Source organism: Emydura macquarii, unplaced genomic scaffold (assembly GCF_026122565.2).
Source record: "Emydura macquarii macquarii isolate MOO-44397 ecotype Brisbane River unplaced genomic scaffold, CSIRO-AGI_Emac_v2 contig_1644, whole genome shotgun sequence".
Classification (NCBI taxonomy): Eukaryota; Metazoa; Chordata; order Testudines; family Chelidae; genus Emydura; species Emydura macquarii.
In genome coordinates this window covers 15404210-15524190 of record NW_027131781.1, presented here as the reverse complement: position 1 = coordinate 15524190, position 119981 = coordinate 15404210, and the positions used below count along the sequence as shown (strand labels likewise).

The following is a 119981-nucleotide window of genomic DNA, read 5'->3' as shown; positions in this document are numbered from 1 at the left end:
CCTGACAGGTGTTTTTGGACGTTTTACTCATTAATGGGATTCTATGACAGTGGACATATATTTGAAATGTGTCTCATTTCAGAAGGTGGGATTATATATTGTGTTACTCAAATTGTGCTCTTTTGCAAACCTTTTTGAAAGCGCCTCTGCTTTAAATTAACGTGGAACAAATAAAACAATTAGTCCATGAATTTTAAAATCCTAATCATCAGAAATAATGTGACAGCAGTTGGCTATGTCAGCTTACTTCACAGAGAACTGAACCACATGTGACATGAAATCAAGCATTTTAATTTCATTTTTATGTAGTTATTGAAGGTGATCAGCTTGAAATCTGTAAGATGCTGCATAGAGTTTCGTGGAGGCTTAATTAAATTACGTTTGTAATGTGCTTTTGGTCCTTTGAGAGAGACATAAATTTAAATATTTTAGTTTTCAAAATGAGAGCAATAGATAAATATCAGAATATAGCTGGAATAAATAACATACTAGCAGTTTTCAAAGGCTCAGCTTGTGGAGGAAGGTGTACTATTCAGCATGAATGAAGATGGCAGAATCTGACTCCTAAATACTAGTCATTGGCCAAGATGAGCGGACAAATGACTAACCATAACATAGGAAATATACTTGAACTGACTTCTTATTGCCCTTAAATCATAAAATTAGAGGCTTATCTAGCAGCACTACAGACAAGTGGTGGCTCAGGCTCATTTGCAATAATGTCTCTGAGTTTAAAGGGTTTCATGGGCTTCTCTGGCAGTCAAAACAGCCTTCTTGTTTGTTCATTCCAGCTGGAAAGAGGCGATAATCCTTCTGCTGGCAGAAAAAGGCAGTGTGTGTTTCTGTACTGATATACCTGTGACACTTGGTTGCTTGTTTTAACCTGATTTATGTTCTGATACATGGCTATGTAGTCAGGGATTTTGTTGTGTTCTGAATTAGTAGCCAAACAAGTGTGCTGTCCCAAGGCTGGTGGATTTATGTGCAGTACACATAGCTTGATATGTCAGAGTTCTAGCAGTCTCTGTTTTATAGATTTCATTATTAGCGATATTAAAGTGTAGCATAATGAAAGTCAATATCGACCTCTTTTGGGGGTTGGGGGAAGATTACTGGGAATCTAGGAAGCAAAATCCTAGTTCTCCAATGGGCTGAGAGGAGGAATGTCTCAAAGACACTCAGAGCAGAACTGGCCCCAATAAAATTTATGCAAAAAGTAGAAAACTGCTGCTTTCCTTTACAGCTGACTCAAAGTGGTTTTTGCACCACTAGTTTTCACTGCACATTAGTGCACCCAGGTGTTGTGGACACCTATTGTGCATCATAAAAGGAGGATTAAAGGGGGGATGGAGGGGAATGATTGCACAAGACTGGGTCCTGAATGTGGACATTTATTTATCCCATTGTGGGGATCCAGTTCCCGTGTGTGCGTGCGTGCGTGTGCGAATGCACACATACATCCATGTGTGTGTCGCTGATTTCCATGGCAGGCTCCACACAAGAAGCAACTGTAGAATTAGGTCTCATTGTGGAAGCTTTTAGCGCACAGGCCCTTCTTTATCAAACCTGGTCCTGCCTTGTCTGCTAAATAATGTACAATGAATTAAACCAACTTCATTTAAATTAAACCATAAAAGCTGCTGAGTAACCCAGTGACGGACTATAAATTATGAAGCCTGCGACCACTTAGCATTTTGGTTACTTAGCTATGTGCTGTATTACGTTTATAACAGGGACCATCAAAAAGTGACATTTCTCAGCAAGCCTCAAACACTACAGATTAGCCAAGGGCATGAACAAAAGCAGGCTCCATGCTGTACTGTGCAGCAAATCTAGTGGAGAGAACTTAATGTTCTGTCTTGTCAGAGGATGCAAATAAAACTGAAGTACCATGGAACATTGATTTATGCAACCTGAAGCCTCATCTCGTACAGAGCTAGGAACCAGCAATATCTTTTCCAGCTCTTTTTTTTTTTTTTAACTGGAAGGGCCAAATTGTGCCAGTAAAATCTACGGATTTCAGAGTCTGTGGGTTGTAATTTTGGTCTTTTTTTTATAATTTGACCCAGGTCCTCTGCCAAACTTAATCTGGGTGCAGCAGAGGGGAAAAGCCATCAGGGGGTTATTTACAGCACTCAGATCCTGTGGCTAGTTTTTCCCCAGCCCTGGTCTCAGCAGAGTTTAGCCTGGGGATTGTTCTGATTTCCTCCACAGGTAGCAATTCCTAAGGATGCTAAAGGAGAGGTGCCATAGGAACCAGCTATGAAAGCTCTACTCATGCTGATGGCTCTTCTGTGCCAGGAGAGTTCTCATCAAGGGAAATGCAACCAGTTTCTGCTCCTGGGGCGACCAGATGTCCCGATTTTTATAGGGACAGTCCTGATATTTGGGGCTTTTTCTTATATAGGTGCCTATTACCTCCCACCCACATCCCGATTTTTCACACTTGCTATCTGGTCATCCTATCTGCTCCCATTGCACTGATGGAACAGCACAACCAGATTGGAGCAAAATACCAGCATTTGGTCCCTAATTCCCACCAATATTAGCCTAAATTGGATTGGGTATAAATAACGGGCCCAGTCCTGTTCATGTTAGTCATTTTAAAATCATTTAAATACTTTTTTGTAAATGTTAATCTATCAGTATAATTAATATCACTGTTATGAAAACTACACCAATACAAAAATAATTGTAAATCAGGTAAAGTGCAATGTATTTGTAAATGAAAAGTGCAATATGAGAGCTGAGTATTATATAGAAGAATTGCTTTATAAATAAAATGTAAAATGAGTAAAAACTGCAGCTACTGATGTTTGGTTTTAAGATCTGCCTTTACTAAAGCCTGAGATTTCTAAGATGTTGTTGCTGTTGCTTTAAGAATGTCATCTCCATCCGTCCCCCCAATTACTTATGCTCACGGAATATGTATGCATTTTAAAACATAGTAGTTATTTTAAATTGAACACGTAGGTTTTCAGAGGCTATTTCAGAGTCAGTTTATCATGCAGAAAGACTACATAAAACATTGTCACAGGAGGGAAGTCCAAAAATCATCCATGTCAACAATCCTGAATATTGGGGAAAGTGTGGCCACAGAGTTTAACTTTGTGATTCAGGCCAATCTCTGGTTGCCTCCCACCCTTGGAAAATCATTAAAAAATGACACCGGGGTGGGGAAGGGGAAATGATTTATTTCTTGAAAAAATTATACTGATTTCTGTCTACATGTAATCTGAATCTTTTCTATATGGTTGTTATGGTAGTATTCAAGCACTTGGCACTTTTTAATGGATTTATCCTCACAAAACCCCTTTGAAGCAGGGCAGTGCTGTTATCCCCATTTTACAGATGGGGAACTGAATCACAGACAGACTAAGTGACTTGCCCATGGTCATATAGGAAGTCTGTGGAGGAGTAGGGACTTGAACCCTGCTCACAAGGTCTCACAAGTCCTAAGCTAGTACCTGAACCATAGATTCATTTCTTTTAAAGCAGACATACATTCTCTACATAACATGTAGACAAAATCAGTGTAATGCCTATTAAATGTATTTAGAAACTGGCTCCATGATAGATCTCAGCCAGTATTTGTTAATGGGGAATTTTCATCAAATGGCAATGTTTCCTAGTGTGGTCCCACAGGGACTTCTTGACCCTACGATAATCAATATCTTTAGTATGATTTGGAGGATGTTGCTTGTAAAATCTGAAGATGAGACACAGATTGGTGGAGTTGTAAATAATGACAGCTCAGTTACACAGAGCAAACTGAGTTGCTTGGTAAACTTTGCTCATTCAAATAACTTGTTATTGATGTATTTACCAATACATCCGAATGCAAAGTCGTACATCTAGGAACAAAGAATGTAGATCACCTTTACACATCCTGTTCGGAAGTGACTCTGAAAAAGACTTAGGCTATGTCTACACTGACAGCAGCAAATTCGCCATCGTCAGATCGACATATCTGGATCAACTGAGCAGTCAGTGAAGACCCGCTCAGTCGATCCAGAAATCGATGTACTAAGACCACCTCCTCAAGTGGCGCAGTGCAGTGAAGACGGAGCGTAGAACAGAAGCACAGAAGTCGATGGGAGTTACTCAAGTTTTTTGCATAGTTCGCATAATTCTGGTCGTCTGCCGCCAAATCTCCGAGATAAGTGTAGACAAGCCTTTAGAGGTCATAGAAATGTCTGGGTCAATTGAAGATCTGGAGGAGTGCTATGCTAAGGCACTACAAAACAGCTGGATCTGAGGTTGAATATCTAGCTCCATAGTCTCAGTCTATCACAGTTATAAGAAATCATCCTGAATGTGCTACATTTGTTGCAATACGTCATTTGTAATGCCTTCCATCTCTTTAAATGCTCCTCTTTACACTCTTGATTTGTGCTGGAAGAAAAATGATTTCTAAGTTTGCAAAGCAAGGACAGTATAGACAGCCCCTCTGTATTTAAGTTCTTCATGGTGCCTTGACCCTAAAGGAATTAAGGTAAGGAGGAGTTGTGATTTATCTTCAGTACAATCTTCAAACACTGAATTCTCCCCAGATGCATGTAGATGACTTTCACAGTTGTACTGGAGGACTATGCCCCTATGATCTCTAGCACTTTTCTAGAGAACTGTGTCCCTGTGACTGTTAATACCCAGGGACCTCTTGGTGCCATATGGCAGAAGGCACCAAAGTGCATCAGGGATCACCTGGATCTAGTGTCCACATACTAGTTCACCAAAGAGTATCATGGAAGGTGTCTAACAAAAGCCTGTTTCACACTGGTCTGCATACTCAGTGCAAATGTATGTATGGATAATATATAAGAAGTGATGTGTGTGTGTGTGTGTGTGTGTGTGTATTGAAAATTATGTTCTTATGATCTGTGACTTGGGACTAGTCATCAAAAGGTGAGAAACAGGTTTCTTTCAGGCAAGAGATGTCTGTCTGTCTGTCTACATGTAAAATGAGTATCATATGGTTCACAATGGGCACCCATTTACAGAGTGAGCAAAATACTAATCAAGTGGTTGCACAGTCTCCAGGGTTGATTCTAGCCAGAAAAATACAAGCGGGGGTGGGGATCCTGGTTGCAAATGAAGATGATGGATTTTTGGACTATAACGGTAGGGACAGAACAGAACTCTGGATCTTTCCACTGAGGAGGCAAGAGAACAGCATGCTTGTTTCATGAATGGAAGATCACAGCCAAGCCTGGCTGTAATACACTGGAAGAATTTAGGGTCAACTTTTGCTCTCTATGACATGCAATGTCTTATTAGTTAAGTTTTGACTCGAGAATGCATGCTATGGTTTTATTTTATTTGTAATCCTTTGTTTCCAATATTTCTGCTTGCTATCCTTCAAATTTCTGTTCTTTGTTATATAAATTTCTGCTTGCTTTCTCTACAAAGAGATGTAAATGCTATGCGTTAAGTGGAGCAGTGTTCTGTGGTTAAACGAGTGAGCTGTGGTGTACTGGTGAACTGACCCTCTTTGGGAACAGATGATCTGGGAATTCTGTCAGTATCCAGTGGATCAGGGGCTGTACACTCCACAGAGCTGCTTGGAAGATTTAGGGTTGGTATGTTCCTATAGTTAAGCTGTAAAGAAAAAGTGGGGCCTGCGAAGGTCTACAAGGCAGGGCTTGTGTTGCCAGAAGCTAGTGGTGTTGGAGAGCTGGCGCACAGCAGACATAGACAGGGCTTCCACATGGTAAGGGCAGGTGTAGCAAGGTGCCTCACAATTGTGAATACCTCTAGGAAGCATCACAAATGCCATGTCTTGTTTGTATGATATATTTATGTATATATATTGCACAAGGTACTTATGTATGTATTTTGTTAGGCTTACTACTGTATTCTTGGTCTACTCTGATATGAAATTGACTATATTGTGTCCATGATCAAGGTGATATGTGATTCCAGAGGTTAAACAGCGGATCTTTATTTGCATTACCTTTTAACAAATAGAATAAAGAAAAGGTGTGATCCCAGATTCCTGAGTAAAGCCCTAATCATGAATCTCTGTGTGAGGGTAGGGTGAGACAGAATCCTCCCTCCTTCCCTAGTTGGGAACTTCAGGGCATCCTTCTGCAGCCACTGCTACAGCACATGGGCTGCTGTAACAGCCATTTCCACTGCACATCCACCTACCTGTCTTCAGGTGTTTTGGCCATTGGATCCACATCCCTGTCTAGGTCCATGCCACAGCCACCACTCCTGTGATGACAGTAGCCATGGACCATGTTTGTTAGTTTTCCTCCCAAACCTTTTCTGAAATCTTAAGGGGGAAGAAAGAGTGCCTGCTGATTACAGGTGCTTTGATCTGGTGGGATCATCTGCTTTAGGAGTCAGTTTATTCATTGCCTAAGACTTGTTAGGCTGGTGAACTAGGTAATCTTCGCTCGGGTGTTAGATCTGAGCCTGAGCTTGAACCCTGAGTTTATATTGCAGTGTAGCCATGCCCTAGAGATTAGTCACTATCATACTTGGCAGTGGCATCTGTGCTCTGGATTTTGGACTGCAGGGCTCCATTTTCTGCCATACCTTGGGAAGCTAGGCAGAACGCACCAAGGATACCATACTGAGCATCTTGGGTACTGCCACTTTAAGATTCTGTATGCGTTGCCAGGTTTCAGATCTTTCCCACTCTTAGGAGCACCAGATGCAGGCGAGCAGTGTTCTGCTTCAGCAGGGCTAGGGGGTCATTCCAAGCTCTCTACTTCCAGATAGTAACATTTGCTGTTTAAGGTACTTGACCTGTGAGCCTAAGACTTCCTTCAAGCATTCCAGAATTCCACCTGCTGCAGCTGGGACTAGCACAGCTTCAGATATTACCAGAATGTCAACAGTAAGTGGGTCTGCTGCAGTGAAAACTACCAAGTCCTGCAAAAGGTACAGAAGTGTGAGGCAGCATGCCAGCATGTACAAGTACAAGGAGCCACCCCACAGGTGAGAGATTTTCTTCTGTTCCACTTGTAATGCAAATTGGATAAAACTATCATTCTTGATCTGGGTGAAAAGAGGCATCTCTCCTCTAGTTTTTCTGCTCCCATCTATCCAAATGAGGAATAAAAAAAGGAAGAGAGAGAGGAAAAATGTCATTGTATTTTTCCTTAAATCCTTCATTTATTTTATTAAAATCACGCTCCTGTAGGGCCAAAATCATCTCCAATGAGAAGATTTCAGGTTAGGATTTATTTCTGAGTGATTCCAGAGGTGTCACGTTTTTCAGCAACGCTTCAAGGAAGTTTTAGTGGGTGTCGTTCCCAACAAAGGTGCAGGGGATGCAGATAGGAAGCTGATATTAAATTGTTGGCTTTGTTTAATGTAGCATTGCAATTCTATTTATATTATTTATAAAGGAAAATCGTATTTGCTGCAGCTTTCAGATGAGCTCCTCTGTAAGCATGAACATTGCTTGTTCTTTACTTTACAGTACACAGCATGCAGATCTTTAGCTCAACAAATTTACTAACATCAGAAAAAGATAATCATCTGCACAAACCAGTGTCTGGGTACGTGAAGCATTTTCAGGGATGTGCTACTCTTAGTCCCCCAGTAAAAGGGGATCCCCACAGTTAATCCCTAGTACTCAGTGTGTGGAGGATTGAAGGGCCTAGAGCATTCTAGTCATTTGTTGTCCCTGTTTTAGCAAAGAAACACTATCATGATCACAATCAAAATAGAAGGCAGTGCTGCACATGGCAAATACACTTTTATTAAGTGCACATGCTGGAAATGTTTATATAGCACTTAGTTCCTGAAAAATATACCGAGTGTATTGCATGGTGTTCAAGCTGTACGATTTGAAATGGGGTGAGCTGGAAATTTGAATTCCTATTGAGGGATACAGGGGTACCCCAAAATGCCTGACACTGAGCGCAAGCTGATGTGCACCAAAATAAAAAAAATAAAAAAAACGCTCTTCAGAAGAATTTTTATGAGCTACTGGGACAAAGGTCATCTCGGGCAGAAATAATTTAGGAGCGGCCAGAGAAAAGTGGTGACTCCATCTATGGCAGAGAAACCAGTCCTGCCTCCAGTTTGGTGTAAAAAGGGGCTCCTGTTGTTACACTGGTGTTAAAGACTGGATTGTATGTGTGTCTCTATTCATTGCTGTAGTTCTGAATGGGAATAACTTGTTTTCTGTTTGTCCCCCTTGGGCTTGGGTGTGTTCAGTAATTCGGATGATGATAATGGTGATGAAAAAGCTGACAGCAATGACCCAGAGCAGATCTTCCAGAATATACAATTTCAAAAGGAGATTGTGGCAAATATCCGTTGCAGACCATGGCCCATGAGACAGAAGCTCAGAGCACTCAGGTAACAGTGTTTATGAACACTTTCAATCCCATCAGTTGTTGCTGCATTTCCAGCTCTCTCGGGTTTGTTAACCTAAGTTAAGGGTGAGCACAGAAATGATTTACAACTGCCAGAAAATCATGCAGCAGCTATCTTTCTGCTAGTCTATGGAGCAGGATAAGGGAGTGAATCATAGAATGAGGAGTTTGAAAATTAAAGGGCTTCTAAAAGTTGATTACAACTCATTTTTGCATGTGCCCTGTACAGAACAGGGTGAGACTGATCATGCAAATTACAGAAGATGGATGAAAATATTTTCATGTTGCATACAGTGATTAAATCCTGTAATACTAATTTTAACTCCCTTCGTTTTCCCAGCTTGTTTTAGTCTCATGAAAGTGCTTCCTTACCAATGCTCCATGGCAAAGGCCTGATACAGAGTCCATTGAAGTCAATGGGAATTTTTCCATTTACTTCACAGAGCCATAAGGTTAGAAGGGACTGCAAGAGTCATCTAGTCTAACCCCCTGCCAAGATACAGGATGTGTTGTGTCTAACACCTCATGGCAATGAATTAATGGGTAAAATCCGAGACATTATTGACATATAAAGGAAATTACCTTTACAGTGATGTGGGCATGACTTTAATCTCCCAACAACCTAGGAAGAGTCCATGTCCTACTGATCAGAATGAACTTTGGATCAGGCCATAATAGCCTTGTCCTTACCTGGCAGACCACTGTGTTGTTTCTCTTGGCCCAGAATGTACAGGGTGCTGTAGGTATCTCACAGCTCTTCATTCTTCACCAACTCAGCCTTAGTTTAGGCTCCAAATGCAGAATTTTTGTACTGTTGGTTTGTGGTGATCAGAGCTTTCCCTGGAATATTAAAACTATTAAATGATTCTTTCATTAGAGCGCTCAGGAAGGATCACTGTGATATGTATGGTAAGTTCAGTTGCTAATATTCAGCAATATGTTGCCAGCTAAGTTCTGTCCTGTTGTGCTCTGAAACGCTGTCAAAAACAGCACAAATTCCCACTATCCAGGAAGGCTGTGTTTGAAAGTAATGAGGCTTTGTTGGATTAGGGGACAGAATGTGGCACTTTAGCTTTCAAATTATGTTTCAAATAGCAGAGAACAGTATCCATTTTTGCAGATTAATGAATTACATGTGGACTGTAGACAGCATGCAATGTAGTATCATTATGACAACAGAGTTTAAAGCCGGAAGGGTTATGTTAACAGTTCCAAATGTGAAACACAGTATAAAAGTTCATAACTTTCTCCAATATCTTATCTAAACTGCATCAGTCCTTCCATTGTGCATTCCATTTGGCCTCTCCCCCCCCCCTTTCTATGAAATCTCTCCCTTGTCACCTCATCGTGTGCTGGAATGGCACTTGACTAACAAGGCAGGTCCATCGCTCAGGACAGCTTTGTCTTGTCTTAGGAAGCAAAAGGAGACTTTTTTCTATGTCCAGGGAGTGAGAGTCCATAACTTGCAGCAAACACAAGCCGCATTCATGGATGTGCAAAAGCACTGCTCCTGTGCTGTCTGCCTATGACCCCTATCCAGCTCCCATTGAAACCAAAAACTCCAATTGACTTTAGTGGAAGTAGGATCAGGCCTGTATGCATAGCCTGTCCAATACCTCTTATTAAAATGTAACCACTACTTTAATATTAATCAATTGCTATATTGATCAAACCCATGCTTTAGACTGTACTTTCAGAAGAAGTGTCAGTATCCACATAAACTGAACTAAATGAAGTATTATAATGTTTTTATTTTATGAGACAATTTAGGTTAAATTATTATAGAAGAATTCTAGAAATCATTGAGCACAGCTCTCGCTAAAGTGAAAAATCGTACATTCGTTTTGTGAACTCTTGGGATCAGATCCTGTGGTTCTATCTGAGACAAAACTCTCACTGATTTTAAATTGCTAGCAATACTCTTATTTGAAGTAAATGAAGTTTTGCCTGAGTTAGGATGTCAGTATTGGGCAGGTAGTCTGTTGTGATAATATTTCGTATCACCTGCAACTTCCATTTGTGTGTGGTATGGCCCAAGTTCAGAGTGTAATAAGATTTTGGTTACATGAAATGAAGGTTCTGTCTTCCTCTGCAGACAAGCTAAGGAGATTGTGTTGAAGTATGAAGGCAGGCTCACGAGAACAAGAGGTTACCAAGCAGCTGGTGCAGAGGTACGTCAGCTTTTCATTAAAACTACAGCTTTCCTATAACAATTATCTGGAATTCTCATTCACAGAAGTACATATTGTCTCTGCAACACTGCTGCTCAGTTCAAGAATTGTGTGGGAAAAAAATCTAGTTATAAGCTTTTTTCTATTAAGAATTTAGTAATTTCATTTTTGCAAACTAATTTGCTGTATGAAGGATGGGTCTCATTCCAGTAACATGAGTATTTTTTCCTTTTCAAATACTCTAGCAAATAATGAGTGTCTGCCAGAGCGGAGGTGATGGGAACAGAAGCCAAACAATTTGTATTCTATATCGAGTTGTTTTGTTGAAGTAGGGGCTGTTTAGTATGAAGAGTGTTTCTGCCTTTTTTGTTTTCATGTGATGTTATGAACACCCACGGTAGCGATCCTGTGGAAAAATAGTATGTGATCATGCGATTTAAAGACTGTATTGTGTGTGTGTGTAATATTCATTGCAACCAAACTAAAAACTGTAAGGCTAAATATTTATCTGTTCTACTGACACACAAACAACAGTACTTTAGCTTTGCTCTTATGTCATCAGAAACAGTTGATAAATTCAACCTTCCTGGATAGTGGAGAGTTGTGTTTTTTGGTTTGTCTCTGTGTGTGATGGCATGCATGCTCTGTATATACAGCCTATATACACATGACCACACACACTAAGCATTATGAGTCAAGTTTTGCCATTGACTTCACTGGGGTCAGAATTTCATCTTGTTTGAAAGATTTGAGTGCGTAAGGGCTCTGAGCACCCAGACATCTGCTAAATTTGACAGGTTGGACTCATCATTAGTTAATACTTACTACATTGTAACAAAATTTTGGCTTCCACCTTGAACTTCACAATGCCCTCAAAGGCTGTGGATATCTCATCTAATTATCAGTGTTGTGTGTTTTTATTTGTCTGTCTTCTGAATACATCTATATATTTCAGAAGTTAGTTACCAGTAATTATTGTGTTTGGCGTAATAGCATTAGTTTGCTGGATATAAATTAGGGAAATTAGAAAGTCCCTTTTTTAAGGGTTAAATTCAACAGCAGGAGTGAGAGAGCTGAACTGTTCCTTAAACTAGGGAGACACATTTAGACAGATTTTTCCAGAAAAATATTGACCGATGGCCCATTTGGCAAATCACAAAATACACAATAGAAACATTATGCCATCTGAATAAGCATTCATTGCTTGAACATCCTGAGAGCAGGATGCTTAATTAGCAACCTGTAAGAATTTGTTTAACCCTTCCTCGGGTTTTGTACCCACCACTGTATCCATATTAAAAAAGAGCTTTGTAATGCTGGTAAATGGTATGTAGTATTATTTTCTAATAATTAGATGAAACCACTTCTAAAGTATTGTTCATTATGATTAAAACTAAAAAATCAATGTTTGTTCATATGAAAATTATCCAGAGTCTTGACTAGGAAGATATAATTATTATTCCTCTTTATTCAGAAGTTTGTTTTTTCAGCAGTGCCACTCCAGACTTTTTCACATTGACATCCATATTTATAATTTATATACCTGCAGTGCAACCTGGACAAGTTGCTTGATCCCTTTCTCCGCCTTTTGAAGGCTGCCTTCTAATTAAAGTAGCAACTTTGGTGCAGTTCATAGCATCTGTTAATTCTTTCAATAACACGTTAATAGCACCATAAAAATTAATTAACTTTGACCATGTAGATGGATGCATTTATTTATTAAAATGTGAGTTTGCTTCTGCTTTGGCTTTAGATTATGCTATCTGTAATATAATGTTGACATTGCCAATTACTGATATATATATTTTCAAAATAACAAGATCTACTGTAAACTTGTGTTTAAAAATGACTAACGTACATAAATGTTGCCATCCTGATATTCAATAAAGAACTGAATATACAGTATTTCTCTCTACTTTTGATGAAACAGAAGCAGATATAATAAGGAAATGTCTATGAAATTATCTTGAATTACCTGATAAAATACTGTACTTGCATACAGTAAATTTACAATAAATAGTAAAGTTATTCATTTCTGAATTAAATGAGAAAAGATACTATAACTTATAATGTTTTGTGAGCAGAGGTTATTGGCATGAAATAATCTGAGAGCGTGCACATTTAAGGTTATGTTTTTATTTCAAGGACTTTCAAGATTTGTCCTGTTTTGTGCACACAATTGCTTGTGCTTTCTCATTTACACATGCAGATGACATTGTATGTGAAAAATCTGTTTCTTCTCTATGAAAATAATTGTGCACACACAAATTAGGCCCCTTTGAAAATGTCTCCTTTGAGGTAGAAGTAAATCCTCGTGCATTGAGCTGAGACTGTGATGTGTGATTATACTGCGATTCAGTATTAATGATCACTGTCTTTAAGAAGAATTAGGACTTGGCTCAGTGTTACTTGCTCTTATATATTTGAAATTAGAAGATTATACTAGAAATCTAGTTGCTTGTTCAGTAGGATTCCTTAATAAATTACATAAACACTGTAATAAATGTTGGCTTAGTCTGGTAATAATTTCTGAGCTTGTTTAAAATTCTTTGCAAACACTTAGGCTCATAAATCCACCTACTTTTGCATTCTCTTTGATACATATTTTACTTCACTTAAATAGTCATTTTCCTTGACACAGGTATAGTTCATTCTTCTCTTTCTTATTTCTTGTCTCAGGGCCATAGGATGTGCTCAGTCACTTTTGTGCAACACTCATTAAGTTTCTTCGGTAGCTGGAACTTAGGCTTGAAAGAGAGAGCGCAGTGTTTGCATCTCTCCAGAAGGAGAGTCTTCACAGAGTGGGCAAATAAAGCATGATCCCCTACATCAAAGCAAAATAAATCTTTCTTGTTCTGTTGACATACATGTTCCACAGAAAAACTCTTACAGCATAGGAGATGTAAGTATAACAATTCTCACCAGCAGTGAACCTGGAATCTTCAGCAGTGAAGCCTAAAACTCTACCATTTGAGCTAAAGAATCAACTGTATTTGCTGAATGCAGAAGTAGGGTGTTATCCTCTGCGTGGGCAGGACACAACACAGACTTTACAAGTATGTTACATGAGGAATTCCTTTCAACTAAGAATTTAACACTTACACAAAGCATTAAAGGTTCTGTGCTGCTGTTAATATATGCAGCTTCTGAAAAATAATGTGTGGATATATTAAAATATATCTCAGGTATATTTCAAATGGTTCTAAATTTAAAATATATCTTATTCCTTGTGAGGGTACCCTCATTGGTTGTTCCAGATATACAAAGTGTATATTCTCTTAAGATTTTTAAAAATTCTTTCTTACATATGCTTGTGTGGGTTAGTGGTTAGAGCATGCACTTGGAAGTTAAGACTCCTGGGTTCTCTATTTGGCTTTCTGACTTCTGGAAAGTTTCTGAACCCCTTTTTCCCCTTCCTCCTTTAACTCAGTTTATGCATCTTAGGCACCTCACAGGAGTCTCATGAAATTTTTTTGTTGTTTTTTATAACATGCTTTCTAATACTAGATGGAAAATGCTACACATGGACAAAATACTTTGATACCTTTTAGACAATTATTGCTTTACATGGAAAAGTTGCAAATCTTATATTTCTGTACCCTTTTCTTAGCTATGGAAGAAGTTTGTTCGGCTTGCATATAACTTTATGGTAATCTTCATTCCTTGGGAAATGAGAATAAAGAAAATAGAAAGTAAGTATGGAGATGAAATGGGATTGTGCAATGCAAACTAGGTTGAAATGCTATGCTTAATGGCTACGTTTGAACTCACTGAATTAGTGAAATATATAATAATATTGTAAAAACTTGCAAACTTTCATCAAAATAGTGTCATTAAAATGTCAACACATTTATTACTCTTGGGGTGTTAAATACCACAACAGTTTGTCAGTGATAGTCTTTAGCAATACTAGTATAGCATTACTACAGTGTGGCGACTGTAGTTTAAAGGGTCCTGTGGCACTATAATTTGCTGAAGTATTTTTGCAATATAGACATGGGGCCTGGGCAAAATGTGCTCGGGACAGGACATAGAGTGGGAAACATGGATCAAAGCCATCTATCCAGCCATTTGGCCTCTGATATAATTTAGAACAGCCCTTAAGAGCGTGGCAGTTCAGACAACACTTCCTTTTGGCCCTTGTCCATCCCCTCTGGGAGCAGATGTCAGAGATCCAGCTATATAAGGAAAATTCCCCTAAATCAGAGAATCTCCACCTGCCCTGTTAGAAGCAAAGGAAATAGAGCTAGGAGCCAAGACCTCACATACATTTAAAGACTAAACTTTCCCTCCTTTGTAAAGTGCTTGGAGATCTATGAATGAAAAGCACCATATAAGAGCTAAGTATTATGATGAATAGTAACTATATCAAAGTTGATCAAAAATAGAAAATATATTTTCCTGAAAATTTTCACATCTAGCTCTAATTTAAACTGCTCCCTAATTATGACAATTTATTGGCAGTTACTGTCTTTATTTAGCTGTAAAATGAATGCTCCAGCCACTCAGACTTTTTGCAGTGCTCCCTGTTCATAGCAACTGAGGGAGCCAGCAATGTATGTACCAATGAGTTCTTTCTGCTCCTTCCAGATGATAGGGGAAAATGCTCCCCATCTGCATTGTGCAGTACTCTCTTCCCACATGCCGTCATGGCCTCTGTCCCCTAATGCAACTTGCCCCCACCGTACACACCTACCTTTTAAAAACCTTCTGACCTTCTTGTAATTACAAGCACTTGGACTGCACATTTATCCACTTGTACAAACCCTTCTGCATCATCTTAACGTCCAACATTTCTGGTCCAGGCAGTTGTGTATCGGGTCCCAACTCCCACTTATGTAGTGGAGATTATAGATGTCTGTCTGAGGCTCTATCTGACTGGCTTTGCACAAAGGACTAACTTTTATCATGTGGATGGCAGGTGGAAATCAGAATGTTTGTGTAATAAAATCATAAACAAAGAGGGACTGAGTCTCTACTCATTAAAGTGGTCGTCAATCATGAATAATTCTGCTGTAGCCAATGAAGTTACACTAGTGTAAGAATCACAATTGGACCCACTATTTTCAGTCCAGACAAAATTAGGAGATACTGGAAGTATCACTTTTTTAAAAAATGACTGATCTTATTCAATTTCCAACCAGGTTTGCAGACCAAAATGGTTTATGTAAACTTAAAATGAGAATTATTAGTTGCTGAACTAAACAGATGAGATTCGTTTCTACTAATATCTCCATGTGCATTTTGATGCAAGTTTCTGTTAACAGGAAATAAGAACATATGTATAACCTGAATCATGAAGATTCCTGTGATCATAAATACTGCACTTGTAAATATTGCTGTGATTTTAAACCTATGAACAGCAGTTTATTACAGTTCTGTATTATTGATGTTTTTAACATTTTCTCTGTCTTGATCTGTGCCTTGCAGAAAAGGAAAAATTTTTAATGATCAAATAATACTTCATCAATAAGTGATACAGCCTCTAACAGACTTCATAGCTAATATAATTTTTCCTGTGGTTTCAGGTCATTTTGGATCCGGAGTTGCCTCTTATTTCATCTTTTTGAGATGGCTATTTGGAATCAATATTGTGCTTACAATAATGACAGGAGCATTTGTGGTTTTACCAGAGGTAAGGACACATCTCCAGTATATATAGAAAAAACACTGACTAGCATTTCCCTTCCTGAATTAAATAAATGTTCTGCTCAAAGGCGTAAGTTGTTGTTTTTTTAAATGTACAATTTAAAGTAAATTATTTAAACTACATTCCTCTGTTGAGCATTATTTCTGCCAGAGGAGTAGAGAAACTTGCCATTAATGTGTTAGTGACATTTTACCAACAGACCAAGTACTAATGTAGATGTTTCTGACTGCTAATATATAGGACCCGATCCTGCAAGGTACACAGCATGTGTTGAGCACCTGAAGCTTCTGTTCACTTCATTTGGCTAAATCAGTGCTCAATATCTCTATTTTTGGCAAACCAGGCCTTTAGTGTCTATATTTTCTTATATATAAACAGAAAAATTCTTGAACACCAATATAGTAGACATTTTAATATTGTAGGAAACAGGTTTAAATTTATATCATTATGATAAATGATTTAAAACATATCTGTCCCATATGTTAAACTGAGTTTTAGTAGCTCTTATGTCTATAGAGTAACAGCTTACCTAAAAATAAGACTTCAGGGGCTAAATTCTACCATCAGACACACATGCTCAACATGACCTCAGCAGGAGTTGAATGCAGAATTTGTCACTACGTTTCTTGTTTAGGAGAGAAAATGACAATAATAATATTTCTGATACTGCCACCACAGCTCGTTTCAGTCTGTGCTTATCAGACAGTGTGGTAGAACTGTCTGCTTTATTCCGTCTTTGAGACCTTTTCTCTCTTATCAGCTCCTGGCAGGAGCACCATTTGGAAGCACTATCAGCAAGAGCATCCCAAAGGAGCAGTTTGCATCGGCACAGGACCTGGACACCATCTGGTCACTGGGGGCAAGGCTAAAAACACACTTCATTACTTTGTTGCATGAATTCTCCATGTGTTGATGCAGTCAGGCATGCATGCTGGTGTTGACCGTATGTTGTCTTTGCAGGGTTATCTCCAGTACTCCGTTTTATTTTATGGCTACTATGGCCGAGATAGGAAGATTGGGAAAGCTGGATATCGGCTGCCCCTGGCCTACTTCCTTGTTGGAATGGCAGTGTTCGCTTACAGCTTCATCATTCTCTTAAAAAAGTAAGGTTCCCCTTTTATTGGCGTTTGCCCAGAGAGATGTATTCAGACCATCTGAATGGTGCCCTCTTTCCCCTTCCCCCAAACAGCTCCTATCCTGTATTTAATCCTGTAATCCCTGTATCATTTTCAAACCTGCTAATATCAGAGAGGCATCTCTGACTGACAGATTAAGGACAAGACAAGGATCCAGGAACTCCTGAACTCTAATTCTAGCTTTCTCTTTTGCTGTCACTTAACCTCTCTCCTTCAGCTTCATTGTTTAGAAAATGAAGGTAATGTTTAGCAGCCTCTGGAGGGGATGGTGAGCATTATGGAGTTAATGTTGTACAGTGCACTGAAGGTGTAGGGCCTGGTTTTCACTGAGGCCTTTACGTGGCTTCCAGTTTTCCAGCACAAGTATTATTATGACAAGAAACTTAAATGGCTACCCGTACATTTGCAGTGCTCCCATTCCTGTCCAGTTAAATACAAACATAAGAATGCTATCATACAACTCTTCACATTGCTCAAACTGGCACACTGCACAGTATTCAAATGTGGGCCTATTTATTTCCTTTGCTATTGAGGTGGAAGGCTGGAAGTAACACAGGCAAGAGAGCCTGCCAGGGCTGGCCATAAATCTAGGAATGTGCAGTACTTAGTGGAGCAAGGTCACTTTATCCTCTCTCCTTTCAGTTTCCCTTCCTCTCAGGGTAACTATTTGTCTGATAAGTTGCAGTCCCAGGAGGATTTTTAATATGAGCTATAATCGCTTTGTCAGCCACAAAAATGATCACTCCTTTTTCATTATATATCATATCCATCATATGTGATGTCAGGGTGGTCAATGTTTTGGACACTGGTTCACACAGTGATTAGACATTCAGGTTCTGCATAAGGTTTGTTTTTCTCTACCTACAAAGGGGTGTGCTGCCTTATGTTGCTGACTCTTTGTTTGCCCATCTTCTGTGGCCCTTCTAGCATTTCCTATCTTAGGTGAAACAGTTCCTATTGCCTCTGGTAAGCCACACCAGGTGCACATTGTACTGTGCTATGTGAAACATCTATGGAATAACATGGCAATGGCGTACACCGGTAGGACCATATGACTATTACATACAGATACTGGCCAAATGTCTAGAGAAAAGGAACATGTTGGAGGAAGTGCCTGAATTTCTGACTGCTACATTGATACATGGAAGATATTTGAACAAACTATTTGGTGTACAGTAAAATGCTATTTATTTTCTATGATAATTGGATAGAGAAATGGTCTCTTTAATGTATTATACAGCACAAACTCGTATTTAATTTCTGAAGAAAACAGAGCACAAATATCTTTGATTAAAACAATATAATTTATTTTCAGATTGTTGGGGTTTTTTTTGTAATGATATCCTAACTCCTTAAAAGACCTTAAACTGATTTATTACATCCTTATGAGGGTCTACTCACCAGAGGTGAGCAGGCTATTTTTTTTTTTTTAAATAGCTGAGCAAAATGTCACTAAGTTTTTCATCTGACTTTTCATCAGTAGTGCTTTTCTGTGCCATCACTATTGTTATCTGGATTCATAATAATAGATAGCCATTGATCCTGTGCAAGATCATCACATGTTTCCCAGGCTACCTTCTGATCATAGTAATGATGATTTTACATTGCTCTGATGCCTTTCCTCTAATCGGATCCTACACAGAGATTTTAAAAGTGAATTTAGTCTGGTGAAAGGTATTAGATGGACAGCCCTTGAGGCTGAAGTCTTCTATCAGACACAGGCAGCACTGCACATTTCCCCATACTATCCAACCAATGTGCATCAACTCTGGACTAGAGTGTGCATTCCTAGGGACAAGGAGTAGTTCAGTCTCTGTATCTTTCCCTGGTCTTAGCTTCTCTATTGAGACTGCCAACAAAGAGAACAGTTGATTCCAATTTTGGTCGTATTTTGTGGTATAGACACCTGTGAGCCAATTCACATCACATAAACCATCACACATTTACAACAGTTAGCATTTATTATCACTGTTCTTTTACAGAATGGCAAAGAACTCGAGAATGAGTTTAGCAAGTGCCTCTGATGAAAACTATACTTTCTGCTGGAGAGTCTTCTGTGCTTGGGACTATTTAATAGGAAATCCAGAGGCTGCAGAGAGCAAAGCTGCTGCAATAGTTAATAGTATCAGGGTAAGCAACTAGTCTCTGAACAAAAGTATAGTTTAGGTCTATTGCTTTCTAAATAGCAGAATGTTTTTTCAACCATTCCATTATATATTGTTTCTTTCCTGCTGTGCATTGTGTTTGTTTCTGACTCTGATTAGCTAGCAGAAGGCTTGTACCAAATCTCTTACGGTTGTGTCAGACTCTTGATCTGCGTGTCCGATCTTCACTGATAACATGAGTTATGGTCAAAAGGCGTGATATGTAAATTAGAGGCTCATATCACTTTGTCATGTGACATTTTGTCAACAGTGTCATTTCATTTATTGTATGATGTTCCAACACTGACATCTTATTTTTAAAATGAGACATTTAATCCCCATTGTTATGTGTGTTATTTGGAATTAGAAACCTTGAGACAAATTCATGCTTGGTGCAACTCTAATGAATCTTTGAATCAGGATCCTTTTCATATCCTGATAATATACATTTACATTGTGCCTTCACCAAAATAGTTCAGAGGCATTTTATAACCAGATCAACATTAAAAGCTGCATTAAACATGAACGTTTTCCATTTAGATTTTAAAAAACAGACACAGCTTTCCTAATATCCAGAAGTAATTGATTCCATAACCTTGGCACATCATCACTAAAAGCTCTTTGTCCAAATGACTCCAAATTGTCTAGGACAAACCAATAAATAATTTGATTTTAATCTCAAACACTGGGGTGACTTATAGTGATGTTTTTATTTTGTAACATCTACATGTGGCTGTTATGTGCCTTCTGGGAAACACACAAGTGATGTATGCAGTATTGTTGTAGCTGTGTTGGTCCAAGAATATTAGAGAAACAAGGCGGGTGAGATAATATCTTTTATTGGATCAACTATTGTTGGTGCATGAGACGTGCTTTTGAGCTACACAGAACTATTCTGAAGGTAAGTTCAAAAGCTTGTCACTCTCACCAACAGAAGTTGGTCCAGTAAAAGCTATTAGCTCACCCAGTTTGTCTCACACAGATGATGTCCTTTCACTGTGAACAGCTCATAATCTAAGGCTCCTATCCTGCATTAATATCCACTAGTGGGGACCTCCGTCTGCTTTCCTATAGAAACTAATGTGACAACACAACCCACAGGTCCACATTCGTGAATCATAGAACAGGATGAGGACATATCTAGAAAGAGAGACTATAGCATAGGCCAAGAAAAAGAGGACAATAAAGTTATTAATGTCTTTGCTCCCTCCAAATCTCCTTCACTGCACAAACCTGCAGCATGCAGTATTCTTATTAAGTCAAGAAGCACAGAAGCGTATGTCAGCTGTTCCCTAATGCAGTGCAGGATATGGCCATTTTCACTTTTATGGTTCGTAACGGGTAGCGGAAATGTTTATTGCTTTTACTGGAAGCTGCTAAAATGGTAATGCTGTGTTTCTTTCAAGGAAGCTATATTGGAAGAGCAGGAAAAGAAGAAAAGCAAAAACCTGTATGTATACATGGCTGAGGATATTTTCAAAACCACTGTTTAAATGCAGATAACGCAATACTGACCTGTTTGTTTTATGACCTTAAAAAAATGCAGAAAACACCTACTTATGCAAGATGACCCATCTATAGCATTTGTTGTGTGATTCTTTTCCAGGGCTGTGACAATATGCTTAAGGATTATTGCAAACATCCTTGTGCTTCTCTCACTCGCGGGAAGTATTTACATCATTTACTTTGTGGTGGATCGATCCCAAAAGTTAGAGCGTACTAAAAAGGAATTGACACTTTGGGAAAAAAATGAGGTATGTCAGCTGTATTGTACCTCTTTGTTGGACACAGGATGACAGGCTGTAGCTGTGTATTCTGGTTAGAGTTTTGTGTTCAGCAAAGGTTTCACAAGCCTCTTGGGTGGTTACAGATGATGATTGATTTTGCTGATATCCATCCATAGTCTAGGGCCAAACCCTGCCCAGCAGCCCCTCAATGGGTATAGAGGAGCCATGAGATTACTCCTGGGAGTAAAGAGAATCAGGGCTTTAGAGGAGACCCACAAAAGAAGTGTGCACTTCCTATGTGTCATGGAGTGCAATTCTGCAAGGGTCAATGACACTGGAGTTTTAGAGTAGGGAATAGGTCAGGGAGAAATGGGGGTGGAGCTTCAGCTACATGGATCCCCTGCACAATCATCACCTCCGCTGTGCAGCAAGGGGTTCTTAGTGGCCACACTGGGAGAGGGGATGCAACAGTTTCGCTGGGTGCAGGGCCTGCAGTTCTACTTGGCACTTACATGGGCCACAGAAGGAGGAAGCTCTTTGTGCACTCACATAAGAGCGAAGGAGACTCCGGCCCATGAGTGATAACTATTTGAAAAGCATCAGCTTGAGGATAGCAACTGACTTCAACAGAAAGATGGAGGAGGATCTGTGAATATTTCCTTTTACAAGCAGTGAGACGGGTGAGATCAGAGAAGGACATTATCTTCAGGTTTCTTATTGTAGATATAAAAGTAATAGTTTTATAATAGCATAAAATGTAGTTACTAAGGTGGGAGGCTTCCTAGCAATATTCCAGATCTAGTGCTCTGGGTCACAAATGTCATTACTCTTGTCAATGACGCATTTGGAAGTAGAATTTTCTGAATTGCACAATCACCACTAAGCATTTCTAGTGCCTGATCAAGATTTCAATCAGCAATCAAAGAATTCTTCAAGTACCAAAGGAGGTCTATGGAAAAAGCATCATAAAGCCTGACTGTCTTTCTGTTCTGTAGGTGAGTGTTGTTGTTTCACTAATTACTATGATTGCACCCTCTGCATTTGAACTTGTGGCAGCACTTGAGATGTATCACCCTAGAACCACTCTTCGCTTTCAGCTTGCCAGGTACACGACATATTAAGTAGGAAAGCAATATTTGTTCTGTTTTGTGGGTTTTTTGTGTTTTGTTTTGTTTTGTGGGAGGGAAGGAATGTTCTGATCTCACATTTTACTTCAGCCAATGTAGAACATGAGTTAGAAGTCTTCAGAATAACCGTGCTGGATGTCTGTGTCCCATATATAACAACCATGCTTGTTGTTTTTCAGGGTTCTTGTTTTATACCTAGGAAACCTCTATAGTTTAATCATTGCTCTTCTGGATAAAGTGGACAGCATGAGTGTCATTGTAAGTATTGCTGGTATTATTATGAGTCTTAAAACTAGCTAACTTTACACACACAACTCTTTCATTTATTGTGGCACATATAAAGTCCAAGATAAATTTGTTTGGAAGCAAAATATACTTATTAAAGTATAGTGAAACTCTAATTAGAAGATCAGTTCCGATATTCATTTATGAATCTTTGCAGTCAGCTAGAAAATTCAGATCCATCAGGATGCTGATAAATAATAGCCGTGCTGTGCATCATTTAACTACTTTACTAAAATAGGTCACCATTTTAGATCAAATATTTCAACATGGTCTTAAAATCAACTTCCAGTTTTGTGCCTGCAAAACTAGTTGATCATTTGCACATACAAATCAGGAAATTGGGTGCCTAGCCACCTAACTCATCCATGAAATTAGATGGCTGAGCGCATTAAATGGGCGCCATTGCAGCTTTGGATACATGGACATCTGCATGGTTTTGCAGGCAGATGGAGACCAGAACTGACAATGTAGCACTTAGACACTTAGATTAAACTCCTGTTCTGTTCTTTCAGGAAGCTGAAGCTAACAGCAGTACAAATAACTGGATAGATTCCACCACTTTCTTAGCCACTAGAACCCTTCCCGAAGAAGACAACTTATCTACCACTGTCCCTGATATAAGAATTAGGAGAAACAGCACATTGGTTATGGAAAAGAGTCATACTCAGAACTATACAATACCTGTCATGCTGGTTAATAAGACAGCTTTCTATCACTACAACATGCAAAGTCAGAAGGATCAGTGCTGGGAAACATACGTTGGTCAGGTAAGTCCCTTTTCTCCTATTCAGAAAAATAGACCAAATATGCTGCTTTGCCTTGCTACCAAATTAAAAATCAGGTGGAGTTATATTCCTTTCCAGAGACCTTATCAAGGCCAGAACTAAGAATATGCAGAGTGATGTGGATCTAAAATAAGTAGTACCTGTTGTTTCTCTCTGGCCAAGCCTCCGGTTTGGCTCACCCACTAGAACGACTGCCCTTAAACAATGACAGCTCACCTAACCGACTATTTATATGCCAGATTCAAAGACAGCAAATCCAGCTGTTGAATCAGACTTGACTTAACCAATTAGTGTGCACAAGTGCGGGGGTACAGAATGGGCGCTCTTTCATCCAAGCAGGAAATCACTGAGTGCAGCAAAGAAGCATGAGTCCCTCTGCTCATGTAATCACCACAGCAATCCAGGGTGGCTGGGTGGCGTCACGGCAGGGCTATTCCTTTTCCGGTCTTTGCAGCCCTGCTGGGTGCCTGAGAGAGAGACTTCAGTAGGAGCTGGAATGAGTAAGAACATCTCAGAGAAAACCCCAGGTAACCATGGCCGCTTATTTTCAAGATTCTAAATAAATAAAAAAGTAAAACGAGTGTGTCAACGAGTTCCACAGGCTGACTGCGTGTTGTGTGAAGAAGTACTTCCTTTTGTTTGTTTTAAACCTGCTGCCCATTAATTTCATCAGGTGACCCCTGGTTCTTGTATTGTGTAGGGGTAAATAACACTGCCTTACTCACTTTCTCCACCCTATTCATGATTTAATAGACCTCTGTCATATCCCCCTTAGTTGTCTCTTTTCTAAGTTGAACAGTCCCAGTCATAGGCGTGCGCAGCACATTTCCTTAGAGTGTGCACCCAGGGATTTTCCTTAGGGTGTGCACCCAGAGAATCTTTATCAGAGGTGTCAAACTCAATTCCGCCGGCGGGCAACATTTGAATTACCTGCTGGCAGAATTCCCGCCGCGTCATAGTCTCCGCTGAGAAATGAGGTGAAAGAGGATATTTTGGCGGCAAATCCCATCTCGCAGCTCCGTCCACCGAAGGATCGCGCGCCCTTCGCTCTTTCGGCGGCAGCTTTAAACACAGCGAGATGGCGCCATGGGCCACGTCAAAAAAGAATCACGGGACGGATAAAAAAGGTAAGTATGATACCCCTGTATTAGGGTATGCCTGGGCACACCCCGTGTGCACGCCTATGGTCCCAGTCTTATTAATTTCTCCTCATATGAAATCTGTTCCATACCCTTAATCATTTTTGTTGCCCTTTTCTGTGCCTTGTCCAATTCTAATACATCTTTTATTGAAATGGAGCAACCAGAACGGCAGTATTCCAGGTGTGGGCGCACCATGGATTTATATGTAGGCACTGTGATATTTTCTGTCTTATCTCTCGCTTTCCCAATGTTTCCTAACATTCTGTTATCTTTTTTGACTGCCGCTGCACATTGAGCAGATGTTTTCAGAGAACTATCCACAATGTCTTCAAGATCTCTCTCTTGAGTGGTAACATCTAATTTAGACCCCATCCTTTTGTATGTATAGTTGGGATTATGTTTTCCAATGTGCGTTATTTTGCATTTATCAACACTGAATTTCATCTGCCATGTTGTTGCCTAATCACCCAGTTTTGTGGGATCCCTTTGTGTAACTCTTTGCAGTCTGTTTTGGATTTAACTATCTTGAGTAATTTTGCAAACTTTGCCACCTCACTGTTCACCCCTTTTTCCAGATAATTTATTAATATGTTGAACAGTACTGGTCCCAGTACAGATCCCTGGGGGACACTACTATTAACCTCTCTCCATTTTGAAAACTGATCATTTATTCCTACCGTTTGTTTCCTGTCTTTTAATGAGTTACTGATCCATGAGAGGGTCTTCCTCCTTATCCCATGATTGCTTATTTTCCTTAAGGGCCTTTTGGTGAGGGACCTTGTCAAAGGCATTCTGAAAGTGCAAGTACACTATATCCACTGGATCACCCTTGTCCACAGTTTTGTTGACTCCCTAAATGGATTCTAATAAATTAATGTTGACATGATTTCCCTTTACAAAAGCCATGTTGACTCTTCCCCAACAAATCCTGTTAATCAAGCAGGAACTCTTTATTTAAAAAAAAAGAAAATTATTATTATTCTGTAGTCTGGTTTAATCGTCTGGGGCAAAACCCTCCTTCTGGATTTGTCTAGCAGATCTCTATTCTGATATTCTCTTTGCCCTATATGTATGCAGCTTCCATTGAAATCATTAGGACCTGCACTCTTGTAGGGTGAGGAGAATATTCATGTCATAGTGTGTCACCGTGCCAGTTTGGTGTAACTACACCCTCCAGATTCTATATATTATCTCGTGTTTGGGGACAGTTGAAAGATTTGGACGATTGGAGTTCTTAGAGGAAGGAGGTACTTATTTATAGTCAGTTGACTTTTAAAAAAAAATATATATATATATATATATATATATATATATATATATATATGGGCCAGAATTGTTTGGGGCTGGAGTTTTCTTGTTTAATTATTTGTTTGAATTGTGTATTTTTAAGACTCTATTAAAGTTCCATGAACCTTGGATAGCCGCTCCTAAACATAAGTTATAATAATAAATAAATCCAGTGTGTCTCTTTCAGAGCACTGTGATCTTATCTTTATTGGTTATGCTCTTGGTATTAAGAGACTATATTTCTCAGCACTAACCAAAAATGCATGAAAACAATCATGTACAATAAATCTAGAAGCATGACTGCCACAGCAAAAGTAAGAAACTTTCTTTGTTAGTTAATAAAGATAACCTTTCCGAACAGACAGATTGAGTCATTAAAAAGAACATACTAAGCCACTATGACCGGTACTTTATCTGATGCAAGCAATAAGCAGCTTAATGAACACTGGCACCAGACATTTGCCCTTCCTGAAACAGAAACATGTAAAAAAAACATTAAAGCAGGAAAAACTCAGTGAAGGGTACATTATGCATTCAGGTCATGTTACATCAGGATTGTAAGCATGAGTCAAGTGCAAATATGTCCAGAGCTTTATGCAAATCCTTTGCTTTGAACATGACTCAATATCTTGGCACAAACTATGTTTCAGGAAATGTTGAAGCTGTCAATTATCGACATGATTTTCACAGTGGCAAGCATTCTGCTAATAGACTTTTTCCGTGGACTATTTGTCCGATACTTGAGTGACTGCTGGTGCTGGGATCTGGAAAGCAAGTTTGTAAGTACAGGCTTTGATTTGAATAAAAATCAGTCTGAAATAAGGTGGTGAAAATTGGACAGACTAAGTCTGTCCCTTAAGGCCCTCGAGTTTCTCTGGCAACAGTTAGGTTATCTATATGGGCACAGCAAGCCTCAATGTGTGTTTCCATTTCAAGATGGGAGTGCGATACTTGCTAAATACTAGCCTAAGCTAGCACACCAAAAATAGAACATGGCCGTGGCAGCAGGAGGTGCTAGCCACCCCAAGTGTGTGCCCATCAGAGATGCTAAGTTAGGTACTCAAGGAGACTAGCCCCTCCTGCCACTCACGTTGCTTTGGCTGCACCCTGACCTAGCTTGAATAAGTCTCCTTGAGCTGAGAATCACACCCGGAGATGGAAGTGTAGCTTACCCTAAGGGTGTAATAGGCTGAATTTAAATTGGAGGGAACAGAACAAACAGTGAGATTACTTCAAGATCACTACCAGTGGTGGCCAAGGCACAGACTCCCACATCTTCCTCATAATGAGATGATGGATCAGTTCCACAGTCAAAGATGACCAATACAGTGACCTTTTGAAAATGGAGAGAATGGGTGGCTTCTAACTTCCTCTCCAGCTATGACAATGCCCCATGATATATCAAGTTAGGCACAAGACAATAACTAGAAGCACACAATCCCTAAAAATGAAGGTCACTGTGAGTAATGTGTGGCTAGGGAGCAGCTGTTGGCATGAAATCCTGATATACAGTCTTTGACTTTAGCAGCTAGTTTAAAGAGTGGCGTGGAGAGCAATTAGCTCATTTGAGTGTCTCCTACCCCAATGGTTGGTTCAACTGTGTGCTTACTATGTGTCAAAAGTGCAGTACTTACACAGGAGATTTCAGAGTGCAATCTAGTCCATGAATTTGTAGCAGCTAATATTTAGGTAGTAGATATAAAAATATTGAAACAAGTTGTTCACCATTCTCTGTATTTCTTGTAGCCAGAATATGGAGAATTCAAAATTGCAGAGAATGTGCTACATTTGGTCTACAACCAAGGAATGATTTGGTATGTACTATATACACATTTTTCTTGTCCTTGGTTGGTTACCAAGGTAATTTATTACCCAAACCTCAAACTCACCATATATCCAAATAGGAGTTTAGTAAAGGAGCATTGCATGATTATTATATTAACAGAATCACACTGATACAACACGACAGGTTGTTTAGAATTACTCATATATACTATATTGTAACATAACTAAAATTGATTGGAGTGATGTTAATTACTTTGAAATTACATATTTCTTTCTAGGATGGGAGCCTTTTTTTCACCCTGCCTCCCAGCATTCAATGTTCTGAAGTTAATTGGGCTGATGTACCTGAGGAGCTGGGCTGTGTTAACATGTAACGTACCACATCAGCAGGTTTTCAGAGCTTCAAGGTTAGTTCAAATAAAGACAGTATATAATGTAGGGAGAAGAAATGTATTATCTGGTGTAAATGAAATGAGTGGCCTTGAATTCTGAAAATGGAAAATAAAAGTGGATTTAATATATTAACTTTGAGACCTTCAGCAAAAATCTGTAAAGGAAAATACAGTTAGTGAACAGAGGGCAGTAGAAAGCAGGGTTGTATTGGAGAGAATTAGCGAAAGAACATGCATCACAAGGACATAAAGGAAGCTGTTTGTCTGGGATTTGTGATTGTACACAGAACCTTTCGCTTCTAGGTCACGGTCAAAGTCAGTAGTGATCATAAGTAGTTATTAGATGCTTGTTGAGGTTTGAATCAGAACCTGTAAAAGTAAATCATATGAAGTATCCAGTTTATAGAGTAGAATAGATACAGCTTATACCATCAAAAAAGTGCTTTTGCTGTACAGCTTATACTGATTTCCAGAGTAAAATAAGCTATACAAGTAAAAGCACTTTTTACACCAATATAACTGTCCACACACTAGCGCTTTTGTGGGTGTAGAAACATTGCGCAAAAAAAAAAAATCATACTCTTATCTGTCATTGAATTCAATCATGCAAGTAAGTGTTTGCAAAATCTCTGCCTTAGTATTACTTTGTATATAATGAAGTATCAACTACTGTACTTTAAGTTACACAACAGTGTTAGCCTTGTTACATTTTTCTCAGGAATACCTCAATTTTTTGCCAAAAGGTAAATAATTAAGGATTTTTTTTTCAAATTTTTTAAAATGTCAAAAATAACATGTTCTTAAGATCTAAAAATAAATGAAGAACCAAATCTTGATATTTATTTTTTAAACAAAACTTGGAAGCAACCTCAATGTTTTCAGCATGGATACTATAAATAGTTATCTGTCTGTATAAGTGATATCTGGAGAATCCAGCAACTAGAATGTTGATCATTAAGAGTCCGCACAAAGTCAGTGTCTGCAAACTGCCCAGATTTATTTCCTCACCAAAACGGAAAACAATATTAATGTGTCAGAAGTGTGGCTCTTGCACACAGGTTGACATGGGTTTGTATCCTGCACATTGCCTCTGATTGTCTGTGTTGTTAATACAACGTGAAAAAAGTTATGTTTTCTTGCAGATCTAATAACTTCTACTTGGCTATGTTGCTGTTTATGCTATTCTTGTGCATGTTACCAACTATTTTTGCAATTGCCCGATATAAACCGTCTTTGAGCTGTGGTCCATTTAGGTGAGTTGTACTAAAATAATAACTGTAGAGAGTTGTTAGTTCCTTTGTCTCAATAAATTAAACAGACTGATAAATAGAAGTTGTTAATTTGGGACTAGATATGGTGTCCTCATTATGACAAAAATTTCTAGTTCAGATATAAAATGATGTTAAGCTACCTGAATGTACATTGGTATGTGAGCCTAGTCTTTTCGTCTGCTTTATCAACTGCAGGCATTTTGTCATTATCTGCATAGTTCAGTTGTCATATGTTTGCATGATGTAATGTAACTACTACAAATCACAGCATCTCTGAACATCAAAAACAAGTCAGACACCCACAAACTGAGGCACCCAAAATTGGTGAACACTTGAAAATTCTGGCCATATTTTAAAAATAGATTGATCCGATCAATTTTTCCATTGATTTCAATGGATTAGTCATAATGGTCTTGCATAAAAAATATGCTTTATTCAGTGCAATACTACTTTCAAATGATAAATACTGAGAATTTTCTTAGAGTTCAATTTAACTTTTTCCCCCTTAGTGGACAAGAGAAAATATATGATATTGTGTCTGAAACAATTAAAGCTGATTTTCCTGTATGGTTCAACACCGTGATTAATTATATCAGCAGCCCTGTAGTTGTCCTCCCTGCATTATTACTTCTCTTGTAAGTATTTTACATTTCATAGCGATATTCCTCTGTACTAGTACTGTACCTCTGTGTAAACAGTCAAATCTTAATGGGAGAAAAATATTGTGCAACAGTAATTTTATAAAACCAGTTGGAGCTCTTGTTGGATGTATAGATTAGGGATCAGTCGGGAGCAGGAGCAAGGCATGCTTAAAGCATGACCTCAGATGTTTAAGACAAACACTTCCTTCTTCCACTGCTTTCATTGGAGTGAGTCCCATTAAATATTTGATGGCATGATATGGCCATTTGATTTTCAGATTCATATGAGCCAATCTATGTTTGTCTTTAATTTAAGCAACAAGAAAGACCTGGCACGACAGCCCTTTACAGCAAAGACCAGTAAGGATAGTTAAGTGCCTGAGACAAAGCTGACACCTCTTGCCAACCACCTGGAATGCTGGGTTTGCCCTCCCATTGTTCAGTAAGGTTATTACATGCAGTCCAGGCTTGGCCTAATATAGTTCCATGGTGAGCTTTCCAGAACCCTATTTCTCTCTCAGGAGTGACTCAGAAACCAATTTTCTGTTTATTATTGGTCAGTAGTTCAATGTCTGACTGCACACAGGGCTCAATCTGTCAGCTACAGAAGCTATTCAATCATCCTGATTACTGACAGGGTAAATCAATTATTAAGGCCTGCTCTCAAGTATTAATTTAATATAACTTTCTGCAGTCTCTCCACTCGAAGTCCTACCCATGCCATTCCTTAAATAATCACGTCTGGGAGCTGAGATTTATTTTGAGCTGTTTGAAGGATACATCACTTTCACAAAATAGCATTCAGCCCAGATTCACTTTTCTCCTTTATGTTCATTTCCAGTGATCAGGCAGTGGCGTAGCTACGGGTGGGCCTGGGTAGGCCGTGGCCCACCCACTTTGAAAGCAGGCCCACCCAATCAGTTGCAGAAGTTCCGCTTGCTGATGCTCCACTTAAGCTACCTTGGCAACTGGAGCATCGGGCATCTTGGTTTCTCGGCTGTCCTTCCCGAGCTTCCGGCTATTGGTCATGTGGCCGGAAGCCAGAAGTTCGGGAAGTGCTTGTTTTTCGGCCGGTCGAACTGATGCCCACCTGTGTCAACCACAGGCCCTGCCAAAAAATCAGTTCTGGCTACACTCCTGTGATCAGGCCTGGAAAACATTAAGTTTGAGCTGGGCAGATGGGCATTTCCCAATTAATAACTCTACCATTGTTCCCTTAAAGATCCTTTGTACCTTATCTCTGTCATAGTTTTGGTTCCTGTTAGCTTCCACCTAACATCCTCTTTTCATTTAACTCTATGCAGTCAGGCAGGATAACATCAAGCAGGTAAACTGAGGTGTATATGATATTCATAAAAAATAACAATAAAACGCCCCCCCCCCCCCCCACACACACACACACACACACACACACACACACGCATTCTCCAAAGAGGGTGAGATAGATGTTGAGATGAGAAAGAGACGTTACATAGCAAACACTTCACAATATGCAGAAGCATTATGTAACACTAAGCTGCATTGTGTGTCAAACAGACAAACCTACTATATTTGTATGTTGTCTTCAAAGCTGCTGCTACATTCTACCCACCTCCACAAAAGAACTTAATTTTCAAAGCTAAAAAACAAGTGGGGAGGGAGTGAATGCCTCAATGTGTATTACTTTGTTTCTGTTTGCAGTACTCAAAATGAAGGTCCAGATTCTCAGCTGGTGTGAATCAGAGGAGATCCATCTAACCCTAAATATGTTAAACAGCAGGGAGGGTTTTTTTTGCACGTGCAAATAATGCATGCACAATTGGGAATGTCTGCTGAAAATGTAATTTTTAATCTCACCTATTGGTTAACCTGTGAAACTCCAATGAATTGTTTGTTTGACTTTCAAAAAGCTTGTTTGACTTTTACCTCTCTGTCCCAGTGCAAAGGAAAATGCTGGAGATTAATTAAAATCTTGTTCCATTTCTATGACACATGAGCCTTTCTGAAAGAAAACTGCTAAGAACGTTTTAAATGTGATTCATAGACAGCCCTGTGTTCCTTTATTCTAGCATGCTCATTTATTACCTGCAGAGTATTGCAAGGTCATTAAAATTCACCAACAGTCAACTGAGAATGCAGATCCAAACTGTAAGTACTAAATGAAAGTATTTATTACACACTTCTTGATAGTTTTTCACAAAGCACTAGCTTTAATTAAAATTCTAAAGTTGATTTCAGTGTTTTGCAACAGAAAATCTTGTGTTCATACCCCTTATTTGCTAATTAGTTTGCTTTCGAACATACAAACTATAGTTATTCATAACAAACTACTGGTTACTCATCCCTGTATATACACGTTTTAGGAAAGAACGGAAGACAAGAAAAAGGTGGTTCAGATGGCAGTAGGTAAGTTGGGAGCTTTTATAAATATATCTGTACATAAAGAATTTGGCAACTTACTGTCATTTTGATCTCTCATATGGACAGCGGGTACAAAAGAAATTATATTGTCTGCTGTATAGACCTATTTCTTCTACTGTCAGTGTTAGCATTAGCCTAGCATGGACTGTATTGTTTTTATTCTATGAGGTGATTATGATATGAGGAAATGATAATACATTTTACATCTGATAATAAGTGAAATGTGAATCTTTCTAAAGAGCTTCTAAAGGCTGTAGGATTTCTAATCAAATTAAAATGATGGGACCAGATTCTGCTCTCATTTACACTAGTATCAATCTGTAGTAACTCATTGACTTCAATCGAATTTCTATGGATTGACATTGAGGTAATGAGAGTAGAATCTGGCATATATAGTGTAAACATGTAAGGATAATTGCATCTCTGCTTGCATGAATTACTAGCAATAGACAAGCACAAGAATTTAAATCTAGATGGAATGTTCAGTTTCTACTTTATTTACTTCTTTAAAGTTTATTTCTTTATCTACTTATTACTGTGTAAGAATGCTTATCATGTTCAAACCTCTACATTCATGAAATCCCTCATTAAAAATAATTTCTTACTGTGCCAAATCCAACAGAGACATAATTGTTACTCATTGGGTCAAGAAGTAGGAATGTAGTATGCAGTAAAGCATATTATTTGTAATATACAATGTAGTATACAGTAATATTTTACAATGTGTAGTATATGGTAAATTATACTAATATGGTTTCGTCTGATGAGAGGGGGTAAATTCAGCTCTTGGCATTGGTGGGTGCAACTGCCATTGAAGTAGATGGAAGCTTTGCCCACTTACATCAGAGCTGAATTTGGCCCAGTTGCTGTTGGTAATGGTGCAATATAAGTTCAACTGTTGTTTTTGGAAAGAGACTGCCTTATCTTCCATCTTCCAGTTGGTTTCTTTTCCTGTAATACCTTATTTCATGGATTTGGTATGTAAGTTACACTAATTTTGTACACCTACTGAATGCCAAATCAGTGCAATTTACAATACTTTTGCCACTTTCAACAATTTTCTGATCAACAAGCACCTGATATGCATTGTGCACCCAGGTTTTTAATACCGACTCCCATCCCCACACCATCTCAGTGCTCTATCCCACTGTTTGTTCCCACTGAATTTTCCCAGAGGATTCCATGGGTGTGGCATCCATTTACTGCAGGCTGAAGTTGAGCCAATGCTTTTTTCCTTCTTAAAGGTCTGACAGCTCCAGTAACAATCCCGTTCTGTGTTTTCTAGCCAGAATCCAGAATCTAGAGGGAAATGACAAAAGACCAGAACAGGAAAGTGACCTCACCAGTCAGGAGTCCTCAGCTCGGTCATCAACACCCCGAAAGAATGGCAATGTCTTGAATTTTGAATCTCCAGTGACCAAAGGCAGCAGAATACAAACAATCTCACAATCCGTACCCCAAGCTGATGTTGCTAGGCCAGTGAATATAACTCCAACCCCCTTAACGCCAACTCCCTCTGTTCCTAGCATACAGAAGCGTAGAATTGAGCATGTTGCAAACAGGTGAGGCTGCCTCCTAATTCTGAAACGCAGCATATTTCAATATTTCCATGAAATACTTGTTTTTAATTACAAAATGTGTATCCAAACTAACTCTGCCATTAACAATAAGTTGACAGAGTAGTTTTTAAAAGCAGCTTTGCTCACAGGCACTTTTCAGGATACTGCAGAATAGTGGAGATCACCTTTGATTGCTGGAGTGGATTATAGTACTTTTGAGCAGATACAGTTTATAAAGTCCCTACACGTTTAAAGATAAAAACTTCCAAATTACACTACATTAAAAAAGCAACTTAAATAGGATATTCTTTTCATGAATTTGACAAATATAGTACATGCAAAGCAACATGTCAGAGGATTCTCTAAGGAGCAGCCACTGAGTTACATATTTTGAAAGGCTTTGTGGTTAAGGCATTGGATTGTTGCTTAAGATGGTCTTAGCTGGATTTCTTGCTCTGCCACAAACTTCTTCTGTGATCTTGGGCCAGTTTATGAACCAAACTCATAGTGGAGATCACTTGCTCACGAGTAGCCTCTTTGACTCTAGTAAGACTCTTTTGAGTAAGTAAGGGGGTCACAACCTGGCCCTAAATCTCTGTGCCTCAGTTTCCCCATCTGTTTAAAATATGGTCAGACTATTTCCCTTTATTCCAGGACTATTATGGGGATAAATATGTTAATTCCTTTTTTTTAAAAAGGTATCCAAGTGTTGTATATGGAAGTGCAAGTGAGCTCTGTAAAACAAAGCCCTACACTCCTGTGACTTTCAAGAAGCGTGTTGAAGACGTTCATTCTGAGCCTCTCTTTCGGAAAGGTATCCGACAAGTAAATCCAGATGTTTTTGGGGGAGGAGCACCAGCTTTTGTGGGACGCAAAGCACAAGCCACAAGGTATTTTATTGTTAACGAACATGAATCCCGCAAAAAGCTTCTCCGTTCCACTTCCCGGCTCCCAAGGCATTTCAGAATGGAGGAGTCAGGAGATATAGTTGAATTATATCCAAGGAACATCAGAAGATATGTGGTTCGAACACCACACAGGACATACTCCCCTCACTTCAATGAAGAGGAAGAGGAGGAGGAATTAAGGAGAGACTTGATAAACAGATCCTACCGTCCACGCTCACTCTCAGATCTTCACCCAGCTCCCCGATTTTACATTGGTGAACGTGTTGACAGTCAAATCCTTACCAGCAAGGATCTAACCAAAGCACACTACAAATCTTGGGATGATGGCGTTGAGCTAGAACTAAATAGGCCTCCACATTCCCACAAAAGGTCACACCAGAAACATGTTGAACTTGATCAGCACTATCCAGAGCATCATGTGAAACCTAAACCCAAGCATAAGCTTGAACAATCTTTAACAGAATCTGATTCCATTTCCATTGGATCCAGCAGTGATCAGCAAACCAGCAGCAATGATCAATATATCCAAGTTATTCATAGTAAGGAGAAGTACCTGAAATCTGGGGCAAAGCTTACCAGAAAGAAATCAAAGACCAGTGTTGACTTAAACATGTCTGAGTCTAATGAACTGATATGTTCAAATGTCTAGGAAAATGCTCCATCTGTTTTGTGTTATGAACATATATATTTGTAGAGACCCTTCGACTGCCATTTGAACCACAGAGGACCATTGAAATATAGTGTCTTCTGAACTACAGTATATGCAACAGTTTGAAGTGGATTAAACGTTAAGTTTTGTGTTTAATTTTAATTGTACCCAAGTTTAGTATAAAAGATACGTTACAAAAATCTGAAGAGAAAATTATTTCTGCATTATTGATCATTACTGTGTGGTAAAAATAAAATATGTACTTGAGGTACCAGGAATACTTTTGCATGAGTTTAATTATGTCAGGTGAGGTTTATTTTATCTTCTTCAAGCTCTCAAATATGTTTGTACATAATCTTCCTGATCACAACTGAAGATGCCATAGTTAAACAGGTCTGTGTTATCCTAGGAGATATCCAGTCCATCTCCCTGAAAATAAAGGCTTGTTGCCTACAGTAGTTTTGTCCAGTGTAGCTGAAAGCTATGTTGTAGCTGAAACAGAAGTTGTGGGCTTGATTCCAAGATTACTGGGTGAGGTTCCTGGACCTGTTTCACAGGAAGTCAGACTAGATGATCATAATGGTCCTTTCTGGCCCTACAATCTAGGAATCTCACACATCCTAATTGATTGGACTTCCACTAATTCTCTTGGAGACTGTTCTACTTCCTGATTCACTTTGGTTGAATATCCACAAAATATTTCAGACAGTAAAGTGTTGCCTTCCTTAATTTCATTCCTCCCATTCCATTAGTAACTCCATTACTCCCTGCATTCTGCCCCATTATTCACAACACTCTTACCTCTTTACAAATTCTTTGTTGTGTTTTGGACACTTTTTTCTTTTGTATTTTGTTTCTTTTGTAAACTCATTTTATTTTCATATTCACCATATTGGGGTAAAAATTGTTCAACTTTAAACAAGGCAGCAGCATTTCCTTCCAGAAACTTCCTTCAAATTGCTCTGTGTTTTGTTCACTGAAAGTTCTTTAGCAATATATTAGTTCTAGAGATGTATTGCTGGCCTTTAATCCGTCCCCAAAGCTTTATAAAATAAAACATAGTTGCTCTGGTATACCAGCCATCACAGTTTCTCAACTTGTGGTACGCGTACCTCTGGGGGTACACGAGACACAGGCAGGGGCACCTGGGGAAAAACAGAATGAAGGGGAGGCAGGCGACAGTGCTGACTTCTGGGGAAGCCGGGCAGCAGCAGCCCACTTCCCACCTGGTCCCAGCTCCCAACTGGGAGGTGTGTGGCAGCCCCCAGCTTCTGGGGAAGGTGGGAGGCAGCCCCTGCTTCTCGCCCAGTCACAGCTCCCAGTCGGAAAGTGGGTGGTAGCTGCCAGCTTCTGGGGAAGGCACACGGCAGCCACCCGCCTGCTCTTGGGGGAGGCGTGCAGGAGCCACCAGCTTCCCGCCGGGACCCAGCCTCCAGGTGGGAGCCTGGTGGTAGCCTCCTGTGTCTCATGAGCTGGGCTCGCAGCTGGATGTCAGCCACGAGTGCCCTGGCTCGGAGCCGAGGGACAGCCTCCAGCATCTCGGCTTGAAGATGGGCAGCAGTCACCTGTCCACGTCCCTGGGTCCCAGCTGGCCTAGAAGCCTCCTCTGCGCCAGCTCGGATTGGATGGCAGTCGCCAACCTCTGGGGCTGGCAGCCAGGTGGCAGCGCTCCTTCCTGGCTCAGAGCCCAATACCCAGAAAACTTGTCAATTTCACTGCTCTAGCTGAGCAGTGAAATTGACAACTATGACAACCCCACATTTTACCAGTTTCCCTCTCTCTCTCTTTCTCTCTCTCTCACCCCTTCCTCCTCTCAAATCTATGGCAAAAAATTTGGCATGGCACTTTATATTCCCCAGCATTGGCATGCCGCTCAAAGCCTTCTAACTTTGGCCAACATCACCTCTAGCCCAGGTACATACTTGAGTTGTGCACCCTTGGTGTAAAGGTGGTAACCCTACCCACACTAGATCTGACATCTGTCATATCACGGCCTTATATACTCAGCCCTTCTTCCAACATATGGCTCATGTTAGTCTGTAAATATTAAATCCCGTAGAAAAGTGAGTGTTGAGGTACTTCTGAAAATTGTAATAAGTTAGGGGGGGACTTGCTACTTAAAAGGTTGAGAAACAGTGAGCCATCAATTGCTAATGTGTTTGTGATACACTAATAAGTATCTGAGCTAAACTGTTCGGATTTTAAAAAGCAAAGATTTGTACTTTCCCCCAAACATGGATCCCTGCTTTTTTAAAAGATGGAAACAGTTTGGAGAACATTTTCTCATTACTTTCCTTTATTCTTCGGCTCTGCATTTCCAGCCAGCCTGGAAGCAGAACACCAAAATGTTGCAAAGAAGCCCCTTAGTTCATCTGATTTTTCAAGAGGTTTGGGTGTTTGTTTGATTCAAAATGGCCTGCACAACCTTCCAAGTTTCGCTCCTGACTACTGGTACCTACCACTAAAATAAATTCAGATTTCAAGCTTTTGGTGCGTAGCTACTCTGTCACTGGTCCTTGCACATCATTAGCGTGGGTGAGAGCTCCAAACCGGTTTACCGCACTTTATTGCTCTTGTTTTGTTACTGTGCAAGTGTTTGATCAGGCAAATTAAATCGTCAATGAACAGAAAACCGAGTTGCCAGGTCCTACGTGGTGAATGGCATTCCTGGAGAAAATGCAACTGTCATTCTCGAGAATGCAGCTTTGCTGGAGGAGTTTCTGCTGGTCCCCTCCACCGCCCCTCTCAAAAAGGAAGAGAAGGATCCTGAAAGAGACAGGGAAGACTGGGTCAGATTAGTGCTTACAGGGGTCTGAGAAAAGTGGTGGTGCTGGGGTGGGAGTCGATCACAATCTGAATCCAGCATCTGTGGTTGGTAAAACAGCGTTTAACCCCCTCAGCAACCCAACTGGATTAAGATGGGTGCGGGTGGGTAGGTGAGTGTTGATTTTTACACCCCACTCCCGCTCTCTCTCTCTCTCTCTCTCTCTCAGAGCGCTGGCCGGCTCGGGAAGACAGCGGGCACCGGGCAGCGCTCCATGCTGCTGGGGGCAGAGGGGGCCCAGTCACGGCTCCAAGGCGCCCCACCCCGAGCGGAGACTGGCGCTGGCGGCCTGGGAAGAGCTTGGGCGGCCAGGACCGAGAAGGCCTCACTCCGGCGGAGAAGATGCTGCTGCGTCCCCCCCCAAGCAGGTGGCGCCGCATGAGGTGAGTGGGCGGCGCTGCGCTCGGCCTAGGCTGGCCGCTCCTATGGGCGAGAGCCCGGCCCCTTCCAGGCGGCTGCGGCTCCTCCTGCCGCCGGGCCGCTGCAGGCAGGGCCAGGCCGGCGTGTCGCTCGCCATGGCGTACCGGGAGTTGGCCCACTCGCTGGCGGACACCGTGCTGCTCTATCGGAAGGACCCGAGCGGCTGGCGAAGCTGTAAGCGCACGGTCAGTGAGCCGGCCCGGCCCGGCGCGAGCCCCGTGGGGGGGGACGTGGCAGCTCGGCCTCCCCCGCTTTCATTTCTGCCCCCGTCTGCCGCCCTTCCTCCCCCAGGGGAGGTTCAGCGGGGCCAGGAGGGTGTCAGCTCCGCCCTCGGCGCCGGGGGAGCAAAGCGCGACCCTGTCACAGTTCAAGTGCGGTTCGCCGAGCCCCCTGCACCCTCACCCATTCTCCATCTCTTGGGGACGAGCTCAGGGCTGTTGCCCTGCAGCAGGGTGGCGGGCTAGGGACTTCTGCCCCGCGGGGAGGGGGCCTTGGGCAGAAGCCCCAAACCCCGACAGGTGGGCAGAATCCCCAAGATCCCCCCCTTCTCTATAGGGCAGAAACCCCGAGATCCCCCCTCTCCACAGGGCAGAAACCTCTAGCCCCACCACTCCGCTACAGGGCTGACGCCCCAAGCCCCGGCAGGTGGGCAGAAGCCCCAAGACCCCCGCCTCTCCAAAGGGCAGAAACCCCTAGCCCCAGCACTCTGCTACACGGCTGAAGCCCCGAGCCCCAGCAGGTGCGCCTCAGTTCTCGAACGTCTGAAGATTGTCCTGTGCCGTTCAGAGGGTCAGTACGTTTGGCCTGGTTCGTGCCATGAGCTGGGGCATCCTGGGTCCCGCTGCTGCCCTTTCTATGGTGTTCCTCGAGTGCCCATCACTGTAGTGTCTAGACGCCAGTGATAAACAAAGGTCCATGGTGGGCTTAGTAGGAGGGGCCGCTGCTCAGCCCCCTGCAGAAGAAGGCCCGGAGTTATTTTTCCGGATTTCTGACTCTATTAGCAAAGTATTGGTAGCTAACAACCATCATGATTTTGTTGTGACAGTTCAGACCATTATACAGTCTGCCTGCATGTTCTGCTGTTAACAACTAACTCTTTGGTTAGAGACACTGAGGTAGGATTTGTAATTAAAATCTTTGGAAGTTGTTACATTGTATTTGCCAGTCCTTTAGATGAGTCAGTAACCACTGACAAAGAATACTAGCTAGCTGTGGCAAAGTGATTAGCCCTGTTAATTGCCACATGAATTCTAAAGACTGTCTTCACTTATTTCAATAGAACGAAGTTTCAATTTATTGGAGACCATCAACTGAGTTTTCTGGCAACATGTAAGTAACTGTGTATTCCAGAGTGTGTGTGTGCAGGCGTGCATGTTGCTTGTTTTGGGGGGAATAACTCCTGTCTCCAGTCAATCCATGTCACTGTTTTGCTTTAGGTTTTTAGGGGTGAAAGCAAGAGAAAATGCAGCGGTAATTTCAGTTTCATATCTGTTTTCCTACAGATACAAAGGAGATGGAATAGTCTCTGCAAGTCCTGAAGCTGTCTGGGAGTGCTTAAAACCAGAGGCTGGTGGACTTAGAGCGAAGTGGGACCAAAATGTGAAGGACTTTGAGCTGATTGAAACTATTAGTGATGTAAGTTCCATGAAAATGATAGGAGCATTGTGGTTAAACTCCCATTGATTTCAATGGGACCAGAAATAGACCCTTATATTTTCAATCACATTTTTTAGTGCCTTATGTTATAACTTACAGTATATACATAAGCAGATATTTACAAGATCCTAAAGAAGATACTGCAGCCTGGTGTGGGTACCTCACCCACCGAGTCTTAAATCGTTTTTAGAAATTGGTGATCAGGAAATCTTTTGTTTTGAACAAGCTATACTAAATTGTTTTACTTTGACAGTGTAAATCAAATAAGTTTTAAAATGTTTACAAGTATATACACAATGTAGTGTAACCACTTTGATGAGCTGCTATGTCCTGTTGGCTAAACAATACATATTTTATAACCATTCTAATTTCATAATTGACTCCAGAGTTGTATTGTTTTATCATGTTAACTTTCATAAGCGTTCACAATTTTTTTGCAGTAGTTATTGGTAAAAGAAGATAATCTTTAAAAAGAAATAAAATACACAAATCTGTGTTTAAGTAATGAATAGGTTGTCACCATCCAACAAATGCAAAGTTGTTTATATCTTTAACTCACCTTTAGTTCAGGCACCATCTGTTCTTTTGCCATCGCAGCACATACTGCGTTGTATTCATCCTGCTTTTCTTCAGTACCAAAGCACACCAGTATGCACCAAGTTTGATGCAACAAAGTTATTAACTTTAACTCCCTGAAATTGGAGTTTGTAAATAACTACATCTGTGAGTATATCTATGGATGACTCTGAAAGAACATTATGTTGCTTGCTCTTATGGCATTGGATCCCCACCTCTCATCTCTGCATTCTTCCTGTCAAAAATCCCCTTGAGTCAAGACTCTAAGGGCCAGATTCTGATCAAGTTTATTCATGCTGAATAGCACGTTATTCCACAAATTAGTGTAATTGAAATAAATGGCACGGCTTATCGAGTAAGCATGATAAAAGATAACACAAGCTGACCCCTATTATGTTAGAAGCACATCACTGCATTTATATATACATATATACTGCTTTAACACAGTTTTGTATTTTGTAGACTCTCTCTGTATGCAGAACTATTACCCCATCAGCCTTCATGAGGATTATTTCTCCAAGAGATTTTGTAGATGTGGTGCTAATTAAGCAGTATGAAGATGGGACTATAGCATCTGCTGGTAAAATAGTTAAATTCCCAATCCATTCATATTATATTAGCAGTAGGTGAATATAACTGGAAATCTTTCAGGATATACAATTTTGGTTTTTATATATATATTTATTGCATATACAGTAAAATTCTTGGTCAGAAGATGCTTAGTCAATAGTTATTAGCAAGTCTTAGTGCTTAATTTACATCATTATCACCATGTAGAATGTCAGCAACATTTACACTCTTCAGTCAGTGATTAGACTGTTTGCTCTTTGGTTCTTTTTCATAGTGTTCTTTTGAGAAGGAATAGATGTTTCAGTTAGTATTAAGCTGTTTACGTTTTTTAGAGCTTGTAGAAGTGTCTCTTCAGAGGCATTGCCTCTCAGTACTTCAGAGGACGTATTGAAAGCTGTTAAATTTTGCTTAACTGAAGTCAGTGAAGAGATGTGCAACTCACCAGTGAGTAGTTTGCCTGCAGATGTCCACAATTTCAAGCTGCACGCACTATGTGCACATATTTATCTTCCTTTTTTCACGTTCATTTACATCTTTCATTATGTCTTAAGTCAAGAGTGTCAATGCCCCATAGTACCCTCTTTGGATCACCAGGAAATAATCTCTCTCTACATAGATATGTGCAGTGAGCCTATGCCTCCTCACAAGACCAAGAGAGGAACATCTTTGTGAAATCCATATTTCTTTTAGATTAGAGTGCAAGCAACTCAAGTTACTATTCAAACACTGTGGTGCCATGGTACTGTACAAGCCCAATAAATGTCTTTTGAAGTGTCTTGATGTACAGAACATACCAGTAGTAATCATTCCTATGCATGCAGAACTTTGATTCATAGATTTGATGGCCATTAGGGAACATGATCACCATATAGGCCAAAGAACCTCTGACTAGCTTTCATCTTGAATGCTTCTCAGCTGGTGACATTTACTGTGGTAGAAAACATTTACTGTTAAAGTTACTTTTTTCTTATAGCAACCAACGTGGAACATGCACTCTGTCCTCCCCAACCTAACTATGTGAGAGGGTTTAATTATCCCTGTGGCTGTTTCTGTATACCTGTTCCAGGGTAAGAAGAAGTCTATTTGAATATTACATATACTGTACTTGAAAGACCTGTCATAGCTGTAGTGTATATGTGTAGTAAAGTGCACCATTTAACAAAGAAACCTCTGGCAGTCACTGGTTTATATCTAGTTGTGGCTGGTAGACATTGCCATTAAAACTGAGTGATGTTCGCTGCCATAGGTGAGCTGAGTTAGTCTCTTTTTTCCATTCCTAGTGAACAATTGTTAACATTAAAGAAACCATCATCACAGGTGGAATCCTTGTGTTTGGCTTTTCAGCTAAGAATGCCAACCAAGACTCTGTTTCAGTAGAGCACATAAACATGTGCTTAACTTTAAGTATATGAGTAGGCCCACTGACTTCAATGAGATAATTCACATACTTAAGTGCACTGCTGAATCAGGGCCTAAATTAATTGGGAAATTTACTATCCTTTTCTTGTAGGAATAAGTAAAGGCACATTGTTGGGACAGTAATCGGGAAGTTTGCATTGTTCCTGTTCTATGGAAAATGCATAGAAATATTTATCCACAGATGGCACATATCCAAATATAAGACATTTTATAAAGTACTTAATATGTTATACCTCTGGTTGTAAGGTAACTTGCACTGATGTATTGTTTTCCCAGGGAACCAGGCAAGACCCAAGTCCTCACTTTCTTTCAGACTGATCTTGGTGGTTATCTTCCCCAGACTGTGGTGGACTCATTCTTTCCAAGCAGCATGGCTGGATTTTACAGCAATCTGAACAAAGTTGTAAAGACAGTGAAAGCTTGACAGACATTTTCTCAGTGGAAACGAGACATAGAAGGGAGGGTAAGAAAAGCTGCTATTGGTGGCATACTGACTAGATTAAGACAAAAATGGAGGAAAGGATGGGTTTAGAAACTGCCCTGCAATGCTTTTCTAACAAGCTAGATATGTAGGAAAGTTAAAGTGGGAACAATTCTTTGTCTCAAAGTCCATTTTTAATCTCAAATTTATTATATTTTACATGCCTTTATATTTAAAAATGCACTACCTTGTGATACTGTATTTTTGTAACTATTAAAATAAGTAACATTATTTCAGCAGCTAGCGGTATTCTAGAGGAAATTCCGCTGTCCCCCTCCTGGAGGAGGAGGCAGCACACTTCAGGGAGGCCAACCCAGAAAAATGGGTGAGACTACCATGACTTGGGTAGGTGAGAACCTATGGCCCTACTCATTCTAGACTGTAAGGGCCTAATACCACATATGCTGAAGTCCAGCTGACTTCAATACTAATGTTAAGCATACATTTAAGTGTTTTGCTGAATCAGGGCTTAATATTCTAAACCAATTCACAGATCCCTGGGCCTTGTCCTCATCCCCTCTTTACCAAAAATTATGATTTACAAATTGTCATAAACTATACTGCACTGACATAATGGCAATAAAGAGATGTATTTAAGCACTTTACCTGTCATTTTTGTAATTGCATTTGAAATGATCATGCATTTCAACAGTTTTCCAGTATGTTGTTGAAAGTGGTGTTAACTTGTGAATCGTCCTTTCTGTGAACTGTTGTGGACTAATCTTGACTTGCTTGTTCATAAAAGTAGGATGTACTTGTTCATGTCTCCAAGATTGGCATACCTCATGCATATTTTAGGAAATCAGCTATTGATGTAATATTCATTGATGTGTGTATCCTTTGAAAATATTTATGTGGCTGGTTACTTAGGTAATGTCAGAAGTTATTATAAACAGAATACTATTAGCTTATCCTTTTACAAAAGAAAAAAATGTATGATTTTTGAGTTGGAAACATGTAAATTCAGGTTGTAATTTTAATGCCATTAATTTGTTGTTTAATTATGTTAATACATTTACGTTTCAGTTCTTGTGTTTGTTACATATTACATGTGAGGTGTGGTTTGTGGGATATTTACATACAAATATTTCCACTGTAGTTTTTAATCTATATAATAGAATTTTAGGGAATGGGGTTTAAATTTAGTCTCTTTTGTGTACAAGGCTTTTAAAATCTGCCAGTGTGTATTGCAAAATAAATAAAATATTTTCTGTTACACATTTTTGTTCTGAATTATCCTTTAAATTTTGTAGTAATGTCTGATTGGCAATGGGGGTTGAACAGACTTAAATAAGGTCTGCACCTTTTGAGATCACTCCATGCTGTCTTGGGTCTTGAGACCAATCCTGTGAGGTTGGGAATTGCCTTAACTACTCTGACAGTATGGAGATGGCTGCAGGATAAGTACTTAAGTAGATGTTTTAGTGAGAGTTGAGGATACTCAGCATCTTGCAGGATTGAGACCTGCTGTCTAGTCCTAGTCCTAGTTTTGTTTAAACTGCTGCATACTGCAACTATAAAGAATGACAAGTACTTATTTGAGAGAAAGGTTTGGGCCTCTATCCTGCAACGGCTTGTGTGCATTCTTAACTTTATGCACAGTGAATGGACAGCAGGACAACCCATAGTGTGTAAAGCTAAGCCTGTGTGTAAGTCTTTGCAGGATGAGGGCCTGGGATTGTTTAAGCACCCAAAAGATCAAGGATTTAGTTAAACCTTAGGCCTGATCCTACCACTTTCACTCATGCCCGGAATCCTTTTGATGTCAGTGGCATTACTCATGAGTAAATATTATTCAGGGGGGTCAAGGTGCAGGACCAGACACTTATCTGAATAATTTAAAGGATCAGTCCTGTGCGGTGCTGAACACACTCTTTTCAACAGGATTTGAGGGTGTTCAGCCCATCCCAGGACTGCTCCATGAGCCCTCTACTCTGCTGGATAATGCTGGAAATATTGTGAGTATAGTCTGGCTTGGAAGATTTCTGGGTCTTCCTGCTTGGGAGGAGACTGGAAATAGTGGGACACTTCTGGTTTACATGGTATACTGGCATTCTGCTTTTAGTCCCAGCCAGAACCAGGAAATGCAGAGGTACAAACCTTAAAAGACAGTGGTAGCAAGAAGAGGGAGGAGGAGATGGGTGATCTGAAATTCTTACAACCTTCAAAAAGTTTGGTTCAAGATTTGGATGATTTTTTTGTTAATGACGAAAGCTGATCCTAATGCAGACCGCCCTGTATGAGGACTATTTCTAATACAGTCTTTCTCTGTCTGCATTGTGCCAGGCTTTGAAAACCCACAGAAAGAGTTTGACCTGGCTTTTGCAGAACTGAGCTAAACTGAACTAAAGAGCTCAGGGACTGCTTCACTGTACAGCTGCTAAAGTGGCCATTGATTCAGATTTTTCATATGTTATCTGTGTGTACAGCTGGTTTAACAATTTTGGTCCTCCTGTATACACACTGCGGAAATGATATTTACTTAGAAGTGGTTAAACAGATGAGATTTCATATGTAGAGAGAGAAATGAAGCTAAACAGGAAATTGCTTTAAAAAAATAGGCACTGTGCAAAAAAGGTAGTTGTGGCTCATATTGCTTATCTTTGCATTGCCTATTGCTACAATATTTCTTTTGACTGTTGACTAAAGAATAACAATTGCTTTTGTGCTTTTCAGACACCTCCCCTTTAGGGTTAACGCTTGGTATGTAGTAATTGGTGATCTTAATGTTTCTCTCTATATTAACAGCAGGTCAAAGGAGACCAAAAGGACCACAGGCAAAGAGCCATTGTCTTGACCAAACTAAGCAGCAACTCTCATCTGTCATAAGACAGCTCTTTGGAGCAGGGACTGTCTTTTTGTTCTGTGTTTGTACAGCACCTTACACGATGGGATCATGGTCCATGACTGAGGCTCCTGAGTGCTCTGATAATACAAATCATAATGATAATGCACTATTAGGTGCATTTATACAATAAGAGGCTTATTTTGAAAACTTGGGCCCAATAAAAATGTGCAAAAACTTGTCTCCATGCTTAAGGCCATTGTCTATTTTAAAAATAACAAAACCTCTTAAAATTCTCCTAGCAGTGGTAACAGTGGAACAATCCATAATTGCTGCTGCTTTCAATAACATCTCTTTAAATAAAGAGGGGAGGAAATAATTGGATTGTTGGACTACTTGAAGATACTGATGTTCTTAGGATTGTTGGGGTTTTTAAGTCATTCATATTGATTATACATTCTTTTGCTGTATCTGAACTAGCATGAATCATAGCCCAGTTGGCTTTTAGTTTTTAGCACAATAATAAATTAAGCAAAAAAGTTACAGTTGCATTAACTTTTTGTTAATTTAAATTCTGTTGTAAGTGATAGGAATACATGGAGGGGATCAAGGCGGTAATATCTTCCAGGGTACTGTACTGCTAGGTACTGAAGACAGGTCAAATCTTGAGTGTACTTACCAACCTTGACAAAGATGCTATAGTACACTGTCAAATGTTTACCCAGAACTCTCCATTTGAAGCAACGGCATGTCTTCTATAATCATCAATGCCAGATCTGTCCCAAAGGTATCAAGTATTTACAGTGTCACCAATTTGCCCCACAAGCCTTAAATCCCATAATCCATCATTGGTATTTTTCTTTTAAATGCTAATGCAGTGATGTGAAAAATGACACAAATAATCTATACTCAGATAATCCGGCTCAGTCACAAATGTCCTTGTTACACTGGCGCAGATTTTTAGAAGTATTTAGGCTTTGCTTTGCTCAGTGTTGCAAGGCCTAAACAACTTAGGAACCCAAGTCTCATTTTCAACAGTGGCTTGGGACTTAGGGACCCATTGACTTTCAATGAAATGTAGGACTTTTGATCAAAAGTGACTTTTGATTAAACTTGGGCTTCTGAATCATTGAGGCATTGCAGTGTTGAGCAGAGCAATCCCTGAATACCTTTCAAAATCAGCAGCCGTGGACTTAGGATATTTTTAATTCACAACTCAATGCCTGGTTATGGCAAGGCTTTTCAGAACCTTGTTTCACAGTAAATACTGTTCTGTGGTACAACGTTATGCAGATGCATGTATTTAATTTTCATTCGGACAAATGAGATTTCCATCTATATTAGCTAGATTCTCTACTCCATCAGATTTAGGGGTGGAGGCGCTGCAGGGAACCAGTCACAGCTCCTTGATTCAGGGCTGCTTGGCCACTGAGCAAGTGATTGCTCTCCAGTGCAACCCTAACTTCCATGTCAGGGACCTTACGTCAGTGGAAGATCAGATGAAGCGCTACTAAGTCCTGTCCCATCCTCTACTCTCCCTCTCATGACCCCAGAATACTCCCAAACAGCCCCTTTTCCCCCTTACAATGGGGAGAGGGGCAACTGGCATAGGAGGTAGCAGAAGTGCCTCTGCCAGCTTTATGCTAGCAAAGAATTCCCCTTTACAAGGGATATTCTCCACTGGGCTGCCCTGGCTCCTTTGTGCTGAATAGGCCAACTGTGGTTTGGTAGAGCCCATCTTGCTTTGGCCACTTGCCGTGCTTGCTCTCTCCCCATGTGTTGGGAGCTGTGGGGAGGAAGATTTAGGAGCCAGACATTTCTATTCTGCACCTGCTGAGAGCTACCCCATGTTACAGAATTCCCAGCTAGGGGTTTGTGGTCAGTCTCTGGAGCAGGACTATGAATCTGCCCTAAGGTTTTGGCCTGTTTCTAATTTTTCTTAAATTTGGTGGTTAAATTAACTTTTCATGCTGGTCTGTGACACCATCAAATTGATTTGCATAGGATCGAGTACTGCAATTGTCACATATTTTATTATAACCATTATATTAAGACCTTTTTTTTAAAGCATTCTACAGTTTGCAACAGCTGCTTATGAATATTGTAAAAGGAATTGTGAGCATTATATAGCTGCCTCTTATTCCGGGCAACTTACTTTGAGATTGCAAAGACATCTGTAACTTGCAATATGATCATCTGCACTTTCACAATATCTGTGCTGTGTTGGCAAATGGCTTTAAGTAATAAAACATTTGGGGTTTTTTTGTTTTTGTTTTAATACTGGCAGCAGTTTTATTCTTCTCCTTGCAAAGTTTCAGATAATTTGGTGGGAACAGAACTTGGATTTTTCCTCTTGATAATAGCAGTGATGGGACCATCAGGTAATGCCTTAATGATATTCCAAGCTTCAAAACGGGTAAGTCCTTGCATAACAGTTGTGTGCAGCTGTAGTAGTTCATCACCAGGCTGAACAGTGCTGCTTTGTTCTGATGAGACTCCTGCGGGAAGAAAATGAATCTGCTTTAGTTCTTTTGTGTGGGGAAATCTTGATTGTTGTAGTTATGACTAGCTGTATTAGGACATTACATGGAAGAGGTGTGCACCTGAGACACAAATGGAGAATCAAGGACTTGCCACAGTGCCACAGAGACCTCCAAATCCATCTTTTCATTTCCAGGAGGTATAGCAAAAGTTCGCTCTGCATCTTCAGAAGCCCTCAAATAGATTTCAAGCCTTTCCACTAACTTGTAAATGTTGCTATTTCCATGCAAAAGAAGAAATGTGTTGCTGTATAAACTGTCTGGTCAAATTGCAAAGCAAGGAGTTCATACCGCACAACAAAATGTAATGCTGCAATTTAAAATAAAAATTATCATGGGCTGGATCTTCATCGGGTATAGATTAGTCAATGGAACTACTCTGATTTACACACACACACACACACACACACAGAGACACAGACACACAGAGAGTTGTTTAAACATCTCTACCTTTAAAAATCCTGTTGATGATGATGGGTTTGTCACCCTGGAGGGAGCCTTTCCCTCCTTCCAGACTGAATCCTAAGCCAGCAGGAGTCTTTTCCAGAGTTACAGTGTAGATTGTGTCTTCGGTTGCTGGAAAGGAATGTACTGGTATCAGGAAGGGTACAAAATATTCTGAAAAGTGAGAACATCTGTACAAAGAATGCATTTTTGTTTAGTTTTGCATAGGCAAGTAAATAATAGATCAAAACAAGACAGAAAATGTCTTTTTGCTCACTGTAAAGTTGTTTATTGCCCCTACAGAAGGTTATGGGGGGATTGAACTCTGAGCAGAATGGCAAGGTTGAAATTAATATAAATGGCACTTGCAGGAATTACATAAACATGCTAAAGGCATATTGACATTCCCATATACTGTATGTACCTTTGTAAAGGATAAGGATTCTGTAGTGGTGAGAACAGGAAAGTGTATAAATACCTAGATAGATAGTGGATGTGGTTTAATGCCGCTGTAAAGTACTCACTAGAATCTGTTGAGGTTTCACTTTCTGTAGAATACGTGGTAGAGTCAACTGAAACATTAAGACTTTTTTCTTCCTCTGTAGCTTTTTTGGTCACTATGACAGCTTGCCTTGGCTGTCGAGCCTGGCGCATGATCGCCAAGGCATCATTGTGAGTGGCACCTTTAAGAGACTTTCCATTAATGGATAAGACTTCATCTCCTTTCTGGATAGTTCCTTCCTGAGATGCTAGTCCATTAGGAAATACTCTGTGAACCTATTGGAGACCCCAACCGCCACAAAAAAAGAGAAGACATGACTAAATCTCAGTTAGTAAAGTTAAAATGTGACAAATTTTCATTTCTTAGCAAGAAAGAAAGCTGTTTTTTAAGGATCATAGATTGTAACTGTTACGGTAGAAACCTATTAAGATACAGAAGATACTGGATGGCTTGTAGCTGCTAGCACATTATGCCATCAGCCATCATTTCACAGAGTCTAACCAAGTTAAGGTGATCAGATGTCCTGGTTTTATAGGGACAGTCCTGATATTTGGTGCTTTGCTTATATAGGCACCTATTATCTCCTACCCTCTGTCCCAATTTTCTGGTCACCCTAAACCAGGTCAGTCTTTGTGTCCTGAACCACACCATTGACTTCCAAAAATAAATAAAGAATAGGAGTCAGGAATCTGAAAAAAGGGATTTGGTTATTTAGTAGGTGACCATCTTCCTCTGAGTCCATGCTGAATCCATGCTGCAGCAGGTATTGTGCTCCTGAAGGAGCTATCTTTTAGATGAGATGCAAAAATGAAGCCCTGATCATTACTGATGATTAAACATCCCATTGCACTTAAAAGTAGGCATGTTAATCCCAGTTTTCTGGCAACATTCCATTCTAATTTGCTAATTACCTTCTGCCACCATAAATTAGATATTGATATTCTTTCCCATTTCCTGCTCTGTTCTGTTATATAGGGTTGCTGGGTACTGTTAAGGAGCTACATTTTTTTAAAAAGGAAGTTCTGAAAAATTGGAATGGCAAAATTAATTCCATTTTTCCTTTTCTCACTATAACTTTTTGTAAGTACAAAAAGTTACAGAAAAGAAAAAGGAAAAACTGTATATCATTGTTTGTTTTTTGCATAAGGTGACAAAAAGAGGAAACCTTTTTGAAAACCAAAATGAAATGAAAACCTCAATTCAAAATGAAATTTTTGTTTCAAAATTTTTAATTTGAAATATTTTTCCTGCAGTAAATTTTCATTTTTGATTAAACACTATTTTTTTTGGAGAGAACATTTTTCAGTTGAAACTACATTGGCCAGTTCCTAATATTTCTTTATGTATAGACTGTTATCATTCTCCCCATATTCTTATTTTCTCTAGCTTTGAATTTGCTACTTTCTTTAATCTATCTCATAAGTCTTAGCTTCCAAACCTTTTTAATTTTTGATGTTCTCTTCTCAGCCCACTCCAATTTTTCTGTCACCTTTTTTTAGCCTGAATGTTATTTTGGGAGTATTTTATGAGAATGATACTACTTACAGTAATAGCTTTGTTTTCTAGATCTATTCCTCCTGCCAGGCTGAATCCAAGACCAGCATCTTCTTCTTTATGCAAAATTGTTACATGAATATCATCAAATTGCTATACAGAGAAAAATTTAAAAATTTCAGTACATCCTATTATAATTCAAGATTACTAGAAAAACTGTATATTTTCTCCTGTATCCATTGTGTGTTCTGCAATGGCACTTAGATGGCTAAGACAGACTCTGTATTTGTTTTTATTCAGTGTGCTAACTTCACCTTGGTATCGTTTTTATAAATGAATTTGTGTCTAAAAGTTTTGCTGTTTCAGTGAATGTGCTGTAAATTACAATATATTAGAGGCCCTGATCATTACTGAAATAGATATAGAAAATATTATTGGTTCAGTGGTGAGAACTAGGTACAGGGTCTTCTAACCGTGAGAGGAAAAAACGTTTGTTATCTTCAATTCATCCTACACAGTGAATATGGTCTGTGATTCAAAAATTGCTTCTAAGCCTGGTTGCTATTTTTAGTTTACGTTTGGTTAGTTTCAATTGTAAAAATAGCCTGGAATGAGCTGTTTCAGTCTGTTATCCTTCTAGATTATGGTTAGTATGAGGGAAGATTCCTTTTTTTAGTAGCATGTACTACAATATTCTTAAAGGATTCAAGTGTAACACTTTTTCATAAGAGAAACTGATTAATTTACCTTCACTTGTCCCATAACAATGTGTTTTTCTGTAGCTGGAGGCATAGATTGGTGGACAGGGCAGTGAACTAAGAGTGAGAACCCCTGCATTTTAGTTTCTGCTCTTCCTTTGATTGTATGATCTTGGTCAAACCACTTAGACCAAAATTTTCAAAAAATGTCTACTAGTATTGATTGCCCAAACTTGAGACAGTTAAGGCCTGATTTTCAGCTCTTCTGAGTTCCCACAGCTCCCGTTAAGTCCAATGGGTGTTCACTACCTCTGAAAATCAGGACTCTAAGGTATCTCTAGTTGGGCACCTAAAATTTGTGCACACTTTTGAAAACTTTGGCCTTGCCCTCTCTGCACCTCAATTTAACCCATCAGTAAAATCAGGCTGATAATTCTTAGCCATTTTTATAAAGTGATTTGAGATTTATAGCTAAAAGAACTGAGCACCACTATTACATATTGATATTGGTGTAGTGTTTGTAAGAATTTCACATAGCAAAGATTAAACAGTAGCGTCCGCTCCTCAGTTAGGCCTGTCTTTGAGAATAATGTGTACAGAAAAATGGACTTACCTTTAAGGTAGCCTCATCTAGTGATTTTACTTCTTCTATAAGCTTCTCTAATTCTTCAGGGGAAAGCAGAGAGATGACTGACTGCCCGGACACCCCAGATGCTTGAGATGGACAGTGTTCCTGTTTCTCTTCCTCTTTCTCACTGTCTGTCAAACCCACTGAATAGTCTCTCAATTCAGAGAGGCTTTTCCATTTTGAAAAGGGAAAAAAGAAACATTAATATGGGATAACAGCTTATCCACCATGGCACAGAACAGACAAATTTTGGAATCTTCATCTTTTGATCATACAGGGTTTAACTGGCAGTGGGTCAAGTGGTTCTGGTCTATATTTTATTTGTCCCCAGTGGTGCCTACAATATACCGTATAAACATACCAAAAAGTGGCAGGGTTGCTGCCTCAGAGTGATCACACCCTTGTGTGAGCATTCACATAAAAGACTAAGAACCATCCTGAAAAAAACTGAACCTTCCCTGAGCGTTGAAAAAGTTCAAATATCTTTTTTTTCTCTTTCAGTGTGATTCTGGACTCCCGGTTATACCTGGGATTGAAACAGAGGTAGCAAAAGTACCACATTCTTGTAAAAGTATCAGACTTTTGACAGAAGTTGTTTTCACTGTGTTTCAAATTTGAACTAGGAAGTACCCATTCAAGTTTTGCTGTTACAAGAGGTCAGATAAGTACCTGAAAGTGCAGATACTTATCCAAACCATAACCCCAGGGCTCTTGACATTAATTCATCACAAACTATAATCTTTGCAAAAGCTGTTAAGCACATAGACTCCCCCTCTTTATTTAATGACACTGTCATATCAAACTAGTAGCATAGAGGGCATGTCTGCAAAACAGAGACTAGACTAAATTTTTTCTATACAATATAATATTTTAAATTACATACTGGGACACCCTTGAAGAATACTTTTGAGGCGAAGTTTGGGAGATTCATGTGCTGCTTTTAAAATAACATCCCCAACATTTTAATTCTAGTTTGTTTAGCTATTCTTTTCCGGATTCCTCAATTGGTTAGACATTTATAAAACAGTATGAAAAATGGGTATTAAAAAAAATCTGTTGTTGATAACCTGAGCAGTGCAAATTCATACGAGAGCCAACACCCTCCAGGGAGGTGCAGTGCATTGTCTTGGGGAAAGCCTGGCTCCCATGCTGGCTACATCATCTGGTGTAGCAGTAGTCAGACCTTTTCCTTTACCAATCCAAAAAGACCTACCATCAGTGCAACCCCATTGCCATCAATGCACCACTGCATTAATGTAACAGCAGAACTTGGCCTGAAATGTTGACAGATTGGTGGCACTGAAATTAAGGGATAGGAGCAGCTGGATGGACTTACTCTCAAATCAGCCTCAATTTTGGCATTAGCAGTAATTGGATCCATTCTTCTGGCACCAAACCATGGAGAACCTAAGGATATTGTTCTGTGACTAAAAGGAAGCAGGCAGTCTAAAAGCTTAAAAATCTGTTTTCTCAATGGCAGTCTGCATTTGACCGATCCTTTACATTCCTTTGAGAAGTTGCTAACTCTATCCGCACTCTAACCAGCCTGCTACACACCTATCTATGTTGCCTGAGCTACAGACTAATTGCTTTGTATAGTGTGGGGGGGGGGGGGAAGGAGCTAGTCTATTTACCAGGACTGCTTTGCAAAAATGAACTTTAATGTGGTATCTTACTTAAGGGAAAATCCAGTGTCTGAATGATGACTTTCACTTGTAAGTGAGACAGGAGTCCCACTCTCTTCCATGGAGGGCTGAGATGCTGCTTCCAGAGTGCCCCATGGATTGTTCCCAGAAAAGAGTGGAGACTGAGGAAGGCAAAGCAAAGATTTCATTAAAGCAGATGACACTTGGTTGCTGATGGAATAGATTTTGCTATATTTTTCATCATTTGTCTTCATCATCTCACAAGACTGGTTAGCAGTAAGGGGGAAGCTTCGTGTTCTTTGGCTCTGTGCTTTTGCTACTGAGCAGTGAAGTTCGGTGGCTTGTGAAGGTAGTAAACCCAAGGAAGTCTCAGTACTTGTGCTGTTGCTTCTCTTTGGTGGACTGTGTACGATTGCCTCTTTGGGAAACCAGGACTTCTCTAGGCTCTGTGTGTCTGTAACCACAGATGGATTTGATTGTAGTTGGCTATTACCAGAATCTTGATTTTCAGCATTATTATAAGTGGCTTGGTATAAATGAAGTGCAGGTGATTCTGGTTCTTTTGGACTGGGAGAGTTTTCTTTCCGAACTGATGGCTTTGGTCTGGAAGAGTTCTCCTTCTGGACTGATGGCTTTGGGCTAGGTTTTCTGTTTCCTTTTTCAGGTGACTGAGCAGCACTGAAAGTTTCAAATGAATTTATTCTCAGTTTTATTGATGATGCTCTGGGTGAGACCCGTGATATACTAGAGCCCAGTACTTTGCCAGAAACACTCTGGAGGTCAGTGGAACTTTGATCTGCCCGTGTGTTTAGATCTGAATTTCCTTTCTTCAAACCTTTTAGGCTTTGGCGAAACCAGGCTGGTTTAGGTGCTACTGGAGGACCCTTTTTCCCAGTGTCACTTTCATCTAATTTATGTGCTTTTGAACCGTCTGCTTCCACTTCTGATTTCTGCAGTACTACCTCTGGACAGCTGGGATTTTGATTTTCTTCATTTGTGTTGATGTTGGGGTCTAAGTCTAAATGACTGCTTTCTTCACTCATGGTAGGATTAAACAAGCTTTTGATGCAATCAGAAATTCTAACCCAAGGGTCTTCTGCAGTAGTATCAAGACTGTAATCTACACGTGCTTGTCTTCTAAGTATAGGCCTTTGTATTGATGAGATAGGATTCCCTGTATTGTAGAAACAATTATTATAAATACACTTTCGTTCCATTCTCTCCATATATTCTTTTCCATGCATCACTGATGCTTCACAGCCTGTGGGGTTACTTAACTCAAACCTCCAACAGGTTATTTAAGGTTACAGCTCTTAATCTAAGGTTATGCTTCATTGTGGCAGAGGCCATCTTGTCCTGATGTTGGATTTAGTTGCAAACCCATCTCTTTGATGCTGGTCACTTCCCTCAAGGGACATGTAACGTCTACAGGTAACCCCCTCTACTGACATACTGTGCAAATCATTGTGCATGCTACAGCACTGTCATGTTAAAATATAAGACTAAATGTATGTTGTCTCAATTACAGCAGATTGAACAAGATGTTATCCCAGTAGATAAAAGTTATTCTTCCCTTTCTGCATTTTAAAGCGTGTTCTTTAAATATTGTCTCTCAGAGAGACCTGTCTTTAACTGATGTGTCTATATGTCTCTCCAAATGAATCTGGGCACTTTTCTAGTGTGTACAATTTTTTCTTTGTTGTACGGTGTTTTATATATCATGGACTCATTAACCTCTTAGTGGCTGTAGGTGTAGACAGGACAGCGGTGCTATAAGGTTTTGGGGATTTTTATGATATTTTACTGCAGCACAATGAAAGGAATGACTGCTTAGGAACTGTTGCCATTTACATACTACGAGGTAGCATTTAACTTAATTTCACTAACGGAATCTACAGAAGTGCATCAACTTCGTGTCATTTATTTATATCACTTGCAGTTCAGTTTTGAAACTATAAATCAAAAATATCCTTTGGCAAATGCTAAAAATAAAATTCAGTAACAGTTTTTAACATAAACAAAAATAATAAGCATCAATCTGAAAACAAATAGTGATTCTATGTATGCCTATTACCACTTATTCTCTTTAATAACAGACATTCCGTTCAGTTTCTTTTGGTGTAGTTCACACTTTGAGTCAGACGTAGTTAATATACAATTGTGTCGGAGTTTGTCTGTTCACCCCATAATTTAGTATTTTGCTGCAGTCTATTTTTTTTAAGATGGAATTGAAATGAATGTGAAACTCATTACCTCTGCTAAATATTTTATGCACTCAAAAGAGGTTGTTTTTGAAGCAAATGGAATGAAACACGTACCTGAGTTTGCTTTCTTCTCTTGGCCTCTGTCTGCTGAAATTGCAGCTGACTGTTCAGTACCTCTTGGTGTTATAGAAGTTGCAGAGAGACTGTGGGTTATAACTGTTTTATTTCCCTGTAGCAGCAGGTCTCCTGCTTCCTGTTAAATAAACAGGAAATAGAACTATGTCAAAACATAATTGCACAAACCACATTATATAGAAAATGTAGAAAAATGCTTTTCATTTTCTTGTTTTTAATCTGAGAATAAATATTAAACAGCAGCCAAACTTTCTATTCAGTTTACAAATAAATAGTTAAACAGCAGAAAGTCCCATTTGTTCTATGCTTCAGGAAAGGTGGCAGGGTATTTTATGTATGCATGTAAACACATTGGAAAAAAATGTAATCAACATCTCAAATTTCGATAGACTGTGTGTGTTGTGTACCACAACAAAGCAAGATATTGGCTGCTACAATTTTAGACTTCTAAAACCAGCCACACCATATCCTCTTGCAAATCAGTTAAGCAAAGCCAGAAAATGAACTGTCTAGCCTTGGTCTTTATTTTACATAGTGCTTTTCTTTATGGGTCCTTTACCCCCAAATACAAATTTGTAATGAGCCCAATTCATGGCTGGAGCTTCAAGACCTTTTCCCCTTTTGTTCTTGATTGGAAACACAGAATGAGAGGTTTTGTTTGAGGTCACAGTAGATACTACTTGCAGAGGCCATTATCAGATGCTCTAAAACAGTGGTTCTCAATCAGGGGTACACGTACCCTGGGGGTATGCAGAGGTCTTCCAGGAGAACATCAACTCATCTAGATATTTGCCTAGTTTTACAGCAGGCTACATATAAAAAGCACTAGTCAAGTCAGTACAAACTAAAATTTCATACGATGACTTGTTCATACTGCTCTATAGACTACACATTGAAATGCAAGTACAATATTTATATTCCAATTGATTTATTTTATAATTATATGGTAAAAATGAGAAAGTCAGCAATTTTTCAATAATAATGTGCTGTGACACTTTTGTATTTTTATGTTTGATTTTGTAAGCAAGAGATTTTTAAGGGAGGTGAAACTTGGTGTACGCAAGACAAATCAGACTTTTGGAAGGGGCACAGTTGTCTGGAAAGATAGAGAAGCACTGCTCTAGAATTACCAGATTACTTTTTAACTAATGTCACAAAGTTACCATCTGCTTTCCTGTGATCTTGTGAGCAGTCCCTGCTGAACTGCAAACTACCAGAACTCCAGTGTTACTCACAGGAACCATAAACAGGCAAGAGAGAGAGATTCTGAAACAAATATGAGATTATCCTGCAAAAATCAGGCAGCCTGGCAATTCTGGGTTAGCATTCACTCCACACCATTCCAGTAAAGAGTGCCTCTGTCAAGTCCCTGACCATCACTAACCTTGGTTCTCTTGATCTGGGCTCATTTTCTAAGCACCTTCTGGATGGCAGCCCCTTGTATTCAGTCACCAAGAAAGACTTGTCCTTTTAATATGGTATTGCGTAAAGTTGCATCTCAGTGTGAACTTATTCATCACTTGAGACCACATGATAATAGTGCAAATGGTTAGAGTAATAATGAACGATTTTCACTGTGGCAGAAAGTAAACTATCCTGATTCAAGTTCATAGCATTCCAATGCAATTAACTTTGCATCTTAGTATCTTTGCATCCTTCTTCCAGTTAGGAGCCTGATCTCGTATAACACTGCGCACCCAAATCTTCAATTGAAATGAAATGGGAATTTTGGGTGTGCAAGGAACACATGATTGGATCCAACTGACTGTGCGCTCCTTGCTGGTATCTACTTGCGTATTGACAGAGGGCAAAGTACACTGCCAGTGCTTTATAAATAGTAGTTGTGATCTGTAAAATATTACAGTTTAAAGCACAGTCAAAAATTTCAATTAAACAATTTTGCCTTGAAAAAAGTAAGCTTACAATCTGCAGAAGAAACCACAGACAAAATTGTGGCCAGTACATCTTAAGTTGAGTAATTCAGCATGTTTGAAGAATAAAGGAAAATAGAGAAGGACACTAACAAATCTTTCACTTAATTATCTGAAATACATTATGAAAAGTAGTAACCTCGTTTTCCATGCAGTCACCAGTTTGAGACATCAAAAGTCTTTCAGAGGAAGCTTTAAACATTAAACTTTGCTTAGTGCATATTGATCTCGGGGTTTGTTTTTTTTTTGTTCCCTTTATCACTGCAGAATCACACTTACAGTTTAATAACCAAGAATTGTATTGTTTCTCTGCTCAGATAATGACGTGTTTTAAATGAGACCTCAAGAAGCTGTTTGTGCTAACAAAGCTGATTTTACAGTAACTATTTATATGCATGCATATAATTCTACTGCATGCCATCTTAGATGATAGGAAAGAAGTCTCCTTATTTTAGATGCTAAGCTGAAATGTCCGTATTAGTTAGCTTTATGCTAAACTTTAACCAAGGCCTTTACTGTTGTATAGGGTTATTTTCATCTCTAAACCTTGAGCTAATGGTTGCTTAGTTCTGCTTGTTTAGCCTGGCACTAAATACTGTTAATTTCTACTAGTCTATTACTAAACCCTGGGTAAATGGGTTCCTTTTTTTAAACAAACCACAAGTCAGTTTCCACACACATCACAGAACTGTTCACACTCATGCAAATATGCTTCTCTGTGTCTGTTAATATTCTTGGGGGTAGGAGGGATGTACATCTGATTGTGTAGAATAATTCACTTAATTTTAAAAGACTTCAAAAGCCTTGTCTATATTAGCGATTGGGGCAAACTGTTCCCGTTGTCACTAATACCAATGAGCATGCTAGTGCAGAGACGGTTCCACATTCTTGTTGTTGTTTACTGATCTCACTATTTATTGCTCACTATGGCTTGGCTCTGTGAATTGGGTGTTGTAGAGTCAGGGAGAAACTATACCAGCTTGATAGTGAAAGTGGTGCAAGCTCTGCCAAACCTGGCCTGCAGCCTACTGCTGTTTCAGTCCTGTTTGATCAGAGACTGCCAAAATGCTCTGAATATTTTCGTACCAATAACACACGTTCACTAGAGGACTCCAATGAGAACTTCACATTCATTCTCACTCCTGTCCACGTTTGAATTTGAACGCACAGTTTTCCAGAAGTAATGCATTTGTCTTTCACAGCACTCCTCTACCTAGCACCCCTCTTTTGGGGGGTTCTATTTAGAACCGAGGTTCAAATTTCACTAAACAGATAACATATCATTATACCATCAGACTATAAGAACATTTTAAAAGAAAAAAAAAACCTGCTGTTTTTCCTACAAACCCTGAGAACTATGCAGGATTTGTCTCACCTGAACATTTTCAGAATGGGGGTTCCCATCGTCTTGTCGCATAGACTTCTCTTTCACATCTGTGTTACACTGGTCAGTGTCTGTGCAATCTTGCTTAAAATACTTTCTTGGCGGAGGTTTGGGCTTTGATGATTTAGGTTTTCTAACAAGAATCTCTGCAGATTTTTTTACTTTCTGTGAGGGACAGCCTGCTTTGTTGCCAGTGGGAGGGGAATGATTCTCCAAACTGGTTCTGGACAATGAATCCAACAAGCCAGGGTGTCTGGTAATTGGTACATCAATGCTATGTACTTTTGCCTTCAAGTCGGCAAGCTGGTATGTGGTGCCATCATTACTGTAAGATGACCTGGGGTTGTAACTGCTGTCGCTGCTGGAACGGGTCATTAGCTTCTGAGATCTATGGTTGCAATAAGCAATGTTCTTCTCAATGTGTTTTTCATGCTGGTATCTGCCATGCCAGCTAGTTTCCAGTCTTTTAACACCTGTATCAGCCACATGATTAAAATATATATAATGAAGTATGTACCTTGATGAAAACACTCAGATACATTCATAGTGTTTACTTCTAAGGTAGTTAATTAAATCCACTGCAAAACTAAACCAGTTGAGCATAGCAATCTGATCAGTGTACTACAATGAAAGGGTTAAGGCATTTGTGGAGGCTTTTTAGATCAAGGAATCCTTATTTAATTGTTGGACACAAACAATACTACCAATATATACTGTATAGTGTGCCATTGGTTCAATCTATTACCCTCACCCTGTTTGAGAAAGAAAGGGAAGGCAAACCGAATCTCATATTGTAAAGCATTTCCCTAACAGCACTCCATTCTGGAACTCGCCAAATAGCCCTAAGGGCAATCTCGTGTGCCTTTGCCAACAAGGGTAATGGGATGCTCATCCCAGACATGGATAGGCTGCATGTTATACAACCACCATACTATTTACCTGCTGACAGATATCGTCAGAAGTTTGAACAAGCCCCAGAGGAAGTAAGCATGAGAAAACATAATGGTTAAGAAAAGTGTGTGGCAGGAACACGATCTAGTCTGTTTTTGACAGGAAGTAAGTCAGAAACGAAAAGTGAAATCACAGTGGAAATGTTTCAGTGCTGCATTCCCCCTAAAGTTTGCAACCATGCCACCTTTTTGCAAATTTTACTCCTTGTCACCCACACCCGCACTGTGCCTCGGGTCTGAGTCCACTCCTTTAAGCCAAGGATGCAGCTCTTTCAAGAGCCCATCAGTGGTGCTCGATCAATTGAACAGTGTTATTCAACCATGAAGATGATAGGGATGGGCAGTGTCCCCCTAGAGCCAAACCTGCTGCCTCTGCAGCAGGCCCAGCCTGGGAAGCAAACCCAAATTCAGTCCTCCCATATGGCAGGGCATTGTTCTGGCTGTTCTGGTCAGAAAAGTAGAAAATGATTGTGAAGCATCGTAAAAGGCTGGTTTCGGTAGCGAGAGAACAGAGGGCAGGGTGTGGACTGCTGAGTACAGCAAGAAAAGAGAGGGAGACAGGAGGGTGCTCCAAAGCAACAGTTTCACTGGGGTTGAGTCTCAGGATATTTGGGGGATGTCTACACTGCAGCTGGGAGCAAGCCTCCCAGTCTGGGCAGACAAACTCGTGCTAGCCGGGCTCAAGTTAGCATGCAAAAAATAGCAGTGTGGACATTGTGACTTGGGCACAGATCCCGGCTAACAACCCGAGCTCAGCACTGTCACACCGAGCCCAAATCTCTGCCCAAGCTGTAGCGTCCACACTGCTGTTTTTAGTGTGCTAGCTCAAAGCCCCCCTAGCGCAAGTCTGTCTGCCTGGGCTGCAGTGCAGACATACCTTTGGAGTTCAGCCAAGTGCCTTGAGCTTTTTACACCATTCTTTGGCAGTACGTCCCAGGATGGACTTCAGTAGTACAGCTCTATGTTCTTTCCTCTGCGTCCCTTTCTGCTCCAGCTTACTTGACTATTAGTCTGGTATCTGTATCACGGCTAAGTCATAACGTCTCAGCCAGCTGAATGGATTCCATTACCTTCAGTATTCCATTGGTGCCTCTCCCTTCCGAATCTGTTGTTTTCCACAGCTTGTGCCACAGCTTCCTTCAGCTGCTGTTCAGATACCTACAAAATGGTGTGTCATTCTGGGTCCTGCAAAGCTCACCAAAAGACTAGCTCACCACACAGCGCTCCATTCCTGCAAACCCTTTCTCACAAAAATAGTCCTTACTCAGTGAAATTAACAGGGCTTAGCATGTGAACAAGGATTTCATGCATGAGGAAAGGTTTGCAGGCTCTTAATTTGTGTGTGTATTTTCCATACAGTTGAAACCTCTGTATTGACAATCGAGACTAGATAAATGGGACATTTATCAAGAATTAATGGTAGCTTATCCATTGTACAAGATGCATGGGTTTGCCATTATAAGGTATCTGGATAGTGCATTTTTGGGTGCACAAATTAACCCTGTTAATAGGCCGAACACTATTAGAAAACATTTCTGCAAAAAGATCCCATAAGGACAAAATATTTCACTTTCATATCACTCAATCTAATAACAAGAATTGGCTGGGTAAATTTCAATCAAATCAAAATGCTGATTTTTAATTACATTCTAGGAGAGCAGCTTACAATCAATACTACTGAGTTTCACATTCTGTTCTTGGTGTACATTTCATCTTTCCCCATTCTTACTCCTCAATGAGAAATTTCATTTGAATGAGTTTCAGATACTCTTGTTTTCTAAGAAGCATATCTTGTATATCATTGTTCCTAAAAATTTGTTTCTTTACCTGGTTTATTCAAAGCACAATAACTCTCATGTAAGACTATGTTTCCACTGATCCTCACACCTCATATATCTCTGTACATAAGACAGCACACTATTATGAATTTAAATATCTTGGGTTTGTATCTTATCCTTTATTTTAGGCACAGTCAGAGGTACTGCATCTACACTGGCACGTCATTATTTGTCAGACTGATTTGTACCATTTTCTGCTACCAGTATTAATGTTAGTTGATCAATATTTGCTTTATTCAAAATCAGAAAAAGGTGGAATACTACCTGTGGATCAGGATGTCTGCTAATAATAATCTGCACAGCACCAGGACTGCAATGGCTTAGAACAGCATAAACTTCATTAAGTGTCATATTTTGGACTGAGGCTTCATTAATTTCTATGATTTCATCTCCACACCTACAAAGGGATTAAAAAGAAAGTCCGGCAAGAGGAGGCTAGCAGAATTTATGTTGTTATTTATAGCGTATTGTTGCATCATAGCTTTGACTATGCGAGAAAAATACATCCATGTGATTCAGCTCTGTCGTGGTCACAGATTAAATTAATGTTTCATTGGGTCCCTTCTCACAAAACGGAAAGGGAATTAGCATTGGAACATGAAGTTTCCTCAGATTCATTTTTGCATTCTCCATGAATCTGAGTTCTCTGCAATTTCCACAATGCACATTTTGTATTATAAGGGTAGGACAGAAATAAAATGACCGCGGGCTGTCCTGTTGCATACACTTTAGGTGCTGTTTAAACCCACAGCTTCCTTCCTGCCTTTCATGTAGCATTTCCCTTTTTGTTTGTCTAAAGACTATTACTTGCACTGAAAGGGCAGAAGGGATAATAACAGTGCCTGGGAGACAATGTGGGTGAGGTAATATCTTTTATTGGACCAACTTCCAATGAATGATATTACCTCACCCACTTTGTCTCTCTAATATCTTCGATCCAACACGGCTACACCACCACTGCATAATACAGTCCTTTATTTTAAATGCAGAAGAGACACTTATTAATAATGAACTTCTAGATACTAATGATTGTAAGTTTTCTACCCATCATTGAACTCTGAGTCTTTCCTAATGAAATCCCAACATGGCTTAGCTGAGAACTACCAAGTCCCCTCTCTCCCCTCCATCCCAAACACACAATGGGTGCTAAGAGTTTCAATCCAAATGTTGCAGAACTTGTGGCAGTTTCAGCCCAGTTTCTGGGTATACTCAGTGCAAAACGGGAGTTAAAACAAAAAACCTCGGTGTTCTGCACATCTCTAAATACGCACATTGTATCAGGTCCTCCTAATGCAGAGGTTCTCAAACTTTTTGTGCTGGGACCCTCTTAGAAAATATTTCAAACTGTAATGACCCACCAAAAAAGTGATAACTCCTGATAATTACCTCACGACCCCCAGTTTGAGAACCCTTGTTCTAATGTCATAATCTGATGAAGCTCTCAAAATGTATGAGATAAATTTCTGTTGTTGTGGAAGGTCCCAGATACAGCAAAACTGTATTTTTATCATGCAATAGGGGACAGAAACTGGGGAATGTGTGCAAGTGTGTGTGCAAATCTGCAAAGCCATCTGAACCCGGGAATACTCTGGGGGCACACAAGTATTGAGGAGAGGATGAGAAGAAAGGGGCAGGGCAGAGCAGTGGATCAGTGCTTACGCAGATCCTCTAGTCATTTATCATGAGAGGGGAAATAAACTGGCCCCTGAAATGATTGCTTCCATCAATCCTATCTCATGGCCCATGTGTTGCAAAGCAAGTTCATGTGAGTTTTGTATGGTAGAGGGCAGCATGTGATCCCATAAGAGACAATGTCAATATTTAAATCAGTCTTAGTTGATCCTCCATTTTTTCATTTCTCTTTGCTTCCTATAGGTAGGGGACTTGGGGCTAGGGTTAGGGTTCCTATGGGTAGGGATAACTGACCTAGGGTTCCTAAGTGTAGGGGTCCACGCCCTAGGGTTCGGGTTCCTATAGGTAGAGGACCTGGGACCAGGGTTAGGGTTCCTATGGGTAGGGGTCTCCGCCCTAAGGTTAGGTTTCCTTTGGGTACAGGACTTGGGCCTAGGGTTAGGGTTCCTATGGTTAGGAAACTTGGGGCTAGGGATACGGTTCCTATGGTTAGGAAACTTGGGGCTAGGGATACAGTTCCTACGGGTAGGCATCCCCGCCCTAGGGTTAGGATTCCTATGGGTAGGGGTCCCCGACCTAGGGTTAGGGTTCCTATGGGTAGGGGACTTAGGGCTAGAGTTAGGGTTCCTATGGGTAGAGGTCCCTGTCCTAGGGTGAGAGTTCCTATGGGTAGGGGACTTACGGCTGGGGTTAGGGTTCCTATGGTTAGGGGACTTACGGCTGGGGTTAGGGTTCCTATGGGTAGTGGTCCCTGCCCCAGGGTTAGGGTTCCTAAGGGTAGGGGACTTGGGGCTGGGGTTAGGGTTCCTATGGGTAGGGGACTTTGGGCTAGGGTTAGGGTTCCTATGGGTAGAGGACTTAGGGCTAGTGTTAGGGTTCCTACGGGTAGAGGTCCCTGCCCTAGGGTGAGAGTTCCTGTGGGTAGGGGTCCCCGCTCTAAGATCTGGGTTACTATTGGTAGGGGACTTGGGGATAGGGTTAGGATTCCCATGGGTAGGGGACTTGGGGCTAGGGTTTGGGTTCCTATAGGTAGGGGTTTGGGGATAGAATTACAGTTAATACGGGTAGGAGTACCCGCCCTAGTGTTAGTAGTTGTCTTGGGGCTAGGGTTAGGGTTCCTATGCTTAGGGGACTTGGGGCTAGGGTCAGGCTTCCTATGCTTAGGGGACTTGGGGCTAGGGATACAGTTCATATGGTAGGGGTCCCCGCCCTACAGCTAGGGTTCCTATGGGTAGGGGTCCCCACCCTAGGGTTAGGGTTCCTCTGGGTAGGGGACTTGGGGCTAGGGTTAGGGTTCCTTAATTCTCTATTCCTATTTTCTTGGATCATAATCCCATTTCTGGCCAGCTCCTGTATATTGCAATACTTCTCCTCCTGCTTGGAGAGATGAGAGTCCATCTGAGATGACAGAGCTTATCCATCCAGGGAATGTGAAACTTTGATTCTAAAAGGTTCTTTGATGAAAACAAACAACACACCTGAGCCTCCCATCCATATGAGCCACGGAGCCTGGTGAGAGGGTATGGATAAATATCCCAGAAATGCACTGGAAGTACGGGACACTGCACAAGCCAATTCCTAGGCCAACGCCAGCTTCTGAAAGGGTTCATCAAAAAGGATAAATAAGAAATGTGAACACCAAAAGAATTTGAGAGTTCTGTTTCTAAACTGTGCCTTCAGAAGGCACATATGTAAATGTAGACATAGCCTTGTAGGTATGCACTTTCCACATGCCAAGGCAGGTTTTTTGCATGTGTAAGGGGGATGCACACAAATGTTGCTAGCCATGTTCGCAAATTTGTTTCACATATTCATTGTTGGCATGTTATAGATACGGTACAATGCAGCTTTATTTTGCAAAGGCGCTGTCATGCAAACTGTATCCCAAATCATTTTACAATGAGAAATAATAACAGAGAGAAGGAGAAAAATTAAGAAGGAAATCTGGGGCGGGAAGCCTGAAATTGTTCTCTTTTTTTGTTTTCTGTGTAATACACCTTTAGATTTGTGAGAACTCTTCCTGTTTATAGAGACAGCAGCCATTTTGCTCTGAGTTTATGCAACCTATTCAAGAGATGAATCACACTTATTTCATGGGGACTTTACTTTTGTTCTTTGTTTTGGTGCATCCCGTATTCTAAATAAGTGATTCTTCCAATGTATGTGATTGCTTTTTGTGTATGGAAAAACACAGCAGTTTGAGGAAGAGACAAAAGAAATTGATATGTTTTATAAAGCTAGGCATTTTAACACTGAACTAGACAGTGTGTATAATTAAGAATGAGAGTTGTGCTTAATTAACTGAGTTTGAACTCTCAGTGAGCAGTGTGTCTGAGGGATTTACCTTGCAAAGAGATCTGAAAGTGTCAATCTAGTGCCTGGATGGAAATATGGTGGGCAAAAGTCAGCAATTGATAGATAGCTGCCCATCATGACAGGCACAGGCTCTAAATTAGGAGAGTTGAAAAAAATCTGTGCAAGTAGGTGAGGAATTAGGATAAAGTGAGGAGAAACATGCAGAAAGTAAATGAGCCATCAGTTTTTGAATCAATGTCTTGTTACATTTATTTCTTGTTCAGTTTATTTTAGCACTTACCTTTGTTTAAGGAAACTTCCATTATGACCCTGTCATTGGGCTTTGTGGTGCTTAATGAGACAGCAGCGCACTCTGAACCGAAGGAGCTGTTTTCCTTGGTTATATGTGTGCCTGAGCTCAGAGACCGACATAAGTGCGAAGATAGATAGCTAGAGGCAGAATAAGGGGTGCTGAGGCTTGTCCTGACTGTAAGGGTGAGGAGACCCTTTTTGGCCTGCTAGAAACAAAAAAATAATGAGTGGACTGAGCCACATGCATCCTTTGTGTAAAGACAGAAATTGTGCTGTGAGGAGACGGCATAACCTTGAATTTTTGTAAAGCATCATAATGCGTTAATCCATACATTGATTCTCCATTCAGTTCCAGAATTTCATCACCTGTTTTGAAAAGGAGCAATTAAATTGTGTTACTAATTGCTGTTACTGAATTGTGAGAGAGACACATATCCAAGAATGGGCATGCCTTGATGCAAATGCAGTAATGCATAGAGATGAAAATATACCACTTACAGCACTGACTTCCATAGGACCAGACAGGCCCCTTTAGTAAAATTAAAATGCAGCTATAAATATTATGTACTCTAACTTAATTTTCACACACTTGACTTAAGGTTAGACTCCTCCCCGATACTGGAAATTATTATATTTTTACATTTTCAGTATTGCCAAGTCTTGTGATTTTATCTCGATTGGCTATATTGGGTTGGGGGGTTTTTTTTCCATCTCATGAAAAGAGGATGAAAGGTTGCCAACTTGCAAACTTTCCCTTTGTCAAAATGGCCACCATCTCCTAGTACAGCCCATAGGGCTGAAGCCAGCAAGATAGATAGAGTCTATGTGCATGTGGCAATAAGACTGCCCTTAATAAAGTTAGCTGCCACCTCCTGTTTTCAATGAGACTGAAGCCATGCCCACAGACAAAATGGTTGCCATTTTATTGCTCAGGGGGCTAGACAGGACATGGGGACTGCAAGAGGCAGCACAGACATTGTGAAAAGTGGATGGGGGAGGGGGAGCAGGGCACTGGGGGCAGCAAGAGGCAGATTTAGGTGTTATGAGGTGTTGAAGGGGCTACAAAGGACTGTGACGGGATGGAAGATGGAGGGATCGGATGGCTGCTTCCCCAGTTTGGGGTAATGGTGGGCAAGGGGGGGTCCCCTCCGAGCAGCCAGGGGAAAGCGGTGTAACAGTGTTGTCGATTCTCACAATCTGATCATGAGTCACAGGATTTTGGCACCTGTAGGAGGAGCTGTTGCGATGATGCCAGAAGCTCTTCCGATCCCATAATTCTCAGGGAGGGCACGTGGGCAGAGATCTATGCAAGAGCCTCGGAGCTGAGGATGCAGACCTGCCCTGCCACTGAGCCCTGCTTTCATGTATAGCCCTAGAGCAGAGACAGTGTCATGGGGAGGGGAAGTTGGGGAAGTGGTGCCGCTGGGTCCCAGGTAAAGAAGAGTTGTTCTTGGGATCAGGACATGGATGGCAGTTCCCCTATCTTAGGGGTCAGGACTGGGTAAGTGGAGTCTCCATCAGAGTAGCCTGGAAGAGGCATGTATTTCTCTGATCATTAAAGGTTGACTTTCAGCCTCAAATCATCTCATACGCACATTGGAAGGGGAGTAGAGGGGAGTTAAAAAGTCAAGAGACAGATTAAAAAACATGACCTGATTTAAAAAAAAAAAACAACAACAACAACAACAAAAACCCACCCTCCTAATCTGAGGGGTCTGACTCATGATTTTTTCTCTCTGGAGGTTGGCAATGCTGCATTTGACAGGAGAATGGCTAAAAACTTTGAAATTTCACTGAGAAATGGGGTTTGGGAGGAAATAGCAAAAATACTGGATTTCCCCACTCCAGTTTTCTGCCTAGCTCTATTTGTAATGGCTAAAAAGGTAGCAGAGACACTAGCCACTCTTCTGAGATTGTAAACAGAGGAGCCATGCCAATTAGCATGTAGATATTTGTCAAGTAGGCGATGAAATTGAACTACCATCTCATTTCACAGTGGTCATCAAACAATCTTCAGATGAGAACAACTTGCATTCACAGACAACCGGAGCTGGATTTGACCCATACATCACCAGTCCCACAATCTGAGCCTACTTCGTTATACCTTTTAAATGTTTGTATTGTGTGCTAGAGATTTTTAAACACCCCATTCCCCCGCACCCACCAAACAATCATTCTAAATATATTTTTTTAGTAACTTCTTACCTTCTTGTAACCTTCCATCAGCAGCAGCAGCTCCGCCTGGAAAGATGGTCTTAACATAGATACCAATGGGCCCATAAATGCTGTCCTTGCCTCCAACGATACTGAAGCCCAACCCCTAAGTTATGAAAGAGAGAGAGAGAGATCATGTTTATTTCTCATAATGGTAAATTGTTTTATGTTCTGTATTAAGGTGTTACATGGGCAATTGTAATGAGCAGAACGGTGTGATGGGTATTAATACATTCATTGCAAGAGTTAAAACAAAGGTGGATATAGTGATTCCCAACTTAAAATGTCATTTAAATACTGTCTAAGTTCTTCTTTTTAAAGGTCACAAACAACCAATTTGATACTGTATATGCGCTGGAATACTAATGTCTAATTATTAGAGCATAAGATTAAGTTCCATACTCCTGGGCTGTATTGCCTGCTCTGCCACTGACATATGTGTGGCCTTGGGTGAGGCACTTAATCTCTCTTTGCCTCAATTCCCCACCCCTAAAATGGGACTGATATTCACCTCAGAGGGATGTTCTTTAATTAGTATTTGTAAACCAACTGGAAATCCTTAGATGAAAAGTGCTATATAAGTGCACAGCCATGATCCATGACTGGGGCCCCTAGGTGCTAACGTAATAAAGATGATGATAATTTATTTTATTGCACGCCTGTGAAGGACTTTCTGACAGTTGTCCCTACATCTGTAACAGACATTGTTATTTAGAAAGAAATCTTTATTAGAGAATTTACAAGCCTAAAAGGCCTGTGTTTAAGTCCTTAGCTTCCATATTTTATGCATCCAAAGCTGCAAATGAAAGTCAGTCAAAAATAATCACACGTGCTAATGAAGACAGAGAGCAAAAACACCGCTTTGCCATATTTATTTGTAAGTGTGATAGCAATTGCCTTCTCTCTCTCGCTAGATATGGTCTTTGTAAATCTAAGTTTTATTTTTGTGCACATGTACAAGATTTTGCTGAGGGTCATTCTTATGTAACTATGCTTCACCACGAGCTGCATCTTGTGGAGTTTCCTGGCTTAACAAATCATCAGGACGATGCAAGCTGCAAGGCAGTTTAGCTAGGTGACAAAAACAAGCTGGGTAATACACTGCCATGGAGAACATGCTCTAGCTACTGTGCACACATGCGATTCCCATTGGTCTCAATGGCAGATATGCTTGTGCTTGGAGAGTGATCTCTCCCTTAGAGTACAATAGGGGTGCTACAAAATACTGCAAAATCTGCAAAATACTGCAGAATAGAGTTGAAGACAAAATGCAGTAAAGACCCAATCCTGCAAGGTCCTGAATTCCCTCAGTTCCTGCTAAGTCAGTTGGGAATTGAGAGAAGTCAGCACCTTAACAGGATAGAGTTCCGTTTTAATTTTGTTGTGTGAACGTTTGGTGCTTGTGAAAAAGTGACAAATCAAATGCTCTGGAGGTGCTGCAGTCCTTTATTTACCTGGAGATCAGATACAGCACAGGCAGTGCATTCTTCCCCACACCGCCAGTCCACCACTGGGTCTCAGCTCTGACTTGGAGGGAGCATCGCTAGAAGGGAGAGGCTAATTCAGTCTCCAGACCCCATTCAGTCAGTGCCCCTCTTTGTTAAGACTGCCAAGAAGGATGCCAATGAATGTCAGCCCTGGTGGTGATTGTGTGATATGCACATATGTCCATTAGGAACTGGCCTGGGACCACCAACACACCACACATACTACCAAACTGTCAGTAGAGGGTGATAATTGTTAGTCATTTGTTGGCCAAGTCTGGATTGGAACTGGCAACCCAGAGGTGAAAGGCTGGCTATCCTGTTACCAGCCTCCCTGCACCAGTCACTCCCCATTCGATATTTGTGTTTACACCTGGAAAGATAACTAGCAACCTGTTTACAGTAATATACATAAACATCTCACCTTCCCTTGTCCTTTCATCAAAACAATGTTTGAGATTACGGACGCCTGGGAGCCACAAGATGCATGCATTAACTGAGCAGTGCTCAGCGATCTAGGAGGTTTTGGAACAGCCTGCAAAGAGAGAAACAGTTTTAATGCAGTGCCAGGCATTTGTTGTACATACCAAGTGAATGTGTGCAACTGGTCTGTGAGAGTACAGTCATCCCATAAACTGGGTTTTTTAATGTTGGAGGTAAATGTTTGCTTGATTCAAATAGCTCGTTTATTCAGGAACCAATGAGTTACAGAATTGTCTGATCATGTCCTGGTACTTTAGCCTTTTTTCAAATGCATTGGATATTCAGATACAACCCTGAGGTCCTTGTACACGATGGGCTTGATTTTGAACTCAATTAATTTCTGTGCTTGTGTAACTACGATTCAACCAGATTCACTCCTGATTTACATGGTGTGAGATCAGAAGCTAGACCCTAGAAGTACTCTCTAGTGGTATCACTTATCTGAGTCATATTATTTGTGATGGCATTTGATGGTCCCATGCCAAAATTATGTGTTTGGATATTTGGATCATGACAAGAACTGTTGTCTGACGGCCTGAGCACAGCACTGTGAATCCAGATCATCTTCTGAGTTCTATTATTATTATTTATTTCTATTACTGTAGCACTTCAAAGCCCTAGTCATAGACCAGGACCCCCTTGTACAATCCTTACTTTGTTATTGACTAGATCTGTATCCTTGTCACCATTTTCCTGTTTCCCTACCTATAAGGTAGTAAAAATAATATAAACTTACCTGTTGCATCTTGTTGATGTACAATATTAGTTAATGCCAATATAAGTGCTATAAACAGCTATGTACTGTGATAAAGTAGTAGTACAGAATTCACCACAGAGTGAAGGAAGTAGTTCCTTTTTGCTTGAATATACTCAGTGAGAAGCTAAAAACCAATCTGCAAGTACTCTACTTCCTTCAGTTTAATAGATGGTGGATTTCTTAACTTGTTTCCAGCCCATCAGGCATGACCAGTTTATGTATGAGTCTGTAGTGGTATACATATAAGCAGGATCTGAATGAGCTCTCCCCTGATATCCATTGATGAACTGGGGGAAAGACTTCAGGAACAGACTGTATTTGCACAGATACACGTACTCTGCCTAGATGTTTAGCAGACAGCGCTGCTTTGCCAAAGTGATCAATTTTGGCTGATTTTGGGTTACAACTCACTTTAGTTGAATGCAAAAGGGTAATGAAATGCTCATATCCTTACTGTATGAGTAGTGGCCAGCAGAACTGTACTTAGCATGCCTTGACTGAGGGTGGCACCCTAAACTGAATCTCACTTGCTAAGCAGGGGTATAAGGATGCCAAATCCCACTTGAAGATGAGAGCGGGGTGGGGTATACTCTGCCTGAAGAGTCCTAGATAATTTGCCCCTCCCCTCCTCTCTCCAGTGTTTAAAGACAGAGCTGATTGGACTCAACTCAGAGCCCTTCTTTCTGTTCAGTGATTACTAGAGCTGAAACCACTGATGAGCATGTCTAGGATCAAAGCTTTCAAAGTTGTTTGGAGACAGTGAAAGAAAACAAAGAAGCAGCAGCACAGAGGTTCCCTGCTACCCAGTGAAATCACTAAGAGCTGGACTAAGCTGGGGCCCTCAGAACACAGCAAGCAACAGCGGCAGATATGAGTGGTGGCAGAGATGGCAGCAAGCGGCCAGTGATGGCAGAGATAACAGCACCAGCAAGTGGCGAGCAGTGGCAGAGATAACAGTGCCAGCAAGAGGTGGCAGAGACAGCAGCAGTAGTGAGCCAGTTGAAGAGGCAGCGGCGGCAGCTAGAGCATTGCTCGGTGCTCTGCTCCCCTTTCAGGGGTGGTAGGTGGACCCATGTGACCGCACCTCTGAATTCTGGTTCTGTGCTGACTAAGGACAACCAACTGTGAGTGAGGTGCAGCGGAGGGCAAGGGGAGTGTGGGTGTTTGCTTATGGCTCCATGCTTTTGAATGGTGGTTGTGGTGTTTTCCCAAATTAATGTGTGGTTCCCTGTCCCTTTTGCTACAAGTTTTCTTTCGTTATACACAGACTCAATGCTTGCAAGAAGGAAAGTATTGCCTGTTAGAGGTGCCCTGGATTGCTGTTTAGTTTTCCCAGATTACTGGGTGAGGACTCAAGTCACTTCCGTTTTTTATTGTTAAGAGGAACCTCTAGATATTGAACTGTGTTGCTGCCAACTCCAGCTGGCAGAAGGATTACATCCATAATGAGGACTTCCTATTTGAACATTAGCACAAAGCTGATTTAAGCAGTGAGTCGAGTTATTATCTAATGGAACATATTCATGAAGTTCAGCAGGGCCAGAAACAAGTACAGGGAAGCTCAGAGTTCTGATTTTCTACAAATCTGTTTATGCAGTAATGTGAAACTCACAGCTGCATGACGATCTAATGTATGGACACCCATCGAGAATTCAGCTTCTGCGTGTCAGGAAATGAGGCTTTGATTAGTACAAGAAAAATAAGCTTATTCGTGCAGTACTGTAGAGAGAGTTAAGAAGGTGAATATCAGGGAAATGATTGCGCAATGCCAAAAATATACTCAATGAAAGGTACATCTCCATCAAATGGGTAAAATTGTTTATCTCCTGTGCTGTAGCCCTTCTTTCATTAGGGATCTGAGACATGTGCAAATATGTACATGCTACTTATACACTGTTTGTTGAAATTTATGGCCCTGAGGAAGAGCCTGTGGAAAGCACTTCTAGTTGCAGAAGCGCTGCAGTATCTATATGTGGCCAGCAAGATGGATCAGTCATACAGGGGAGCTCTCCTGCTGTCACAGTGGCGGTGCTCTCTGCTAGCTCCAAATAGGTGAGAGAGGTATTGGGGTGAACAAGGAAAGGGGCAACGGCATTCACTCTCCCGTGAATCCAGGTGTAGCTGGAAAACCTGCACAGGGGATGATCGGGACAGCGGCTGTTGGAGAAGGGACAATGGAAGGCTATGCTGCCATACAATCTTTCCTCCTTCCCTAGCCTTGCACCTCACACAGTCGATTCAATGTGGCTTTCTTTGGGGAGGGAGAAAATCCACCATGGGGAGGCTGAGGCATCACATTTGGAGGGCCCGCTGGCAGGGAGCATGGCTGGAGTGGCTGAGAGCTGCTCTGATTCCCTGTATCCCTAGTGCAGTCTCTCCACAGGCAAGGCCCCTAAGGCGGGCAAGCTTCGTCAGGAAAGCTAAGTACTAAACCCATGTTGGAGTGTTCTTGTTGAGTCTGGTGAACGTAACCTTCTGGTGGCGTGTGATTTCCCGTTGCACTTACCGGACCTCTTCCTACCAAACAGTCTAGCTGCTGAGAGAGTGACTTCCGGTTACTATATAGAGAATGGGGGTGTCTGTCTCTATATGCTGCTGCTTTCTTTGTCAGTGGACAGTCAATTTCCCTTATCCAGTACGGATTTACACCTACAGGAGACAGAAGACATGACACCGTATTTTTTTATGAGTGTTCAGTTCAAACACTTCGGCATCAAACACTTGACCAGGCTCTCAATAAATTCCATGCAGAAAGATTGTTCAAGTTATAAATATAACTGGCCCAGGCAGGGATGGGATTCCCTGACCCACCATTAAGAACCACACCCCACAAGCTTCAGTTGCATCCAGTGACATTGCATGATTAACCTCTGGGCACACACAGCTAACAGAGAGAGTTCTGCATGGCAGACATGCAAGACCTTGTCCAAAGCCTGCATGCTGTACGCACGTTCCATTCGCTTTTATGCACAAGCATCTGTGGCTATAGCCCTCTCTCTCTCTCTCTCTCTCTCTCTCCCCATCAGGGGCTCGTTACAAAGCAGCATCTTAATTGCATCACACAATGCACTGGGATCAAAATCACAGTACCCCGAAGAAAAGAAGACATAGAGACATTTATCGCAGAGTCAAAGGAGATACAGCTGAAAAGACCTGTTAGCTCAGCCAATCCCTCCTTCTGTCAATGCGAGGTGAGACCGCTACAAGTATTTCACCACTTTCCTTGAAAGACTATTCCACAACCTAACAGGTTTCACTGTTTGGCAGATGTTTCTTTTTAGTTAGTTAGATATAGTTTTTCAAGATAGTAGGCTGAATGTGGGGGGTGTTTTCCCTACAGCAAAACCCTGGGTGATAGGCCCCTGGTTGTGGAATATCTGGTGCCTTATATTGCTGCACAGTGTCTACACCTCTCCGCTCCACTGAGGGACTTGCACCCAGCCTGTGCTACCACACAAGTAGGCGGTGCTGACCAAGTTACGTAAGGGGGAAGGGAAGAGGATGGAATGTGCTGACCCAGCATATTCCCTGGGCAGCCTCTGCCAGTGTGGGATCCCATGAAGCCCTGACTGCAAATTCAAGCACCATCCTTGGGAGAAGAAGCTGAGAAGGCCAGTGGTGCAGACATTCCCTATACTTCCCAAGGAGTGGGACCCTCTAGGACACAGCAATCCCAGCTGTCTCAGAAGGGAGTAATGCGGCCCAACCACCTAATGCCAGATTGTGTCCACAAAGGGGTTCTGTTGGCATAAGCCATGAGGAGGAGGATCAGGCAGGCTAATGATGTTATTTCTATCTGTTACAGGCTTGCACCGTTTATTTTCCTGCTTCACTGCAGAATATTTCTGTTCATATTGCCTATGCCAAACAGTCAGAGGAGGTCAGAAGCTGATCCAGGCGTTCTGGCTACAATAAACTGCTAAATCAGTGACCACCAGCTAGCCCAGTGGTTCCCAACCTTTTTGGCTCGAGGGCCACAGATGTCATTTTTACTACCCTGAAGGGCCACCACTCTCTACCAGCAGTCCCCCTGTCCTCCCACGCCCTAGCCAGACGGAAGGAGTTCAGCAAGAAAGCTCTCCCATCCGCTCCCTTCTGCAGCCAGGGGGACGGGAGATCAGTGCTCCCCTCCTTCTGGCTCCAGCAGGGACCCCAGCACCTAGGGACCCAGGCGGAGCGCTTTGCTGTGCTTCCTGTTACAGCCAGGGGGAGGGAAGCACTGATCTCCCATCTCCTTGGGTGCAGCAAGGAACCTGCACAGGTCTTTTAGCCCCACACCAACATGCTCTGCCTAGGTCCTTAGGCAGCGGCTCTCTTCTGCAGCCAGTGGGAGGGGAGCTGTGGGCCACTTTGAAAGCCCCTGCAGGCTACTTTTGGCCCCCGGGCCACAGATTGGGAACCATAGCCCATGCCATGTCTAGAAGAAGGAATATGCAGTGCTGGGGAGCGGGGCAGGTAATTTGCCTGCTAAAACTTAAACATGCTGACATACAGAGTACAGGATTGGGTTTTCTGGCTGTGTCCTGTAGATTTTAGTACGGCCACTCTTGCTGTTTGCTTTCACCTATGCTATGGACAGGCACATCTGATAAGGATTTAATTTCATTGCAAGTTATTTAAGCTACTGCGCCACCTCATAAAGTTAAAGCAAATCTCAAATACCTGGGTGAAAGGTAGGTGTCATTCCTTTCTTTTCTGGCTGTTTATGTCTGTCTGTGCATTACTAGTGTGCCCATTCCCACGCTATGGGCAAAAGTGAAAAGTCTCAGAGACTCAGCTAAGTTGCTAGTTTTAGCTATTTCACTCGAAAGGCCATGCTGATTATATTCAATGGAAAACAGACAACAGCAATGTGAATAATCATCTCCGTATGACCAATATTTTATCAAAAAAGCATAAAGTAAACTGAAAGGGTTCGTTATTTGGGGGGCAGGTATCACTCTTCTGTACATTTGATTAGAAAATAGATGCTGTACTCAGCCCACCTGAGTACCCCCCGAAAACTATTATTTTCATTTCCAGGAATTACAACCAGAATTTATTTACAGTTATTGTAGTACAGTAGACAGTCCTCTCACTTCTCCTAAAAGACATTACAATGCAGAAAATCTTTCCTTTTTGGAAATAAGGGTTCAGTTTTAAAACTTTATGGAAAATGATAAACTCAGAATACACTGTCAGAGACATAACCTTGTGTGACGTCTGTGTGTAGACAAAGAAAGGGAGAGAACATCATAATGTAGTTCATAATCTGTATGTCCAGATGTCTCAATTAATGCAAACATTTAACATAGACTAACACTAGAACTACAGCACAGAAATTAACACTGATTTAAAGAGACATTCCCAACATAAAGCTGATACATATAAAAATGTCTGCCCCTGTTACTAACAACACTTGCAAGAATGGAAATATAAATAATTTTAAAGCTCTAACTTACTTCTCAGTATTTATGCTGCTTGTTCTCTTTTTGCATTTTCACTCATTTTGGTCACTTTCAAAAGGGCCTTCAAATTTGAATCTACAAATCAAGCTCACATGCATCTTTGCACATAAACACATTGGGTGAAATCCCGGTCTTACTGGAGTTAATGGAGTTTTGACATTATCTTCAGTGAAGCCAGGATTTCACCCTTCACCAGCATAAATCAAAATGTGAGACACATAGTGTGTGTGTGCATGTGTGTGTGTGTGTGTGTGTGTGTGTGTGTGTGTGTGTGCAAATAGCTACAGAATGAAATAGGTGTGCCCATATTTCTGACTACAAATATGGAGGCACATTTGCAAATTTTACCCTTCTTAAAGACTTGTTCGTAGTCAGTTACACTTACTGTTTCTCAAGTATTGGTATATGTTGCCATTGGCAATCATAACACTTGAGGAAAGTTTAAATTAAAAAAAACTTCTTAAATTACAAAACTATTTCTGTTAATGTTAATTCTAGTAAAAATCAACCAAAGCTTTTTTCCCCAAAAAAGAGCCTGAACTAGTTTACAGTGTACCTTTAAAAGATACAAAAGGATGTGCATATGTATGTACAGGAATCATGATTGATCAGTATGCATGGATATCTGAATCCATTCTTTAATACTAGCTTTTCATGCACCATGAATCTAACAGAAGAAACTTGAGCTAAAATCTTCCAGAGTAAAGCTTGGTAAAAAAAATGCTGTTTCTTTCAACATCATGATATCATAACCTTGAGAAAGTTTCAATCATTTAAATGTCCTAAGAGAAAATATTTCCTGTCAGAAACTTACTGGTAGAATTACTACGAGTCCTTTGGCAGATGACTTTAGAGTGCAGAAAACAGTTAGTTTGTATTTCCAATTGAACAGGCCTTTCACTGCAGACACCTCTTGAGGATTCCTGAAAAGAGACCCAGAATATTTGAAATACAAATCTGATCAGCTAAGGTTTTGCTGAAAGGACTAACCCCTTCACTGAGTGCAACAATGAAAAAACATGGACATTAATCTCCATGTTAAAAAAAATTCTCCCAATTTAATTTGCACAAACTTCAGCCTGGATTTTAACTTGTATCCCTGAACTTGGGGAGGAAAGCCATTTGTCTAGCATATATGCAGCGATGAGGGATGGTGGTTCTAAACTATTTGTTTGATAATGTTTCTTTCAAAACATCAGAAGTAATTGTAACTTGCCTGAGAACTAATATGGAAATATACATGCAGTTTAGAAGTTATCTTCAGGAGGCTAGGCAAAAAATTAGTCTCTCTCTCTCCCCATCCACCCCTCACCTCCAACAAACCATACAAGAATATTTTCATTTTACCCATAAACTCTAGATATGCTGGTCTAAATATCAGCTGTGACTGGTGGGCTTGGAGTGCCTCCATGTCTGAGTGCCCAACTTGACATTTTAAAGGGGCCTGATTTTTGGAGGGTAGATGATTAGCACTGTCTGAGAATCTGGCCCTTTCAAGGTGTTTCAAGCTGTTTCACTTTTGAAAATGGTGGCCACTGTGTTTGGTATTTATAAGCTTTCAGTTAAACAAAAATTGTCCAAATGTAGGATTTAAAATAGTTTGAGAGTCTGGTGGGGAAAGAAAATGATTACACCCAACTAGGAACCCCACTTTAAGTGTGCTTTGAAAATTAGAAATTCGGTATATCTATGGATCTAGGCGATTTATTCCAATTCACAGGATGTATTGAACCCTATCAATCCTAAAAGAATAATAACCATTGGCAGTGTAATTATGCTATAAAACAATACCAAATCATGGAAAAACTCTCTCTCTCTCTCTCTCTCTGAGTTAAATCGTTGGAAATATAGCTATGATAAAATTGCATGCACCTGACAAACTATCACTTTGCATAAAAAGCCAAGCCAGTTTTGCTCAAGGGAATCTTGCAGGAGCTGGGGAGGCCACAAAATGGTACAATAGCAGGGTCTATGCGTCATAAGATGCTGAGAGCCAGCTAAAGGAGGAACTTACTTCTTGAAGTCTCATTTTAGTAGAGCCCTTTGGAGCTATCCTGTCAGGGTGAGCTAATGAATGACAACTTTCCTCTTCAGCAGCAGGTGGCGCCGTTGCCAAATCATAAAAATATACATCCTCTTTCCAGCCTGCTTCGCCTAGTGAATTCTTTAGAAAAAGAGACATAAAGATGAGTCTGAAAGGTGCATTGTGAAACTGATTTCATAGCTTTTGGCTAAGCAGCCAGTTCCGGGATCTCATTTAAAAAATGTTTTCTGTTCAATTTTTATTTTGTTTTTCAGCCAACATCATGAACGTTTTAAAGAGCACATGGGACCTACTGGCTGAGGCTGTTGGGTGCTATCAGAGTTAAAGGTTAAATAATATAGTCTGCCATGTAAAACAGGAGTCCTCTTGGATTTTGAAAGGAAAAAGAAATAGCCTCTATTCGGGGGTTTAAGAGACCTCAAGGTGAGGGACAATGCACAGTACGAAGATGATACAAGAGGCACACTCTGGCAGGACTGCAGCCTTCTCATTTCTCTAACTAAGCCTGTACGGGCCATGTGAGTTTCTTCTAGATAACTGAACCTTTTTTTTCCCCTTTAACATTTAGGTCCCGATCCTGCAATAAACACCTGTGTGAACACCATTAACTTCAAAGGGGCCATGTAGATGCACGGCAGGGAAGTACTCCCATAGAATTCACTGCAGGCAAGGTGCCTTAGAGCTTGTCTACACAGTGCTTTAGTCTGTACTAGCAGGGTGTAAATTCTAGTGCGTACTGGTGTATTGCACACTAATTGGCCTGGGTGGACCCTGCTGGTGCACACTATAAGTTCCCTAGTGCATGTTAATGTAGTTCTGTTTCAAACACTCCTACCATAACGTACACTAGACTGTGTCCAGTATCTGCTGTTTTTAGGTAATTTTTGCCAACATGCTAGTGGTTTTTATAAAAAAAAAAAAAAAACCCAATAATTTATTCTGAGTTTCTCCTATAAATTATGGAAGTAGGAAGTATGCAATTTAAATTAATGCATATATGTAAAATGTAACAAAACCTCTGGCCTCCTTTTTTTTTTTTAATGCCTTTACTGTATGGCAGATTGTGGGGAGAGCAGCAAGGACTAAATTAGGGAAATACCAGTACCAGTCAGACATGTGCTCGAAGGTAGATTAAAACTAAATGAGATCTGTATCCAGTCCAACCAAATGGCCCACCCACAACAAATCAAAGGGCATCCCCCTGGAAAAGGACTTGTTTGCAATACTCCTGCCTCACTGTCCTGTTGATGCTACCTCGTGCTCTCCAATCCCCCTGGCAAACCCTGCACTCTCTAGCAGTGGTCCCTCAGCTCTAAAGCCTTGGACCCAAGTCTTGGTCCTTTCCCAGCCCAGGGTCTGCATCCATGTATCTTCTTTTCATCCACCATGAGTTTGGTCAATTTGTATATACAAAACACCGGGGTGGGGGATGTCGTTCTGAAAGAAGTGATTGTATAGTCCCAGCTAGAATTTCCGAGGACTGATGGCTCCCCATAGTCCCTGTTTGTCCTGGAACAGCTGCGCTGAAGGTTAGCAGACTTAGACTATGTTTGGGTATGTCGTGAAGAGGCAAAAACAAATTTCCAGATGTTCGGTGCACAAATTCCCCTGTTTTTTCAGGTAAATACTGTTGAAATGCCATGGAGATGCAGGATGGACCACAATCCTCGCACTTACCTTGTTGGCAATCACTAAATTCACCAGACCTGTTGCTGATTGAATGAGAGATTCAGCCTCTTTGCTGGAGAGCTCTTTAAGTGATTGTCCATTTAATGTTAACAGTTCGTCCCCTGGGCTTAGACGACCATCCCTTTCAAAAATGATCAAAAACACACAACGTTACAGACCCAAGAACCATACAGCATAACTGAGATTGTTCTGTGTGTCTCGCCCACTAAGAAGCCACATGAAATCTCTCCTTTCCCCTGCCACCTTGAACACCCTGATGCATGGGCATACAATCCATACAACTGTGACGCATACAATCACAGCCCCCGTCCCAACTGCAAGGACGGCACCCTGCTAGCACTCCTCAGCTGAAGCATTGTGTCCATTTCTGGGCACCACATTTCAGGAAAAATGTGGACAAATTGGAGGAAGTCCAGAGGAGAGCAACAAAAATAATTAAAGGTCTAGAAAACATGACCTCTGAGGGAAGATTGAAAAAATTGGGTTTGTTTAGTTTGGAGAAGAGAAGACTGAGCGGGGATATGATAACAGTTTTCAAGTACATAAAAGGTTGTTACAAGAAGGAGGGTGAAAAATTGTTCTCGTTAACCTCTGACAAGAAGCAATGGGCTTAAATTGCAGCAAGGGCAGTGTAGGTTGGACATTAGGAAAAACTTCCTGACTGTCAGGGTGGTTAAGCACAGGAACAAACTGCCTAGGGAGGCTGTGGAATCTGTCATTGGAGGTTTTTTAGAACAAGTCAGACAAATTCCTGTCAGGAATGGTCTAGCTATTACCTAGTCCTGCCGTGAGTGCCAGGGACTGGACTAGATGATATTGAGGTTCCTTCAGTTCTACATTCTATGATTCTATAATCCTTATTTGCTCTTAACATTGAGAAGAATTAGAGCTGAGCATGGCTGCATCTTTTATTTCTAATAAATTTACCCATTTCTTCAGCTCGGTGGAATACAAGATGTTCCCTGTGCATCACTGTGTTCCTTTGGATTTAAGATCTTAAAGTGCAACTAGAGTCAAAGATGGATTCTGCGAAAACCACCAAGTCCATAATAATAACAACAATCATAAATCAAGTACCTGTGGGCAGCCCCTCCATTGATCACTTGGCTGACTGTGAACCCTTTCCCAACAGAAGTGCCGTTGGGGCTTCTAGCAACTTGGATCCCCAGGCCATCATTCCCGGTGGCTATACAGAGCCTCCAGATGCAGCCATCCTGGTTCAGGAAGAATAAGACATGAACTCTTTACTGCATCAAAGTAAATGTGCAGAGAACGTTAAAGTCTAGCAGTTCAAAGGGGAGGTAAAGCTCCCCTAACTGGAGACCTGAGGATTCCCCTAGTCTGGTAGACTCCCCAGAGTCCACAGAGCTGGTGAAGCTATACCTCCTCTTCCCAGTCCCTCGGCAATATGGGAGGGGCATGCTGGGGGTGTACCTAGAGGAGGGGCAAGATCAGAGTGCTGATGTGCTCTAATGCACTCGTTGGCATAACAACCCATCGGGGGCCATTACAACTGGAATAGGCTAGAGAAGCTCTAAGGCTGCTCTAACTTAAGGACAATCTGCCCCCCTCCAGGAGTTGAGGGAATATAACGTGTCCAACCATCTTCCCCCATCCAATATGCAGGTTCTGCACCAAGTGACACTCAGCCAGCCCTGTGATTTTGAACATGATTTGGCAGTGATCCTATATCATTTGATTTATGGCAAAGAAAAACGTAACAGGTAAAGCGATGATCCACAAGACTTTCGCTTTTCTTTGTCGCAGGGTGTTGATGTCTGAGAACTCCAACTGCCCCCATCTTGAGATCACTCTCAGCAATTTTCTTGCTTTGAGTTAGGAATTTAGGGCTCAGTACAAGGCCCACCAAAGTCAAAGGAAGGTCTCTCATTGGCTTTGAGGGGCAATGGATCTGGCCCTTACTGAGACTGACTTACTGGTGAACTTGGTGGGTTTGATTATGGTCAGAATTTTCTGTAACAGATGGTGATATTCCGGATTTTACTAACTCTTTCTCTGCATGGGGGGGGGAGATGTACGTATTGTGTATCCAAGTTAAAAACTCTAGAACAAATTTATACTTGAAGTCAGCAGAGTTACTCTAGTGCTACATTTTGCCCTCTGTTTTATTGATACCCCTGTGTCTTCTCCTTACTACACTGCATGAGGTTAATAGTCCTGAAAGAAGTACAGTAGAACCTCAGAGTTACGAACCCCTCGGGAATGGAGGTTGTTCGTAACTCTGAAATGTTCGTAACTCTGAACAAAACATTATGGTTGTTCTTTCAAAAGTTTGCAACTGAACTTTGACTTAATACAGCTTTGAAACTTCATTATACAGAAGAAAAATGCTGCTTTCCCTTTATTTATTTATTTACTTTTTGTCTCTGCTGCTGCCTGATTGCATACTTCCAGTTCCAAATAAGGTGTGTGGTTGACTGGTCAGTTTGTGACTCTGGTGTTCGTAACTCTGAGGTTCTACTGCACCATCTCACCTCCCCCACCCTCCCCCCCCCCCAAAAAAAAAAAAAGAGAGCGAGAGAGAGTGTGAGAGATTGAATTCCAGTAATATGTTCTAGTATTCAGCCCCTAGTGGCAGTAGAAGTTAAACTACTATTTTTATTTTGTTAACTTAGTTTTATGCACTGTTAAGAAACTCATGCCAATACAAGGCCAAATTCTGCCTGTAGAAGCATGCACGAGGCTGCCACAAAAGTCACTGGGAGCCACTCATGCTCCTTGCACTAAGTCTGCAAAATGAAAGTAATAAGACACATATTAATAAATGGCAGAACATTCTCCTTGCCAGATGGCCAAATACCTACAGCCTGGGAGAGTCTGTACAGTTGGTAGTGCCATGAGCTGAGACGGCTAAGGCTAAAAGCAGAGATGGCAGAATGGTCCAAGGAGGTGCGCAAACAGTGTGTGTTCAATTTTAAAGTCAGAATTCAGGCTTAGCTCTTGCAAACCTTTACGTCCATGAACAGTCCCTTGGAAATGACTGGAACTGCTCAGATGAGCAATGATTCGTCATTCGAGTAAGGACTTGCAGGGTCGGGCTCCTAAATTTAGAGACTTTTATTTTTTGACACGGCAACTTTTTAGCCATTCTCAAGCTCCACTCTATTCAGAGGCACGTCCCCCCATTGAAACTCACATGTGGTCATGCTCCATTCCCCAACATGTGTACAAGTCTTAGACTTCCATCCTGCAATGAAAACTGCTTGATTCCCAATTGAGTTACTGGGGCTCCACGCAAGCGGCCTTATGGTTTTCTTTGCCAGATAAAAATCTTAGATTGTTAATTCCTTGGGGGCAGGGATTGTCTCCATATATGCAATGGAGACACCATCCTGACTCAGATTTCAGGGTGCTACTTTATTTAAATGTCAAATAGTAATAATAATAATAATAATAATAAGAGCAGGTTTGGATTTTTTCTGGGCACAATCATTTGTATGCATTAAATTAGTAGATATGCAAAACTGGAAGCTAGTTCTATTGTGTGTGTCATAAAAACTGGAGAATGGCTATAATTTTTGTTTTAAATCCAGCAGGCTTAGTTAATTTTCAGTTTTGCTCTATCTGTCAAACACTTTAGAAATTAATTTATGTGAACTACTTACACAAAAAGCTTTAATGGGGTTGAGGGATATGTATGTATTGTCATCATTTGCATGTGTGAGTCCCGGATGTAGATCGTTATATTAACATCCAAGTTATTGCAACATGACATAAAAGATGAGCTTTAAAAAAAATAAATATTAAGCATAGCCAATGTTACAGCAGCCAATTTGTTTGGGCTTTGCTCTGTAATGTCTTTTATTTGCTGTCTCATTTATTATTTTATATATAAAACTGAGCTGGTGGTGCTTCCAAGAGCAGAGCAATTATTTATTTTGCCCCTTTCTTTAATGTGTCCTGTTGGTTTTGTTAAGTGACTCATAGCTCCGGACCTGGCAAATGTAGAGAACTTGTTAAAATAAAGTTGGCAGGTTTTCTGGGTGGGCAGGTGGGTTCCTCCTAGGGCACCAGACCGAGTCATTCCTGGAACGTATGTTTAATGCAAGTCAGTTGCCAATGAATAAGAAAAACTTTTGTTTATAGGCACCTTTGCCATACAGAGCTTAATGAAGCTGGTGAAACATGTATTTCGCATCTGTTCAAATTTTATTGACCCCAAGCATGCAAATAAAACGAAGGCTTTTCAGTAGTTCACTGTGAGTAAGATTTACATTTAAGTAAAAAATCTCAGTCTGAAAGAAAAACCTAAATCAAAGAAGTATCTCAAGATCTTTTTGGAAACATTTGTGTATAGATTCAGCTGATCTTTCATGCATTTCATTTAGCAATCCTTTACCAACTTCCTTCATTCTTGCCATGACAAAGGCCAGATCGAAGGATGTTTTTCTCTTCCATTTAAGATATTTCCTTTTCTGTCATTTTCTCATTAGACATTTCTAGCTGAGAGTCCCATCTCAAAACATCTCATTCCAGATGCTGTTTTGAAATAAGTGTAAACATGACATCACTGGAAAACTGAAACCTTTTGTGCACTCTGAATGTAACACACAATAGTTCGATTGTCTGAAATGAAATACATTGCTGCACAAGGGTGGTTCAAGGAAGGTCTGGTAATCAGTTAACCAGGCATATGATGATAACCTGATTGACTCTGTTTGAAAAACAATAACAACAATACAATAGTGCATGCACATATTAGGCTTCTGTATCCTGCTGAATGCTAAAGAGCTGTGGTTTCCGAGGCTCTTTCAGCCTCAGAAAGAGGTCTTAAGAGAATACAGCCTTTCTGAATTTTCTTCAACAGGAATTTTATTCTGTGTCAGTTTTGAAAAATAGGACCCGAGGCCTAGCTCTAGATCTGCCTAGATCAGCAGAGCTCCATGGGTTTTTTATATGTTCAGCTGAGACGCTGGCCCTTTAAAAACTTTTAGACACAATTCAATTTATTTTCCTAGCATCTGTCTGCGAATTCCCTTTGCAATTAATAAAGGTGCCAGCTGGTACCTGTGAAAAATTCATGGGCTAGTGAATTGGGCCATTGGAGGTGTCTACCTTACTCCCACCCTTTCCATTTTACTTTCTTCTCTCCAATTCCACCCTCTCCTTCCTGGTAGTGAGATTATGAATTAATCGGATGATGCAACAGGTGGGGTATGAGATTCAGATTCCCAGAAAAATATGGCTCTGGCTACTTGAGGGATAAAGAGACAGGTAAACAGATCACGCAGTATAAATAGACCTGTCTATCCATCAACAACCCTTAGCCATGTTTTTTCTGGGAAGCTGCCCTACCTGTTGCATCACCTACATGTCACGTCCCATCACTCAAGTTCCAGGGATAACATGTCTCTGATCTCACTGTGTCTGGGACAGGAAGAAGGCAGAGGATGGAAAGAGAGAGAGAGATTAAATAGAGAAAGTGAAGGAATAAATGCAGTCTCCCTCCCAACCCAAGCTTGTCCTGCTGTCATGCCGTAACCGTGTCTGAGACATCACAGTCTGCTGCCATGGAAATCATCCCATCACAAAGGATGGGCCAAATCATCCCCTTCTGGAAAATGAGAAGTTAACAAAAAATACACCAGGATGATGATGATGATGCAGAAAAAGTTAGTTGTTTTTCCTCATCAGGGATGAGGGATCTGAGGCCACATGGAAGAGGCAAGGAGTACGGGTCCGCAACCACATGGAGCCCTATGATCCACTGACAGCCCTGACCTCGAGCCTTTTGGCTGTTGAGCATCATACAGAAAACCTGCCCCTCAACATTGCACGCTGTCCTGGATAACCCCTCTCCCTCAGTAGCCTTATTGCCCTTGCTGGTGTTACATGCCCCTGCCCGCATGGGTGAGTGTGGCATGTGGAGGAGAAACCACACATCATAATGTAGTGCTGCCAGAAACAGGAATAAATTAGATGGGGATTACTGCTTGAAATTGCTGAGGTACCCAATGGAGCATGCCAGCCAGAGTGGATGTCCCTGGTCCCGTCCACTCCTCCCCATGACTGGCTTTGTCTCTGATTTCCCAGTAGCCCTATCATGTAGACCCTCCTTCCACAGCTTTTGCCTCAGTGTCAGCGCACTAAGTGTCAGGCACTTCTCACACATTTTCTTTTCTATTCCAGGCCACTTGAGTCACTGCAGGATTATTCAAGAGCAGAGAGGTTGCAAAGCAGATGTTCTTATTTACACACCAAGATCCTTACTGTTTGGTGCGCACACGGAAGGCCAGGAAGCTACTTTGAGAAGCACATGATAGGTGAATGCTTTCAGATTGGAGCACTCTTACCCAGTCATCATCCCACTTAGGGTAAGTTGTTATATGCTACCAGCCTTTGGTTTGACATTCCATTTTCTGTGTTGTTTTTTTAGTCTAGGTTACTGTAGCTTGAGTCATCTGCACTTGAAGTATTGGTTGAGTTGAAGGATCACAGGGCACCCAGTAGAATTTACTTAACAAAATACTTACCTTTTGTAACACATATAAAGAGAATTCCAATGAGTGAGAGGTCAAAATAGTCCATACCACCAGACTCCCAAAGCTGCATTGTCAGACAACTACCAGCACCACATTAATACTCTCAGGATTCCCTTGTCTGACATCATAGATTCACCTATGCTAGATTTTAGGGCCAGAAGGGACCGTTGCAATTGTCTAGTCTAACTTCCTGCATAACACAGGACATAGAATTTCCCCTAGGACCAATCAGAATGAAGATTGAGGTGACCCTCACTTCATGAATACTGTTAAGAATACTCTGAATACTGTCGAATGATTCTTGCCATGAGAGTTGATCAAAAATAAAAAGATATTGTAGGCATCTAGAACATTTGGAAAGCATTTTCATTCCATGATTTTTCAAATGGACCAATTTTCATTTTCCAACTTTCTGACAGCTTTTTGTATGGATATATATTTTTACAGAGATATAGGGAAGGGAAGTTTGTCTCAGTATCAAACTCACTTTAGAACATGGGTTCATGCCAACTACAGAGTAATCAAAGAGGGGCTTCTGTTTCACCCCACACACATCTAGCCTATGGAACACAGAAAACTGCATACACCCTAGTTTAATCTCTAAGCATGCATTCTGAATTTATTAACACTTTAATTGCTGGATTAAAATAATCTGCAAAATGCATATTGGGAGAATAACTGTGTTTTGAATGTTCCTCCTTGAAAGCAAAAGGCTTAGAACCATAATGTAAGCAAAATGTCAGAAGAATCTTTCCATAATATTTTCAGTTTGAATTTACATCAGAGTATTTATTTATTTTCATTAGCAGAATAAGTGTCCCACAGTGAGACAGTTACACAAATTACAGTGCCCTGGATTCATTTGAAATTCAGCAACCCCCAGTAGCAATTATCAGAATCACCACGGTAGACAGAAAGAATGTTGTGACTTTGCCTAGAAATCACAGTTATGAAGCAAACCTAATACACAGCACTGTCTGCTACTTTATAATAATACACACATCAGCACAGTAAAGACTGTGTGCAACCTCATACCCAAATGCTGAGTTTTCTGCACTATTGTTGCTTTATTGGTGCAAATCACTAGGGTGGAGCTGGGCTTATCTGCCCTGGTACAAGTCACTTGAGACACTAGTGCCAGTGTCTGCACAAAGGGGTTGCACTGGTGTAGCCGCACTGGAATGAAAAAAAGCCCTTGGTTGTATTATGCTCAATTTCTATTTGTTAAATAAGATTCTCAAATTAAAAGCACTTTAGAAGAGCTAAGTAGTAGTATCATGATGCAAGTTATGCACAATTCTCAGGGTCTTAGTAAGCTGTCAGTGTGGCCCCTCCACAACTAACAAAAGAAGCCATGTCTTCCAGGGATCAGAAGTGTTGCCCTACTTTCCATACTTCCATCTACTCACTGCTGCTCTGTTTTGACAAACAACAAAGACCCATTTCTGTTATTCTTGTTACTCAAGAAGATTATCAAAGTTATTTCTATGGAATATAAATGATAGCTATAATCAGGTCATGGCACATCCTATGACACTTATCATGTCGATACATAGAACTTGCCATGTAATTGCAGTCAGACCATGTACCAGAAACTGGTTGCCTGAAATAAAGCGATACTGGAAACACTGTTTAATCACAGTGTGAACTCTAGTGAATCATACAATTAACAGGGTAAGGCTCAGACAAGAACATGAACTCTTCCACTGCAGGGAGGAACTGTTATTGGAGAGTTTTTGTGCTCTGGATTTCCCTCTACATCTGGCACATCCGTACGCAATGACCAGTGATTCACTTAACGTTTTTAAAATTCTCCTCCCCTTCCAGTTCAGGTCTTTGTGGAAGTTGTTCACACCTTCAGTGTCACGGGCACCAGGTGTAGGGCTGCAGCCACTGCAAGGCAGAAAACTGACAGACGACAGCAATATCCAGCACAGTTGTGTGCCCCAGTAATGTCACAGAAAAACGGATTCTGATTCCCTGAAATGAGACTGAGTCACTCATTGAGCAGTGAATTTCTGCAGCTGATTATAGAGTGGAACACGGAACCTGAGGCACTGGGACCTGAAGAAAATCATTGGCTCTCTTCTTCTGGATATTTGAGGAGAGGGAGGGAAGTTTTATGAGAGGGCCTCAAGTGCTTTCCAATGCATGCTGCACGAAGGAGGCTGTCATAATGGACCTGTGCCCCATAGAAGGGACATACAAATCACTTCATTGCATATTGCAGAGCCTCAGCAAGAGGACAGAGAAGGGAGATCAAAGTAGATGATGCCAGCATTTCTCCTCCTAAGGTAGCAGGGATGAAGATTTGATGGAATCACTGATCCATGATTCCACACTGCAAACAGAAGGTTAACAAGTACGGCCAACAGACACTTACATTGCTAAGGATGAATTTAATGTCCCGCTGGTCTCCAGAGGCAGTAGCTAATCTGACTGCTATAAACTCAAGGCACCTGGATTCTCTGACTTGACTGTCTTTGGTACAATGGTGAGAAGTCACATGCTGGTACGCCTGGGGGCAGGTATTGGGACTCAGCATGTTTTGGGTTTGTGGATGGACAAGCTGCAGCAGCTGACAAGTGCATGAGAGTGCACCGGGATTGTGCAAGGAAGATAGAGAAGAATCTATGGGCTGGCAGAAGTCAGCAGCCTCCTTTAAGTGCACAATGAGCTCACCAGCCAGAATGTGGAATGTTTCTCTTATACAGGTCAATATTTGCATTGCTAAAGTGCATATGATGTAATAGGCATTAGGATACCATAGAAGTGATCAGCTATAAATAACCTAGGTAAGTACTGTTCATTTCGTTCTTGTCATCAAGAGGGTTCTCAAAGTGCCTTAGTCTTTACTAGCTGAGTGTACAGACTATGTACTGTGTATTAGGAGATGCTTCATTTTGCTTGCAATGCAGCCACTTCTGGGGTGAAACAATGTAGCTACTTGACAGCGCACAGCAACAGTACACAACAGGTTAGGACAGAAAGTGATGAAATATGCAGCATCCATCTGAAATTATAGGAGGAGTTTACTATAGGCATCCAGAATGTAATCACTCAATTTGAAAAATGGCCACTTCCTCTTGATAAAAGCAACGTTAGTTTTTTAATGACCAGAATTACTTATAGTCTCACTTTTATATCTGTTCAGAAGGTGGCATCTTTAGCAGCACAAAGTCCCCAGGAGCTTTCTAACTCAGACAGATTTGCCTACTGAATCACTTGAGCTTCCCATAGTACTAACCCAGCCACACCTTATTTAGCTTATAGAATCTGACAAGATCACCATTTAAAAATGGTCGGTACTGTAATGACAGCTTCCTATTATGACAGCTGAACTGCTGCGTTCCAGATAGAGTGCACCTGCTGTGCTACAGAATGCACCCAGTATGACTTAGCATCCCACTGGCTTTGACGGCATGTCAGTCAGCAGAGTGCAGCAGACAGACCCTGCAGCCCAAGAGGGAGTGTGATACATTTTTCATGCTATTTATGCAGAGTTGGAATGCTGCTGGCTCATGGTTTATGAGAATCAGAGGGGGGTGTCTTATGTGCCCTGAGAAATATTACCATATTCATCCATGGAGCATAAAATAAACAATAGTCAGTGAATTGCCTACCTTGATGAAGAACTTTCTTCTCATATTCTTGCAGCTCTCGCTTGCATCGGCTTTGGACTGAACCACATTGGTGCTCACAAGAGGATAAGGAATGTTGTCATCCGTTTCTGATGTGCACGGCACTTGTAGTCTAGGGCAACTGTCAATTTCCTCTTGATCCCAGTTGGTAGAAATCTCAAAGGGGTCAGGGCATTTCTCATCTGGACTCGACCCATCATCAGTATTCTTGGCATTACAAAGTATGAGTGATCTTGAAATGGAGCGAAACTTTTTTGATTTCCTGCTCCCAATGCTGCTCTGTCGATCCATCTTCAGTGAACTGGTGATGCTGCCCTTTTTCCTCTCATGTTCCCATTTATGTGGCATGACAGTGCCAAAAACGTTTTCTAGTCCTCAGCAGCTAAATATCCTCCAGGAAGAGAAATATAAAAAGTGGTTATTATTTGATCCATCTTGTTTCCCCTCCCAATAACCTATACTACTGAAAAGTTATGATGAACAAACCAAGTCAAAGAGCCTGTCAGTCCACTAACAACCGTGTGATGTCTTATGACTTGCTAAGTTTATTTCTGTGAAGTGCTGTACTAAATTCTCCTTCACCTTTTCATTCTCTTTCCATGCTCTTGGAGCACAATGGAGTGCTTTTAAGAAATGTTTTTGATGCTTCCATTGTGTTGCTTCTTCCTGGTTTCTGCTGAAATTGCACGATGAAATGCCAAATTGAAAAGATGATACAAAAAGCACTATTCCATCCTTCTAACTCACATACAGGGAGACACTCTGCTTGGAGCCTGATTTATGAAAGCATTATAATTCAAATAGGATTAATCAAATCGTTGAGGCTAAGTTCTCTGCCTGGTACATCTGATTTGTAAGTGGTTTAACCAAAGTAGATCTTGGCCACGAGTAAGGAAGGAATGTCAGGCTGGAATGAAACACATACCTTTGGACAGCTAAGACCACTTAAAAGACTCTAATAGCAGAAGGGAGATCCATTGAAGCCATTTAGATGTGAATACCTGATTAAGAATTGAACCTCATAAAAGAATACAACTCCAGTGTACTAATGCAAAATTATCCATCAAAGGAATGATTTGTTCCAGGGTATGTTTCTACATATCAAATAAAAAAACAGCAGAAATGCCATAGCAGTGTGACATTAAAATTGGCACTTTATAAAATGAATATTGAGTAAAGGAATAAGCATGTTAGAAAAATAAAGAAAAACTGGTCAATACATTTTCAGCATAACAATTTTCCATCAGAAAATGCAGGTTAGTTGCAATTAAAACGTTTTTCAGGAGCATGTAGATTTCAGTGACGGTTTTGGTGGATGAAAGTCTAAATGAATCATTCTGACTTTCTCTTTTCATTTTGATAATGTTGAAACATTTTGTTTCAACGATTGCCCAGAAAACCTATGTTTAGCCCCAGAACAGGTATATTCTGACCAGGAAGGAAAGCGCTGAGAGGGTGGTTCAATCTCCATGTCCCATTCAATCCTCAGCCTCTCTGAGAGTGACAGTAAAGGTGCCAGTTTATGCTAATTATGATATGATAAGTTGAGGATTTTGTTGGACATTTTAAAAATAATAAAATGTTCTTATTACAAATGTTTAACACCACAAAGATCGTGGACAGGGCATAAAGAACAGGGAGATATTACCGTGGGGATGTTTCTCAGTTGGCTCAGCTTCACAGTTTCCAAGCACAAATTGCACTTGAAGAAAGGTGCAAAATTTGCACCTATGTCTTTTGTGTCTGCAAATGAATTGTGGATGCAAGTCATAAATTACATGTTAAACCGCCAGATTCCTCACTACAGCCAGGTGGACCAGACTCTTACAACTGAGATTTCTACCCACAGCTCTGTTGGGGATGTAAAAATGTGGGTGCCACCTTCGCACAGGCAAATTGCAGTCGCAAAAGGGAATCCAGTCATCTGAAAATGTAGGTGTGTACATTTTACACCAAGCCAGCTCCACTGAATAATAAAACTCTACAAGAAAGCTTCAGGATCACATTTCTCTCCTCTGCGTCTCACACAAATACCCATAGAAACCAAACAAAACACCAAAGAAAAGAAGGAAAAGTGAATATTATGTAGTAGAGAACCTGACCAAAAAAGGTATATGAGGGGAAATATGTAGCTGCTGGAGGAGTACAAGATCCAGTATGCATCAAAGTTTGTTTAATTTTGTCAAAGAAAACCAAATACGGCACATAGCCTTGTCATGAGAAGCAAAGAGGTCCCTTTATCCATAATTGAGACGCTTGCTAATACGTTCGGTGCCTTGAAGAAGTTCAGGCATTTTTATAGGTGATACTCTTATAAGTGTTTAGGGCAATTTATTTTTTATCATACTAATAATAATATCCTTCTGCTTCACAGTGTCTTTCATTCAAAAGGATCCCAGAATACTTCACAAATTACATACAGTGAACACTAGAGCTGGTCAGAAATTTTTCAAAGGAACATTCTTCCATCAGAAAATGTCGATTAGTTTAAATCAAAATGTTATGTGGGAACGTGTCAATTTCAATGAACATTTTGATTGAAACCTGCCTGGTTTCCTTCCAGCTCTTCTGCCCACCTCCCAGCTCCTTGGCAGCTCTCCTGGTGAGCTGGCACAGAGATCAGGCTACCTCAGCTTCCAAGCTCTCTAGTTTCAATTTTGAAGAAATCTTTCAACTTCTAATCCTATTACAGGGCTGTACCTCCCCGTTCTATAAAACACACAATGCTGTATCTCCCCTAGTTTCCATTCTTTTGTTGAATGGGATCCTTCTCTGAATAATCCCAGTACCTGCCTCTTCTTATTGCTCATAGTTTTGTCAAGAAGGAGAGGCTGAGTGAAGTTAACAAAGGTCTGGTCAGTTTCAGGACTGCTATTCAGAGGCCCACACTAGTGACACTGACAAGAATCATGACAATTTCAGTTAGCAGCTGTTTGGGAAACTAGAAGCCTGGCAGAGGGGTTATTCATAGAGAAGGATTCCCCAGGCTCTATGCTACCAAAAAGCTTGGGGAGCTGGGCTTGGAAATATTTGGAAAATTCCATTTCTGTTCTTCCAAAATACATTTTTTTTAAAATGCCCCTGCTGTGAAAAAATTCACATCTTTTTTTGTTTGGTTGGTTTTGGAGGTGGGGAAGTAGCAAAAAAAGGTCCAGGACAAGCCTTGACTCTTACAAAATATGACAAATCAAAAAAGCCCTTGATTTAGGAAAGCACTTAAGCATGAGCACGAGTCCCAAACTCATGCTTAAGTTAAGCATATTTGTAATTGTTTTATTTTTAACGGGAAGCATTCTTGCCTAAAAATGCCCACAAACAGTAAAACATGTGGAACACAGTTAATCTTCCTATATCAGAATAAAAGAGGGTATTTAAGCAGAGAGAGAGAGAGAGATGGGGGGACAGCATGGTTGAATGAATAAGTAACCCATGTTCTGTTTTCAGCTCTGACGCTGACTTGCTGGGTGACGATGGGCAAGTCTCTGTGTCTCAGTTTCCTCATTGGTAAAATGAGGCTAATGATACTCATCAGACTTCTCCTTTTGTAAAGCGCTTTAAGAGAGACAGATTTAAAGTGCTATGTTCTATTGTTAGTCATCCTTTAATAGCCTAATGCATATACAAGTAACAAGAAAATGTGCTCATTGATCTAATTCCGTATCACATCTGCAGTTCGTATTACACTTTTTATGTGGAATAATTTGCATTAGTTAATGCTAAATTACACACACCCATATTATTGTGTAATGTCTTTTGGGGAGAGGGGGTTGTTTTTGTTTTGTTGGGTTTGGGTTAAATAAGACTTTTTCATCACTGCTCCAATTTATACCAAATCCTGGTGTAGAAATCAGTCCAGCTGCTACTTTTTGACATAACAAATCCTCATTAGGACCTCAATATGTTAAGAAATGAATCTTGAAATGCTCATGATAAATGTTACCTTTCCTGTATGCTTGAGGGTGTTTGGGAGGAAGGAAGGAAATACAGATCTTTACAACAGATGAAAGAAAGTGAGCTTGGATAAACAGTAGGATTGATAGGGCTATGGGAATCTCAGAGCCTTTTAAAGTAGAGATGCAGCTAGTGCAAGTGCATCCCCATAACATCTGCATAGGAAGCAGTGTATCTAACCTGCTGCATTTTTAGAATGAGCCCATGGAATATGCATCACAACTTACCTCCAGATGTTAAAGGCCTTTCAGATTAGATTGGTTGCTCTTACAGTGTGGAATCAATGCTTCCAGGAACTCCTATGGTATAGTAACAATAATAATATTAGAGATAGGCCTGAACCAAACACTGAGATCTAAATAGCTCTGCACTGGGGGCAGGGGGAAAGGGGGGGGGGAAAGAAGTTCAGAAGTAGACAGCATCTATTGTTGAAGGGTTTCAGTGTTTTACAAATATTAACTAAACCTCACCTCCCACCAGGAAGTAGTTAAACAAACAGAACCTTTCTACAACTGGGTGAGCTCAGGCACAGAGAGATTAATGGCCAAACTGTGGTGCTCCAGAGGAGGGCCCACCAAGGAGTGAGGATGGAGGGGGCAGCAGAAACCCCTTCCCTGCTCTCCAGTACACCTATACCGCAAGAAGCCATACCCGTTTACCTGCATCTTGAGCACAAAAGGGAACACAGGCCATGCAGGGCACACTAGATGCCCTGGAAGGGGCCTCCCTCTGACTTACTCTGCCAAGCTGGACCTGGGGGGGAAGTGTACAGTACACTTACTGAAAGGGGGCCGGACATTTTGCATAAGCCCCATCCCCCGTCACTTCTGAAGAAGTTATGCCTGCCTCTGCTTTATGCAGCAATAATATCTCCCTCCTTCACTACACGGGCAGTACAACTGCAAGCCCTTCCTTCCCCAGTGCTTCTTTGGGTCTTCAGGACCAAATTTAACCCTACCAGACTTACCTAGTGTCACACAGCAAGTCAGCAGCTGAGCTGAGGATAAAACCCAGAAGTCCTGACAACCTCTAGTCCCTTGCTCTAAACACTGGATCATGCCTTTCCTCCCAACTTTTACCAATGCAATGTTGTTTCTAGAGCTACTGATTCAGTGCTGCATAAATGATACAACAACAAAGGTAGGAGGCACCAAAACACACACTATGAGCTCCCTAATTCGAACGTCCAGAAACCTTATTTTACACAGAAAACAGCAATACAAGTGCCAGAAGAGCTTCATGAATCATTGCCATCTTCCACCGAGTTTAATTCAATATATTGTGGGAAAGGCCAATTATTTCTAAGTCAGTTCCCCAAACCATTTATCTTTTTCCCGGTGCGCTTGCTGCTTGTCACATTCTCTTGCCATTCCTGTACCTCCAGCACTCCTGATGGAAGCGTCTGTGGTTTGTAACTCAAACCAAATGTTTCTTCTTTTTTTTGAGGGTTTTTTTTTTTTTTGCCAGCTTTATGTTAAAAAGCCCTCTGTCTGTCTTCTGTAAACAATATGCATAATTTTTTGAGTAGCATTCATTTGGTTTGCATTTTTGGTTGGATATTAAACCAAGCGTTTACAAACGTAAATAATTTGGAGCAGTTCCCAGACTGAATGGGAATCCTCTGCTGTTAATGAAACAGTGGAAAAGTCAGATCTATTCTTTACTAGCAAGAACAAGATGGCTTTATGTTACTTAGTACTAACAGCATAAACTTTTGCATCCCATTTTAAATCTAGATCCTGTGATTTTCATCAGTTTTGTTACCAACCTTTACCATAAACATCGAACGATCACACAAGTCTAGGACTTCCAGCCAAGAGGGAGAGCTACCTTTTGTTTTGTTTTGGTAAAGAGCAAAGGCATTCTGGAGTCCTGGATTTACTGTGAAAAGCCTGTAGTAATTATAAAATAAAAAAAAAATAATAAAGGGAACTTACAACAGAGAGGCAGAAAAACCTGACTCCTGCAGAAGGCTGTTTTTCTTCATAGGCCTGGCAAAAAAACAGAGTGAATAATTGAAAACACACCCTCACTGTCACATGACTTAGTTTTAGTAATTCAGTTCAGTATATTGGAACAAGACTATTATTTCCTAATTGAACAAAATGTCAGCAAAGATAGATAAACATAACCAATGAGATTCAGCTTTTGGGAAGACTGTTCCTGACTATCTTACAGCTGTTCAATGAAGACAGGCTTTCCAGGATTTTGTCATTCCCTGGATACTTTCGTTTGAACAGCCCCTGGATGTATTGGGGCACAGAATGTGTTGCACCTATTGCGGAGGAGGGGAACCAAGCTAATTGACTGCAGGATTTCCTGTTGCTGGCCAGCTCAGCCAACATGCTTCTTGTAAAATATCTGTTGAAAATTACATATTAAGTCAATAGGAATTTTGCAGGCCACTTCCTTTCCAGTATCAAAAACAACATGGGACACTCCAAATATTGCTAAACAGGAGCCAATGGGAGTCTGAATCCCAATTCCCTCTCTTAATTCTCCTCTTACTCCAAGGGGGATGTAAAATGTGACTGGGCCATACCAAGGGCATGTTACTTTCCCCTTCATGCTGGCTCAGATGCACGGGCCAGCTCTGGGGGAGAAGTCACGTCCTTGCCCACTTGAGACTGCTTTACCCGTCCGTGCTGTCTCCATAAAAATACCCAGTGGAAGTGAGAACTGATTTTTAAACAGTTATTGTTTATTTGATATAGATTTTAAATAGCAAGCTTATTTAGGGGCTTCATTTTTCTTCTTGGCCCTATAAAATATACATAGTATCAGATCAAGAAAAACTTAAACAGAAGCCTGAATTACCCTCTCACCCCCTCAGTGTGCTCCCTCCAGATATATCGGTGGGCAGCATTGGAAAGTTCCCACTGTCACTGCCCACAGCTTCTTCTATGGATAAATACTGGAGACAACTCTACTGCTATCAGTCTAACACTTAAACGCCTTCACAGAAGAGAGGTGTGATTTGAGGTTAAAAAGTGACTGTGAAATGGTACTGTGTTTATTGTCTGTCAGTGGCTCCTAGATCAAATCTGCTTCAGGTAGGTAGAAAAAGATGTTTCTTTAACTTCCAACAGACAGGCAACAAATATGGAATTGCCACAATGCTGCTTTAAAATCTCATTTTGGAGAAGACCCATGTTTTAAACCGGACATCAAATTTAGCTCTTGGAAAGAAGTAGAATTAGGGAACTGATCATTCCTATTATTTGATCCAAAAACATGATGCCCTGTAATACCTAAATCCTCACTATGGTGAGGGCAAACTGTATTTGAATAGCAGGCTAGCCGCAGTATTATCTGTATTAAAGTTCAGCACGCAGTACTATAGATACGAAAAGTAACATAAGTTGCATGCAGTTTCACATGTATTCTTGCAGTGTAGCACACGTGCTATTGTTTAGAGATGCAGAACTCATTCATATAAAATCTGAACAGTCTCAAGGTTTTTCTCCAAACACAAACCAAACTGGAACCTTTTCTGAGGCTCCAAAACATCAGAAATCTTTTTTCCCTCCTTCCTTTTTCATTTTCACACGCCATTGCACTTCCTGAACATGGGCCAAATTATGAGCTCCCTAAGTCAATGGGAATCAGTTAAGAACTGCAGAATTTGGACCTCTGCCAGACAGCAGAAACATAAATATTATGAGAGAGGCTGTTTGCTCATGGCATATCTTTCCATCCCTTTCCTAATCTAACATTTATTCAGTGCGCGGTGGTGATCAGAAAAGTGAACTGTTAGAATGTACAAGGATAAGGGTAGCGAATACCACCAATGTTGTTATAATGCCATTATAGATCTTGATGGTATTCCCTCATACTGAATCCTGTGCTTGGTTCTTGTTATCCCATCTTAAAAAAGATTATAGTGGGAGAACGGCACTGAAAATGATCAGAGACACAAATTCTGTGTGTGGGGAAATGATGAGAATGCTTTCAATACAAATGAATAAGCAGTGACATGATAGAGGTATATAAAATAATGAAGCGTATAAGAAGGCCAGTCAATGGATCCTCTTTACCCTTTCTTGTAATACACGAGAAAGGGGGCATGCAATGGAATGAAAAGGCAACAACTTAAAACCAATAAAAGGAAATAGTGCTTTTTTTATATAAAGCATAATTAATATGTGGAACTCATTGCTGCAAGGTGATGTCAATACCAAGGGTGAAATCGTGGCCACTTTGAAGTCAGTGGAGAGTTTTACGATGGATTTCAGTGGGGTCAGGATTACACCCCATGAGTTTAGTGGATTTTTTTTTTTAATTAGATGTTCAAATGATCAGTTACACTGGGATAAAATGTATAAGGGATAAAAACAACCCCCTTGTTTCAGAACACAAGCAAGCCTTGTCTGCTGGGGTAGAAAGACATTACCCCCCTTGGGCATGTTATTTCATAATTGTCTCACACTGGAGATTAGCCACGGTTCTGTGACCCCTCTGGCGCATGTTCCTTTCTCCCAGACAACCTTTAAATGACAAAAAGCAATTTCCTCTTCACTGCTACTGGTCCAGGCCTAAATTAGTCACCTTTGCCTTGACTACTGCAGCCTTTTCTGCTCTAGCCTCCCCTTAGCCCACTGTTGTCCCCTCAGTCCATCCAAAATGTAGCAATATTAAAATTGCCAGACTGGATCAGACCAGTCCAATAGCCTGTCTCTGACTAGCATCAGCTGCTTCAGAACAAGTATGCTGCACGAAGCAATTTTGGGATCATCTGCCTCTTCCTAGTCCCTCATTAATTAGAGGCTGGCTGAAATGTGGGGGTTTATATATTCCTTCCAAAGCTCTTCTTTGTTTTTTAATATTTACTATAGTGACTGGATACTCTTTTTATCAGAGGAAAGTGCACCATCCCCATGGGTGCACATTTATTGTATAGCCTGTCTGTACTATTTGTAAGTCGGGAAGCACCCGCCCACTGCTAAAGGCCCCTCCCTTAAGGGGAGGAGTCACTGGACCCAGGACACAACTAAGTGCGTGGGACAACTAATGAAAAAAGGAGCAGGCATGGGGGTCACAGGTTTAAATGAAGGGAACCAGAAAGGAACACCAAGCTGGAAGGTGTCAAGGGAGCCAGCAGTTGCTGCCCAGGGGAACACTGCCCAGATGCGTGAGTGGACAGAGGAATGGAAGTAGGCCCCACAGTCGCAGAGTGCCCCCGCCCCTGCAGCCAGCCGCCTCTCCCTGGTCTTGTAGATGGCCATTTTGGCCAGGGCTAGGAGGAGGTTGACAAGGAGGTCCCGCGATTTCGTGAGGCTACGAATGGGGTGTGTGTGGATGAACAGGTGCGGGGAGAAATGCAGCCAGAACCTCAGCAGGAAGTTCTGGAGGAGCCAGAACAGGGGCTGCAGCCTGGCGCACTCAAGGTACACGTGCGCCAGGGTCTCTCTCACACTGCAGAAGCGGCAGTTGTCGGGAAGACGGGTGAACCGCACCAAGTACATACCCGTGCTCATGGCTCCATGAAGGAGCTGCTAATTGATGTCCCCGGCAGGCTGTGGGAGTCAGGGTGGAATAGAAACTGGCCCATCCGGGGTCCTCGCCCTCCGCAGGTGGTAGCAGGTCCTGCTATTTGGTGTCAAGGCAGGATGCGAGGGCGAGGAAATGGAGGGTGTGGAGCATGAGCGTGTACAGATGGTCCCTCAGCGCAGTTCAGAAAAGGACCGGCTGCAAGTTGTGCAGCTGGCCTGGTGCATGGGGAGAGGGTGGCTGGGGGGGGGCTCACGGAGCTGGGGCCCAATGGAAAGCGCCAGAGGCTGGGACTGGGGGTAGGGCAGGGAGCACTTCTCACAAGACCTGCTTGAAGTAGGTCTGAGCAGCAGGGGGCAAGGCTCCTGGAGTACGAGCCAGGGGGTTTGAAGGGTGGAGAGCCCCATGTGCCGAGCCAGCACCTGGGGATCCACCCAGTCCCCCTGATTGTAGTCCAGGAGGTCTCCGATCTTGGTGAATCCTGCCAGGATCAACCACCGTCACACCAAGGGGGCCTCCCCCACCTGCACAGAGAGTTGGGGGTTGTGTGGCCGCAAGGGGCCTGGAGGCCGAGACCAGTCTCCAGGTCTGGAGGAGGTCCTGGTAGAAGACCGGCAGCTCGGAGACGTCTGGCGGAAGACCTCTCGAATGGAGAGAAAGGAGCTGCCGGTCGTATCAGAGCCCTTGGAGGCGGCAGAGGAAGACGTGTGCCAAGTGGCTCCATGCCAGACTACCTGCACTATAAAGGAGTCTCTGCTGGGCCTGGAGGTGGAGGCAGCACAGGCCCTGTCCTCCTTCCTCCAGGGGGAGACTCCGAATCCCTGCAGAGACCCAGTGCAGTCCTGGCCAAAAGAACTCCAGATTTGGCCGTTGGAGATGGGCCAGGAGTCTCAGGGGTGGGACCAGGGTGTTGAGCCGGTGCCAGAGCATGGCCAGGACTAGCTGGTTGAGCATCAGTGCCCTCCCCCAAAGGGAGAGGCACCAGAGCAGTCCTGTCCATCTCCGCAGCCACTCAGACATCCTGCCCTCCAAATCCTGCCAGTTGTCTGGCGAAGGAGGATGGGTGGCGGAGAGGTAGACACCCAGATACAGCAGCGGACCCGCGCTCCACCAGATGGCTTGAAGCGTGGATGGGAGGGAGCTCATCCGCCACGTGGCCCCTACCATCAGGCCAGAGCTCTTGACCCGGTTGACCCGGGCGGAGGAGGCTGCTGAGTAGATGGCCAGGCAGGCCTCCAACCGCACCAAGTCGCCTGGGTCCTGGACCATGAGGAGTATGTCATCGGTGTATGCTGACAGGACCAGCCTCAGCTCTGGCTCATGGAGCACCAATCCTGTCAGCCCCAGGCGGAGGAGACAGAGGAAGGGCTCGGTGGCCAGAGCTTACAGCTTGCCCAACAGCGGGCAGCCTTGACACACTCCTCGCCCAAAGCTCACCGGTTCGGTCAGGGTCCAGTTGAGTTTGACCAGGCACTCCGCGGAGGCATACAGCACCCAGAGAAAACCCACGAAATGGGGCCCTAAGCTGAACGCCTGCAGGGTGCCCAGGGAGATACCCATGGTCCATCCTGTCAAATGCCTTCTTCTGGTCCAGGTTCAGGACAGACCATCTCTACACCCAAGCTCCAAGAGGTCCCAGACCAGATAGTGATTATTGAAGATGGTGCGGCCCGGGATGGTGTAGGTCTGGTCAGGATGGACCACGTCCTGCAGCACAGACCTCAGCCTCAGTGAGATGGCCTTGGCCATGATTTTATAGTCCATGCCGAGGAGTGAGACAGGACACCAGTTCCGAAGGTTGCGGCGGTCCCCCTTCTTGGGCAGCAGGGCGAGCACAGTCCGCCTGCATGAGAGGCGGAGCTCTCCGCTGGCCTCAGACTTGGCCCAGATGGTGGCTAGTCTGGGCTGAGGACATCCCAGAACACGCGGTAGAACTCCATGGTCAGCCCATCCATGCCCAGGGATTTGTTCATGAGCATGAGGCGGAGGGCTGCCAAGAACTCAGCTAGAGTGAGAGGTAGCTCCAACCGGTCCCGGTCGCCCACTCTGACCATGGGAAGTTTGTTCCAGAGCACCCTGCAGGTGGCGGCTTCAGTTGGATCCACGGAGAAGAGGCTAGCATAGAAGGCCCTGGCCCTTCCACGCATCTCCATCAGATCCGTGAGGATCTCCAGGGTGTAGAAGAAGCGGGAGCCACAATCCATCTCTTGAAGGAGACGGATGCGGGATCGAACGAAGGCGCCCAAGGCGCTGTGGACTTCCTCGGAGCCTGGGCCCGAGGAAGGGTCACGAAGCCCCTGCTGGACAGAACAAGGCCCTACAGGCCAAATACCCCAGAAGCAGAGGGGTGGAGCCAGGACAGGAAAGGGAAGCATAAAAGACCGGACCCTAGGGACTGGGAAGAGGTACCTGAGACCACTGAGTGGGAGAAACCCCCGTAGGCCGGCCCTGACCCAGAGGAGCTGCCTGACTTCAGGGACACACTGGAGCTGCCTGAGCCTGGTGTACTGGAGGACCCCCTGGGACCTGGAGGAGCTGCCCTCCGCTGATGACCCTGAGGAGTTTCTGGACCTACTGCCAGTCAACGGTGAGGGACTCGTGAGGCTCCTGCTCACCGTCTACCCCAGCAACCTGGAGGGAGATCCCTGGCTGCAGGTACCTGGGGACAGGGTGGGAGGAAGTAGCCTGGGGACAGCCGACTATAGAGTGGCTGAGAGTGTGGCTAAGCCAGTCAGCGTGTTGTGGCTGGATCCCCACTGACCCAGGGGCAAACCACTTTGCCGCTGACAGGGCCCTGGGCTGGGACGCAGTGGAGTCGGGTGGACCTGCGTCCCCTCCCCAATTCTCTAACCCCCTTGGGAGTGCTTGGCTTCCTCTGAACTTGCCTAACAGAGGATACCGAGCTTTACCAGCGCTGCCTGCCTGCAAGGCCGGGGGCTATAGACTGCTTTACCTGCCCCGCCCGCTTGAGGGCTGGAGGCTATTGACTACTTCACCAGCCCTTGAGGGCTTGAGGGCTGTGAATTGTTACCTGCCCCGCCCGCTTGAGGGCTGGGGGGCCACAGACTGCTTACCAGCCCCGCCTTGTCTGAGGGCCGGGGGCTATAGATCACTTGGCCGTGCCTGCCCTGCTTGAGTGCCGGGGGCTACAGACTGCATGCAACTAGCTCACCCCGCTTGAGGGCAAGGGCTAGAGACTTGTAACGCGCCAGCTGTTTTCCCCTTAAAGCAAGAGGCTGTGGCCTTCCTCGGAGCCCGAGGAAGGGTTGCGACACCCCTGCTGGGACGTGTCGCCAGCTTACACTGCCCATCAGGTAAATTCCTTCCTAACTCCTGTCACTTGGTGGTTTGCTTATGTAGTGAAGCGTGAGGAACGCTATCTCTTTCAAACATATAATGAATCCTGTGTACTAGAACTATAATTTGTCCTGTTCTGAATCCTGCTAAGATTTTGACTGCAGTGAGATCTAATGGCAGTGAGTTCTCCAAGGTAATTATGCATTGTGTAGAAATCTATTTCCTTGTAAAAGTTTTAAATTCTCTTCCATTCAGTTCTTGTATTGTCAGAAGCATGGTCCTCACCTCCAAGTTTTTGTAGAATTCTGCTTCTGCTTATTTTTGTGCTCACTTCACCCTGTCGCCCCTCTTGCTCCTCACCTTGTCTCCTTTGCCTCCTTCTCTTACTCCCAGCTTCACGCTTCCTTCCATACCATCTTGTCTGGTTGGAGCGCCCTCCTTCTTCTTCTGATCCTTTCTTAAAACCAGCTTCTTTTGTGAAACCTTATTAACATCATCCTTACCAATTGCATCCAGGCCCTCTTGTTATTGAATTGTTGACCATGTGTTGTCTTCGTCTGAGTTAGGTTATAAGATTCTTGGGGTATGGATCTTGCTGTGTTGTTTTGCAATGCACCATATACACTTATGGTTCTGTATCTGATTGGTGGCTCTTTCTCTGGTGGGCACTGTTGCTTGTGTTTTAGATGTGCTATCTAAATACTGTTTTTATGGAGCATAAAATTTGCACCGGAGAAGGCGCTTGCTACCAAAAGAGCTCCTCTAACACAGAGTGCTTCTGTCTCACCTCCAGGCCAGATTATGCAGCCCTGTGAGAATGGGTTAGTTATTGTGTAGATAAAATGTGTTGATTTAAAAAAAAATACAGCGCGCATGTGATGATCATGAACTACATGAATGATGCATTAGCAATGCATGTGACTGAGAAATACAGCAGTGACTGTTTGGAGAGCACTGACTCTGTGGGGGCACAATATAACTGTGGTATGTGGGGCATGACAGGAATGTTACCTTTTAACAAAGTGAGGGTTTTCTAAATGATTATTTGTATTTATTTATAGATCATGTGGAAGTATTTGTATTAATCTGGAGATGGACTAAAGAATGTTTGCATGCATAGTATGTCTTAGTGCTTGCAATTACTTTAAGTCACTAGTAAATAGTTGGGTGCTGAATGTAGTGTCCAGCTATTTTGCAAGTAATTGGCTAACATAGAGTATATAAATTACTGCAGCTCCCAAACAGTAATAATTTATGTGAGCTCCCTTGTTTGGTGATTTTTTTTTAATGACTTTGCCTCTTTATTCCACATTTCCAGTCATATAATGTTGCTTTTTCACCTGATCTTGCTTTCCTTTTGATTTATACTCCCCTGAACAGCCTACCGAAATAAAGGGCCCTTTAGGTTGAATGAAAGGGGGATTATCAATTGCCAACAAAGGTGATTTATTAGGAAAAATAATAGCGTGACAGAAAAATGAACTTTCTCTATCTACAATATCACATGAAAATAGTCTCAGTACTTTTTAAGGCTTTTCAGTATAAAATTTGCATTTAGGACCAGCTCTTTTTACATTTTATTGTAAGCTTCTAACACATGTATTGACATTGAGTTAGTAGTACTTCTCAAGTAACCCGACTGGAATGAATGAATGAATGGGAGTACTCAAGAAGTAAAGGACTACTCCACGTGAGTATGGGTTGTGGAATCTGCCTGCTTCAGAGCTCACTGATATCAGTGGAAAGATTGCCATTGGCGCCAATGGGTTTTGGACCCCCATACGCAGGTAGTACGTACTACTGTATTTTGGTTGTAGAGCTTTTTAAAAAATATTTAGCATTGTCAATTATTTCCCCTCTTTGGTAAAGAACTATGCAATCCCTTGCCCCTTAAGTATTTGGGTAAGATGAATTTACTGCATCAGTGGGAGCAGTTGTTATTTCAGCTGCAAGGGCTTAGCAGCAGCCACCTTTTGAGTCGCTGTCATCCTGTGTGCCTGGCAAAGGCAGAACTACTTAATTCAGCTGCTCCTTCTCTGCATTAAAGAAGTCTTGAAACCCCTTCAGATTTACATTTCTTTCCTTTATCTCTAACACCATGACAGCTTCGAGAGACTCGAAGTGCATGATTTTTATTTGTGGTGTCAAAGATTTTAGTGGCTGGTTTTCTTACCAGCGAACATATTCAATTGTGCATCCTCTAACACCAACTGGTGTCATAATACATAACACATATATATACATAACACTACATTATAGTTAACAGTACTGGGTATCAGATAAACAACTGCATAATAAGATGCAGAATGTAGTGATGCAGTTGCTTAGTGGTAGTGTTGGCTATAGGGAATGCATTACAACAGTGCTCCTGAGATTCCCTTGGCTTCAGATCTGCTCTTGGGTGCAACTGATTGTGTTGATGTCAATCTTTAAAGCCCTACATGCTTCGTCCTAGCCTCTGAGCGATTGGCTCTCTCCCATGTCTCACCATGACATCTGAGATCAGCTGATCCATTTGTGCTAGCAGTATCCAGTATTTAAATATATCCGAGCTCTTGGCCAGGAGTTCTGAGTTGAGGGTTCTTGACTTTGGAAATATTTTTTCCCCATTGGTCCAACAGATCACAGTAGAAAGCCAATCGTCAGTTTACATAGACTCTGCATGAAGAGTGGGAAATGGTATCTTTATACTTGCTTTACTGCATCAGCCTACTTGGTAAATGATTTATTAATTTTGTGTTGCTGTGATGACTGCAGTTTGAACACTGAAAACTAAATAATAATACTGTGTACTTCTACAGCATCTTTCATCTGAGGAGCTCAGGGCACATAACAAACATTAATTAGTTAAGCTTCATAATATCCCTGCAAAGTGGGTATAATGAAGCCCTTTTAACAGACAAGGCATAGAGACTTTAAGGCCAAACTTTTAAAAAGCGTGCTCTAATTTTGGGTGCCTAATTTTTGGGTGTCCACTTTCAGATACCTAGGTTCTAAGTAAGGAAGCACCCACAACTTCAGGGGAAGTCAAATGGAGCTATAGGTGCTTGAAATCTCTGAAAAATCAGGAGCTAAAAACGTTCTCTTAAGCTGGACATTCAAAAGAGAGGCCCATTTTGACTGCCCAAGATTATAGTGTGCGTCAGTGGCAGACCCAATTTTCTAACCCACTAATGGTCTGATGCAGTGTGGTGTAGGGGACAGGACACTGGATCTGGCGTTCTACTCCCTGCTCAGACTCTCACCCTGGCCAAGTCACTTCACCTCCCAGTGTCAGTTTCCTCATCTGTGAAATGGGCTTAGTGATGCTCATGTTCTTTGGTGAGAAGCTCTGAGCTTCTCGAATGAAAAGAACTAAGTGGTGGTGGTGGTCTGGTGTGTGTGTCTGGGTGTGTGTGTAGCAGGGGGGTGTATACACAGAATTATATAATATTTGTCTCTTCTTTGAAGACTTTATTTGAACATACACATGCCTGTTTGCTGGTTAAAGAAATAGTGATCCATACAGTAACAAAGCATGTGTTTTACAGAATTTCCTTTAAATTATATGCCCACCTTATGCTAGAAATATTGTCTTATAAGATATAAATGGACACACAGTATCACTCCAAAAAGCATAGAGCATATTATACTGTGATGTATGCATGGGTTAGAACAATGCAAAATGCAGAAGGAGTATCAACATTGGTTCAGATTCCTGCCTAGATGTGGGGGATTTAAAACTGGTGTAAAGAGACCCTGGGGTGCTGGGTCAGCAGCCCATCATAAATTAGACCAGCTTTAAATCTGTTTTGGGTGCTAACAGTCCCTCAAAGCCAAAGCAGCAGCCAGGGATTGGTGCAGCATAAAGGTATTCTGCCCCCCATCCCTTTTCCAACAGCCATCATCTCTTCACAGATAGCAGGGAGAGGTACCAGAGGAACCTCTATCTTGACTCTGCACCACCAGAGGGTTTCCTGACACTGGATCCTCCTGGCTCTGGATATACCAGCTCCACAGCCAGACTCCACTGGCAGTTCCGACAGTATATAGTTAATATACTATTCTGTATGCTTTTTCTCTAGATTCATACAGTATGAAGCGGTTACTAATAAGATTCATAATAAATGTTTCTATCAAGTGAACGCTGCATTAATACTATTGGCAAGATTCCAAGTCTAGAGATTTTATTTGTAGCATATGGCCTAACAAATATGTCTCCCATTTGAGGCTGAGATTCTGGACCCAATTTACTGATTTCCTGCATCAGATAACTTTGCACCCTGATTCAAGTAAATGGTACATTTGAACTTCTTGTTTGGAAGTATTCTCTGAGAATGTGATGGTGATCTCATTAATGTTTCATTTTAAAAGAGGTTGCAAATGTGTAATTGTTTTAGACAGGATTAGATACTAGTTCTGAACTGTTCTCAGTGAGGCTAAAATAGGCTTGTATTTTTCAGTACTCTTAACCTTCATAACCTTTCCTCTAAATCTTGCTTAGTAGGGTTAATTACCAGTGAGAAAGATCATTTATAGATTTACTAACCCATTTGCATAGTGGATCATATAATTTTTTGTTTTGTTTCTATTCTACATAGTATTATAAGCTTGAAGAGGCCTTGACAGCTAATGAAAGCTTCCATTGCAGGAAAGTCCCCACACACTTGGAGCACTGTACTAGCTTTTAAATATGCTTACCTGGGAAAACGTTGTCCAGCAAGGTAAGAACATCCTTTTTGCAGGTACTGACTGGCTACATATAAAAATTCCTTTTTTATCATGAGACTATTACTCAAACAAGCAAAGAGGAGCAGCTGTTTTATTCCAAATTCCCCCTATTGCTTTAAAATGAGATATGCATTACAGTGAAAGAAAAGCAAAAGCACAGAATTAATACAGGAAGAATTTCCCCTGGTTTTTATTTTTTATCTATTTACTCTTCTCATTAAATTGTCAAAGAAAAACACTTTGAAAATTAAACATATTTGCATCTAAACAGTGCTGAGACCCAAACAGATTGGTATAAATGTATCACTTACCATTGTCAAATATCAAAAGTATCTTCTTATTTAGGATCATTATTGTGTCACCATGGATGTAAAATATGCAGCTGAGTCACTTCATCCTATGTTAAATACTTTACAAAATAAAAAACACACTGTAAGTCCAGGGTGTTTGGGTGTTTGTCTGTAACTCCTAAGCATGCAAAGTGACTACTCAATATAACAATTTTTCCTCAGCAGAAAATGCCTTTGCTATTTGCCAGCAAATCTTCAATGCTTTAGACTGGGTATTTCCAACTACCGCCCTACTTGCTAGGCAGATGTGTACAAAGGAGATGTTATTTCACTGAATCAACCACTGAGATCGTAACCCTTTTCCTGTACCACAAACAGAAATGTAAAACCTCAGTCTTTCCTTTGGACTTTAACTGACTTTTCTCTTTAAGAAAGCAAATGCAACTACTCCAAGGTTTCCTATATGGAAAATGTGTTACAATGTTTTAGATCATCCTATAGCTTCTCACTCCAGCCACTCATTAGTTAACTGACTTTTGCTGTGTTTATGTAAGTGCATGGTGCAAATACAACACCTAGACTCCTTGCCCAAAGTTTAAATGATTAATTTATTACTCTTTTTACAAAACACACACACAGACAGAGAGAGAGAGAGAACACACAGTTCTCTTTTAACCCGAGTGAAAACTCCTTTCATAAGGTCTGTGAGGGCTTCAGGAGGCTGTTCTTTGGGAAATAAAGTCTGCATAGTGGAGAGCAGAGTTCGGTTCAAGGGAAGGCAGACATCAACCTAAAGCAAACAAAGGGAGTCGAGACCTCCCGCTGTGTGAGAAGAGATAAAAACTGATCAGGATAAAGGAGGTGCAAATGTCATTGTTATCATGTCCCGACTGAGAGGGTGGGTGGGTTGGTTGGTTGATTTGTTACAACTGCAAATTCTTCTGCCAGTTGAATGGTTACACAGTCGGTCAGTTTTTATTCATGTGCTTTTGTGTGATTGGAAAAATAATTATTCCCCCCAAATAGATACTACTTAGGGTTTTTCATCTTCAGAGCACTTTACAGTTATTACCTAATCAATCCTCCTATAACTAACAGGGAGAAAGCAAGACAGAGAGAGACAAAGGGCCTTTATGCTCAGCCCTGAGTGAGGGGTGTTACATATAGGACTGAGTCACAATTCCTGCCCTGATCCCTTCTGGCTCTGGGAAGATGGACCAGCAAGATATTTCATCCTCCTTGGGGGTGCAGCTTAATACCCTCTTGTGCCAGCTATGGCTCCACCCACAACATACCCTCTTCCCACTCACTTGCTAGGGGAAGTATCAGGCATATAGCCCTTCTCTCCTCCCTGTGTCCCAGACACAATCGAGTTAATTCTAAAGCAGCTGCAAGGAGAGACCCTTTCTCTACCCTACTCCCCTAATCTAATCCTCAATGACTTGCTTAAGGCCACAGACAAACTCAGTGTAAGAGTCTGGACTAGACGTAGACATTCCTGGTTCTCAGTCCTATGCTCAAATCACTATTCCATATGCTTCTCTTTAGAGGGGCAATGAAGCCATTTCACCGCATAACTTTACATTTCCTTTTTTTCATTTTATTGTGATTAGGATTCATTAGTCATATGTGGCAAGGGACACAGCCTGTCCCTGATCTGAACAAGTCTGGAACACAGCAAACCTCCAGATCAACAAAATAAAGTTCACAGAAGAAACAGTTAAACATTCTGACTGGCTTGCCTCTGTCACAGAAAATGCTAAACACATTTGTAGATTATATAAAACTGCATTGGTTCATATTTTCCCCTCCCAGTTTCATAGCCCAGGGTGGGAGAAGGACCTTGTGACATCCTCCAGGCACTCAAGGGTTTGGTAGTAAAAATAAAAATCCTCGGCAGAAAACAACAAGCGTCTCAAACCACACCCATCCCATTGCCGGACAGATGGATTTCCCATTTTCCTCACTTATATTCAGACTAAACAATGTTAAATTTACAAATCTGATGGCTATTTATAGCAAACGTATCTACTGCAGAAACCAAGGAGGTGGGTGGATATTGCTGGCTATTAGCTACAGGACAATTTTTCAACCAGACGTGTCAATTAGCATAGAAGCAGTCTACCTGAATTATTACCTAATATTAACATAAGCCCCTGTACTTAGAAACAGTCTGCAGTCCCAAGCTTTTCATTTTTCCCCAGGCAACATGATCTTTGCCTTCAGTTTGTCTAACTTACCATTAATAATAGTTAATACTAATAATGACAATACTCTTCAGTTTTCATCCATAGATCTCAAAGTGCTTCACAAAGGTGAGTCAACACCTTTATTCCCATTTAAAAAATTGGTCAATAGAGGTGTAAAGAGATTAAAGGCTATATTTACAAAAGTAGACAATTTTGAGTGCCTCAGATTTTGGCATCCTTTTAAAACCTGTCCCTTTATAGAAGTTTGTCCATGCCTGTAATAATTTTCATTGCCCTTTTCCAGGCCATTCCTATTTCTGCTATATCTTTTCATAGATAATGTGACCAGAATTGAACTGATTTTTTTCTAAAAAGGAGCATGTACTATAGATTTCTTTTATTCGTTCATACTATTTTCAGTATTATTCGCTATACCATTTTTAAAACAGCCTAACATCTAATTTGCTTTTTTTGACCACTGCTGTGCACTGAGCAGAAGTTTCCATTAAGCTGTCCACAGTAACGCCTAAGTCTTTTTCTTGAGTGGTTAATTTAGAAACCATCAGTGTATGTAAGTAGTTCAAATTGTTCCTCCCAACATGCATTACCTCACACTTACCTACATTGAATTTCAACTGCCATCTTGTTGCCCAATCCCTCCCTTTAAGACTTTTCTAGGCTTGACTTCCCAAAACAATTGTCAATCACCCACAAATGTTGCTGTCTGTTTCCCCCACTCTCCCACTTACACACACACTTTCCAGATAACTGGTAAACACATTAAACAACCCCAGTCCTAGTACAGATCTTTGGGGCATCCCCCTATTAATATCCTTCCATTTTGTAAATGACTGTATAGCCTTACTCTTTGTTTTCTCATTCTTAACCATTTTCTAATCTATAATAGAAAGTTATCTCAACTTATGGTTAATTAGTTTTCCAAACTGCCTCTTGTGAGGAATTTTATCAAAGACTTTTAGAAATAGAAGAACCAATAGGTAGAATTTTTTCTCCACCATTCTGTTGACTCTTTCAAAGAAATCCAGTAAACTGGAGAAGCACAACTTACCTTTACATGAATAAGCAGAGTGATGGGTGTTTTATGCTAAGCAGGAGAGTATCATGTAGAAATAATAAAGTCTCATCACTCTACAAGGCATTCGTCAGACCATTGCTGGAATACTGTGTCCAGTTCTGATGTCTACTCTTTAAAAAGGGTGTTAACAAATTGGAAAGGGTTCAGAAAAGAGCTATCAGAATTATCTGAGATCTGGAAAGTATGCCCTCCAGTGAAAGATTAAAGAAACTCAGTCTATTTAGTTTACACAAGAGCAGGTTGAGAAGTGCCTTGATCACAGTCTGTAAGTACCCACCTGGGGAGAAGATTTCTTTAATTTAGCAGAAAAATATAAAAGTTCCAATGGCTGGAGGCTGCAGCTTGACACATTCAGATTAAAACTTTGATCCAAATTTTTAACAATTAAGGTAATTAACCATTCGAACAAATTACCTAGGGATCCGATCCGGTGGATTCTCCATTATTTGAAGTAAAGAAATCAAGACTAAATGACTTTATAAAAGATGTGCTTGATCTTGATCAGGAATTATGGGCATGTTGCAGGAATTACTGGGTGAAATTCTATGGCCCGTGTTATGCAAGAAGTCAGACTAGATGATCATAAATAGTCCATTTTGGCCTCAAAATGCTATGAATTTACAGAAGCTGTGCTAGTGTCTTCCTATCATCATGTTCACGTAGGCATATTATATCTAGATCTTTAATTCCTGTTTCAACTAATTTGCTTAGTATTGAGGTGAGGCTCACTGGTCTGTAACTCCCAGGTTTGCTTCTAGCACCTCTTGTAAAGATAGGTGCAATACTTCTCCTTTCCTCTGAGGCAACAGCTGATATTAATGATCAGGTTATTATAGTATCCGTTTCCATCCCGGTAGCGTGACTCCTATAGTCCCCCAGAAACCACTCTGTTCTGAAGGGTTAAAACTCCTTGGATTTGGTAACAGCCTTTGGGTCAAAATATTTCAAAATTGCCTCCTAAGTGGTCCTGCTCATAACCCTTTTAAAACTGATCATGGGCCCCACACAGTCCAGGAGATTATCTTGCCCAACTGTACAATGGTTATCTCAGGCTGATACTATTACTATTTATTATTTAGTTAACATTTCTGTTGTAGTGATGAAAGACCACTATGCTGAGCCCCACTGGGCTAGGCCCTGTACAAACATATCATAAATTACTATCTCAGCCCTAAAGAGCTTGCCTGGGCATTTATTCTACTCTGTGCAATTTGCCACCATACCTGTATGCATGTGTTATTCCAGACTATTCCACTGTACTGCTGTTAAAGCTCCTGTAGCCATTTGAGCTGGAATATATTTCAGTTTGATTCTCTACTAAGAGGATTCACTTTCTTCAAAACCCTGCAGCTTTGGGGGTTGGAGAACTATTCTTTTCAGTTCATACTGAGTTATTGGAACAATGGAACTGAGAAGCTGCAAAATTGGGCAATGCTCTTAATCTTTTGGGTGAAACAGATTTACCCAGCTACGGGCTTGTTTTTTCTGCCCCTCTGAAGCCATTGATTGATTGTAATTTATTAGGAGTGGCTCTAATTATCCTTTGGTCTGCAGGCATTACATAGTTTGGTCATTAAATATGGATGTAAATATGACTTAATTTTTATTCAGTTACCAATTGGTTTATCACATTGGGATCCTTTGGGAGGGTGGGAGCTAGATGACAGCAGGCTGTTATTTTCATGCTGCTCCCTTTTTATGCCTGAAACACAATTTTTAAAGTGAACATTTTTATTTTGTTCAAGGAAAAAAGAATTAAAACAAGAAGGCATCCTACTCTGGTTTTGAAGGATAGCAGGTCCTAATACATTGGAGAAATGATCATAGTTCATTCATACAAGGAAAGTTACCTTACCTTCATTAAGTTCTGATGTTCAGGGTCATCTTGGGTTTATGTCCATGAAGTTGATGTGGCTGCAAATTTAAGCTATTTTGAGCACCTTTAATTTGTGCACCTAAGTTGTTCAAACATTTTGTGTTCATGCCTTCTTCAGAATGGCTCCTCCCTGCTTTTCATGACTGTCAAGTTTTGAACTCCTTCATCCCACCCAGCAAAGTGTCCTGTTGTATGTCAGGCAAAATAACCCAGCTGATGAATACTCACTTAATGGAAGTGACACAGGAGAATCACCATTAGTGACTTACTCGGTTAATTTAAAAATTGCTCTCACCCAGCATGTATGTGTACTCTGTTTCATATAGCAGCTTTAAAAAAAAGTCTGTAGTCTCTTGTGGTTGCAGATAACTTGTTATTGTTCATTATACCAATTCTGAATTAACACCTTTATTTACAGTACGAACCTTGGATTTTCTGCAATAATACAAGTGTCATTGCAGGTTACATGGACTGAACAAAAAAACTTTCAGTGCTAGTTGGCCTTATATAATGCTCAACTTCTGAAACTAAACAGCTTACAGTAGTGTTGTGTAAGAGGTCTAATGCTCTGCAGAAATCAACTTTTCCTGAATTCTTTTTGTGATGAATGAATGTTCTGTTCTGAAAAAATAATTGCCTACAGGGAAAGGTTGCACACGTACACTATGCAGTGCAAATGGCTGGTCCCCAGATCCTTGTAAGTTAATTTCATAGAGAGCAGGAATTTGTGTTGGTGTTTCAGTATGTTATGTAAAGTCCAGTCCTCTGTAGAAGTCATTCACTAGTCCTAAAGTATCACACTGTTTAAAATCAGTAGCACTTCAAGACAAATTCCATAGCTGCCTAACATGGTACAATCCGTTGATATCCATTTATAGAATAATGAGCATAGGGAACAAGACAGTTCTTAACTGCAGAGATTTTCAGAGTGCTTCACAAGTTTCACTGTAGCAGTGAGAACAAAAAAAACCATGTTATGTCAAAGGTCTAACTTAAAATAGTTATTCAGCTAACAATGTAGAGCCCGTTTAAAGACGTTAGAGTGTATCTGAAAAAAAGGAAGAACATAGGGAAAATAGAAAAGATCCAGAGAAGGGTGACATTTTTATCACTATACAAACTCTAAATTTATTTAACTTGTGGAACTCACTGCTGCTGAAGATGATAAAGGCCAATAAGTGTAGGAAAATTGAAAATGATCAGATATATTAATAAGGATATCATTTTATTTTCAGCATTTCTATCGTGCTTGTAGTATTTGGACAATTCAGAAACACTAAAGAATTAAGCCTCCTTAGCACCCAGCTGAGGTAGGGAAGTAGTATTATCCCCATTTTACAGACAAGGAAATTGTCAGGTTAAGTGAGTTGCCCAAAATCACACAGTAAATTTGTGGCAGAACTGGCAACAGAACCCCAGACTTCTGCCACCCAGTCCTGTGATATAATCACAAGGCCATCCTTCCTGCTATAGTAATATTAGCTAGGATAAAAACTACAAGGGCTATCAATCCTTCTGCTGTGAACCATCATATAATCCCAGAATGGGGTTAGGAACTGGTTTCTCTATATACTATACTACTGTGTCTATTAGCAGGGGCAGAGTGGGAAGTTTCCACCTCCTCTGAAGCAGCAGGATTGGTCACTGTCAGAGACAGGTTGCTGAATTGTAGGACTTTTCTGGCAGGGTAATTCTCTTGTTCCTATTTCCTACTGTAATCACCAGCACCTCCGACAGGTTGTCTCCTTCCACTGTTCTAGCCAATGGCGTATACATTGACCTGCATTGCAGGAACTCAATATTAGGTCAGGAACTGGGCAAGTCTCCTTGTGGTTCATCTCTCTATTCATACCATCAGCCATGCAGGCTTTTCCCCCAGCAGGTTTTTCATCCTCAGATACAAATGTGTCTGACACCTTTGCCTGAGTCTAGAATGATAACCTGCTCACCATGTTTAAGAGACTGAATGTCAGTGGCTTCTGCTTGATTTACTTAAGGCTCACTGCTGCCTGTTTCGCATTGTTTAGGGTTTAAAAGACCAGAGAAATGGAAAAATCAGCCCAAATCATCAAGGTTTGCCTGATTTCAGGTCAAAACCACTTATCTGGCCATAAATTGGCAGACACTGGCCAGGAATCGGGCTGCCTTGGCCCATGTTTCAGGTTTGATACAAACCTGTGTTTCATTAGGAAGGTTTTGAACAGCTCTCCCCATTGGCAGAAGATTCTCATGAGCAACGTGAATCTTTAGGGAGAGAAAGCAGGAAGCTATCCCAGCAGTAGCCCACCTAAACAGGAATGCCATTTAACAGTCACTTCTCTCCTAGGTGTGAATTATTAACACTAGTGCCATACTTCTACAAAAAAACCTTCAAAAACGGACTTCAAAGAGAAACTGCAGAGCTGGAACTCATCTGCAAACTTGACACAATCAAACTGGGTCTAAATAGAGACTTGGAATGGTTATCTCATTACAAGAAGTAATTGTCACTGTTCACACATTCTCACCTCCTAATCAATGGTTGTGAATAGACCTCAACTACTCTAATTGAATGGATTTTGCTTATACCTACCTTCCCCATTGTTGTTCCTTACCCTTGGACGTGTATATATACCTCCTATCTGATTTCTATTCCTCACATCTGACGAAGTGCGTTACAGCCCACGAAAGCTTATGCCTGCAGAAATTAAATTTGTTAGTCTTTAAAGTGCTACAGGACTCTCCTTGTTTCTCCTACTAAGCATATATTGAAGAGACTTAGTTCAGTAGGAAAAGAGGGGATGGGGAGGGAGAAAGAAGACAATTCATATGCTGGCCCCAATTCTGCGCTACTCCTCAGCTCCTTCGTGATGCTTTGGTGAGCAGCACTGGAAACCAGCTTGATCTCTCCACTGGGGAATACCCCTGGCATAAGGGGGATCCCTCAACAGTGTAAGTCTGACAGAATGACACTGTGCCACCCCTTTGCAGGCCATGGAGAAAGTGTGCTACAGGAAGAAGCAGACACTGGAGCAGGATGGTACCAGGGAAGGAGAGAGTGAAACTAGAGTGCCCTGTGCGCAGACTATTCTTCGCTGCCATATGTTCCTTGAGGACAGTTATCAGCCTGGGCATAAGTTGTAGCAGCCCCAGGGTTGCTCAAGCTTACATTGGGAGCCTAAACAAGCCCATGGCAGTGTCAGAATCCAGGAAGTGCAAAGGTGGCACAAAGCCACATTGCTGCTTCCTTCTCCTCCTCTAGGCACACCAAACTCAAACAGTCTAAAATCAGGATCTCTCTCTCTTTCTCTGACACACTCACCCCTAAGGTTTCCAAAAGGAGAATTATTAATGTTTTCAGAAGAGAGAAGGGCAATTACATTCTTGGGAGGGAGGAATGGAGGAAGGGAGAGTCTTGCACACATGCATCCACCCACACACGTCTAAAGCCCAGATTTTTGTTGTCAGTGTTTAAGTACCTACTCTCCCAAAGTATCTCTAAGTCCCAAAATATGCTTGCTTTCCTCTAGTCGATTACACTCACGACTTGCCAGCCTACAGTACATCTTGGGTGTTCTGGCCCAGATTGATGCTGCCAAAATTGTCAGCAAAAAGACAGGAAGAGACAGAAAACCTTGAACTGGAATACAAGAGTTTTTAATCTTTCACCCGCTCCTGAAAGCTGTGGCTGCAAGCTGAGGAAGACTCAAAAAACCCAATCCAGAGAGGTGGCCTGAAACTAGAAAGAAAGGATAGAGAATACTGTCTGCTGTGGATTTCACAAATTGTTGTGTTTAAGTCTTTTTAGAGACCCTATAATAACAACTTTCATGCTGAATATTGTTTTAAAAGGTGAAAGGCTTGGCAATTGTTGCCAAGAAAATAAAAGCCATGAAAGCCTTAATACACCTCATTTCTTAGCTACTTTGATGTTGTTTATTGTATCTGGGTGTTGGAGGGCTCTGAGAACTATGTGTAAAATTTTCAAAAAAAACTCAGGAGCCTAACCTTCATTGAAAGTCAGAGCCTTAGGTTCCTAAGACATTTTGAAAATGGGATTTATACTCCTAAATTACTTAGACATTTCTGAAAATTTTACCTATAACTATATACATATATAACCACATAGGACTCTTATTCCCTTTTGTGCTTTGTCACACTTAGAGGGACATCAGTGTGGTTTTTAGCCTAGCCATGTCAGTGGAACTTGTGCAGCCAAATCTCAGTACACCACTCTAATTTACCAGCTGGTAGCGTTTTATGTGTAGCTTTATTTGTTTGTTTCTATGTGATCACTTATAATAAATCATATTTATTATAAATTTCTGTATCTGATAACTTTGGTTGTCTCTCACCTAAACATACCCTATTACCAGTTTTGATGGTGCCTTTATGCTGTAACTTACTGATCACCACTGGTGTATTTGTTCAAACACAACGATATGGTCTTAAAGCTGTATCCAAGCTTGCATGGAACAATAAAGAGGAGGAGATAGATGGCTGTTGCCAGAGCTTACAGCTGAAATCAGGCGGTACCGCTGAGAACCGTATACCCTACATGACCTGTAACTGGATGGACTGCTGAGCTTTGCTTTGACATACCCTGTGCAGCAGTGTTTAACAGAGGCGGGAGACCAGGCATTTTAAGCTACATATGTAAACAAATAGTAGAGAAGCCTCTGCATAAATTATGCTTCATTAGCAAATGGCAGTGATGGTTTCGTCAGACTCTTTTCGAGTTCATGCCTATTACCTGGTATTTAACTTTATGATCCCTCTGTTGGCAACAACATTTAGAAACTTAGAGAGATGAGTTGTGAAGAATTGTTTTCTAATACTGTTTTCTAATACTGAGAACTCTGTTCTTGTGCTTGGAAGGCGGAGGTGGTCTTGTGTGCTAGACCATAAAGGAAAAAGCTAAAGTAACTCAAGTGCCAAATGCGCTGTTGACATGTTCATTTCCTAATTAAATAATGTTGTGCTATTATAAAAATTAAAAACTGACTCACCAACACTGGGTTTTCTCTTTACCTCTCTGTTGCAAATGGCCCCACTTCCTTAGTCCATATCTATAGCAGCTAGATGCAGGACGGCCAGGTGTCAGGTATCCTGCATATCATGTATTTGGCATTCCTGTTATGGCTGCTCACAGCCATGCTGGAATATCACACTTCCAGCAGGGCAGCAGGTATGCCAATTTCTCCTTGTTGCTAGGAGATGTGGTGGCAGAAGCAAGCTTCCTCTCAAAGCTAGATCCAAGCATGAAGCAATGACGAGAAGGAGGTAGATGGCTGCTGCAAGCTGCTCCCAGTGCTCCGCTGGCAAGGCAAGTAAGGGGACAGAAGGTGGATCCTATCAAATTTTCCAGGACAGTGCTTGGTTGTTCCCCCACCACCATTATTTGGAAGATTCCTAGGGTGAGGTATGTTTTAAAATTCCTTACCCCAGTTACTGATCCTTCCGTTAGTCTCCTCCTCTAATCCACTAGCCTGGCAAGAACCAATACCTAACGTCAATCACTCCAAGGAAATGTAGCCTCTAGAGGGACTGGTGGGATTGAGTGAAGGACCCAGGGATTAGTGGTAAATGCACTAAGAACACTTTATAATAATAGAAAATGTATAAAGTTTGGCCCAGGAGGCAGGCTGGAGGAGATGTGGTTTAGGAAGGCAATAGGGGAGAATAGAAAAAAGACAAAAAGTGGAAAGACAGATGGAAATAGAAAAAGCCTTGTGTGGATTTTCAACTTGCTAGCATAGTTTGTACCCCTGCAGTTAGCTAGGAGCTTAAGGCCTGTCTTTGCTGATGCAGAGCTTGAAAGCTTTTATAACAACAATAATACTGAGCTCTTGTACAGTGCTTTTCATCAGTAGCTCTCAGACTGTTTTACAAAGGAGATAAGCATCACTATCTATTTTACAGGTGGGGAAACGGAGGCACATCAGTGACTTGACTTGTCCTATCTAGCAGGCCAGTGGCCAAAACAGGAACAGAACCAAGCTCTCCTGAGCTCTAGTCTAGTGCTTTACCCACTAGGCCACACTAACTGGCAGAGACGCTGGTGGCCTGCCTGCTTACT

The 119981-nt window shown here is 41.3% G+C and overlaps 3 protein-coding genes across 3 annotated transcripts; 2 read left to right on the top strand and 1 right to left on the bottom strand.

Annotated features, from left to right (window-relative positions):
- Positions 1-6838: 6838 nt before the first annotated feature.
- Positions 6839-35668, top strand: TMC3 (transmembrane channel like 3). The gene is made up of 22 exons (XM_067556062.1): positions 6839-6948; positions 8179-8322; positions 10435-10510; positions 14121-14202; positions 16039-16145; positions 16921-17019; positions 17121-17263; positions 19279-19426; positions 20847-20890; positions 21047-21194; positions 22163-22272; positions 22474-22552; positions 23092-23346; positions 26444-26572; positions 27540-27607; positions 27857-27985; positions 29113-29223; positions 29751-29876; positions 31931-32009; positions 32225-32267; positions 33568-33844; positions 34540-35668. Exons 1-22 carry the CDS (start codon positions 6839-6841, stop codon positions 35396-35398), a joined length of 3366 nt encoding a protein of 1121 aa, XP_067412163.1. The 3' UTR covers positions 35399-35668.
- A 3031-nt stretch (positions 35669-38699) lies between these two features.
- STARD5 (StAR related lipid transfer domain containing 5) lies at positions 38700-44562 on the top strand. The gene is made up of 6 exons (XM_067555718.1): positions 38700-38827; positions 39922-39971; positions 40145-40277; positions 41337-41454; positions 42418-42511; positions 43140-44562. Exons 1-6 carry the CDS (start codon positions 38738-38740, stop codon positions 43285-43287), a joined length of 633 nt encoding a protein of 210 aa, XP_067411819.1. The 5' UTR covers positions 38700-38737; the 3' UTR covers positions 43288-44562.
- A 3592-nt stretch (positions 44563-48154) lies between these two features.
- On the bottom strand, positions 48155-91372 carry IL16 (interleukin 16). The gene is made up of 21 exons (XM_067556114.1): positions 91007-91372; positions 81958-82094; positions 80869-81001; positions 79162-79311; positions 77962-78070; positions 74207-74349; positions 70885-70995; positions 68968-69082; positions 67055-67128; positions 66752-66968; positions 65634-65751; positions 62788-62920; positions 61756-61843; positions 59727-60208; positions 56400-56538; positions 54112-55255; positions 52421-52604; positions 51161-51262; positions 49638-49890; positions 49120-49245; positions 48155-48627 (listed from the first exon to the last, which is right to left on the bottom strand). Exons 1-21 carry the CDS (start codon positions 91370-91372, stop codon positions 48422-48424), a joined length of 4530 nt encoding a protein of 1509 aa, XP_067412215.1. The 3' UTR covers positions 48155-48421.
- Positions 91373-119981: the final 28609 nt, after the last annotated feature.

Coding starts and splice junctions, on each gene's coding strand:
- STARD5 (XM_067555718.1), top strand. CDS start 38,738: ATGGCGTACCGGGAGTTGGCCCACTCGCTGGCGGACACCGTGCTGCTC. Junction 38,828..39,921: donor GGCGAAGCTGTAAGCGCACG/GTCAGTGAGCCG, acceptor TTATTTCAATAG/AACGAAGTTTCAATTTATTG. Junction 42,512..43,139: donor TTCTGTATACCTGTTCCAGG/GTAAGAAGAAGT, acceptor TTGTTTTCCCAG/GGAACCAGGCAAGACCCAAG.
- IL16 (XM_067556114.1), bottom strand. CDS start 91,372: ATGCCACATAAATGGGAACATGAGAGGAAAAAGGGCAGCATCACCAGT. Junction 81,002..81,957: donor AATGGAGGGGCTGCCCACAG/GTACTTGATTTA, acceptor CATTTTTGAAAG/GGATGGTCGTCTAAGCCCAG. Junction 69,083..70,884: donor TGATGAAAGGACAAGGGAAG/GTGAGATGTTTA, acceptor TTCATAACTTAG/GGGTTGGGCTTCAGTATCGT.
- TMC3 (XM_067556062.1), top strand. CDS start 6,839: ATGTCAACAGTAAGTGGGTCTGCTGCAGTGAAAACTACCAAGTCCTGC. Junction 19,427..20,846: donor CAATAGTTAATAGTATCAGG/GTAAGCAACTAG, acceptor GTTTCTTTCAAG/GAAGCTATATTGGAAGAGCA. Junction 27,608..27,856: donor TACAACCAAGGAATGATTTG/GTATGTACTATA, acceptor ATTTCTTTCTAG/GATGGGAGCCTTTTTTTCAC.